The 144,179-nt window shown below is 42.5% G+C and overlaps 4 protein-coding genes and 1 long non-coding RNA gene across 7 annotated transcripts; all 5 read right to left on the bottom strand.

Moving 5' to 3' along the window:
* Positions 1–13,740: 13,740 nt before the first annotated feature.
* Positions 13,741–36,864, bottom strand: LOC129868157 (protein c-ets-1-B-like). Its single transcript, XM_055941852.1, has 8 exons — positions 36,540–36,864; positions 28,873–28,992; positions 22,593–22,793; positions 17,936–18,010; positions 17,558–17,788; positions 15,898–16,158; positions 15,631–15,749; positions 13,741–15,396 (listed from the first exon to the last, which is right to left on the bottom strand). Exons 1-8 carry the CDS (start codon positions 36,598–36,600, stop codon positions 15,184–15,186), a joined length of 1,281 nt encoding a protein of 426 aa, XP_055797827.1. The 5' UTR covers positions 36,601–36,864; the 3' UTR covers positions 13,741–15,183.
* Positions 36,865–61,616: 24,752 nt separating this feature from the next.
* kcnj1b (potassium inwardly rectifying channel subfamily J member 1b) lies at positions 61,617–70,521 on the bottom strand. Its single transcript, XM_055941851.1, is given in 5 exon segments — positions 61,617–61,755; positions 61,757–62,384; positions 64,170–64,175; positions 69,371–69,747; positions 70,505–70,521. Coding segments are annotated over 5 exon segments (1,167 nt in total).
* Positions 70,522–74,357: 3,836 nt separating this feature from the next.
* On the bottom strand, positions 74,358–82,760 carry LOC129868155 (uncharacterized). Its single transcript, XR_008761726.1, has 4 exons — positions 77,746–82,760; positions 75,616–76,002; positions 75,408–75,514; positions 74,358–75,248 (listed from the first exon to the last, which is right to left on the bottom strand). It is a non-coding gene; the product is annotated as an uncharacterized LOC129868155 (long non-coding RNA).
* Positions 82,761–83,022: 262 nt separating this feature from the next.
* Positions 83,023–130,874, bottom strand: LOC129868154 (CMP-N-acetylneuraminate-beta-galactosamide-alpha-2,3-sialyltransferase 4-like). 3 transcript variants are annotated; one of them, XR_008761724.1, is made up of 15 exons: positions 125,931–126,065; positions 124,326–124,411; positions 119,388–119,460; positions 118,598–118,676; positions 109,644–109,718; positions 108,925–109,022; positions 108,454–108,517; positions 108,144–108,239; positions 107,831–108,020; positions 106,080–106,223; positions 95,350–95,502; positions 94,778–94,895; positions 86,234–86,510; positions 83,502–85,904; positions 83,023–83,393 (listed from the first exon to the last, which is right to left on the bottom strand). XR_008761724.1 is itself a non-coding variant. In XM_055941850.1 (12 exons), the coding sequence occupies exons 3-12, from the start codon at positions 119,407–119,409 to the stop codon at positions 94,806–94,808; spliced, it is 1,011 nt and encodes a 336-aa protein (XP_055797825.1). In that variant the 5' UTR covers positions 119,410–119,460; positions 124,326–124,411; positions 125,931–126,065; the 3' UTR covers positions 91,503–94,805. The 3 variants fall into 3 exon arrangements, 1 of the variants encoding a protein (XP_055797825.1); XR_008761725.1 differs by lacking the exons at positions 124,326–124,411; positions 125,931–126,065 and adding an exon at positions 130,670–130,874; XM_055941850.1 differs by lacking the exons at positions 83,023–83,393; positions 83,502–85,904; positions 86,234–86,510 and having other exon boundaries at positions 91,503–94,895.
* A 2,083-nt stretch (positions 130,875–132,957) lies between these two features.
* On the bottom strand, positions 132,958–140,421 carry dcps (decapping enzyme, scavenger). The gene is made up of 6 exons (XM_055941849.1): positions 140,184–140,421; positions 139,571–139,721; positions 137,273–137,418; positions 136,428–136,541; positions 135,791–135,901; positions 132,958–135,632 (listed from the first exon to the last, which is right to left on the bottom strand). Exons 1-6 carry the CDS (start codon positions 140,385–140,387, stop codon positions 135,366–135,368), a joined length of 993 nt encoding a protein of 330 aa, XP_055797824.1. The 5' UTR covers positions 140,388–140,421; the 3' UTR covers positions 132,958–135,365.
* Positions 140,422–144,179: the final 3,758 nt, after the last annotated feature.

Below are 144,179 nucleotides of genomic sequence, written 5' to 3'. Positions count from 1 at the left end.
CACATTTTGTTACAAAACAGCATTATTTTAAAATGGATTCAATAAAAAATGTTCCTCATCAATCTACTCACAATACCCCATAATGACAAAGGGAAAACAGGTTTGTAGAGAATTTTGCAAATGTATTATAAATAAAAAACAGAAACACCTTATTTGCATATGTATTCAGACCCTTTGCTATGAGACTCATAATTGAGCTCAGGTGCATCGTATTTCCATTGATCATCCTTGAGATGTTTCTACAATTTTATTGGAATCCACCTGTGGTAAATGCAATTGATTGGACATGATTTGGAAAGGCTCACACCTGTCTATATAAGGTCCCACAGTTGACCGTGCATGTCAGAGCAAAAACCAAGCCATTGGGTCGAAGGAATTGTCCGTAGAGCTCCGAGACAGGATTGTGTTGAGGCACAGATCTGGGGATTTCTGCAGCATTGAAGGTCTCTAAGAACACAGTGGCCTCCATAATTTTTAAATGGAAGAAGTTTGGAACCACCAAGACTCTTCCTAGAGCTAGCCGTCTGGCCAAACTGAGCAATTGGGGGAGAAGGGCTTTGGTCAGGGAGGTGACACTGCAGCACTCCATCAATCAGGCCTTTATGGTAGAGTGGTCAGACGGAAGTGACTCCTCCTCTGGCTGGGCCATTCAATGTCCTTGAATGGCCCAGCCAGAGCCATGACTTCAAACCGTTCGAACATCTCTGGTGAGACCTGAAAATAGTTGTGCAGTGACACTCCCCATCCAACCTGACAGAGCTTGAGAGGATCTGCAGAGAAGAATGGCAGAAACTCCTCAAATATAGGTGTGACAAGATTGTAGCGTCATACCCAAGAAGACTTGAGGCTGTAATGGCTGCCAAATGTGCTTCAACAAAGTACTGAGTAGAGGGTCTGAATACTTTTTTTTTTGCACAAATTTCTTAAAACCTGCTTTTGCTTTGTCATTATGAGGTATTGTGTGTAGATTAATGAGCAACATTTTTTCAAATCCATTTTAGAGTAAGGCTGTAACGTAACAAAATATGGAAAATGTCAAGGGGTTTGAGTACTTTCCGAATGCACTGTACGCTAACTGGATAACAGTTGTTCAAGTTCTTGTTAGCTAACCAAATTACCCCTGCATCTCTAGCTGTGTATAGCCACTGAAAAACAATATGAGGGGGAAAAGTCAGTCACTTCCCCACACCTCCAATGGCATGACATCCTCCTACCAGCTACATAGCTAGCTATCTAGCTAACGTTAGACTACGTGTTTTTAGCTTGCTACATAAATAGATACGCTAGCCTATTAGCTACATTATGTCTAACTTGTGATCATTACCCTTGCTAGTTTGATTGTATTTACATTCCAAGCCTTAGTTACATTCATCTGTTTTTGTCCAGAATATTGAGTGATTGAAACCAAAACAGTGCATCCCGAATGTAGGCAGCAAATAATGTACCAGGCCAGCTGTGATTACAACCTGATAGCATTATTCTTTGGACTACCAAGAAATGTATTGGTGAATTATATTTCTCATGCATTGAACTGCATCCATCTATACTGCCAACAATGCCTTAGTGTACGTCATGGAACTTTGAGTCAAATATAACCTATTTTTAAAACCTCATATGAAGTTGGTTTTGTAGCATAAATTGGGAATTTGATATTTTTTACTGATATTATGATGGTCTGTTTGTTTCATATCTGCAAATTAGTGAAAATTATGTCAGTTCCACTTTAAACGTCAGGTCACCGGCTACTTTTTGTGCTGAAAGTGATTATTTTTTTGCAATGGGAAAGTAATAGTTGTACATTTCAACTGGGAAATGCTTAATGGTTGTGTTTTTGTATTCTTATGATTGGAACCTACTGGGTTATTATGTCAGAGTTTTTTCATCAGCCCTATGCAGTGGTGTGTAGTGGTGTCTGGAGAAGTGGGTATACTGTAATATTTCCCAAAACTTCCCAAACGGCCCGGCCAGCGAAGAAAAGTCATCCTGTGTGAAAAAATCCTATGATTTTTCAGATTTTCACTCTCAAAATCTCACATGATCTAAGTCCACAACAATGCTTAAACCACATCAATCTGATTGGGTGGGAGAGTCAGGGCCTGGTTCCCCAGTGGGTGGGCCTCTGTCCACCCACAACCATCATGTCTACGCCCCTGATGCAAACATCATATGACGACAATATTGCACATCACAAATAGCCTACTAACCAACACTTCAGACTAAATGTTTTCAATACCTGATTTGCATGCCCATTTTTGCCTTAGTTATTAGCATTTACTTGTAGATACTGTATCATAAGTAGAAATGTATTTTCTACCCTATCTTCTACCGATGTCATTCTTCTGTGAGCTACTCCATGCCAAAACCAGTGGAGAGCTGCACACTTGCTGCCTGCAGATGATATTCCACTGAAACTAGGCTATATTTGCAGCACACATATGAATATACAAACCTGTCAAACACTGAAGGCCTATAGGTTCGCCACTGCGCAAACATGTCTGTAACAGATATAAAGGCTGTTAAAATATTAATGTTTCAAGAAAGGAGTGTATATATTCAGCCTGGCGAAGCGGTTTTATGCCCTGATTGAATGGAAGACGATAACGATATGTTTTTTACTCCGCTGGTCTCGGGAAGAAACTACGAGTCCTCACTGTCCGAAACAGAGTTAGAGTTACCTCTGCTGCAGAGGATAAGTTCATTAGAGTTACCATCCTCAGAAATTGCAGCCTAAGTAAATGCTTCACAGAGGTCAAGTAACAGACACACCTCAACATCAACTGTTCTGTAACGATCGTCCTGGAAAGAAGGGGACCAAAACGCAGCGGGGTAAGTGTTCATTGTAATTTAATAAAATAACCTGAACACTGAAACAACCAAAAACAACAAAGAGAGTGAATGAAACGAAACAGTTCTGTCTGGTGCAACAACACAAAACAGAAAACAACTACCCACAACACACAGGTGGAAAAAGGCTACTTAATTATGGTTCTCAATCAGAGACAATGATAGACAGCTGCCTCTGATTGAGAACCACACCTGGCCAAACACACAGAAAAGAAAACATAGAACACCAGACATAGAATGCCCACCCCAACTCACGCCCAAACCAAAACCAAAATAGAGACATAAAAAGGATCTCTAAGGTCAGGGCGTGACATGTTCAGAGGAGACTGCGTGAAATCAGGCCTTCATGGTCAAATTGCTGCAAAGAAACCACTAATAAAGGACACCAATAAGAAGAAGAGATTTGCCTGGGCCAAGAAACATTAGCAAGGGACATTAGACCGATGGAAATCTGTCCTTTGGTCTGATGAGTCCAAATTGGAGATTTTTGGTTCCAACTGCCGTGTCTTTGTGAGATGCAGAGTAGGGGAATGGATGATCTCCGCATGTGTAGTTCCCACCGTGAAGCATGGAGGAGGAGGTGTGATGGTGTGGGGGTGCTTTGCTGGTGACACTGTCTGTGATTTATTTAGAATTCAAGGCACACTTAACCAGCATGGCTACCACAGCATTCTGCAGCAATACGCCATCCCATCTGGTTTGCGTTTGGTGGAACTATCATTTCTTTTTCAACAGGACAATGACCCAACACACCTCCAGGCTGTGTAAAGGCTATTTGATCAAGAAGGAGAGTGATGGAGTGCTGCATCAGATGACCTGGCCTCCACAACCACCCGACCTGAACCCAATTGAGATGGTTTGGGATGAGTTGGACAGCAGAGTGAAGGAAAAGCAGCCAACAAGTGCTCAGCATATGTGGAAACTCCTTCAAGACTGTTGGAAAAGCATTCCAGGTGAAGCTGGTTGAGAGAATGCCAAGAGTGTGCAAAGCTGTCATCAGGGCAAAGGGTAGCTACTTTAAAAAATCTAAAATATTAAATATATTTTAGACTCTAAAAATTGTCAAAGACTCCAGCCACCCAAGTTCTATCTGCTACCGCACAGTAAGCAGTACCGATGCAGCAAGTCTGGAAACAGCAGGACCAAATAGTTATTCTGAGTATTTATTGGTTAACTGTTTAACTATCTGAATTAAACATTTTTGCACTAACTCTTTTGACTCATCACATATGCTGCTGGTACTATTCATTATGTATCCTTTTGACTAGTCACTTTATCCCTACCTATATGTACGGCAGGAAGCCGCCCCCAGGTAGTGGTTAGAGCGTTGGACTTGTAACCGAAAGGTTGCAAGATCGAGTCCCTGAGCTGACAAGGTAAAAATCTGTTGTTCTGCCCCTGAAGAAGGCAGTTAACCCACTGTTCCTAGGCTGTCATTGAAAATAAGAATTTGTTCTTAACTGACTTACCTAGGTAAAAATATATTAATAATATCTACCTCAATTACCTAGTACCCCTGCACATCGACTCAGTACTGGTACCCTGTGTATATAGCCAAGTTATCATTACTCATTGTGTATTTATTCCTCATAGTATTATTTTTCATTTTATTCTCTCTCTGCATTGTTGGAAAAGGGCCCGTAAGTAAACATTCACTGTTAGTCTACACCTGTTTACGCAGCATATGACAAATACATGTTGATTTGAAATGTATGATTGTGTGGAATGCAGATGCTGATATGACTTTGTCACAAGGTGGCAGTAAAGCCTCATTAAAGTATGAAGTCTGAACCCTGATCTACAACTGAACAGATTGAACAAAACTGTGCCCTGTGGTAGAAAACATACCCACACTTGGTAATTTGACAGATGTTCTTATCCAGAGTGACTTATAGTTGGTGCATTCAACCAAGGTAAGACAACCACATATCACAGTAATTGAAAGTAAAACCTTCCTCAAAAAAGTAGACATCAACCACACCAAGAACTCTATCTATACGTCACCACACAGCCAGATACCTGTGTTTCGAGTGAGAATAGATCAAGATGTTTTCTTTCGCATGGTACCCCAATCCAGATTAATCAAAAGAAGAAGAATCTCATTATAGCATGTGTAGTGTTGCAAAGGGAGGGCTTTTTACCAGTACCTTTTACAATTTACACAAAAAAAATTGCAATTTTTACCAGTACCTTTTACAATTTTCAATTTTTTCTTTCATTTAAGAGTTTGGCGAATTTGTAAAAGGTCTAGAATAATAAAAGAAGCACGTGAGATCAGTATTACACCTGCTTATGCTATATTTGTTTTGCACGTTGCACCACAGTCTCCTGCCAATTTATGCCCCTTCCTTCCTCACTAAATCTCTGATCTCACCCTGCAGTTAGAGTCCTGCTAATAAATGATGGAGAACAGTGATTATGGGCCTAATGATAAACTGCTGTTGCATGGTGGGAATGAGCAGATGACAGAGTGCAGACACGTACACACACACACACACACACACACAGCCATGTCTCACTGTGTGGTCTGTGGTTGTACCGTGTGTCGTGTGTGTGCGTGCGTGCATCTGATCTCCCTAAGGAGTCCTCAGACTGGACTTGGTTAATGAGATTATAACTCATTGCTGTCATAATCTGGGAACTCCCAGTTCCAATCCAATTCTAAACCCATGTCATTACCACACGTAAGTGTAGGTCTACCACAATGCAGTTAGGAATGTACGCTTGTTTATACACTGAACAAGAATACAAACACAACATGCAACAATTTCAACGATTTTGCTGAATTACAGTTAATATAAGGATGTCAGTCTCTCAAAATAAATTTATTGGGCACTAATCTATGGATTTCACATGACTGGGAATACAGATGTGCATCTGTTGGTCACCTTAACAAAAAAGATAGGGGCGTAGATCAGAAAACCAGTCAGTATCTGAAGTGACCACCATTTGTCTCATGCAGAGTAACACATCTCCTTTGCATAGCGTTGATCAGGCTGTTGATTGAGGCCTGTGGAATGTTGTCCCACTCCTCTTAAATTGCTTTGCGAAGTTGCTGGATATTGGCAAGAACTGGAACACGCTGTAGATCCAGAGCATCCCAAACATGCTCAATGGGTGGCATGTCTGGTGAGTATGCAGGCCATGGAAGACCTGTGACATTTTCAGCTTCCAGGAATTGTGTACAGATTCTTGCGAAATGGGGCCATGCATCATCATAATTTACATTTTAGTCATTTAGCAGACGCTCTTATCCAGAGCGACTTACAGTAGAGTGCATACATTTTATTACATTTTACATACTGAGACAAGGATATCCCTACCGGCCAAACCCTCTCTAACCCGGACGACGCTATGCCAATTGTGCGTCGCCCCACGGACCTCCCGGTTGCGGCCGGCTGCGACAGAGCCTGGGCACGAACCCAGCCCAGCCTGGGCGCGAACCCAGAGACTCTGGTGGCGCAGCTAGCACTGCGATGCAGTGCCCTAGACCACTGCGCCACCCGAGAGGTCATAATGAAACATGAGGTGATGGCGGCGGATAAATGGCACGACAATGGGCCTTAGGATCTAATCACGGTATCCCTGTGCATTCAAATTGCCGTAGATAAAATACAATAAAATTGTGTTATTTAGCCATCTCTTTCAAAATAACTTTTGTTGTAAAACAATGTTCTATTTACAATGGATTTGACAGCATTTTAGCAACATTAAATCTTATTAAAAATTGTATCTATACAACCCAGGAAGAATGACCCTTTAAAAAAAATATATAAAATCTGACAAGCTACCACTTGGTCATTTTCACTTTTTCATAAATTCTTAGAATGTTTGGGAATTATGTATACTAAGGCATTTGTGAAAACACTATAGCAATATAGTGTGGGAAATTGGCCATGCGTTTGGACAATTAATAGACACTGCAGTAAATAAAACCAAATAAAGACATTTGTCTTGTCCAGGACCGGAGTCTACAAAGACCGGAATGCTATAGCCAAATCAGAGCTACAGTAGACCTTTATACAAACAAGCCATTTGCCACACGGGCCTGCCATCATTGACTTTAAACACACAGTCCAGTTCAAAGGCAGTTGCAACAGCATGACTTTAGATCATTAGAACGCATTCGCCAAAAGACACCTGAATGAATTTCTGCAAATATGTAAACACCACAGGAGTCCTCTTACGTTTGGGAACTTTACAGTCCTATTGATCAAACATCCATTGAAAACCAGGCTCTCTATACCTCAGTTATGCAACAAAAAAAATAAGTAACCTTTATTTAACTAGGGTCCCTGCTCATCTGCATGAACGTGCCTTAGGCATGCTGCAAATAGGCATGAGGACTGCAGATGTGGCCAGAGCAATAAATTGCAATGTCCGTACTGTGAAACGCCTAAGACAGTGCTACAGGGAGACAGGACGGACAGCTGATCGTCCTCGCAGTGGCAGACCACATGTCATACTGCTCGTTCTGTGCGTGATTTCCTGCAAGACAGGAATGTCAGTGTTCTGCCATGGCCAGCGAAGAGCCCGGATCTCAATCCCATTGAGCACGTCTGGGACCTGTTGGATCGGAGGGTGAGGGCTATTCCCTACAGAAATGTTCAGGAACTTGCAGGTGCCTTGGTGGAAGAGTGGGGTAACATCTCATAGCAAGAACTGGCAAATCTGGTACAGTCCAGAAGGAGGAGATGCACTGCAGTGCTTAATGCAGCTGGTGGCCACACCAAATACTGACTGTTACTTTTGATTTTGACCCCACCCCCTTTGTTCAGGGACACATTATTAATTTTCTGTTCGTCACATGTCTGTGGAACTTGTTCAGTTTATGTCTCAGTTGTTGAATCTTGTTATGCTCATACAAATATTTACACATGCTAAGTTTGCTGAAAATAAACGCAGTTGACAGTGAGAGGACGTTTCTTTTTGCTGAGTTCAGCTACATAAATGAGAGAACCTCACTCTGACCATTTTACTCACCGTAGCAGAGGTGGTTAGGCTGTTTATGTATTATCTAGAGCGTTCTTGACTAACTATGACTTTTTTTGCCTACGTTTAATGACCTCGGTCTTATTCAGCAGGTGTTGCGCATTCGTAAATTAATCAAGTGAATCCAAGAGATATGCTAACTGTATAACAGTCATTCTAGTTCTTGCTAGCTAGCCGAATGACACTTGCATCTTAGCTGTGTATAATCAAAGAAAAAAATGATATGAAGGGAAAAAGTCAGTCACTCACCCAATATTTTTTGGACTACCAAGAAATGTATTGATGAATTATATTAATCATGCATTGAACTGAATCCATCTATTCTGCCAACAATGATTTAGTGTATGTCATGGAATGTTGAGTCAAATAGAATCTATTTTTAAAACCTCTTGCAAAGTTGGTTTTGTAGCATGAACTGGGAATTTGATATTTTGAACTGATATTATGATTATCTGTTTGTTTCATATCTGCAAAGTAGTGAAAATTCTGTCAGTTCCACTTTAAACTTTAGGTCACCAGTTATTTTGTGTGCTAATAAACATTAAATGTTTTTGGGAATGGGAAGTCATCATTTTTCCAAAAAGTTCCCAAACGGCCTTCCCAGCGAAGGAAAGGCACCCTGTGTGATGGTCTAATTCCACAACAATGTTTAAACCCTATCGATATGATTGGGTGGGCCTATCAGGGCCTTGCTCCCCAGTGGGTGGGCCTCTATCTACTCAGGCCCCTCCATGTCTACCCCCCTGATGCAAACAGCGTGTGACGACAATTGCCCTTCACAAATAGCTTACTAACTAACACTTCAGACCAAACTCTTTCAATAGCTGGTTTGCATACCTATTGTTGCCTTAGTTAGCATTTATGACATATCATACGTTGATACGTCTCTCATACCTTATCGGCTACCAATGCCATTCTTCTGTGAGCTGTTCCATGGCAAAACCAGTTGAGAACTGAGAGAAGACCAAGAAACTCAATATGTGGTCTTGAGACCGGACTCGAGACCAGTCTCGAGTACTACAATACTGGCCAATCGTATATAATTTAACACAGTGGTGTCGCACACTCATTTGGAAAACAGACATCTGCATGGTGTCCATATTAGGACAACCTCAGTTTTTAGAATACATTTTATATTGCTGTGTACTGTGGTGTGGAGTGGAACAGAAAAATAAAATAGTTTTTTGGTGTCATAATGATCTGATGCAACCAATTAATTTAGTTAATCCTTACTGCCCAATGCATCCGAGGTTACCATTTATATGCACAGATCATACTTTCTGGTCTGACCTTGCCTGGTCCCAGATCTTGTTGTGCTCTTGCTAACTCCATTGCTGTCCTTGTCAAGCCAAACAATGAGTATGGAGGAAACACACCATGTGGAGGTGTGCCACTGTTATTAGGACAGACCCAGGAACAGAGAGCCAAGTAACTGACCCATCTGCATCCATTAAAGCGGAGTATTGAAACTAAAACTGCCGCTAATCTCCATGTATATTTATCAGACTAAAACATCTTGTTTTAACAGCCTCTCAGATTTCTCCCCAGATGTCAGGGGAGCTGTAAATCAGAAGCATTGGGGATTATTTGAAAAGAAAAGTGCCTTTAGCAGGTTATATGAAATTAATTAACTCAATGACCCTATGACACCACTGTGATATTCTGCTGTAACTCCTACCATTATCTAATTGACATTGGTATGTATAAACAAAGGAGAGGTTCAAAGTATAGTATATTTTTTACTTATCAAAAGCCATGTGATTGCAGAACATCCACCTACCTACTACCTCAGAGTAAGGTGTAATACTGACAGCATTTTACCACATACCCTTTGCTTGCCTAGCAACAAGCCCAAACAATGCGAAGGTTACTGGAAAGGGAGTACGCAAAGTGGAAGCAATTATCATCATTTTAGTTTGATGAGTACGCACAGAGCTGAGAAAAAGTTGTCACAGCGTAAGGGCTTTCTGTGTTAGTATCCATGTGGAAGAAATCAATTGATTTCGAATTGGCTCTTTACTCTTTTGTACACAAAAATATAAACGCAACATGTAAAGTGTTGGTCCTATGTTTCATGAGCTGAAATAAAACATCTCTCAAAATGTTCTATATGCACAAAAACGATTTATTTCTCTCAAATGATGTGCACAAATTTGTTTCAATTCCTGTTAGTGAACATTTCTCCTTAGCCAAGATAATCCATCCACCTAAAAAGTGTGGCATATCAAGAAGCTGATTAAACAGCTTGATCCTTACACAGGTGCACCTTGTGCTTGGGACAATAAAAGGCCACTTTAAAATGCACAGTTTTGTCACACACCACAATGTCAAAGATGTCTTTAGTTTTGAGGGAGCGTGCAATTTGCATGCTGACTGCAGGAATGTCCACCAGAGCTGTTGCCAGATAATTGACAGTTAATTTCTCTACCATAACCTGCCTCCAACGTCATTTTAGAGAATTTGGCAGTACTTCCAACCTGTCTCACAACCGCAGAAAACATGTAACCATGCAAGCCCAGGACCTCCACATCCAGGAATTGAAAAACTGTATGGTTGAAAGAGAAGGGGCAAAAGGAATGGCAGTAACTCTGGCTGCACATCTGCAAATTGAGAAATGATGTGACTAACTCAACAAAAAGAAGAAGAAACTGCCAAGATCAATGATATAAAGAATGAGTACTTTAAATTAAATTATGGACAGAAAGATAAATTCAACTCCTTTCATCGAATCAGATGGCGTATTAATCACAAAACCATTTTATGTTGCCAATTATGATTACTTTATTGGCAAAGTGGGCAAACTTAGGCAGGAAATGCCAACAATGATGAATACTCATTGCCATTGTACTCGTGAATAAAAAAAAAACTATCTTCTTGGTAAGCAACTCCGGTTTAGATTTGGCCTTGTGTTTTAGGTTTTGATTTTGAAACCAGGTTTGCTGTTCACTTTGAGCTATGTAAGATGGAAGGGAATTCAATGCACTCGTGCCTCTGTATAATACTAAGTTTCCTTGAATTTGTTCTGGACCTGGGGACTGAAAAGACCCCTGGTGGCATTTCTGGTGGGGTGTGTCAGTGTTGTGTGTAAGTTGACTATGTGAACAATTTGAAATTTCCGACACATTGTTTCTTATAAAAACAAGATTTGACATCCTGAGTCTCTCCTCAACACTTAGCCAAGAGAGACTGGCATGCATAGTATTAATATTAGCCCTCTGATTACAATGAAGAGCAATACGTATCGCTCTGTTCTGGACCAGCTGCAGCTTAACAAGGTCTTTCTTTGCTTCACTTGACCATATGACTGTACAATAATCAAGAAAAGATCAAACTAGAGCCTGCAGGACTTGCTTGTGCAGTGTGGTGAAAAAAAAAGCAGAGCATCTCTTTTTTCCAGCCAGACCTCTCTCCATATTTACAACCATTGAATCTATGTTTTGACCATGACAGATAACAATAAATGGTAACACAACCTAATTTAGTCTCCTCAACTTGTTCAACAGCCACACCATTCATTACCAGAATCAGCTGAGGTCTAGAACTTAGGCAATGATATGTACCAAATACAATGGTCTTAGTTTTAGAGATGTTCAGGACCAGTTTATTACTGGCCACCCATTCCAAAACTGACTGCAACTCTTTATTAGCTGTGGATGCTGATTCGTATATGGTTGAATAATCAGCATACATGGACCCTGCGATCCACCACATTTACAATTTTATGTTTGACATTAGAGAAGCTACCATTAAAGAAAACTCTAGAATTTTATTAGAAAGATTGCCATATCATAGATTCAGAGCGGAGGTTGAAAAGTTATGGTCAATATCAAAGGCTGCACTGAAATCAAAGATTATAGCTCCCACAATCTTCTTATTAATAATTTATTTCAACCAATCGTCAGTGCAGTACATGTTGAGTGCCCTTCTCTATAAGCATGCTGAAAGTCTTTTGTTAATTTGTTTATAGAGAACTAGCATTCTATTTGGTCAAACAACATTTTTTCCATCAGTTTGCTAGGAGCTGGCAACAAGCTTATAGGTATGCTGTTAGAACCAGTAAAGGCCGCTTTACCACTCTTGAATAGCGAAAGACTTTGGCTTCCCTCCAGGCCTGAGGACAAAGACCTTCCTCTAGGCTCAGATTAAAAATAAGACAGATAGGAGTGGCTATGGAGTCAGCTACCATCCTCAGTAGCTTTCCATCTAAGTTGTCAATGCCAGGAGGTTTGTCATTATTGATTGATAATTTTTCCACCTCTCCCACACGAACTTTACAAAATTCAAACCTGCAATGCTTTCCTTTCATTATATGTTTTTTTATGCATGAATACAATTGCTCACTGTTCGTTGTTGACATTTGCTGCCTAAGTTTGCCCACTTTGCCAATGAAATAATCATTAAAATAATTGGCAACATCAAATGGTTTTGTGATAAGCCATCTGATTCGATAAAAGATGGAGTATTTGTCTTTCTCCCCATAATTTCATTTAAAGTTTCATTTAAGGCTTCATAACAGTTTCTTTTTGTTGAGTTTAGTCACATCATTTCTCAATTTGCAGTAAGTAAGCTATTCAGATGTGGAGCCAGACTTATTAGCCACTCCTTTTGCCCCATCGCTTTCAACCAGTTATTCAATTCCTCATCAAGCCATGGAGGGCTAACAGTTCTAACAGTCAGTTTCTTAACAGGTGCATGTTTTTCAATAATTGGAAGAAGCAATTTCATAAATTCAAGTGCAGCATCAGACCAACAAATATTTTTAACATCATCCACATTAGTCACAGAAAAATCCTTTGTATGATCTCTTATACACTATTTTAGGTCCAGCTGTTAGAACTTTGGCTTTCCTGGATATAGCCAAAATATTGTGATCACTGCATCCAATGGGTACAGATACACCTTGAAAACAAAGTGAGTCTCAGAAATGGCTAATATATGAATGTTATCTGATTTTGGCAAGTTGATTTCATTAACTTTATTTCTACATATATTAATATGTAGGCTACATATATCAATATGTGCTATTTTCAGACCTTTTCTGGGTAGCTTATCAGAGATAGACATAATCCTGAAAACAGCAAACAAAGCAAGAAAATAAAATATACATTCAGCAGTCCATTAATCAATTGGTGTGTGAAGCTACAAACCCATAGGCTTGGCTCTCTCATCCCTTCCAGGCTTCTGGGAGGGAGGGTGGACAATGAGCCTGTCATAGCAGATGTAAGCAATGTCCCCACAGCTGTGGCAGCTTTCATGGCTGGGTTCAGTTCTTTCCTCTTCTAGCGCACAGCTTCAGGATAGTCCTCGTTGAGGAAGATATGTTTCTCTCAAGTTCTTGGCTCTTTCCAGAACAGCTACCTTGTCCATGAACCTCAGAAACTTGACCACCATCAGCCTATCCCCTGGGCCGGGGGTGGGTTTTCCAGTCCTGTGGGTGCGCTCCACCTCGATCTTCCTGTGGTCCATCCAGCAATTCCGTCCAGAACCATGTTCCGCCTTGATTGTCCCTCGAGGTTTCTGTCATTGTTATCATGGATTCACACACAGAACTAATGTCCTCTCTCAATGACTTAGATTGCTGTCATCTTGCCTTTCTCCTGTTTCAACTCATCGAGCTGACCCTGGGAGAATTTTATACCTTCGTTTTAGCCCATGTGACATACTAGGCCTAAGCATGTAATCCAGAGGGACAGGGGCAAAACAATGGACAATACATCACTTCTTTATTCACAACATTCACAGCTAAGTTAAACACATGGATCAGGTGGAATTTCCTGTCCAGCAGCTCCACGTTTGGCAGTGATGTCTGTCTAGCCGCTACTCAACTGTTGCTATTTATAGCTCTGTGTGTGTGTTGCATGGGCATTTGTGTGTAAGCGAGGAGTAAAAATAGGAGACCCACACAACAGTTAGTTTTGTTTATACTGTTTGGTATACAACATTCTTATGTACAATCATAATAAAAGCTCTGCTCTTAATGTTCAGCGATAGGCCAAGAAATCTTGTGTTTGTATAAAGCAAGAAAGAGGATAATGCCACCTTTTTTTTACCCTATATTCACAAAGTGTCTCAGACTAAGAGTGTTGATATAGGATCAGCCAGCCAGCCCCTCTTTCAATGTAATCTTCATATTAACTTTAAAAAAAGGGAAAAACTGATCCTAGATCAGCACTCCTACTCTGGGACGCTTTATGAATACAGACCCACGCATAGGACCAGCTATATGTCATTTAAAAAAAAAAATCATAGTTTATCAAATATAACTTTAAAAAAGATTAAATAAAACTTGCAGTTACATAAAAAAAAAGATACACAAATGCTGTAAAATAATTCTGAACTTCTATATCTAGACCTTGCGATAGCATTTGGTTGTAGGGTTTGGTTCCCTCATATGAGAGTACTCCACACCTTTCTAACCCCTATTCGTATTCAATAGGGCACACCGCAACAACCTGTAGCAAAAAGTTTTGCAACACAAATTATTTTCTTATTGGACAGGTTCAGCTAGTCCCTCCCATTTTGGTCTCTTATCTTCAATTTATTTTCTAGTGAATACAACCAAGGGTAACAATAGAAATGTGAAAGCTCTTGACACATTTAGGGGAACTAACGACAAAGCATGTTGAGACAGTGAATTATGGTTTGTGCAGTATAAAAAAAAAGACATGTCTTTGGTCAGGGAAATATGACAAATTGGGCATATTTTTGGCAGGTGGAAACATGACAGTGGTGGCTTTGATAGATATATAGAGCACTAGTGTTGCCCTTCATACCCTGGATGTCTGTAGCAGTCCTCAAACAAATCATTCATTCAAAAGGACTTCAGTAGCCCCTTGTGTAAGAGTAGAGTCATTGCTTTGAGACTGACACAAAAAGCCCAATGCTTGGCTGCTAAAATGGCTGTGGATTGTCAATGTGGTTTCCAGAGAACAATACTGAACACAGAAAAACACCAGTCTGTGGTCCCAAAGCATACATTTTTTTACCATGTGCTCCATTTGAATAAAATTCTCTAACCTCCTTGGGTGATGGCCATGTCCATTTCCAAGTCACTCGCTTCAATTGTCTGCAGCAACTTGACAGGAGTCTGATTGTATTTGCATTATGTCTTGTTTTTTTTTGTGATTGTAATTGCTTTCATCATGATCTCCTACAACAGAGGTAGGCAACTAGATTCAGCCTTGGGATGATTTTGCCAGAACATAATTAAAAAAAGAGTAATTGAAAATTACAATAATTTCCTACTTTAACCACTCAAGGGCTGGTTTTGGCCCACGAGCAACCTGTTGGCAACCCCTGTCCTACACAAGTATGAATGTTACCTGGTGGTGCCAGACCACACCCATATCACTCTGTGTCCTGCATAATGTCAAGCATGGCGTGAATCTCCTCTGCGCTGTATCCCAGAAGGCCGTTCAGGTCGCAGACAAAGCGGTAGACATATCGCTTGCCAGACGTCTTGTGGATTATGTTCTTGTCGTAGTAGTATCGCAGGCCGCGGCTCAGCTTTTCATAGTTCATCTTGGGCTTGTTCTTCCTCTGGCCCCAGCGCCTAGCCACCTGGAGGGGAGGAGTGAGGATGAAAGGTGGGAGAGAGCGGGAGAGGGTCAAATTATCTTGATCCACCTCATCCCCAATCTCCTATGGCAAGATCAAGCAAACATACTTTTAACTTTGTCTATTCCATTAGGTATTGTCAATGTGAATTAGTAGCTGGATATAGAATGAAGTGATGATCAAATCAAGTGTTGCTTGACATTTCCCTGGTTGCCTAAGTGGAAGTGATGTTCTCACCTCATCGGGATTGGTCAATTTGAATTCCCAGCCATCTCCCGTCCAGCTGATGACCGACTGACAGGAAGTGTCGGTCAAAAGCTCCAACAGAAATTGCCACAGCTGGATCGGACCACTTCCTGTAGAAGCACAACCAAGGAATATACAGTTTATTACTTCAATTACTTGTTTGTTTCTTTGAGATTCAATTAAATACCATAGTCACCTTTTGCTACCAGGTAGTCAGCAATTGTTTTGCATTCTTGGGTTACATAAACACACACACACCTGTGTATCCCGCAAGAGCCGCTGCCGGTATGACAGACTTGTCTTTGGTCAGGTCCATGCGCTCCTTCACATAGTCTTTGAAGGTGCCTTTGGATGGGTGGCCTCGCAGCGTGGCCGGGTAGTCGTCAGAGTCAAAGCTGCCGTATGAGGCTACACGCTGCAGGCTGCAGAAGTGGGAGTGGCTGCCCCAGGACTGGGTGAGACGCTCACAAGCCTCTAGGCTCTCCACACTCTCGAAGGATTCTTGGCCCCCAATTTTATCTGGGATGAAAGTGGAAAACCACAGCCATGTTAATTTGGGGGAAAACATTTTGAAACAAAGTGAAGCATGGAGGAACCAATAATTTAAGAAAATATTCTGCTGCAAAATATTTGCTACCGTGTGCAATACTGAACACCAACCAGGTATTTATAATGAGGATCATAAAACTTAATATGTTCATTTGCATCACAGTGAAGAATATCCATCCACACAATGTCCTTAATGAGCTCCTTAATGATCTCCTTGCTAAATCTGATTCTACCAGGCTAAAATGTCATACATTCAATGAACGGGAGAATATTATACATAGCACACAAACATTCTCCCATGATGTCTTCTATAGCATTTAAGGTGGAGGAGAATGTGGTTGAATTGGTAGAACATGGCATTTGCAACATCAGGGTCGTGGGTTGATTGAGGCCAAAAAGATAAAATATGTATGTATGCATGTATAACTTTCGTAAAACTGACCATCCTACCGATCCTCGACTTCGGCGATGTTATTTACAAAATAGTCTCCAACACTCTACTCAACTAATTGGAAGCAGTCTATCACAGTGCCATCCGTTTTTTCACCAAAGCCCCATATACTACCCACCACTGCGACCTGTACGCTCTCACTGGCTGGCCCTCGCTTCATACTCGTCGCCAAACCCACTGGCTCCAGGTTATCTACAAGTCTCTGCTAGGTAAAGCCCCGCCTTATCTCAGCTCACTGGTCACCATAGCAGCATCAACCCGTAGCACGCCCTCCAGCAGGTATATCTCACTGGTCACCCCCAAAGCCAATTCTTCCTTTGGCCGCCTCTCCTTCCAGTTCTCTGCTGCCAATGACTGGAACGAACTGCAAAAATCACTAAAGCTGAAAACTCTTACCTCCCTCACTAGCTTTAAGCACCAGCTGTCAGAGCAGCTTACAGATCACTGCACATAGCCCATCTGTAAATAGCCCATCCAATCTACCTCATCCTCATACAGTATTTATTTATTTACCTTGCTCCTTTGCACCCCAGTATCTCTACTTGCACATTCATCTTCTGCACATTCTACCATTCCAGTGTTTAATTGCTATATTGTAATTACTTCGTCACCATGGATCATTTATTGCCTTTCCTCTCTTATCCTACCTCATTTGCACAAGCTGTATATAGATTCTTCTACTGTATTATTGAGTGTATGTTTGTTTATTCCATGTGTAACTCTGTGTTGTTGTATGTGTCAAACTGCTTTGCTTTATCTTGGTCAGATCGCAGTTGCAAATGAGAACTTGTTCTCAACTAGCCTACCTGGTTAAATAAAGGTGAAATAAAAAATAATGTATGTACGCACATAAATATCTTTGGACAAAAACATCTGCTAAATGGCATATGTTATTATATTACATGACTGTGGTCTTACCTCGAATGACATGCCCCATGCACATGTTGTCATGGGAGACCACTTCCTGTTTGATGGTGAGGTAGTCCCCCTGCTTAGGACCCAGTGGGCCAGTAGAATGTCCGTTCTCAATCTTGATTGACAGCAGGTCCTCACAGGTGGTTGGTAGAAGTGTCTGATAGGACTCTGTGATGAAGCCTGGCTCCGAGTTGTCCGATGGAAGGATGCACTGGGCACGTTCAGTACCATAGTCTATGGAGAAGAATTGGGGGGGAGAGACATTACATCTCTCCCCAAAAAAGGTAATAATGATATTTCTCTGCATTATTAAATGGACAGTATGATTCAGACAATAGTTGTCTCTTGTGTTTTGAGCAGAGGCAGAGAAGCTATACTCACTGGCAAAGTAGTCATACGTGAACCGGGACTCCTGGAATGTGGGCATCAAGCCATTGACGGGGAAATGCCTCACATCTTTACCAAGAAAGACATGTTAGTTATGATGGTACCCTTCCCCCCCCCCCCCCATCTCTGCTTTAACACAAAAATATATATACCAACTAAACAATGCCACAGTAAAATATCAATGTTTGTGGGATCGGATGCTAACACGCTTAAATATACACAAAGAGATAACATGAATAATATGCATATCAATCTCTCATGGCTCAAAGTAGAGAGATTGGCTTCATCAATGCACCAAGCTGTCAGGTTAACCTACTAGCATACAGCTCAGACACCCATGCATACCCCACAAGACATGTCACCAGAGGTCTCTTCACAATCCCGAAGTCCAGAACAGGCTATTGAGGTGCACAGTACCACATCAGGTAACTGATGCAAGCAGTAGAATCATATTTAACAAAAAAAAAACTGATAAAAATACACCTTATGGAACAGCGAGGACTGTGAAGACACAGGCACACACATATACACATGACAAGACACACAGATTTTGTATTGTAGACATGCAGTAATAGAGTAGTGGCCTGAGGGAACGCAATGGGTTGTGAAAAGTGCACTGAAATGTAATGTTTATTATATTTTATTATTTCACCAGGTAGACCAGTTGAGAACAAGTTCTCATTTACAACTGTGGCCAAGATAAACCAAAGCAGTGCGACAAAAACAACAGAGCTACACATGGGATAAACAAACAAAGTCACAATAGAAAAAAAATCTATATACAGTGTGTGCAAATGTAGTAAGATTAGGGAGGTAAGGCCATAATAGGCCATAGTGGCGAAATAATTACAGTTAAGCATTAACACTGGAGTGAGATGTGCAAGTAGAGATACTGGGGTGCAAAAGAGCAAAAATAAATAACATTGGGATGAGGTAGTTGGGTGGGCTATTTAAAGATTGGCTGTGTACAGGTACAGTGATCGGTAAGCTGCTGTGACAGCTGATGCTTAAAGTTAGAGGGAGATAAGACTCCAGCTTCATAGATTTTTGCAATTCGTTCCAGTCATTGGCAGCAGAGAACTGGAAGCAAAGGCGGCCAAAGGAAGGGTTGGCTTTGGGGGTGACCAGTGAAATATACCTGCTGGAGCGCGTGCTACGGGTGGGTGTTGCTATGGTGACCAGTGAGCTGAGATAAGGCGGCGCTTTACCTAGCATAGACCTAGCATCCAATTTGCTGAGTAGTATTGCAGGCTATTTTGTAAATGACATCGCCGAAGTCGAGGATCGGTAGGATGGTCAGTTTTACGAGGGTATGTTTGGCAGCATGAGTGAAGGAGGATTTGTTGCGAAATAGGAAGCCAATTCTAGATTTTATTTTGGATTGGAGATGCTTAATGTGAGTCTGGAAGGAGAATTCACAGTCTAACCAGACACCTAGGTATTTGTAGTTGTCCACATATTCTAAGTCAGAACCCTCCAGAGTAGTGATGCTAGTCGGGCGGGAGGGTGTGGGCAGCGATCGGTTGAAGAGCATGCATTTAGTTTTACTTGCATTTAAGAGCAGTTGGAGGCCAGGGAAGGAGTTTATGGCATTGAAGCTTGTCTGTAGGTTTGTTAACACAGTGTCCAAAGGGCCAGATGTATACAGAATGGTGTCATCTGCATAGAGGTGGATCAGAGAATCACCAGCAGCAAGAGCAACATTATTGATATATACAGAGAAAAGAGTTGGTCTGAGAATTGAACCCTGTGGCACACCCATAGAGACTGCCAGAGGTGTGGACAACATGCCCTCCGATCTGACACACTGAACTCTATCTGAAGTAGTTGGTGAACCAGGCGGGCAGTCATTTGAGAAACCAAGGCTATTGAGTCTGCCGATAAGAATGCGGTGATTGACCGAGTCGAAAGCCTTGGCCAGATCGATGAAGACGGCTGCACAGTATTGTCTTTCATCGATGGCGGTTATGATATTGTTTAGGATCTTCAGCGTGGCTGAGGTGCACCCATGACCAGCTCGGAAACCAGATTGCATAGCGGAGAAGGTACGGTGGGATTTGAAATGGTTGGTGATCTGTTTGTTAAATTGGCTTTCGAATACTTTAGAAAGGACGGGCAAGATAGATATAGGTCTGTAACAGTTTGGATCTAGAGTGTCTCCCCCTTTGAAGAGGTGGATGACCATGGAAGCTTTCCAATCTTTAGGGATCTCCAACAATACGAAAGAGGTTGAATAGGCTAGTAATAGTAGGGGTTGCAACAATTGCGGTGGATAATTTTAGAAAGAGAGGGTGCAGATTGTCTAGCCCAGCTGATTTGTAGGGGTCCAGATTTTGCAGCTCTTTCAGAACATCAGCTATTTGGGTGCAGAGCTGTTGCCGGGGTAAGGCTGGCCAGGTGGAAAGCATGGCCAGCCGTAGAAAAATGCTTATTGAAATAATTGAAAATCTTAGTTTTAAAATCGGTGGTTAACAGTGTTTCCTAGCCTCAGTGCAGTGGGCAGCTGCTCTTATTCTCCATGGACTTTAGTGTCCCAAAACTTCTTGGAATTAGTGCTACAGGATGCAAATTTCTGTTTGAAAAAGCTAGACTAAGCGTTCCTATTTGACTGTGTATATTGGTTCCAGACTTCCCTGAAAAGTTGCATATCGCGCGGGCTATTCGATGCTAATGCAGTACGCCACAGGATGTTTTGTGCTGGTCAAGAGCAGTCAAGTCTGGAGTGAACCAAGGGCTATATCTGTTCTTAGTTCTACATTTTTTGAATGGGGTATGCTTATTTAAGATGGTGAGGAAAGCACTTTTAAAGAATAACCAGGCATCCTCTACTGACAGGATGAGGTCAATATCCTTCCAGGATACCCGGGCCAAGTTGATTAGAAAGGCCTGCTCGCTGAAGTGTTTTAGGGAGCGTTTGACAGTGATGAGGGGTGGTCGTTTGACCATAGAACGCAGGCAATGAGGCAGTGATTGCTGAGATCTTGGTTGAAGACAGCAGAGGTGTATTTTAGAGGGCAGGTTGGTCAGGATGATATCTAGGAGGGTGCCTGTATTTACAGATTTAGGGTTGAACCTGGTAGGTTTCCTTGATAATTTGTGTGAGATTGAAGGCATCTAGCTTAGATTGTAGGATGGCCAGGGTGTTAAGCATATCCCAGTTTAGGTCACCTGACAGTACAAACTCTGAAGATAAGTGGGGAACAATTAATTCACAGCTGGGGGCTGAGGGGGGTCTATAACACACGGCAACAGTGAGAGACTTATTTCTGGAAAGGTGGATTTTTAAAAGTAGAAGCTCAAACTGTTTGGGCACAGACCTGGATAGCATGACAGAACTCTGCAGACTAACTCCACCCCCTTTGGCAGTTCTATCCTGGTAGAAAATGTTGTACTTGGGGATGGAAATTTCAGAATTTTTGGTGGCCTTCCTAAGCCAGGATTCAGACACGGCTAGGACATCAGGGTTGGCGCAGTGTGCTAAAGCAGTGAATAAAACAAACTTAGGGAGGAGGCTTCTGATGTTAACATGCATGAAACCAAGGCTTTTACGGTTACAGAAGTCAACAAATGATAGCACCTGGGGAATGGGAATGGAACTGGGGGGCTACAGGGCCTGGGTTAACCTCTACATCACCAGAGGAACAGAGGAGGAGTAGGATAAGGGTATGGCTAAAGGCTGTAAGAACTGGTCGTCTAGTGTGTTGGGAACAGAGAATAAAAGGAGCAGATTTTTGGGCGTGGTAGAATAGATTCAGGGCATAATGTACAGACAATGGTATGGTAGGATTTGAGTACAGTGGAGGTAAACCTAGGCGTTGTGTGACGATGAGAGGTTTCGTCTCTGGAGGCACCAGTTAAGCCAGGTGAGGTCTCCGCATGTGTGTGGGGTGGGACAAAAGAGCTATCTAAGACATGTTGAGCGGGACTGAGGGCTCCACAGTGAAATAAAACAATAAGAACAAGCCGAGACAGCAGTAGACAAGGCATATTGACATTATAGACATAAAGCAATCACAGGTGTTGATCGGGAGAGCTAAGACAACAATGGGTAAATGGCGATGAATGTCATCTAATATTTTAAATTGTATTTAGCCACCCTAATGTTGCTGGACACCAGGAAGTTAAGCTGCTGCTCCGGTGATATTTATTTATAACATTTCAACCCTTAGGTCTTCATTAGGCATGGAGCAGCAGTGGGCGGCGTGGAGCAGCAGTGAGGTGTTTTCCATGAGTTTGCTCCAGCACCTGCGGGAAGTACCTGGATGTGCATATGTTCTTCAGTTTTTGACCCTTAATAAATAGTAATGGTGCCCATAACCTTACTAGATGTTGCTGGGTTAGCAGTGATGCGAATAACTCTAGCAATGATGCTAATAGCCTTACTAGAAGTTGCTGGGTTAGCAATGAAGTGAATAACCTTAATGGACGTTGTTGGCCTAACATTGATACTAAAAGCCATAGACTACTACTGTACAGCTACTACTGTATGCTGCTGGCCTATCAATTATGCTAATAGCCTAATTAAATGTTGCTGGCCTAGCAATGATGTGAATAGGCATATGCTACTATATGTTGCTGGCCTAGTAATGATGCTAATAGAAACGTAAAAAGCCATTGTTGTTATCCTAGCGATGACACAGGTGCTACCTACCTCTCTGCATCATCTCCAGGTGTTCCCACAGGATGTCCCCCACAAAGTCAGGCGCCAGGTCCAAGAAGCACTCCTTCCCCAGGGCACAGAGACTTACCCCGGCCATACGGAAGCAGTGCAGGTCCACGCTCTTCAGGCTGAACTCGTTCACTGTCCACAGCAGCCACTGGCCCACCTGGCTCTCTGACCAGTGCCTGGGGTCTGGACACAGAGGAGTAAGGGGTGTAACATCAAAAATGGTCTTCCTTAGTGTGATCCCTGTGAGTTCACTGACTATCTGGATCATATGTCGCTGTGTATGCAGATACGTTGATTACTTAACAGTGACCCTCTACAGTGTTGGATCAATACAGTATTTCTGCCAAGTGCCAAAACAGAGCAAGAGGCTGGGAGTCACAAAATAAGATAATGTACTTTGCTATTATTCATGATAAATTGTGCATCATTCATGACAATGCATTATCTGTGGAGCAATACTGTACATCCAGCTTTAGACTTGAAATAACAATGTTTTGTACAGAACACCACAAAACACTGACAGCAACGGTTTGACACCGGGAGCAGGTCAACCTTAATCTGAAATCCGCATAAGTGAAACAGTGCCAGCACATGTTTTTGTTGGCAAAACAGGCATCCAGCATTGTGGAAAAAACTATTCACAGTACATACCTGGTTAAATAAAAGTTAAATTAAAATACTCTGCTGTTCTAGCGCATGTGCAATGCTGTCCAAGGGAGAAAAAACTGTTTTGTTTGAACTAACTTTGTTGCTGTAATATCCTAAAACGCATGTGGCCGTTTCACAAATAGGGATTCCGGCTTTAAGTCAGTGGGACCTTATCCAAAAATAAAATGTATTCTCAAAACTGTTTGAGGAGCATCATATACACTTGTGTATAGTGTGGTGTTTAGCAGATGTTATAACCCTCTCGCACCGAATCCCAATCCTTAGACTTTTTGGCAGATAAAGTTCAAACTCCCTGCACCACAATTCCTCAGCAACTGCCGAGACTCATAGGCGCTTATTAACAGACACCCCCTAGACGGAGTGACTCACTGTCTATCCACGCCACACACGTTTGTTTACTCTTAACAGGCTGCTCCTCCAACTCTCCCACCAGGTCACATGGTCTCATGCCTACTCTGAAGGGAGTGAATGGGTTGTCATGTCGAGGTATATTGCAAGTTGGTTTAACAACTAACCAGTGGTGGAAAAAGTACCCAATTGTCCTACTTGAGTAAAAGTAAAGATACCTTAATAGAAAATGACTCAAGTAAACATGAGTCACCCAGGAAAATACTACTTGAGTAAAAGTCTTGGTTTTAAATATACTGAAGTATCAAAAGTAAATGTAATTGCTAAAATATACAAGTATAAATAATTTAAAATTCCTTACATTAAGCAAAGCAGACAGACATTTTCTAGTTTATTTGAAATCCAATACTAAGACATCCTTTATAAATGAAACATGTGTTTAGTGAGTCCACCAGATCAGAGGCAGTAGGGATGACCAGGGATGTTCTATTGATAAGTTTGTTAATTAGACAATTTTCCTGTCCTGCTAAGCATTCAAAATGTAACTTTTGGGTGTCAGGGAAAATGTATGGAATAAAAAGTAGATCATTTTCTTTAGGAATGTAGTGAAGTAAAAGTTGTCAAATAAATAGTAAAGTACAGACAGCAAAAAACAACTTAAGTAGTACTTGAAAGTACACTGCTCAAAAAATAAAGGGAACACTTAAACAACACAATGTAACTCCAAGTCAATCACACTTCTGTGAAATCAAACTGTCCACTTAGGAAGCAACACTGATTGACAATAAATTTCACATGCTGTTGTGCAAATGGAATAGACAACAGGTGGAAATTATAGGCAATTAGCAGGACACCCCCAATAAAGGAGTGGTTCTGCAGGTGGTGACCACAGACCACTTCTCAGTTCCTATGCTTCCTGGCTGATGTTTTGGTCACTTTTGAATGCTGGCGGTGCTCTCACTCTAGTGCAGGGGTCGGGAACCTATGGCTCCCGAGCCAGGTGTGGCTCTTTTGATGATTGCATCTGGCTCGCAGATTATTATTTTTTATTTTTTTAAGTGAGATTATTTTTTTCTCCCCTTTTCTCCCCAATTTTCGTGGTATCCAATCGCTAGTAATTACTATCTTGTCTCATCGCTACAACTCCCGTACGGGCTCGGGAGAGACGAAGGTCGAAAGCCATCCGTCCTCCAAAGCACAACCCAACCAAGCCGCACTGCTTCTTAACACAGCGCGCCTCCAACCCGGAAGCCAGCCAGCCGCACCAGCCAGCCGCACCAATGTGTCAGAGGAAACACCGTGCAACCGCCCCCCTCGGTTAGCGCGCACTGCGCCCGGCCCGCCACAGGAGTCGCTGGAGCGCGATGAGACAAGGATATCCCTACCGGCCAAACCCTCCCTAACCCGGACAACACTAAGCCAATTGTGCATCGCCCCACGGACCTCCCGGTCGCGGCCGGCTGCGACAGAGCCTGGGCGCGAACCCAGAGACTCTGGTGGCGCACCCGGGAGGCCTATTCTCACTCACTCCATCGATTTTTCACTGCTCATGTCCTGTTCAGGGCTGCAGGAGCAATTGTCCATTATTTAATTAAATGATACTGGCCTACGTTGGCCGTTGCTAGGTAAAACAGGTAAACGACTCCTTTTGAATCAGTCTGCTCGGTCATTAGCTCAAAGCTAACCCTTCGACGAAGAAGATGGCGAAAAGAAAAAAAGATGACGAGTATCGTACATTTCAGGACGAATGGACCGAAGAATTCGCCTTTGTGGAGAGAGCAGGTTCTGCGGTGTGTCTAATTTGCAATGACAAAATTACATCGATGAAACGGTCGAATGTAAATCGGCACTTCGACAAATTCAGAGGCTTATTATACTGACATTTAGTTGAATTCACTTTTAAAATATATTATATGGCTCTCACTGAAATAAATGTCCAAATGATTTGCTTTCATGGCTCTCTTAGTCAAAAAGGTTCCCGACCCCTGCTCTAGTGGTATCATGAGACGGAGTCTACAACCCACACAAGTGGCTCAGGTAGTGCAGCTCATCCAGGATGGCACATCAATGCGAGCTGTGGCAAGAAGGTTTGCTGTGTCTGTCAGCGTAGTGTCCAGAGCATGGAGGCGCTACCAGGAGACAGGCCAGTACATCAGGAGACGTGGAGGAGGCCGTAGGAGGGCAACAACCCAGCAGCAGGACCGCTACCTCCGCAAGGAGGAGCAGGAGGAGCACTGCCAGAGCCCTGCAAAATGACCTCCAGCAGGCCACAAATGTGCATGTGTCATCTCAAACAGTCAGAAACAGACTCCATGAGGGTGGTATGAGGGCCCAACGTCCACAGGTGGGGGTTGTGCTTACAGCCCAACACCATGCAGGAAGTTTGGCATTTGCCAGAGAACACCAAGATTGGCAAATTCGCCACTGGCGCCCTGTGCTCTTCACAGATGAAAGCAGGTTCACACTGAGCACATGTGACAGAGTCTGGAGACGCCGTGGAGAAAGTTCTGCTGCCTGCAACATCCTCCAGCATGACCGGTTTGGCGGTGGGTCAGTCATGGTGTGGGGTGGCATTTCTTTGGGGGGCTGCACAGCCCTCCATGTGCTCGCCAGAGATAGCCTGACTGCCATTAGGTACCGAGATGAGATCCTCAGACCCCTTGTGAGACCATATGCTGGTGCGGTTGGCCCTGGGTTCCTCCTAATGCAAGACAATGCTAGACCTCATGTGGCTGGAGTGTGTCAGCAGTTCCTGCAAGAGGAAGGCATTGATGCTATGGACTGGCCCGCCCGTTCCCCAGACCTGAATCCAATTGAGCACATCTGGGACATCATGTCTCGCTCCATCCACCAACCCCACGTTGCACCACAGACTGTCCAGGAGTTGGCGGATGCTTTAGTCCAGGTCTGGGAGGAGATCCCTCAGGAGACCATCTGCCACCTCATCAGGAGCATGCCCAGGCGTTGTAGGGAGGTCATACAGGCACGTGGAGGCCACACACACTACTGAGCCTCATTTTGACTTGTTTTAAGGACATTACATCAAAGTTGGATCAGCCTGTAGTGTGGTTTTCCTCTTTAATTTTGAATGTGACTCAAAATCCAGACCTCCATGGGTTGATAAATTTGATTTCCATTGCTAATTTGTGTGATTTTGTTGTCAGCACATTCAACTATGTAAAGAAAAAAGTATTTAATAAGAATATTTCATTCAGATCTAGGATGTATTTTAGTGTTCCCTTTATTTTTTTGAGCAGTGTATTTTTACTTAAGTACTTTACACCACTGCAACCAACTTTGCTTTGACAGACAGCTCCCACCGGCATGTTGTAAACACTGTTGAGGCAGGACATTCCTGCTGAGTCAAAAAATTTGCCTCAGAGAAAAGAAAATGGCAGGTATTGCTCTGTTTCATCAATCCAAAACGTGGATTGACCTGTGTGTGTGTGTAAAATGTGCAAAACATTTCAGATGTAAATGTTACAATTTCTACGATTCATATACAGTCCCTTCAGAAAGTATTCAGACTCCTTGACTTTCCACATTTTGTTACGTTAACCTTACTCTAAAATAAAAAAATAAAAAATATTATTCAAAAACTCAATCTACACAGAACACCCCATAATGACAAAGAAAACACATTTAGAAATGTCTGCAAATTTATACAAAATAAATAACAGAAATACCTTTTTACATTGGTATTTAGACCCTTTGCTATGAGATTCTAAATTAAGCACAGGTGCATCCTGTTTCCATTGATCATCCTTGAGATGTTTCTACAACTTGGAGTCCCCCTGTGGTAAATTCAATTGGTTGGACATGATTTGGAACCGCACACACCAATCTATATAAGGTCCCACAGTTGACAGTGTATGTCAGAGCAAAAACAAAGCCATGAGGTCAGAGGAATTGTCCGTAGAGCTCCGAAACAGGATTGTGTGGAGGCACAGATCTGAGGAAGGGTACCAAAAAGTGTCTGCAGCATTGAAGGTCCCCAAGAACACAGTGGTCTCTATCAATATTAAATGGAAGAAGTGTGGAACCACCAAGACTCATCCTAGAGCTGGCCGCCCGGCCAAACTGAGCAATCGTGGGAGAAGGGCCTTGGTCAGGGAGGTGACCAAGTACCAGATGGTCACTGACAGAGCGCTAGAGTCCCTCTGTGGAGATGGGAGAACCATCCAGAAGGACAACCATCTCTGCAGCACTCCACCAAATCAGGCCTTTACGGTAGTGGCCAGACGAAAGCCACTCCTCAGTAAAAGGCACATGACAGCCCGCTTGGAGTTTGCCAAAATGCACCTAAAGACTCGCAGACCATGAGAAACAAGATTCTCTGGTCTGATGAAACCAAGATTGAACTTTGTCCTGAATGCAAAGCGTCACGTCTGGAGGAAACCTGATACCATCCCTACAGTGAAGCATGGTGGCAGTATCATGCGTTGGGGATGTTTTTCAGCAGCAGGTACTGGGAGACTAGTCAGGATCGAGGCAAAGATGAATAGATCAAGGAGAGATCATTGATGAAAACCTGCTCCAAAGTGCCCAGAACCTCAGACTGGGGCAAAGTTCCACCATCCAACAGGACAACGACCCTAAGCCACATAACCAAGACAACGCAGGAGTGATCGAACATCTCTGGAAAGACTTGAAAATAGCTGTGCAGCGACGCTCCCCATCCAACCTGACAGAGCTTGAGGATCTGCAAAGAATGGGAGAAACTCCCCAAATGCAGGTGTGCCAAGCTTGTAGTGTCATACCCAAGAAGACTCGATGCTATAATCACTGCCAAAGTACTGAGTAAAGGGCCTGAATACTTATGTAAATGTGATGTTTCCATTTTTTATTTGTAATAAAATAGCAAACATTTATAAACCTGTTTTTGCTTTGGCATTATGGAGTAGTGTGTAGAATGATGAGTGGGGAAAAAACATAATCAACTTTAGAATAAGGCTGTAACAAAATGTGGAAAAGGTCAAGGGGTCTGAATACTTTCCAAAGGCACTGTACTTCATGTACAGACATCTATTCTACACAATACATTTTTATCTGGGCCCATATTCATAAAGCTTCTCAGAATAGCAGTGATTTTAGATGCAAATTGATCCTAGATAAGCAATCTAACAGATGCTTTTTGAATTTGGGCCCTGAATATTTAACATTGGACAACTCCTAAACAGGGCCCTGTTTTTTGGGTTGCCACAGGCAGTGTGTTTCTGAATGCTGTGCAGGGGGGTGGACTTACCTCTGGGCATGCCCAGTCTCTGTTGCTCCTTGGTGAAGCCGCTAAACGTGGCCCTCAGGGCCTGTGACATCATCTCCCTGCTCCCCGGGGTGAGCAGGGGCACGTCGCTGAAGTCCACATCTGCCAATACGAACAAAAAAGACAGCTCAGCCCCACACAGCCTCAATGCTAGTACACCAATCTGATACTATACTGTAAACTGGGTTCCAGGCAACATCAGTAGTAGAGTAGACAATAACAAAACATTGTTAAAAATATGCATTGACGGTTCTACTTGTTCAGTATGTCACACAACTTCCCGAGTCTCCTGTCCGCTCCAGCGTCTCGTCGTGGCCCAAACACAGTGGTTTATACCACAAACAGCATGAAAAGGGGCCTTGCCCTAATGCTTGAGAGCACCACTGCGCCTGTCGTCGTCTCCCCCCCCGAAACCAGATAGACAGAGGCACCATCTTGGATATATTTAATATTGAGGTAATTAAGGTAATATGTACATGTAGGTAAAGTGACTATGCATAGACAATAAACAGAGCAGCAAGCAGGAATCAGGAATCAGGAGGATAGAGTTATGGTCAGATTATCCAAATGGAGGACGAGGGAGAGCTTTGTACACGTCAGTGTGTGGAGGAAAGTTTTTTTTTTAATACTCTGGTTGCACATGTAACATGCTGGTAGAAATTAGGTAAAACTGATTTAAGTTTCCCTGCATTCAAGTCCCCAGCCACTAGGAGCGCACCTCTGGATGAGCATTTTCTTGTTTGCTTACGGCCTTATACAGCTCGTTGAGTACGGTCTTAGTACCAACATTGGTTTGTGGTGGTAAGTAGACAGCTACGAAAAATATAGATAAACTCTCTTGGTAAATAGTGTGGTCTACAGCTTATCATGAGATACTCTACCTCAGGCAAGCAAAACCTAGAGAGTTCCTTAATATTAGATTGAGGACCAGCTGTTATAGACAGACCGCCACTCCTTGTCTTACCAGAGGCAGCTGTTCTATCTTGCCGATGCACGGAAAACCTACCCAGCTGTAGGTTATCCATATCGTTGTTCAGCAACAACTCTGAAATATAAGATATCCGTTTTTAATGTCCCGTTAGGAGTCTTGATTGGAGGTCATCCAGTTTATTATCCAATGATTGCACGTTGGCTAATAGGACTGATGGTAGAGGCGGATTACCCACTCGCCATCGGATCCTTACAAGGCACCCCAACCTACTTCCGCGATATCTCTGTCTCTTCTTCATGCGAATGACGGGGATTTGGACCTTGTCCGGTGTCTGAAGTAAATCTTTGCGTCCGAATAAATAAATACAAAAGTATTTTTGTCCAGTACGAGGTGAGTAATCACTGTCCTGATATCCAGAAGCTATTTTTGGTCATAAGAGATGGTGGCAGAAATACCACATACAAAATAAGTTACAAATAATGCGAAAAAAAACACACAATAGCACAATTGGTTAGGAGCCCGTAAAACAGCAGCCATCTCCTCTGGTGCCATTGAAACTAATGTCAGTAAAGATAGAAATGCACCAGAGACCCTCCTTAAAACCAGTCAGACTGATGAGTGTCAGACTCACTGGCTATGGCCAGTCTATCTAGAGTCATCAAGAGAAAACATGAACATAATTAACAGTTTCCATTTTGAACATACCAGGGGTCAGGGGGTGTGAAATCTGAAGCTTGCCAACAGAAGAGCACATGGTTGGTTCCTGAGGGGGTAGGGTTGAGGAGAGGAGAAGAATTACACTGAGAACTTCTGTTTTTTTCCCCTCAGTATCAAGTTTGTGATCAGGTTGATTTGTTTCATCGTACTCTCAGCACACTTTATTGTCCTGCCTGATACAGAAAATCTCAATCAAAGCGCATACTGCTAAAACACCCACCATCCAATCCTTCCCTTAATAACTTCCTGTTCTACAACATGATTTTAAAAAAGGGCAGCCATCACAAAGCCAGACATGTCACTGGCAAACACTCTAATCTAGCCTACGATATCCTTTCAGAGAGTTGTGGAAATTTCCTGGAATCTGTGGCAAGGGAATGGGAACCACATGTTGGATATCCTGCTATGATGTCTCTGGGATAGTCTGGCTGCCCCTGTCTGCCAACAGCGACACAGGAAGTCACAAGGGCCCAAGTGGGAATCTCAAGTCATGGTGTACAACACAGTCCAGGTCAGAGTTGTTGGAACATTCCCACTGCACTGTCTGCACTAGCCCGGAAATCATAAACAATGACCTAATAAGCAGATAGCAACTTTTTTGGTAATTCAAACTAACTTCATTTAGTTGGTGTGTACTTTTCATTTTGAATGCTACCAGAGATGGTTACTGCTAAAAACATGTAGGTTCATATTGGGGCGCGGGACGATACCAGTATAAAGACACTAGTTAGTATCGTGGCAAGGAGACAAATCAAGAAGCAGATTTAACTTCTTTAGAAAACAGCCTTCATGTTGGAAACAAACTTCATTATATTGTCATCCAGAGTTACATTTATTTACCAAGCTATTGCACACAATCTTTTACATACAGGTTTTTAAAGGACCAAAGAGTTAGGTCTGCTTCGTGTTTTCTTTTTTGCCCTAAATTGTTTGTTTTTTTTTACAAAATAATTGGGATACTGGCAGTGTCACAGCCCTAGTTTATATAAAAGTTTCTCACTACTGACACATTCAAACATGCTGTTAATTTGAATTGCCAACTAGCCTAAAGTTTGTGACTTTTGTTCTCTTTGTATGTGTCAAAGAAGTTGGGCGATATCGCCAGTTTTAGATTATTTAGCCGAGAAACATAATTTCTGTTTAAAAATACCGATGTCTGTTTGGATACTGATGAAGACATAAGAGTCACAGATTTTTTTGAGTCAGGGGCATCAATCAACATAGGCAACACATTTTGATTCAACCTTTCATATAATAACATTACTTGGAGTCAAAATCTAGTTTCTAAAGATATCCACCTTTTCCTCAGAACGTTCTGGGGGGAAAAACTGAAATGAAACAGATCTAAAAGAGCATGAATAAGTGGTTATGGAGATGGAAAAATCACTGAATTACTTTGACCCCCTCTATGACATTGCTGGATTTCGTGGACCACTAAGCATGACTCACGCGTGTGTCATGTGCTGGGAGAGGGAAACGAGAACACACCCTCACACAATATATGGGCTGAGCAATGATCTCCCATGGAGAGTATTGCTTGAGGAGACACCCTCCACCACGCACACAGCCATGTTACCCCGGTGGTCTTGTTAAAATATAACACAGAACCATTATGCCAGTTACCAGTCAGCTTGGGTTTCTGTGATCATTCTAAACTCTTATTATTCTATAGCATGGCTGTCATTCAGAGCTGATAATATATCTCAGATTAGGAGTGTGGCTACATCCCAAATGGTACCCTATACATTGCAAAGAACCCATAGGGCTTCAGTCAAAAGTAGTGCACTTTATAGAGATTCGGGTGCCAATTTGGGACGCACCCTGTGTTTTATGACTAAGCGTTACAAGGCGGGATGAGGCAGTCCCAGTCAGTCCACTGGCATGCCAAGAGAGCTAAACTGTTTAGAGAGAGCACACCAAGGCCAGGGTGTAAGAGGGCCAAGCAAGCAGGAATGGAATGCGGCCCCCCTCTTTCACGCATGACACGTGAATGGCTCACCTAGCCACCCTTGCCGGACAATGCCTCTACCTCCTCTCCTGGAACTCCACATCAAAGTGTGAAGTTATTTTTTTTTTAAATCAAGTCACTTTATCAGTATAATTAACTAGGTCACATGACAAAGTCCTAGAAATATCAAAATAAAAAAACATTGCCAGCCCCCCCGAACCTTTTGACTCTGTCATTCATTACGATACCCAAAGCTGTAGAGGCATGGCCATTTCATATTTAACTGCCACCTTTCACAGTATAACAGACGCCTTACGTGTTCTTACCACAAGAGGAGTTACGCGGCTGTCCTAGAATTGCTATACAAGCACTATGGAAAGCCCCATGAAGTAAACAATACATGGAACGCACTTAGGAAAGCCTAAAAACAACCTTAAATAGCTGTAAAAAATTCTGATCATTTATCCATATGTACATTGGATGGTGCCCTCATTGATCGTGTCCCCGCTTATAAATATACGGTTATTTGGATTGACAAAAGGCATGTTGATGAGTTACTTAAGAAAATGTCATTAGGGCCGATACCAGTATCGCGATACTCATTAGTATCGTGGCAAGGAAACAAAACACGAAGCAGATTTAACCACACGGTCCCGTGTGGCTCAGTTGGTAGAGCATGGCGCTTGCAACGCCAGGGTTGTGGGTTAAATTCCCACGGGGGGACCAGGGTTCAATTCCCACGGGGGGACCAGGATGAATATGTATGAACTTTCCAATTTGTAAGTCGCTCTGGATAAGAGCGTCTGCTAAATGACTTAAATGTAAATGTAACTTCCTTAGGAAAACAGCTCTAATGTTGGAAACAAACATTATGTTGTCATCCAAAGTCACATTTATTTTCCAAGATATAGTAAATAATATTTTACATACAGCAGGATTTTAAAATGACCAAGTGTTTTCATTTTTGCCATGGAAAAAAATATTGCGATACTGGTATTTTTATTTACTTAACTAGGCAAGTCAGTTAAGAACAAATTCTTATTTACAATGATGGCCTACCGGGGAAGGGGGGTTAGGAGGGCAGGACGACATTTTTACCTTGTCAGCTCGGGGGTTCGATCCAGCAACCTTTCGGTTACTGGCCCAACGCTCTAACCACTAGGCTACCTACAGCACCTTGTTGTCCCAGCCCTAATTAAAAGGGGCTTCTTTTACAGGAATAAGTCATACCTTTCATTAAATAGCAGAAACAAAAATATTCAGTCAACATTCATAAGCGTTATACAGATGTAGTATCTTAATTTAAGCTAGTTTACTACAGCAGGAAAATAATCTTGCAGCAACAGGAAATGTGAATTATAATTAATGGACATTTTTTTGTAGGGGTTGATACATTTTTCATTAGTTCCATTCAAGTCTAACATTTTAAAATGGAAATAAAAATGTAGAATCCTTTTTAAAGCTTGAATAAAATACAAGTTTGGATTTCCTGCACAAATTCTCAGCAACAAAAGTGATCAAATTAAGATCCTAGAGCTGTAAACTGTGGCAATACTATCTATATGAATGCAGCTGCCACTGTTTTGAAAAGTAGGCTGGTTCTCTGAAGACTCGTAGATCAACGCATTGCATTATTTTTGTCTATAAAGCCCTCCTGCATAAACTTCCGCTGTAACTTACTTAATTGTTTACTTACAGATGTACAAGATTCCAGACCCAGTTTCAGGGATGGCTAACTTTGTAGATCTCTTCGATCTGCACCGAGTTAGCCCTTCGATCTGCACCGAGTTAGGTAAATCTGCTTTTAGTTTTTCTGTACCTTACTTGTGGAATGATATCAAAGGCTCTCTAACGTTGAATTAACTGGTGCCTCTAGGGCAATTCAAAAGGCTGATTAAGGAACTTTCTGGAGAAGAATGTGTTTGTTTTTCTGTTATTTTGTTCTTCTTTTCATGTATTGATGTGAATAATGGTGCATGTTGATTAGTATAGTGTATATTGATGTGTACACAGGGTCATCTGTGAAAGAGACCTTGGTCTCAGCATGACCCCCTTATTTAAACAATTGTAACATAACATTCTAATCATTTATGCATGTTGATTCAGGGGCATCTTGCCCAAAAAAGTATCTATAAGGTAAACACGGCCTCCGCAGGTGTGGCCTGGCACCTATCCACAGTAGCTGGCTTTATTTTGACAGCTAATGTTTCAGTCATCATGTACCTGGCTGATCGGCTTACTTCAAGCAAAGACTTCTCCAGAAGTCTAGTGATCACGGGCAGTGATCAGACGGGGACACAGATTCCTATCAGTGACTAGTGTACATATCCTAAGTGAGACATCTCCAGGACCGGAGCGGTAACGTGTGTCACTTCAATGCCAAACGGTGGAAAAGGCTGCTCTCTAGATGTCCAACACCTGCCAGAACCTCACCAGCCCGACACGTATTTGAAAGATGTGACAGACTAAACCCATCACAACAAACGTCATTAGACATTTAGGGCTTATAGACATAACATTCAACCTCCAACTCATTTCTCCCAGCTTATTTTATAGCGCTTTTTTACAATACCATTGTCACTGAGCACAAGTGTAATAAAACAAGTGTACGACCAAAGTCTCATGGTTGTGTTACTCAGTGTGGGAGATCTCCCCCTTGAGTGAAGAGGCTGGTTGTTGGGAGAGTTGGCAGGATGGTGCAAGCTTGTGCAGACAATGCTGCAACTATCAGCACTTTCACGCTCTGCTGATCACATGAACATTGTGTGTGTGTGTGTGTGTGTGTGTGTGTGTGTGTGTGTGTGTGTGTGTGTGTGTGTGTGTGTGTGTGTGTGTGTGTGTGTGTGTGTGTGTGTGTGTGTGTGTGTGTGTGTGTGTGTGTGTAACTCTGTTTTCGCACTTGGATCTTAATTTAATGTGGTTGACGAATGTGTGAATAGCCTAGTTGCCATGACGTTTTATGTCGTCTGCATTGACAGAGCAACAGTCTTGAGTAAAAACATCTCAGAAATCATATAGTTTGAATCATATCAATGAAAGTAGAATATGAAAAATATAAAAAGGGAGCAAGCTACATAATCTGATATTTAAGCATTGGCAACCTACTGACAACTGAGTCTATGGGTGATAAATAGGGCAACTACGGCAATGTGAGAGATCATAACACTGATGAGACAAAACTAACAAAAACATCTAAAAACAGTTAAGAACGTGTAGACTAGTCAGTAACCTATACTAAAAAAGTGTATCTGAGCCAATAGGCAAGCCAATCCGTCGATTTTAGCTAGTGAGGGGATTCGATTATCCAACCCGAGTTGCTCCGGTGGAAGGAGTTTATGTCGTCTGACAAGTGATAGCATCCGTTTTGGAACCGGGCTGCCTCCCGCGCGTGAGTTTAGGTGAGCTCTGGCCGACAGCACAGTCGGCTCAAAACAAAAGTGACATAGGTTAAGCACGTGGAGTAATGAGTAGGATTCTGTGTTTTCACATGCAAAAAATGATTGATTTTGATAAAAATGCTTTATCAACATTCCCAATTAAAACTAATTTGAAAACATATTTTATGGAAAAGAGTTATATTTCTGAACGATGCACCATGATGCCTTGTTGACAACCTGACCGAACAGCGCAGATTATACTGTTCGATTTGAGAAGGTCACTGTCACAGGGAAAGACCGGTGTACCGATCAATCTTAATCGAATGCTGCCAGTAATTCATGGATTTTTTTCTCACAATGTTGACAAAAGGTGTACACAATTACTGATGCGCACCGAAATCATCACTTATCTGCATAGCGAAAATACAATTTTGGGTTTAAAAAAAATGTATGCATGTATGAAAACACAAAGTCGTGTTCTCCATAATTTACATAGACTTAGGCTAAATGGAATAAAAGCTATCAAATGAAACGGCATTTTGATGCTACACATATTTATGGCACTCAACATAAATAGTGTGTAATAGGGTTAATATTGGTGGTTGTCTGACTATGTGAACTCAAAGTATGCCTAGATGTCATATCAATAATACAAATAATAGAAAAAGCTACTTACAATCGAATTTTTCGGACTTCATCAAAGTTAACGCTGATTTGATATCAAGAACGGCCGTCATCTCGGCAGCTTCTTCACAACGTTGATCCAAATATCACTTTTGAGTACCAGCCGCTGCGGATTGAGGAGTTATTCAATTGATTGATTTGTAGGCTATCCGAGCTCTGGGCGAATCTTAATTGCGATCCCTTTATTGTCAACTTCGAATGGTATTATTCCCCATTATTTTTCTTAAAACATTTCTAGACATAAAAGTGTGTAATAAGTCCCTCTGAAACGACGTGTACGCCACTGAAAGCTACAACAAACACTCATAATGATTTAGTTGTACGCTCTTCGCTGAAAGAGGCAGGGTTTGACACATGACGCGTATTAGAGGCGAGGCCACAAACTCTACAGATGCCTGTCAGATTACTAATCATAAACAGAGCAATTTTAGGTGAATAAAACCGTTACATGATTTACAACGAGTGTGAGTCCATGCCAAGGTGAGTCATGCATCAATAACTATATCTGTTCTACAAATAGCATTACATGAATTTTTATTTCCCTTCTCAAGCTTGAAAAAGAAGGACACATTAGTTGAACTTCATAGTAGTTGGTTTGGTTTATGACTGATTGATAACATGAAATAGATGGAATATCCCCGTGTGAAAACTTCAATGTGGGTTCCATAGCCTGAACGAAGGCAGACAGATGATCTAATAATTCATTTATTCTGGGAGTCAGTCAAATTCAACTTGTCCATCATCCAGTCAAGGAATGAGTCAACGTGTGTGTAGAAATTGTTTGTTTTTTGCTGTTAATGGCATCCTTCTATGAGTAGCTTGAATGTGCCCATAAGCTCTGATATTGGGTCAGTTTTGCATTTTCCCCACTAATGGTTAAGTAATAGGATTGGGGGAAAGGAAGCTGGTCCTACATCTGTACCTAGGGGAAACTTAACTCTGAAGCCTGATTGATTGTTCCATATTAATGAGACCCAGTTAGCATTTCCAGTCAGTGGAGAGACACCAAGTCACATTGATTGGAATGTTTCCTTTGGTGACTGATTCTAACCACAAAGCACAAACACACACATACACCTTGTCACTCGCTTGCTCATTGACTCACTCATTCACTCAAGGACGCACACATGCCTGCTCGTTCGCACACACTCACACGCACGCAGACAGACAGACAGACACACACCCTGTCACACACAATGCATCTTGTGTCCTCAGTACTTTGCCAATCCTAGTCTCCTCTCCTTGTGGTCTGTGGGGACTCTGTGGAGAGGCAGAGGAGACAGTGTAGTGTGGTCTGTGGGGACTCTGTGGAGAGGCAGAGGAGACAGTGTAGTGTGGTCTGTGGGGACTCTGTGGAGAGGCAGAGGAGATGGTGTAGTGTGGTCTGTGGGGACTCTGTGGAGAGGCAGAGGAGACGGTGTAGTTTGGTCTGTGGGGACTCTGTGGAGAGGCAGAGGAGACAGTGTAGTGTGGTCTGTGGGGACTCTGTGGAGAGGCAGAGGAGACAGTGTGGTCTGTGGGGACTCTGTGGAGAAGCAGAGTGGACAGTGTAGTGTGGTCTGTGGGGAATCTGTGGAGAGGCAGAGGAGACGGTGTAGTGTGGTCTGTGGGGACTCTGTGGAGAGGCAGAGGAGACGGTGTAGTGTGGTCTGTGGGGACTCTGTGGAGAGGCAGAGGAGACAGTGTAGTGTGGTCTGTGGGGACTCTGTGGAGAGGCAGAGGGGACAGTGTAGTGTGGTCTGTGGGGACTCTGTGGAGAGGCAGAGGAGACAGTGTAGTGTGGTCTGTGGGGACTCTGTGGAGAGGCAGAGGAGACAGTGTAGTGTGGTCTGTGGGGACTCTGTGGAGAGGCAGAGGAGACAGTGTGGTCTGTGGGGACTCTGTGGAGAAGCAGAGTGGACAGTGTAGTGTGGTCTGTGGGGAATCTGTGGAGAGGCAGAGGAGACGGTGTAGTGTGGTCTGTGGGGACTCTGTGGAGAGGCAGAGGAGACGGTGTAGTGTGGTCTGTGGGGACTCTGTGGAGAGGCAGAGGAGACAGTGTAGTGTGGTCTGTAGGGACTCTGTGGAGAGGCAGAGGGGACAGTGTAGTGTGGTCTGTGGGGACTCTGTGGAGAGGCAGAGGGGACAGTGTAGTGTGGTCTGTGGGGACTCTGTGGAGAGGCAGAGGGGACAGTGTAGTGTGGTCTGTGGGGACTCTGTGGAGAGGCAGAGGGGACAGTGTAGTGTGGTCTGTGGGGACTCTGTGGAGAGGCAGAGGGGACAGTGTGGTCTGTGGGGACTCTGTGGAGAGGCAGAGGAGACAGTGTAGTGTGGTCTGTGGGGCAAGGGTCCAGCAGAGATCACAGGGTCTTCCTGTGGGGAAGGAGGGACAGACAAGCGGTCAGAGGGAACAAAGCCTTGGCTCATTCCGACCAAATAGCTCAGTCAAAGAGTCAGCTCATCCCGTTACTGCCATCATGTGCCCTCCATCAAATCATAGTGATCGTAAGTCCATTATCTCTCCCCCCAGCCTCTCTTAGCGCTGTCTCCCCAACTCAATCACATATGGTATTGTGCGTACCAAATGGCAACGTATTCCCTATATAGTGCACTACTTTTGACCAGGGCTCATAGGGCCTCTCTTAATAACATTGTCTCCCCCACTCAATCACATAGGGTGCATCCCAAATGGCACCCTATTCCCTATGTATTTTACTGATTCAGAGGGGTTGGGTTAAATGCGGAAGACACATTTCAGTTGAATGCGTTCAGTTGTACAACTGATTAGGTATCCTCCTTTCCCGTTAAGGGGTGAATCCTAACAACCACTTAAGTAAAATGTTCACTTATTGACATCAATGCATTACATTGACATCAATGCATTACTAAGGGAACATTCCATTTAAGTGGAAGTTAGGATTCACCCCTAAGTTAGCAAGTCTTTGGGCTCAATACAACATACACGTTTATGATGCATTCAGATTAAATGGAAGAGATGGCGCTTTGCCAATGTTAACTTGGCTAATTGAGAGAGTGAGGTCTTCTATCTCAGTGGTTTATGACAGGAATAAATGTGTTATGAAGCTGATTAGTTTCCTCTTTTCCCAATGCCCCACCTTGTTCACATCTGTTTACATAGAAGAGCAAAGGAAACATGGCTGTACCCCACACCCAATCCACAAAGTGTCCTTCTGACATCCTCTCACACTAGGCCTGGGATGTGTTGCGTAGAGCACATATTAGTTAAACGCTTTGCAACATCCTGGGACATTTAGTGTTCTTATTGGACAGGTTTAAGTAGTAGCTCCCAGTTTCACTCCACTACTGTTTTCTCCACCCTTTTTTCTCCCTGCTGTTTTCTCCCTGCTGTTTTCTCCACTATTTTTCCTCCCTGCTGTTTTCTCCACCCTTTTTCTCCCTGCTGTTTCTCCCTGCTGTTTTCTCCACCCTTTTTTCTCCCTGCTGTTTTCTCTACCCTTTTTTCTCCCTGCTGTTTTCTCCACCCTTTTTTCTCCCTGCTGTTTTCTCCACCCTTTTTTCTCCCTGCTGTTTTCTCCCTGCTGTTTTCTCCCTACTGTTTCCTCCACCCTTTCTTCTCCCTGCTGTTTTCTCCCTACTGTTTTCTCCACCCTTTTTCTCCCTGCTGTTTTCTCCACCCTTTTTTCTCCACCCTTTTTTCTCCCTGCTGTTTTCTCCCTGCTGTTTTCTCCCTGCTGTTTTCTCCCTGCTGTTTTCTCCCTGCTGTTTTCTCCACCCTTTTTTCTCCCTGCTGTTTTCTCCCTGCTGTTTTCTCCACCCTTTTTTCTCCCTGCTGTTGTCTCCCTACTGTTTTCTCCACCCCTTTTCTCCCTGCTGTTTTCTCCACCCTTTTTTCCCCTGCTGTTTTCTCCCTACTGTTTTCTCCACCCTTTTTTCTCCCTGCTGTTTTCTCCCTACAGTTTTCTCCACCCTTTTTTCTCCCTGCTGTTTTTTCCCCTGCTTTTTTCTCCCTGCTGTTTTTCCCTACAGTTTTCTCCACCCTTTTTTCTCCACCCTTTTTTCTCCCTGCTGTTTTCTCCCTGCTGTTTTCTCCCTACAGTTTTCTCCACCCTTTTTTCTCCACCCTTTTTTCTCCACCCTTTTTTCTCCACCCTTTTTTCTCCCTGCTGTTTTCTCCCTGCTGTTTTCTCCACCCTTTTTTCTCCACCCTTTTTTCTCCACCCTTTTTTCTCCCTGCTGTTTTCTCCCTGCTGTTTTCTCCACCCTTTTTTCTCCCTGCTGTTTTCTCCACCCTTTTTTCTCCACCCTTTTTTCTCCACCCTTTTTTCTCCACCCTTTTTTCTCCACCCTTTTTTCTCCCTGTTGTTTTCTCCCTGCTGTTTTCTCCCTGCTGTTTTCTCCACCCTTTTTTCTTCCTGCTGTTTTCTTCCTGTCGTTTAAGTCGGCGGCAGGTAGCCTAGTGGTTATAGCTTTGGGGCAGTAACCGAAAGGTTGCTGGATCGAATCCCTGAGCTGACAAGGTAAAAATCTGTCATTCTGCCCCTGAACAAGACAGTTAACCCACTGTTCCCCAGAAGGCCATCATTATAAATAAGAATTTGTTCTTAACTGACTTGTCTAGTTAAATTTAAAAAATACGAAAACAGCCTTAGGTTTCCTCTACCCTATGGCCACAACCCAAACATGTATTTTATTTCTCTATATCTACTTTTATGTACAGCTATGAGTTAGTTTCTGTTCATAGAAGCACATATGCAGTCCATGTGTGTGACTGACTCTCTCAGTGTATTAATTCCTGTGTGCTTTTATGAGTTTGAAATTATGAATGTGAGTGGGAGTTGTGCGACAAACAAAGGCACACGTCATAGACAGAAGAAGGCAGCAGTCTTTTCAAGCTGTTCATACACATCTTTGGTGTTGAGGAGGAGACAATCATGCCCACAGGGTATGTGTCGCCCTCTAATGGATACATTAACATTTTACATTTTGATCATTTATCACACACTCTTATCCAGAGTTACTCAAGGTCAGTGGATTCAACTAAGGTAGGTAAGACAACCACATATCAGTCATTGGCTGCAAGTAAAACCTTTCCTCAATAAAGTAGCTATCAGCGACAAGACAAGTGTGAGTGTTAGTGCATAAAAGGCAAGTACAATAGTAATTTTTTTTTTTGGGGTGGGGGGGTGGCAATGTGATTCATGGGCAAGGGAAGTCAATATAGGAAGGAGTAAAGAACCAAATATGCAGGGTATGCAGCCACAGCTGGCAGAAATTATGAGGCATCTGGAGAGAGGTTCATTCTGCACACCACACACACACACACACACACACACACACACACACACACACACACACACACACACACACACACACACACACACACACACACACACACACACACACACGCAGACAGTTAAGACATTATTCAAAACATTAAATTACATTAACAAGGACTCAAACATATTGTAGATCACACACTGTCTTCTTAAACTCTAAACCTATCTTAACCCTTGTAGAGCGATACCACACAAAGCTATTTTGGTCAACCTATAAACTATTGTATGTCTGGAAAATAAACATGCTGATGAAATGTTACTGAGCTAAAAGGAAGAGGCAAAGCTACATAGCTTTTAATAAAGGTGACAATAACATGTCATTAACAGTCAGCCCTGTACACTCAAAATATATCCTTATCACAAGTACAGTCGTAAAGAGAAGCTCACTTTCAAATAATTGCGCCTACTCACACCACTTCCACATTCACACATGCACTGCCATGGCCATGCCCCTGTGTGGTGCCCAAAGTGCAGTTTTGTAGTCGCAGAATGTGTTTGAAAAAGCAGATCAAGGGCCTCTCACATGTATGTGAAGATGAATTAATTGAATCAGTGAATTAAGACTTAATTTTAGATTGTCCACTGTGAAGATTTTTGTGGACACAATGGCCAAAACCTGCACTAAAGCCCACCGGGTAAAAACTGGTTGAATCAATGTTGTTTCCACAAAACATTCAATGTGATGATGTTGAATCAACGTGGAAAACTGATTGGATTTGAAAAAGGTCATCAATTAAGTTCTCAAATTTAAATCTAAATCCAATGACATGGTGACATTTTTTTGTTGAATTCACCTTAGTTGACAACTCAACCAAATCAAAACTAGACGTTGAACTGATGTCTGTGCCCATTGGGAGGGCTCCTTCAGTAACAAAGATAAATAGCTACAGTAAAAGGGATGGCTCTGTTGGCATTCTGCTGACAGAGAAATGTCAGAGTACATGAAGGTTACAGAAGGTTATTATGTATGTGCCAGCCCCTGCTGCTCCTGGAGGTTGCAGACATGTGATATTGGAGTGTTTACTTTGTCTGCTTTATGGATACAATAACAAACCTATATTTATGTATCCGCTGATTGTCGGTCTGTATAACAAAGTTCACTCATACGTTTTAACACAAATTAGGGTAGGTGAGGATCACATGCAGCAGGTAGCACCTTAATATGGGAGGACAGGCTCAGAGTAATGGCTGAAACGGTATGAATGGAATGAATTAATCTGAACTAAATTCCATCTGAATTAATGGAACTAAATTAATCTGAACCCATAAGTGTAGTGCACGAGTACGTCGCCAGGAGTACTTCTATTTCAACAGTCATCCAGAGAAACATCACTCTCACTCTCGTCCTCACCACAGGAGGCTGTTGAGTGGAGGATGGCTCATAATAATGGCTGGAATGGAGTAACTGGAATGGAATCTAACAAATGGAAACCATGTGTTTGATTCCATTCCAGTAACTCCATTCCAGCCATTATTAAGAGCCATCCTCCACTTCTGGCGGTGTACTCGTGCACTATACTTATGGGTTCAGATTAATTTAGTTTTATAGTCAGTCAATTCAGGAAGTGAGATGAAAATGTGCAATTCATGACCTTAAAAGAAAACATAGAAAACAATTTCAAATTCAGGAAGTAAATGAATGGACTGAATTGAAAACTGAATTAACCCAAACTCTGATTTATGAATCCTGATGTTGACCAGGTCTTGGGTGGTAGTGAGAGGTATGGGAGTGAGAATTAAATCAGTAAACTACTGATTTGATTCACATTATGCCTGTTAGAAACAATGGGACATTTATTGATTCTGTCCATATTAATATTTTAATTCTAAAACGATATATATCCATTTTCAGAAATGTTGGTAAATAATGTTTTATTGTTTAAATCAATTATGAAAGAGATTGGTGTGATTTTTCACTATCTGATCGTGGCATGGGTTTGTTGTTCATTGACAGACGTATTTGTTTAAAATCACTTTGTAGTTTAATTTCAGAGATACAAATAATCATGTTTTTTTGCTAAATGCTATGTACTCTGTTTGCTTCACTCAGAAAAATACAGTACCAGTCAAAAGTTTGGACACACCTACTTATTCAAGGGTTTTTCTTTATTTTTACTATTTTCTAAATTGTACAGTAATAGTGAAGACATCAAAACAATGAAATAAAACAATGAAATCAGGTAGTAACCAAAAAGTGTTAAACAAATAAAAATATTTTTTATTATTTTGATTCTTCAAAGTAGCCACCCTTTGCCTTGATGACACCTTTACACGCTTTTGGCATTCTCTCAACCAGCTTCACCTGGAACGCTTTTCCAACGGTCTTGAAGGAGTTCCCACATATGCTGAGCACTTGTTGGCTGCTTTTCCTTCACTTTGCGGTCCAACTCATTGCAAGCCATCTCAATTGGGTTGAGGTCGGGTGATTGTGGAGGCCAGGTCATCTGATGCAGCATTCCATCACTCTTCTTCTTGGTCAAATAGCCCTTACAAAGCATGGAGGTGTGTTGGGTTATTTTCCCGTTGAAAAACAAATGATAGTCCCTCTAAGCGCAAACCAGATGGGATGTGGTAGCCATGCTGGTTAGGTGTGCTTTGAATTATAAATATATCACTGACATTGTCACCAGCAAAGCACCCCTATACCATCACACCTCCTCCATGCTTCACGGTGAGAACTACACATGAGGAGATAATCCATTCACCTACTCTGCGACTTACAAAGACACGGCGGTTGGAACCAAAAATCTCAAATTTGGGCTCATCATACCAAAGGACAGATTTCCACCGGTCTAATGTCAATTGCTTGTGTTTCTTGGCCCAAGCAAGTCTCTTCTTCTTATTGGTGTCCTTTAGTAGTGGTTTCTTTGCAGCAATTCGACCATGAAGGCCTGATTCACACAGTCTCCTCTGAACAACTGATGTTGAGATGTGTCTGTTACTTGAACTCTGTGAAGCATTTATTTGGGCTGCAATTTCTGAGGCTGGTAACTTGAACTCTGCAGCAGAGGTAACTCTGGGTCTTCCTTTTCTGTGGTGGTCCTCATGAGAGCCAGTTCGTTCATAGCACTAAATGATTTTTCTGACTGCACTTAAAGAAACATTCCTTGAAATTTTCCGGATTGACTGACCTTCATGTCTGAAAGTCATGATGGACTGTCATTTCATTTTGCTTATTTGAGCTGTTCTTGCCATAATATGGACTTGGTCTTTTACCAAATAGGGCTGTCTTCTGTATACCACCCGTACCTTGTCACAACACAACTGATTGCCACCCTCCAGCCACCCTAGTCATAGACTGTTCTCTCTGCTACCGCACGGCAAGCGGTACTGGAGCGCCAAGTCGAGGTCCAAAAGGCTTATTAACAGCTTCTACCCCCAAGCCATAAGACGCTTGAACAACTAATCAAAGGGCTACCCAGACCCCTCTTTTACGCTGCTGCTACTCTCTGTTTATAATCTATGCATAGTCAGTTTAACTCAACATACATATTACCATACATATTACCTCAACTAACCGGTGCCCACGCACATTGACTCTGTACTGGTACCCCCTGTATATAGCCTCGCTTGTTATTTTATTGCTACTGTTTAAGTATTTGTTAGTTTTATTTTCTATTTTTTACTAAACACTTTTTTCTTTTTTTTTTCTTAAAGCATTGTTGGTTAAGGGCTTGTAAGTAAGAATTTTACTGTGAAATGTGACAAAGGAAATTTGATTTGATTGACTCAAACACATTAAGAAGGAAAGAAATTCTACAAATGTACTTTTAACAAGGCACACCAGTTCATTGAAATGCATTCCAGGTGACTACCTCATGATGCTGATTGAGAGAATGCCAAGAGTGTGCAAAGCTGTCATCAAGGCAAAGGATGACTACTTTGAACAATCTCAAATATAAAATATATTTTGATTTGTTTAACACTTTTTTGGTTACTAAATGATTCCATATGTGTGATTTCATAGTTATGATGTACTCACTATTACTCTACAATCTAGAAAATAGTAAAAATAAAGAAAAACCCTTGAATGAGTAGGTGTGTTCAAACTTTTGACTGGTGCTGTAAGTAGTACTGCAAGGTTTTACACAGTCAAATGTAACAAATAACTACATTTTTAATAAAGAAATGTACAAACGATACATTTGTGACATCAATATTTTGTAAAGAAATTTCAAAAACAATTCAATACAGTAATTTGTGTGTAACCTGTTTACAGTCCCTTCGGAAAGTATTCAGACCCCTACACTTTTTCCACATTTTGTTACGTTACAGCCTAATTCTAAAATGGATTAAATACATTTTAAAAACTCTACACACAATGACCTATAATGACAAAGTGAACAAATATTTTTTGAAATCTTTGCAAATGTAGTAAACTTAAAAACAAAAATTCCTTATTCACCTAAGTGTTCAGACCATTTGCTATGAGACTCGAAATTGAGCTCAGGTGTATCCTGTTTCCATTGATCATCCTTAATGTTTCTACAACTTGATTGGAGTCCATCTGTGGTAAATTCAATTGGTTGGACATGATTTGGAAAGGCACACACCTGTCTGTATAAGGTCCCACAGTTGACAGTGCATGTCAGAGCAAAAACCAAGCCAGGAGGTCAAAGGAATTGTCCGTAGTGCTCCTACACAGGATTGTGTCGAGGCACAGCTCTGGGGAAGGGTACCAAAAAATGTCTGCAGCATTGAAGGTTCCCAAGAACACAGTGGTCTCCATCAATCTAAAATGGAAGAAGTGTGGAACCAGCCAAACCAGCCAAACTGAGCAATCGGGGGAGAAGGGCCTTGGTCAGGGAGGTGACCAAGAACCCGATGGTCACTCTGACAGAGCTCTAGAGTTCCTCTGTGGAGATGGGAGAACCTTCCTGAAGGACAACCATCTGTACAGCACACCACCAATCAGGCCTTTATGGTAGCGTGGCCAGACGGAAGCCACTCCTCAGTAAAAGGTACATGACAGCCTGCTTGGAGTTTACCAAAAGGCACCTAAAGACTCTCAGACCATGAGAAACAAGATTCTCTGGTCTGATGAAACCAAGTTTGAACTCTTTGGCCTGAAAGCCAAGCGTCAAGTCTAGAGGAAACCTGGCACCATCCATACGGTGAAGCATGGTGGTGGCAACATCATGCTGTGGAGATGTTTTTCAGTGGCAGGGACAGGGAGACTAGTCAAGATCGAGACGAGGAGTAATGGAGCAAAGTACAGAGAGATTCTTGATGAAAACCTGCTCCAGAGCGCTCAAGACCTCAGACTGGGGCAAAGGTTCACCTTCCAACAGAACAAAAACCCAAAGCACCCAGCCAAGACAACGCAGGGGTGGCTTCGGGACAAGTTTCTGAATGTCCTTGAGTGACCCAGCCAGAGCCCAAACTTGAACCCGATCGAACATCTCTGGAGAGACCTGTAAAAAGCTGTGCAGCGACGCTCCCCATCCAACCTGACAGATCTTGAGAAGATCTGCAGAGAAGAATTGGAGAAACATTCCAAATACAGGTGTGCCAAGCTTGTTGCGTCATACCCAAGAATACTGTAATCGCTACCAAAGGTGCTAAAACAAAGTACTGAGTATAGGGTCTGAATAAACTCAGCAAAAAAAGAAACATCCATTTTTTAGGACACTGTCTTTCAAAGATAATTCGTAAAAATCTAAATAACTTCACAGATCTTTATTGTAAAAGGTTTAAACACTGTTTCCCATGCTTGTTCAATGAACCATAAACAATTAATGAACACGCACCTGTGGAACACTCGTTAAGACACTAACAGCTTACAGACGGTAGGCAATTAAGGTCACTGTTATGAAAACTTAAGACACTAAAGAGGCCTTTCTACTGACTCTGAAAAACACCAAAAGAAAGATGACCAGGGTCCCTGCTCATCTGCGTGAATGTGCCTTCGGCATGCTGCAAGGAGGCATGAGGACTGCAGATGTGGCCAGGACAATAAATTGCAATGTCCGTACTGTGAGACGCCTAAGACAGAGCTACAGGGAGACAGGACGGACAGCTGATCGTTCTCGCAGTGGCAGACCACGTGTAACAACACCTGCACAGTTTCGGAACATCCGAACGTCACACCTGCGGGACAGGTACAGGATGGCAACAACAACTGCCCGTGTTACACCAGGAATCCACAATCCCTCCATCGGTGCTCAGACTGTCCGCAATAGGCTGAGAGAGGCTGGACGGAGGGCTTGTAGGCCTGTTGTAAGGCAGGTCCTCACCAGACATCACCGGCAACAATATCGCCTATGAGCACAAACCCACCGTCGCTGGACCAGACAGGACTGGCAAAAAGTGCTTTTCACTGACGAGTCGCAGTTTTGTCTCACCAGGGGTAATGGTCAGATTCATGTTTATCGTCGAAGGAATGGGCTTTACACCGAGGCCTGTACTCTGAAGCGGGATCGATTTGGAGATGGAGGGTCCGTCATGGTCTGGGGCGGTGTGTCACAGCATCATCAGACTGCCTGCAATGACATCAAGCTCAATCTCAACGCTGTGCGTTACATGGAAGACGTCCTCCTCCCTCATGTGGTACCCTTCCTGCAGGCTCATCCTGACATGACCCTCCAGCATGACAATGCCACCAGCAATACTGCTTGTTCTGTGCGTGATTGTCAGTGTTCTGCAATGGCCAGCGAAGAGCCCGGATCTCAATCCCATTGAGCAATTCTGGGACCTGTTGGATTGGAGGGTGAGGGCTAGGGCCATTCCCCCCAGAAATGTCCAGGAACTTGCAGGTGCCTTGGTGGAAGAGTGGGGTAACATCTCACAGCAAGAACTGGCAAATCTGGTGCAGTCCATGTGGAGGAGATGTACAGCAGTACTTAATGCAGCTGGTGGCCACACCAGATACTGACTGTTACTTTTGATTTTGACCACCCCCCTTTGTTCAGGGACACATTATTCAATTTCTGTTAGTCAAATAGTTTTTAATTTACTTTTTTTGCTCTTTTGCACACTAGTATTTCTACTTGCACATCATCATCTGCACATCTATCACTCCAGTGTTAATTTGCTAAATTGTAATTACTTCGCTACTGTGGCCTATTTATTGCCTTACCTCCTTACACCAGTTGCACATACTATATATAGATTTTTCTATTGTGTTATTGACTGTACTTTTGTTTATCCCATGTGTAACTGTGTTGTTATTTGTCGCACTGCTTTGCTTTATCTTGGTCAGGTTGCAGTTGTAAATGAGAACTTGTTCTCATCTGGCCTACCTGGTTAAATAAAGGTGAAATAATAAAAAAAGTCACATCTCTGTGGAACTTGTTTAGTTTATCCTGTTGAGGACCGAGGGCACTGTTTTCACTTTGGGGGAAAAACGTGCCCAATTTAATTGGCCTCGTACTCAATTCTTGCTCGTACAATATGCATATTATTATTACTATTGGATAGAAAACACACTCTAGTTTCTAAAACCGTTTGAATTATGTCTGTGAGTAAAACAGAACTCATTTGGCACAGACGAAAGTCTGAAATCGAGGCTCTGTTCTAGGTCCTGCCTATAAATGGGCATGATACGTATTAGTATTCATGCACGTCATACACCTTCCCCTAGGTGTCAAGAGGCAGTGAGAGAAGAAATGGAGTGTTTATCTTGGTCTGAAGTGGAATAAATCCTCTTGGAATGACGTGTCACCCATTTCCTGTTTTCTGGAAGGCGCGAGGATGGACCTGGAATTGCCCTCTGAAAAGCTGCCGTTATGGACGACTAATATCTCCGGCTTTGATTTTATTTGATACATGTGACAATATCATCGTAAAGTATGTTTTTTCAATATATTTTAATCAGATTATTGAAATTCTAAATCGAGAGGGAAAAAGGCCGTTCTAAATCCAAACAACGATTGTTCCCGACAAAAGACCCCTTGTACAACATTCTGATGAAAGATCAGCAAAAGTAAGACCCATTTTATGATGCTATTTCATATATCTGTCGAACATGTGAACTAGTCGTTTGCGCCCAGAGTTTGGGTACTCTCTCGCTATAACGTAAACTGGTGTAACGTTCCTGACCTGTTTTATGTTGTTTTTGTATGTGTTTATGGTCAGGGCGTGTGTTTTGGGTGGGCAGTCTATGTTTTCTGTTTCTATGTTGGTTTTGGTTGCCTGGTATGGCTCTTAATTAGAGGCAGGTGTTTTGCGTTTTCCTCTAATTAAGAGTCATATTTAGGTAGGGTGTTCTCACTGTTTGTTTGTGGGTGATTGTCTCCTGTGTCGTTGATGTATGTACCATACGGGACTGTTTGGCTGTTCGTTCGTTTTGATGTAGTCTGTTCCTGTCCGTGAGTTTTACGTTTTAGTTATGTAAGTTCATGTTCAGATTTTCGTCTACGTCGTTTTCTTGTTTTGTAAATTTTGTAAGTGTTTGTTTTCGTGTTGCCGTCGTTTCGAATAAAGAGATGGCTTATTTCCCAAATGCTGCGTATTGGTCCACTGATCCTTCTCTCCTCTCCTTGTCCGAGGATGAGGAGAACGACAGCCCTTACAGAATCACCCACCAAATTAGGACCAAGCGGCAAGGGAAAGCTCAACAGGGCAACAAGGACTCCTGGACTTGGGATGATATATTGGACGGAAAGGGTTGCTACACATGGGAGGAGATCCTGGCTGGTAGGGATCGCCTCCCATGGGAACAGCTGGAGGCACTGAGGAGAGCAGAGGCTACCGGAGAGAGGAACCGGAGTTATGAGGGAACGCGTCTGGCACGGAAGCCCAAAAAGCCCGTGAGTAACACCCAAAAATTTCTTGGGGGGGGGCTAAGAGGTAGTGGGCCAAGGGCAGGTAGGAGACCTGCGCCCACTTCCCAGGCTTACCGTGGAGAGCGGGAGTACGGGCAGGCGCCGTGTTCTGCAGTAGAGCGCACGGTGTCTCCTGTACGAGTGCATAGCCCAGTGCGGGTTATTCCACCTCCCCGCACTGGCAGGGCTAGATTGGGTATTGAGCCAGGTGTCATGAGGCCGGCTCAACGCGTCTGGTCTCCAGTGCGTCTCCTCGGGCCGGCATACATGGCACCTGCCTTACGCATGGTTTCCCCGGTTCGCCTACATAGGCCTGTGCGGGTTATTCCACCTCCCCGCACTGGTCGGGCGACCGGGAGCATTCAACCAGGTAAGGTTGGGCAGGCTCAATGCTCAAGAGTGCCAGTACGCCTCCACGGTCCGGTATTTCCGGCGCCACCTCCCCGCCCCAGCCTAGTACCTACAGTGCCTACACTACGCACTAGGCTACCAGTGCGTCTCCTGAGCCCTGTTCCTCCTCCATGCACTCTTCCTGTAGTGCGTGTATCTAGCCCGGTGCCTCCAGTTCCGGCATCACGCACTAAGCCTCCTGTGCGTCTCCAGAGCCTTGTACACACTGTATCTTCTCCCCCTACTAATCCTGATGTGCTTGTCCTCAGCCCGGTGTCACCAGTGCCGGTACCTCGCATCAGGTATAGAGTGGGCTTTGAGAGTATAGTGTGCCCTGTCCCTGCTCCCCGCACTAGTAGGAAGGTGCTTATCCTTAGCTCGGTGCCTCCAGTTCCGGCACCACGCACCAGGTCTACAGTGCGCCTTATCCGGCCAGAGCCATCCGTCTCCCCAGCGCCATCTGAGCCATCCGTCTCCCCAGCGCCGTCTGAGCCATCCGTCTCCCCAGCGCCGTCTGAGCCATCCGTCTGCCATGAGCCTGCAAAGCCGCCCGTCTGCCATGAGCCTGCAAAGCCGCCCGTCTGCCATGAGCCTACAGAGCCGCCCGTCTGCCATGAGCCTACAGAGCCGCCCGTCTGCCATGAGCCTACAGAGCCGTCCGCCAGACAGGAGCCGCTAGAGCCGCCCGCCAGACAGGAGCCGCTAGAGCCGCCCGCCAGACAGGAGCCGCCAGAGCCGACCGCCAGACAGGAGCCGCCAGAGCCGACCGCCAGACAGGAGCCGCCAGAGCCGCCCGCCAGACAGGAGCCGCCAGAGCCGCCCGCCAGACAAGAGCCGCCAGAGCCGCCCGCCAGACAGGAGCCGCCAGAGCCGCCCGCCAGACAGGAGCCGCCAGAGCCGCCAACCAGACAGGATCCGCCAGAGCCGCCAACCAGACATGAGCGTCGAGAGCCGTCAGCCTGCCATGAGCGTCGAGAGCCGTCAGCCTGCCATGAGCGTCGAGAGCCGTCAGCCAGCCATGAGCGTCGAGAGCCGTCAGCCAGCCATGAGCGTCGAGAGCCGTCAGCCAGCCATGAGCGTCGAGAGCCGTCAGCCAGCCATGAGCGTCGAGAGCCGTCAGCCAGCCATGAGCGTCGAGAGCCGTCAGCCAGCCATGAGCGTCGAGAGCCGTCAGCCAGCCATGAGCGTCGAGAGCCGTCAGCCAGCCATGAGCGTCGAGAGCCGTTCAGTCAGGATCTGCCTGAGTATCTCAGCCGGGACCTGCCCCTTGTCCCGGTGCTGCCCCTTATCCCGGTGCTGCCCCTTATCCCGGTGCTGCCCCTTATCCCGGTGCTGGTCCTTATCCCGGTGCTGCCCCTTATCCCGGTGCTGCCCCTTGTCCCGGTGCTGCCCCTTGTCCCGGTGCTGCCCCTTGTCCCGGTGCTGCCCCTTGTCCCGGTGCTGCCCCTTGTCCCGGTGCTGCCCCTTGTCCCGGTGCTGCCCCTTGTCCCGGTGCTGCCCATTCTCCGGTGCTGGCCGTTCATTTAGGGGATGTTAGTTTGAGGGTGGTCATTGGGAGGGGAAGACAGAAGCGGGGAGTGACTATGGTGGTGTGGGGACAGCGTCCAGAGCCTGAGCCACCACCGTGGTCAACTGCCCACCCAGACCCTCCCCTGGACTTTGTGCTGGTGCGCCCGGCGTTCGCACCTTGAGGGGGGGGGGGTTCTGTAACGTTCCTGACCTGTTTTATGTTGTTTTTGTATGTGTTTATGGTCAGGGCGTGTGTTTTGGGTGGGCAGTCTATGTTTTCTGTTTCTATGTTGGTTTTGGTTGCCTGATATGGCTCTTAATTAGAGGCAGGTGTTTTGCGTTTTCCTCTAATTAAGAGTCATATTTAGGTAGGGTGTTCTCACTGTTTGTTTGTGGGTGATTGTCTCCTGTGTCGTCGATGTATGTACCATACGGGACTATTTGGCTGTTCGTTCGTTTTGATGTAGACTGTTCCTGTCCGTGAGTTTTACGTTTTAGTTATGTAAGTTCATGTTCAGGTTTTCGTCTACGTCGTTTTCTTGTTTTGTAAATTTGTAAGTGTTTTGTTTTCGTGTGCCGTCGTGTCAAATAAAGAGATGGCATATTTCCCTAATGCTGCGTATTGGTCCACTGATCCTTCTCTCCTCTCCTCATCTGAGGAAGAGTTGGACAACAGCCGTTACAACTGGATGTGGTAATGAAGTTATTTTTAGAATTCTAACGCGGCAATTTCATTAAGAACTAATGTATCTATCATTCCCTATACAACATGTATTTTTTAGTTATGTTTATGAATAGCTATTTGGTCAGAATATGTGTGTCAGAAAAAGTGTCAGAAAAATATCCGGACGTTGTGGGAAAAAGTAGCTACGTTAGCACAATGTATAACCACTGATTTCAGCTCTAAATATGCACATTCATTTTTGAACAAAACATAAGTGTATGTATAACCTGATGTTATAGGTCTGTCATCTGATGAAGCATATCAAGGTTAGTCAAAAATTAGATATCTTTTGCTGGTTTGTTTACGATCGCTAACTTTTGCTGCTGGGAAATGGCTTGTGTTTCTGGCTATTGTGGTAAGCTAATATAACGCTATATTGTGTTTTCGCTGTAAAACACTTAATAAATCAGAAATATTGTCTGGAATCACAAGATGCCTGTCTTTTCATTTGCTGTACACTATGTATTTTTCAGAAATGTTTTATGATGAGTATTTAGGTATTTGACGTTGGTGTCTGTAATTATTCTGGCTGCTTTCGGTGCAATTTCTGATTGTAGCTGCAATGTAAACTATGATTTATACCTGAAATATGCCCATTTTTCGAACAAAACATAGATTTACTAAATAACATGTTATAAGACTGTCATCTGATGAAGTTGTTTGTTGGTTAGTTTGGTTGGTTGGTTCTTGATTAGTTAGGTTGGCTTTGTGCATGCTACCTGTGCTGTGAAAAATGTCTGTCCTTTTTTGTATTTGGTGGTGAGCTAACATAAATATACGTGCTGTTTTCGCTGTAAAACATTTAAAAAATTGGACATGTTGGCTGGATTCACAAGATGTGTACCTTTCATTTGCTGTATTGGACTTGTTAATGTGTGAAAGTTAAATATTTCAAAAAAATATATTTTGAATTTCGCGCTCTGCCTTTTCAGTGGAATGTGGGAGGAGTTCCGCTGGCGGAACGCCAGAGCAGTACAGGTTATGTCTCCATTGTTGAATCTTGTTATGGTCATACAAATATTTACACATGATACGTTTGCTGAAAATAAACGCAGTTGACGGTGAGAGGACGTTTCTTTTTTTGCTGAGTTTACTTATGTAAATGTGATATATCTGTTTTATTTTATTAATTAGCAAACATTTCTAAAAACCTGTTTTTGATTTGTCATTATGTGGTATTGTGTGTAGATTGACAAGGAAAAATAACAATTTTAGAATAAGACTAACGTACATTTTGGGGGGGAAAAGTCTGGTCTGAATACTTTCTGACGGCACTGTACATTTGATATTTTAGTCATTTAGCAGATAATCTTCTCCAGAGCGCATTCGTCTTAATCAGGCTAAGTGGGACAACCACATATCACTGTCAAATATACAGGATGCCAACATTCCATTCCAGCTAAACAATGGATATGTAGTGTTAAGCATTTAAAAAGCAGTTAAAAATAAAAAAATCATACACATAAAATCTGTTACTTAACAGTCATTAACAAATTCATAAAATCTATTATTTAACAATCATATTGTACACGCACGCATAAGCAATTATTTCTAATGAAAAAACACGTATGGGAAAAATTGGGTGGATATAGCATTTTGGAAATAAACTCTTCATATGCACCTGCTATTGCCTTATTACATGCTCGACGGGGTCTTGGCTCACTGTCAAAGCTGTCGGCCATGATGTATTTGCATGGGCGTCTAATTGTACCATCCTAACATATGATCCAGCATATGTTTGAAGGTAATGGTATTTAGACGAGCTTAGTCTCCAGCACAGAAGCATATGAAAATGACATTAAAGCTTTAAGAGCTTGTAGTTCCAACAGAGCCAAATCTAAGGACATTCAACTCAGTGTGCCATACAAAAGAACCACACAGATTCAATCCATCCATATAAGCGGGCCTCAATGAAACTCGGGACAAATCTAATTACACAGGTAAAAATGTAGTAAATGGCACAATACCGGAATAAACAATGCTCATGATGACTTCTTTAAAGCGGACATTAACTAGCATTTAAGCATACTCACAACAACAATAGATTTGTTCATTATATGGTGCCCAAGCTGTTATGTATCCAATCTAATGTTTTTTAAACCATATGTGGGCAGTGTTACACTGAGAAACAGTGTCTCTTTATTAACAATAACAAATCTCCAGGCGCTTCCATCCTACATAATTATTAGAACAGTAGATGGTCCACCTGCCTCTCTCTAGACTGTGTATTAATAATTATGACGGAGTTGACTTCCTGCCTCTCCAGACTGTTACAAGTGTATTAGTAAGGAGTTTACTTCCTGTCTCTCCAGGCTCTTACTTGTGTGTTATTACAGTAACTGTGACGGTTTTGACTTCCTGTCTCTCTCTGTCTGCAGGCTCAGGGCAGATCCTGCTTGAGCTCCTGTCAGGTAACCTGGGTGCCAGTCTGTTTTTGCTCTCTTGCCAACTCTTTATCATTCATTGTCACGCCAAACATAGTTGGCATGACAAAGAGTGACAAGGAGTGGACATAATAGCGCAAAAAGATCTGGGGCAAGGTCAGACAGTTCCAACTTCAGCTGCATCATCTGGAAGGCTGCATCCCCAATGGTGAGTTCAAGAGGACCAACCTGAACGCAGCCTGGGAGGCTGAATCACCATCTTTGAATATCAAATATTAATTATTGTAGTTAATCATATATTACTGTTGCTCCTCCAGTGAATTAACTTTGATCCGGACTCATAAGTCCGGTCTCATAAGAAACCTGCCAAAATAAATGTACATAATCTATTTAATAGTATATTTTCTTTAAATCGTTATTTATTTTATATTACTTGTATCTATCCCACTACCTGGTATCTATCTATCCCACTTGACTAATTCAAAAAATGAATTAGTCAACATTGCCCTCTTGTGGCAATATCATTATTCAACACCATTCAGTCCAAGGACAGGTGTCAGAAAGGAAAATACTCAAGGCATTGTCAAAAAAATATTTCCAGGAATGCTGCTTTTCCTGAGAACAAGTAACAAAATAATACATCTACACGACGTAGATTAGTCACATTAATATTTCCAGTCACTGCAATTAGCAACTATTCAAAGTATTAGGAATTAAGTCATGATGTATCTGTTATGGCACATAAGATGTACTTTGTAATTTCAGTTAAGAAAAATACATGTATTTGTATTTGTATTTATTATGGATCCCAGCAGCTACTCTTCCTGGGGTCCAGCAAAATTAAGGCAGTTATACAATTTTAAAAACATGACAATACATTCATTACAGAATTCATAACACACTAAGTGTGTGCCCTCAGGCCCATACTCCTCAAACACATATCTACAACACAAAACCCATGTGTACGTGTGTGTATAGTACGTATGTTATCATGTGTGTGTATGCATCTGTATGTGCCTATGTTTGTTGCTTCACACTCTCCACTGTTCCATGAGGTGTATTTTTCCCCACTGTTCCATAAGGTGTATTTTTCCCCACTGTTCCATAAGGTGTATTTTCCCCCACTGTTCCATAAGGTGTATTTTCCCCCACTGTTCCATAAGGTGTATTTTTCCCCACTGTTCCATAAGGTATATTTTTCCCCACTGTTCCATAAGGTGTATTTTCCCCCACTGTTCCATAAGGTGTATTTTCCCCCACTGTTCCATAAGGTGTATTTTCCCCCACTGTTCCATAAGGTGTATTTTTCCCCACTGTTCCATAAGGTGTATTTTTCCCCACTGTTCCATAAGGTGTATTTTTCCCCACTGTTCCATAAGGTATATTTTTCCCCACTGTTCCATAAGGTGTATTTTCCCCCGCTGTTCCATAAGGTGTATTTTCCCCCGCTGTTCCATAAGGTGTATTTTCCCCCGCTGTTCCATAAGGTGTATTTTCCCCCACTGTTCCATAAGGTATATTTTTCCCCACTGTTCCATAAGGTGTATTTTCCCCCACTGTTCCATAAGGTGTATTTTCCCCCACTGTTCCATAAGGTGTATTTTCCCCCACTGTTCCATAAGGTGTATTTTCCCCCACTGTTCCATAAGGTGTATTTTCCCCCACTGTTCCATAAGGTGTATTTTCCCCCACTGTTCCATAAGGTGTATTTTCCCCCACTGTTCCATAAGGTGTATTTTTCCCCACTGTTCCATAAGGTATATTTTTCCCCACTGTTCCATAAGGTGTATTTTCCCCCACTGTTCCATAAGGTGTATTTTCCCCCTCTGTTCCATAAGGTGTATTTTCCCCCACTGTTCCATAAGGTGTATTTTCCCCACTGTTCCATAAGGTATATTTTTCCCCACTGTTCCATAAGGTGTATTTTCCCCCACTGTTCCATAAGGTGTATTTTCCCCCACTGTTTCATAAGGTGTATTTTCCCCCACTGTTCCATAAGGTGTATTTTCCCCCACTGTTCCATAAGGTATATTTTCCCCCACTGTTCCATAAGGTGTATTTTTCCCCACTGTTCCATAAGGTATATTTTTCCCCACTGTTCCATAAGGTGTATTTTTCCCCACTGTTCCATAAGGTATATTTTTCCCCACTGTTCCATAAGGTGTATTTTCCCCCACTGTTCCATAAGGTGTATTTTCCCCCACTGTTCCATAAGGTGTATTTTTCCCCACTGTTCCATAAGGTGTATTTTCCCCCACTGTTCCATAAGGTGTATTTTTCCCCACTGTTCCATAAGGTGTATTTTCCCCCACTGTTCCATAAGGTGTATTTTTCCCCACTGTTCCATAAGGTGTATTTTTCCTCACACACCTATTTAGGGGAGATGCTGGCTAGCGGAATAGAATGATTCATGACCAAAACCCTCTTTAATAGTTACTGTACCTAGAACAATAGTTACTGTTTGTATGTCACAACCCACTTGGCACAGACGTTAATTCAACATCTATTCCAGTTGGTTTATTGAAATTACGTGGAAACAACGTTGATTCAACCAGTGGGAATGGTGCTTTGATTTGATACTTTTAAACTCGGACAAAAGAGAGATGCTAGTTCTAGATCCCAAGAAAGAAAGAGACCTTCTGTTGAATCTGACAATTAATCTGCCTATTCAAATCAAATCAAATTTTATTAGTCACATACACATGGTTAGCAGATGTTAATGCGAGTGTAGCGAAATGCTTGTGCTTCTAGTTCCGACAATGCAGTAATAACAACAAGTAATCTAACCTAACAATTCCACAACTACTACCTTATACACGCAAGTGTAAAGGGATAAAGAATATGTACATAAAGATATATGAATGAGTGATGGTACAGAACGGCATAGGCAAGATGCAGTAGATGGTATAGAGTACGGTATAGACATATGAGGTGAGTACTGTAGGGTATGTAAACATAAAGTGGCATAGTTTAAAGTGGCTAGTGGTACATGTATTACATAAAGATGGCAAGATGCAGTAGATGATATAGAGTACAGTACATACATATACATATGAGATGGGTAATGTAGGGTATGTAAACATTGTATTAAGTGGCATAGTTTAAAGTGGCTAGTGGTACATTTTTACATAATTTCCATCAATTCCCATTATTAAAGTGGCTGGAGTTGAGTCAGTATGTTGGCAGCGGCCGCTAAATGTTAGTGGTGGCTGTTTAACAGTCTGATGGCCTTGAGATAGAAGCTGTTTTTCAGTCTCTCGGTCCCTGCTTTGATGCACCTGTACTGACCTCGCCTTCTGGATGATAGCGGGGTGAACAGGCAGTGGCTTGGGTGGTTGTTGTCCTTGATGATCTTTATGGCCTTCCTGTGACATCGGGTGGTGTAGGTGTCCTGGAGGGCAGGTAGTTTGCCCCCGGTGATGCGTTCTGCAGACCTCACTACCCTCTGGAGAGCCTTACGGTTGTGGGCGGAGCAGTAGCCATACCAGGCGGTGATACAGCCCGACAGGATGCTCTCGATTGTGCATCTGTAGAAGTTTGTGAGTGCTTTTGGTGACAAGCCGAATTTCTTCAGCCTCCTGAGGTTGAAGAGGCGCTGCTGCGCCTTCTTCACAACGCTGTCTGTGTGGGTGGACCAATTCAGTTTGTCCGTGATGTGTACACCGAGGAACTTAAAACTTTCCACCTTCTCCACTACTGACCCGTCGATGTGGATAGGGGGGTGCTCCCTCTGCTGTTTCCTGAAATCCACAATCATCTCCTTTGTTTTGTTGACGTTGAGTGTGAGGTTATTTTCCTGACACCACACTCCGAGGGCCCTCACCTCCTCCCTGTAGGCCGTCTCGTCGTCGTTGTTGATGACACTACCACTGTAGTGTCATCCGCAAACTTGATGATTGAGTTGGAGGCGTGCATGGCCACGCAGTCGTGGGTGAACAGGGAGTACAGGAGAGGGCTCAGAACGCACCCTTGTGGGGCCCCAGTGTTGAGGATCAGCGGGGTGGAGATGTTGTTACCTACCCTCACCACCTGGGGGCGGCCCGTCAGGAAGTCCAGGACCCAGTTGCACAGGGCGGGGTCGAGACCCAGGGTCTCGAGCTTGATGACGAGTTTGGAGGGTACTATGGTGTTAAATGCTGAGCTGTAGTCGATGAACAGCATTCTCACATAGGTATTCCTCTTGTCCAGATGGGTTAGGGCAGTGTGCAGTGTGGTTGCGATTGCGTCGTCTGTGGACCTATTGGGTCGGTAAGCAAATTGGAGTGGGTCTAGGGTGTCCGGTAGGGTGGAGGTGATATGGTCCTTGACTAGTCTCTCAAAGCACTTCATGATGACGGAAGTGAGTGCTACGGGGCGGTAGTCGTTTAGCTCAGTTACCTTAGCTTTCTTGGGAACAGGAACAATGGTGGCCCTCTTGAAGCATGTGGGAACAGCAGACTGGGATAAGGATTGATTGAATATGTCCGTAAACACACCAGCCAGCTGGTCTGCGCATGCTCTGAGGACGCGGCTGGGAATGCCGTCTGGCATTCATGTGAGAGACGCAGACTCGGTCTCAACCTTTAAGTCTTTATTGAAGACTCATCTCTTCAGTAGGTCCTATGATTGAGTGTAGTCTGGCCCAGTAGTGTGAAGGTGAACGAAAGGTACTGGAGCTGTCTCTGCCTGGCTGGTTCCCCTCTCTCCACTGGGATTCTCTGCCTCAAACCCTATTACAGGGGCTGAGTCACTGGTTTACTGGTGCTCTTCCATGCCGTCCCTAGGAGGGGTGCGTCACTTGAGTGGGTTGAGTCATTGACGTGATCTTCCTGTCCGGGTTGGCACACCCCCTTGGGTTCGTGCCGTAAGGGAGATATACGTGGGCTATACTCAGCCTTGTCTCAGGATAGTAAGTTGGTGGTTTGAAGATATCCCTCTAGTGATGTGGGGGCTGTGCTTCGGCAAAGTGGGTGGGGTTATACCCTGCCTGTTTGGCCCTGTCTGGGGGTATCGTCGGACGGGGCCACAGTGTCTCCCGACCCCTCCTGTCTCAGCCTCCATTATTTATGCTGCAATAGTTTGTGTGTCGTGGGGCTTGGGTCAGTCTGTTATATCTGGACTATTTCTCCTGTCTTATCCAGTGTCCTGTGTGAATTTAAATTCTCTCTCTCTCTCTCTCTCTCTCTCTCTCTTTCTCTCTCTTCTCTCTTCTCTCTTCTCTCTTCTCTCTCTCTCTCTCTCTCTCTCTCTCTCTCTCTCTCTCTCTCTCTCTCTCTCTCTCTAGCACCATGCCTCAGGACTATCTGGCCTGATGACTCCTTGCTGTCCCCAGTCCACCTGGTTGTGCTGCTGCTCCAGTTTCAACTGTTCTGCCTGCGGGTATGGACCCCTGATCTGTTTTCAACTCTCTAGAGACAGCAGGGGCAGTAGAGATACTCTGGATGATCGGCTATGAAAAGCCAACTTGAGGTGTTGACCTGTTGCACCCTCTACAACCACTGTTATTATTATTATTTGACCCTACTGGTCATCTATGAACATTTGAACATCTTGGCCATGTTCTGTTATAATCTCCACCCGGCACAGCCAGAAGAGGACTGGCCACCCCTCATAGCCTGGTTCCTCTCTAGGTTTTTTCCTAGGTTCTGGCCTTTCTAGGGAGTTCTTCCTAGCCACTGTGCTTCTACACCTGCATTGCTTGCTGTGTGTGGTTTAGGCTGGGTTTCTGTACAGCACTTTGTGACATCAGATGATGTAAGAAGGACTTTATAAATACATTTGATTTATTGTAATGAGCTGTTTTTACCAACACCTTAGCTCCTACCGTGGCTACCTGCTCATCGTCTATGACTCAGTATGAGCCCCTGACCACAAAATTTGCCTTCCGGATTGACAATCTATAGAGAGGACCTGACTACTTTCATAAACAAGAGTTTAACCCACATTTTTCTCCCTGACCCATGTCCCACATCCTGGGGGCTGCTGTCTGTCTGTGGTTTACACTGAAACATTTCCTCCAGCTCACATTTTTGTGACATCCATTGTGTCTTGAATGTCCATCACCTTGAATCCTGGGTTGTCAATACCCAGCTTCTTGTGGTGGTTGTTTTGGTTATTGTTGCTGTTGCATTGGCCTAAATTACTCTGAAAGTAGTGGACGGTGTGGGGTAGTCATCGGCACGGTTCTGGAGAAGTTGGAAAAGTCTGCGCGGTACTTGCCCATCTTGTTGCGGGAGATAATGGGCAGGAAGCTCTATCCCCACTGGACCTCCTGGGGGATGAAGGACGTCCGTACCTGGCAGGCGTAGCTGGTGGACTCGGCCGTCCCGTCCAGAAAGACCACCAGCTCAAAGTTCTGCTGCTGGAGGGTGTCTGCTGTCATGTCGTAGAATGGACTGGCCTTGTCAATGACATGGTACAATGTCAACAGACAGACAAAAAACAGGTTGTCCTTGCCAGCGTCCACTGCAAAGTCGATGCCTACCTGGTCCAGAATTATATTTTCGCTGTCCGGCGTGACAGTTGTCCTAAGCAGCTTGCCGTAGATTTGGCTCCCGATGAGTAAGGTCTTACGGAGGTTGGCCACTCGAATCACCAGGCACAGGCGGCCCTTGTTCAGGCAGATGACTGCTGTATCACTGAAAGTCAATGTCTTTGCCCTCTTTTTGGGAAGGGAGATCTTGGCCAGGATCACACCACACATGAAGCAGTTGATAAAGACCCCAATAAGGGATTGGATGACGATGATGGCCACGGTGCCAGGGCAGTGCCCGGTGAGTGCCCGTACACCTTAACTTCTTATGGCTGGGGGCAGTATTGAGTAGCTTGGATGAATAAGGTGCCCAGAGTAAACTGCCTGCTACTCAGGCCCAGAAGCTAAGATATGCATGTTATTAGTAGATTTGGATAGAAAACACTATGAAGTTTCTAAAACTGTTTGAATTATGTCTGTGAGTATAACAGAACTCATATGGCTGGCAAAAACCTGAGAAGAAATCCAACCAGGAAGTGGGAAATCTGAGGTTTGTAGGTTTGCCTATCCAATATAGAGTGTCTGAGGTTATATTGCACTTCCTAAGGCTTCCACTAGATGTCAACAGTCTTTAGAACCTTGTTTCAGGCTTCTACTTCTACTTCCTCGATTCCAAGATGGCGTAGCAGTCAGATGTCCTTTGTCCTCGTCCTGTCCCGTGTATATATATTTTATATATTTTTCTTCGCATTTCTTTTTATATATATTTTTTTCTTCTTAAAAAACAACTTCAAAACACTCTCCTGCAACCCACCTCACCAAATGTGGTGCGGATCTGTTTTTTTTTCCTCAAAGGTATTATTCACCTCGTATCCGAAATCAACAACAGAAGCTAGCCAGAAGTTAGCCAGCTCACAAGCTAACGTTAGTAGTTCAGCTAACCACAGCTAGCGCTCATCAGCTATCCTTTAGCTCGGAAAACTATTGCCAGTTTTGTACAACGCAACTCAGACCAGAGCATACCAGACCTTTTTTCTCTCCATATCCCCGGATTTTTACCGCAAGCTCTGGACATTTACACCTGGATCTTGCAGCTAACCAGCTGCTATCCGAGTGACTATTGGCTAACATCAATTCCGGAGCAAACACCAATTATCCCGGAGCTAGCCAGCTGAAGAGTTCCATCAGCCACTCCTGGGCTACAATCACCTATCCGGACCCGTTTACTGCCGATGCGGAGCCCCACCGGGCCTTCACGACTGGGATACCGACGTTATCTGCCCGAGGGAGTTATTCAACTGGCCCCTCCATCGCGACGTAACCTGAACGCCCATATGCTAACTGCGGCACGCTAATCGTTAGCTGTCTTGAGCATATCGGCTGCTATCTGAACAGACAACCTCTCTTTCGCCATCGCCATCCGGCTTGGATTCTCTGTCGACACGACCACGTCTGGTCTGCAGACGAATAGCCCATCCGATGTGCCCTCAACCGGCCTCCGTCTGAGCAGACCCCCTCCGTCTGAGCAGACCACCCCCCGGGCTACTAACTTTAAACGCCGCGGGCTAGTTTAGTGGAGGCCTCACTGCCCCATCTACGGCTGCCCCCTGGACACTATGATCACTTGGCTACATAGCTGATGCCTGCTTGACTGTCCATTAATTCACGGTACTCCATTCCGTTTATTTGTGTTTTATCTGTCGGCTCTGTGCTTTAACTCAGGATCTGTGTGTAGTTAATCCGACCCTCTCTGCCTAGCCGTCGCCATTTTTACCTACTGTTGCTGTGTTAGCTGACTAGCTGCTGTTATATCACCTGTTGTTTTAGCTAGCTCTCCCAATCAAGACCTGCAATCACTTTACGCCTTACTGCATGTCTCCCTCAAATATCAATATGCCTTGCATACTGTTGTTCAGGCTAGTTATCATTGTTTTGGTTTGCAATGGACCCCGTAGTTCCACTCTCCGTACCTCTGATACCTCCTTTGTCCCACCCCCCACACATGCGGTGACCTCACCCATTGAGACCAGCATGTCCAGAGATACAACCTCTCTTATCATCACCCAGTGCCTGGGCTTGCCTCCGCTGTACCCGTGCCCCACCATACCCTGGTCTGCACATTATGCCCAGAATCTATTCTACCACGCCCATAAATCTGCTCCTTTTATTCCTTGTCCCCAACGCTCTAGGCGACCAGTTTTGATAGCCTTTAGCCGCACCCTCATCCTGCTACTCCTCTGTTCCTCGGGTGATGTGGAGGTAAACCCAGGCCCTGCATGTCCCCAGTCACCCTCATTTGTTGACTTATGTGATCGAAAAAGCCTTGGCCTCATGCATGTCAACATCAGAAGCCCCCTCCCTAAGTTTGCCTTACTCACCGCTTTAGCACACTCTGCCAACCCTGATGTCCTCGCAGTGTCCGAATCCTGGCTTAGGAAGGCCACCAAAAATTCTGAGATTTCCATACCCAACTATAACACTTTCCGTCAAGATAGAACTGCCAAAGGAGGAGTTGCAATCTACTGCAGAGATAGCCTGCAAAGTTATGTCATACTTTCCAGGTCTATGCCCAAACAGTTCGAACTTCTAATTTTAAAAATTAATCTCTCCAGAAATAAGTCTCTCACTGTTGCCGCCTGCTACCGACCCCCCTCAGCTCCCAGCTGTGCCCTGGACACCATCTGTGAATTGATCGCTCCCCATCTAGCTTCAGAGTTTGTTCTGTTAGGTGACCTAAACTGGGATATGCTTAACACCCCGGCAGTCCTACAATCTAAGCTTGATGCCCTCAATCTCACACAAATCATCAAGGAACCCACCAGGTACAACCCTAAATCCGTAAACATGGGCACCCTAATAGACATTATCCTGACCAACTTGCCCTCCAAATACACCTCTGCTGTCTTTAATCAAGATCTCAGCGATCACTGCCTCATTGCCTGTATCCGCCACGGGTCCGCGGCCAAACGACCACCCCTCATCACTGTCAAACGCTCCCTAAAACACTTCTGCAAGCAGGCCTTTCTAATCGACCTCGCCCGGGTACCCTGGAAGGATATTGACCTCATCCCGTCAGTTGAGGATGCCTGGTCATTCTTTAAAAGTTACTTCCTCACCATATTAGACAAGCATGCTCCGTTCAAAAAATGCAGAACCAAGAACAGATCTAGCCCTTGGTTCACTCCAGACCTGACTGCCCTCGACCAGCACAAAAACATCCTGTGGCGAACTGCAATAGCATCGAAGAGCCCCCGCGATATGCAACTGTTCAGGGAAGTCAGGAACCAATACACGCAGTCAGTCAGGAAAGCAAAGGCCAGCTTTTTCAAGCAGAAATTTGCATCCTGTAGCTCTAACTCCAAAAAGTTCTGGGATACTGTAAAGTCCATGGAAAACAAGAGCACCTCCTCCCAGCTGCCCACTTCACTGAGGCTAGGTAACATGGTCACCACTGATAAGTCCATGATAATCGAAAACTTCAACAAACATTTCTCAATGGCTGGCCATGCCTTCCACCTGGCGACTCCAACCTTGGCTAACAGCCCCTACCCCCCCGCTGCTACTCGCCCAAGCCTCCCCAGCTTCTCCTTTACCCATATCCAGATAGCAGATGTTCTGAAAGAGCTGGAAAACCTGGACCCATACAAATCAGCTGTGCTTGACAATCTGGACCCCCTATTTCTGAAACTGTCCGCCGCCATTGTCGCACCCCCTATTACCAGCCTGTTCAACCTCTCCTTCGTATCATCTGAGATCCCCAAGGATTGGAAAGCTGCCGCGGTCATCCCCCTCTTCAAAGGGGGAGACACCCTGGACCCAAACTGTTACAGACCTATATCCATCCTGCCCTGCCTATCTAAGGTCTTCGAAAGCCAAGTCAACAAACAGATCACTGACCATCTCGAATCCCACCGTACTTTCTCCGCTGTGCAATCTGGTTTCCGAGCCGGTCACGGGTGCACCTCAGCCACGCTCAAGGTACTAAACGATGTCATAACCGCCATCGATAAAAGACATTACTGTGCAGCCGTCTTCATCGACCTGGCCAAGGCTTTCGACTCTGTCAATCACCATATTCTTATCGGCAGACTCAGTAGCCTCGGTTTTTCTAATGACTGCCTCGCCTGGTTCACCAACTACTTTGCAGACAGAGTTCAGTGTGTCAAATCGGAGGGCATGTTGTCCGGTCCTCTGGCAGTCTCTATGGGGGTACCACAGGGTTCAATTCTCGGGCCGACTCTTTTCTCTGTATACATCAATGATGTTGCTCTTGCTGCGGGCGATTCCCTGATCCACCTCTATGCAGACGACACCATTCTGTACACTTCCGGCCCTTCCTTGGACACTGTGCTATCTAACCTCCAAACGAGCTTCAATGCCATACAACACTCCTTCCGTGGCCTCCAACTGCTCTTAAACGCTAGTAAAACCAAATGCATGCTTTTCAACCGTTCGCTGCCTGCACCCGCACGCCCGACTAGCATCACCACCCTGGACGGTTCCGACCTAGAATATGTGGACATCTATAAGTACCTAGGTGTCTGGCTAGACTGCAAACTCTCCTTCCAGACTCATATCAAACATCTCCAATCCAAAATCAAATCTAGAGTCGGCTTTCTATTCCGCAACAAAGCCTCCTTCACTCACGCCGCCAAACTTACCCTAGTAAAACTGACTATCCTACCGATCCTCGACTTCGGCGATGTCATCTACAAAATAGCTTCCAATACTCTACTCAGCAAACTGGATGCAGTCTATCACAGTGCCATCCGTTTTGTTACTAAAGCACCTTATACGACCCACCACTGCGACCTGTATGCCCTAGTCGGCTGGCCCTCGCTACATGTTCGTCGTCAGACCCACTGGCTCCAGGTCATCTACAAGGCTATGCTAGGTAAAGTGCCGCCTTATCTCAGTTCACTGGTCACGATGGCTACACCCACCCGTAGCACGCGCTCCAGCAGGTGTATCTCACTGATCATCCCTAAAGCCAAAACCTCATTTGGACGCCTTTCCTTCCAGTTCTCTGCTGCCTGCGACTGGAACGAATTGCAAAAATCTCTGAAGTTGGAGACTTTTATCTCCCTCAACAACTTTAAAAATCTGCTATCCGAGCAGCTAACCGATCGCTGCAGCTGTACATAGTCCATCTGTAAACTACCCACCCAATTTACCTACCTCACCCCCCATACTGCTTTTATTTATTTACTTTTCTGCTCTTTTGCACACCAGTATCTCTTCTTGCACATGATCATCTGATGATTTATCACTCCAGTGTTAATCTGCTAAATTGTAATTACTCGATTTATTGCCTACCTCATGCCTTTTGCACACATTGTATATAGATTCTCTTTTTTCTACCATGTTATTGACTTGTTTATTGTTTACTCCATGTGTAACTCTGTGTTGTTGTCTGTTCACACTGCTATGCTTTATCTTGGCCAGGTCGCAGTTGCAAATGAGAACTTGTTCTCAACTAGCCTACCTGGTTAAATAAAGGTGAAATAAAAATTAAAAAAAAAAAAAAACTGTGAAGGATGAGGGAATGAGAGCTGTTTCAACCAGGTGTCTGGCAGAGTGCCATGAGCTCAATCAGGCGCGCCCCCGTGAAAGATAGCTGTGTTCCTTTTCGTTTCGAAACATTACATTTTTACATTTAAGTCATTTAGCAGACGCTCTTATCCAGAGCGACTTACAAATTGGTGCATTCACCTTATGACATCCAGTGGAACAGCCACTTTACAATAGTGCATCTAGATCTTTTAAGGGGGGGGGGGGGGGGCAGAAGGATTGCTTTATCCTAGGTATTCCTTGAAGAGGTGGGGTTTCAGGTGTCTCCGGAAGGTGGTGATTGACTCCGCTGTCCTGGCGTCGTGAGGGAGTTTGTTCCACCATTGGGGTGCCAGAGCAGCGAACAGTTTTGACTGGGCTGAGCGGGAACTGTACTTCCTCAGTGGTAGGGAGGCGAGCAGGCCAGAGGTGGATGAACGCAGTGCCCTTGTTTGGGTGTAGGGCCTGATCAGAGCCTGAAGGTACTGAGGTGCCGTTCCCCTCACAGCTCCGTAGGCAAGCACCATGGTCTTGTAGCGGATGCGAGCTTCAACTGGAAGCCAGTGGAGAGAGCGGAGGAGCGGGGTGACGTGAGAGAACTTGGGAAGGTTGAACACCAGACGGGCTGCGGCGTTCTGGATGAGTTGTAGGGGTTTAATGGCACAGGCAGGGAGCCCAGCCAACAGCGAGTTGCAGTAATCCAGACGGGAGATGACAAGTGCCTGGATTAGGACCTGCGCCGCTTCCTGTGTGAGGCAGGGTCGTCAGACAAAGGAATTCTCCGGTTGAAACATTATTGAAGATTTATGTTAAAAACATCCTAAATATTGATTCTATACATCGTTTGACATGTTTCTACAAACTGTAATGGATTTTTTTTACTTTTCGTCTGGCCTGCGCGTCATGAATTTGGATTTTTTTAACTAAACGTGAACAAAAAGGAGGTATTTGGACATAAATTATGGACTTTATCGAACAAAACAAACATTTATTGTCGAACTGGGATTCCTGGGAGTGCATTCTGATGAAGATCATCAAAGGTAAGTGAATATTTATAATGATATTTCTGACTTCTGTTGACTCCACAACATGGCGGGTACCTGTATGGCTTGTTTTTGTGTCTGAGCGCCGTACTCAGATTATTGCATGGTGTGCTTTTTCGAAATCTGACACAGTGGTTGCATTAAGGAGAAGTTTATCTAAAGATCCATGTGTAACACTTGTATCTTTTATCAATGTTTATTATGAGTATTTCTGTAAATTGATGTGGCTCTGCAAAATCCGCGGATGTTTTGGAGGCAAAACATTACTGAACATAACACGCCAATGTAAACTACGATTTTGGGATGTAAATATGAACTTTATCGAACAAAACATACATGTATTGTGTAAGATGAAGTCCTATGAGTGTCATCTGATGAAGATCATCAAAGGTTAGTGACTCATTTTAGCTCTATTTCTGCTTTTTGTGACTCCTCTCTTTGGCTAGAAAAATGGCTGTTTTTCTGTGACTAGGTACTGACCTAACATAATCAGATGGTGTGCTTTCGTCGTAAAGCCTTTTTGAAATCGGACACTGTGGTGGGATTAAGAACAAGTTTATCTTTAAAATGGTGTAAAATACTTGTATGTTTGAAGAATTTTAATGATGAGATTTCTGTTGTTTGAATTTGGCGCCCTGCACTTTCAATGGCTGTTGTCAAGTGGATCCCGTTAACGGGATCTCAGCCGATCTCAGCCTTAAGAAGATAACCAATGGTGGTCTCGGTCTCTAAGGAGTACAGGAAAGCCGTGGTGAGATCATTAACATTGACTATACAGTGGGCATGGCTGGCTGTGAAGTTCTGTTCAATTAGATCCCCATTCCTCTTGGCGATCCAGTGCCATAGAAGGCTGAAGATGAACCAGCTGACTGTGAAGGAGGCAATGAAGAGGAGGAGGACGAAATAACAGTGGATCTCCACAATCGTCGTAAAGAAGTCCAACAGGAAAGCAAAGTGGTTGTGGTACTTGATGTTGCCAAACTCAATGTTGCAGCGGCCATCTTTGGTCACCAACCGGATCCGGCGGATTCTGCTCTCTGTCAGGTAGTCATGGATGGGCCTCTGGACGAACTGAAACATCCTGGAGCTTTGGGGAAAAAACAATAACAATTGTGTAAGGCCAGGATAAACCGCAATGGAGGAACCACAAAGTGGTCAATTAGCTGGCAGACTAGTTTTATTTGGTTATACAAAATGAACCTCATTAAAATGAATATAGATAGATAATCAGATAATCTTTTGAAAAAACTCATCCCCCATTTATATTGTTCACTAACCTTGTTCATAAAACAGCTCGTCAGCAATAGATTTGAAATGTGTCTTTGATATTCCACAAATGTTTCTTCCCGTAACAGGACATATTTTATTTGCCTTAGATACAGGAGATAAAACACAACATTTTGTGCCTTAGGAGATTAAATAGTTGATCAAAGTTACATTTGATATTTCACAGTTACCCACCCTACAAAGTGGCATGAGTACATTTGTGGTTCTCATTGTTCCCCTGTTATGTAATTGACTAAACAAATCCCTGGCAGCAGTTCCACTGAAGGGAAACCAGACAATAGTGATGCCCTTGCACTTTACGATCTCTGTCTTAAATAACTATGGCAACCTCTCCCCAAGTAACCGTTCAACATAAGTCACTCGTCCTCTAATAAAACTCAATGAGGCAACACTATTTCTGCCCTTAAAAAGACAACAGCCTTTTTTCACAATTTCCTATTCAGCAAACATTCACACAAAACTTTGCACTTATAAAAATGTCAATAGCACTAAAGAAATAGATCACTGTCACACTGTTGGTCTGTCTATCTAAACAGTGGAAAATACACTTCACATACCTGCTAAGTGAAACCATGGGCCAAACTGCAGAGACAGGATCAATTCGGGAACTCCTTCTCTGAGCAAGTTGCCATGAAGGCGTTGCAAAGGTTTTAATCTACAGTGAAATGTCCTAATCCCAGTCACATGACATGGTGTACACAGCCCTCAAACAGACAGACAAGAGAGGCAGTTTGGAATGTTCTGACAGTGCATCACTATTTTAGCCTTACTAGACCCCTGTCAACACCCCACCACACTCCTCCGGAGTCCCTAGTACAGCCACTCACTCCATCCCCAGCCAGGGTGTCGTGGTTGGCTGTGGCTCTACCTGACATGGTGGCCCATTGCACATGGTCGCCACCACCACCATATGTGAAGCCTCAATTCCAGAAATGGAATATTCTGGATTCAGTCGCCGCACAGTTTGCCAGAAAGCACACAATAACTATGACAGGCAGAAGGTGCACCTATTGAAGATGGGACAACGTGACCACTGCAGCATCCATGCTGGTTTTATTTTCAACTGAAACCATTAGTCAATGAAATAGGGAGAAAAAAATACAAAGACATGACTCATTGATGTATTTTCTTCTCAATTGTTCTTTAAATACAGCAGATGCTTCTAGGAAGGTGCAGTATCAATGGTTTTAGGGACCCTATTCAATCCAACGCTTGTTTCCTATGATTGTAGCTGTACCATCAAGTGTATGGTACTGTCTTATATCATTTTGATGTCAATTTTTAGATCTGTGTTTAAATACATGTTCAAAACACTTTCATTTTCATAAAATTGGGGCACGTAACCTCAGTTCACAGATTTACTCAACTATTTAATCTGACCACACGCACCTGTTTCTTTGGTTTAAAGAACTATTACTGAGAAATGCCCTAGATCATTTATTTCTTTGCTTTTACCAAATAGATATAAACATGATAATGCCCTGTAAAAGTCAGTATTTTGCAAACAGATTTGAGTGTACATTAAATATAATGTCTTACAATTACACCATGCTTGTATTGGCAATATCAGAGGTAGGCTTGTTATGTAAATCAAATGATACAAACCCCCCCAAAAAGTATTTTAAATCAAGGTTGTAAGGCAACAAAATAGGAAAAATGCCAAGTGGGTGACTACTTTCGCAAGCGTCACGTTCTGACCTTAGTTCCTTTTTTATGTCTTTATTTTAGTTTGGTCAGGGTGTGAGTTGGGGTGGGCATTCTATGTTGTTGTTTCTATGTTTTGTTCTGTGGTTATATTTCTATGTGTTTGGCCTAGTATGGTTCTCATTCAGAGGCAGGTGTCGATCGTTGTCACTTCATTGAGAATCATACTTAGGTAACCTGTTTCCCACTATGGGTTGTGGGTAGTTGTTTTCCATTTTAGTGTTTGCACCATTCGGAACTGTTTCGGTTTTCATTTTGATTCTCTTGTTCTTTTTGTATTTTGTATTCATTCTCATGAAAAGTTATTATGGATACGTACCACGCTGCATTTTGGTCCTCCTCTCCTTCCACCAACGAAATCCGTTACAGCAACACGCATAACCACCAAACCAGACAGGCAAATTCAGTGCAGCTAAGACAAATCGCCTTAAATCTACAGTTTTATATAGAGCCAATGCTGAATGGAACTCTTTACCAATCCATATTTCTCAGGCTATTGGTGTTGGACCCCAGGAAGATTATCTAGCGTTACAGGGTTAGCTAATGGGGATCCTAATAAAAGTTACACATTGAAATAGTGCACCAGGAATCATTTTCTTCTGTATAACATTTTCATTTAAACAAATGTCATTTCCACCCCTTCATACGCTAGAAACTTGCTACTTTGATGTTTGCTGAATGTCATGAACATACAAATGTCACTATATTATTAAAACCTGGGGGGACGGGGAATGGAGAAACACGATGTCTCAAGCTGAAACCATTAGAGTCAATGGGGTAGAGAGAAAAAAATACAAAAACATGACTTCTCCATGTCTTTTCTTCTGTTCTTCAAATACATCAGACACTTCTAGGAAGGTACAGTATCATTGGGTTTAGTGACCATATTCAATCCAACTCTTGTTTCCTATGATTGTAGCTGTACCATCCAGTGCAGGGTACTGTAGATTTTTAGATCAGTGTTCAAAATACTTTAATTTTCATAAAATTGGGGCATGTAACCTCGCGCATTCGCAGATTTACTCAACACTTTAGCCTGACCACATATTCCTTTTTGTTGGGGTTTACAGAAGCATTACTGAGAAATGCCGTAGATAATTTATTTATTTGCTTTTACCAAATAGATTTAAACATGATACTGCCCTGTAAAAGTCTGTATTTTGCAAACAGATTTGAGTGTACATTAAATAAAATGTCTTACAATTACACCATAGTTCATATTGAAATAGTTCACCAGGAATCTTTTTCTTCTGTATCACATTTTCATTTAAACAAATTTGATTACCATCCCTTCATATGATAGAAACTTGATAATTTGATGTTTGCTGAACGTCATGAGCATACACGTTTCATTATGCTATTAAAACCTTTCTGGCTGTGTTAAGTCTATTTTAATTTAACTATTATTTTTACGAGCCGTTATAAGCTATAATGCCGACTACATCTCAAGGACAGTTTTGCTACATAAATAAAATGACTTATGTTAATATATGAAATACAATTCTGATTGAATGTGCCATGATAAACAATGACATCATAAGTATATAATAACATACTCTTAAAATTTAGTTAGGCAACACAAAATGGCCACACTGAATTATTGGCCGACGATGTCGACGAAATTCTCAAATTATTTTTCTGTAATTAATAATAACTCAATTGGGACAACCAAATTATGAACTTACCTCTTTCTGACTAAGAACTTTTTGAAACTACCGAGAACAAGGCAGCTCTGCACATAGATATACATTACCAGTCAAAAGTTTGGACACACCTACTCATTCAAGGGTTTTATTTATTTTTACTATTGTCTACATTGTAGAAAAATTGTGAAGACTTCAAACTATGAAATAACACATATGGAATCATGTGAGGACTTGTGAGGTGTCACTCTGCGGTCCAACTCATCCCAAACCATCTCAATTGAGTTGAGGTTGGATGATTGTGGAGGCCAGGTCATCTGATGCAGCACTCTCCACTCTTCTTCTTGGTCAAATCGCCCTTACACAGCCTGGAGGTGTGTTGGGTCATTGTCCTGTTGAAAAACAAATTATAGTCCCTCTAAGCGCAAACCAGATGGGATGGCATATCGCTGCAGAATGCTGTGGTAGACATGCTGGTTAAGTGTGCCTTGAATTCTAAATAAATGACAGTGTCACCAGCAAAGCACCCCCACACCATCACCTCCTCCATGCTTCATGGTGGGAACCACACATGCGGAGTTCATCCGTTCACCTACTCTGTGGTTTGCAAACCAGTATTTCTACTTGCATATCCTCATCTGCACATCTATCACTCCAGTGTTAATTGCTAAATTATAATTACTATGGTCTATTTATTGCCTTACCTCCTTCATTTGCACACACTGTATACAGATTTTTCTATTGTGTTATTGACTGTACGTTTGTTTATCCCATGGGTAACTCTGTGTTGTTGTTTTGTCGCACTGCTTTGCTTTATCTTTGTCAGGTCGTAGTTGTAAATGAGAACTTGTTCTCAACTGGCCTACCTGGTTAAATAAAGATGAAATTTAAAAAATACAAATATGTATCTATTGTAATTCCTAGGATACAACAGTGAATAATGTAGAACAAATAAATACCATCAAAGGGCACCTTACAACTTACAATAATGAACACCTTGTAAAACAGCTTTGAAAACCAACCTGGCAATGTTTAAGATCGTTAATACAACTTTGATAATTTTTTGGTACAGTTGGGTCATTCATTTATTTTCACAGATGTTTTGTACACTCACATGTCAATCAGACTAAAATACTGAATTCTGGCATGTGGAATATTCCGGAGGTGGTTGCTCTGTGGTTGGGAGGTTCTACCTGTCATTTGTTCTCAACAGCTAGCCAGTCTCGGAAGGGGAACTTGAAGAGGTAGACAGCTCTCTTTGTTCTGAGTGTTTGCAGTTGTCACGACCGTCAATGGGAGAGAGTGAGGACCAAAATGCAGCGTGTGGAAAGTACATCTTCTTTATTTAAGAAAGAAGACGAAAACAAAACGAACACTATACAAACTAAACAAAACAACAAAACCGTGAAGCTATTCAAACATAAGTGCTGACACTAAACACTTAGACATAGACAATTACCCACAAATGCATGATGCCCATGGCTGCCTTAAATATGGCTCCCAATCAGAGACAAATGAAAGACATCTGTCTCTGATTGAGAACCACTCAGGCAACCATAGACATACCTAGACACATTCACTCAACCATAGACATACCTAGAAACATTCACTCAACACAAACTCATACACTACACCCAACACCCCCTTTACCATATAACCACCCAAACGACAAAACACAAACATTCCCCATGTCACACCCTGACCTAACTAAAATAATAAAGAAAACAAAGAATACTAAGGCCAGGGCGTGACAGCAGTGCTAGTGTTTTTAGTTAATCTGGGTATGTCACATATTATGTGCCCAGTATGATAGAGAAATACAAGTTTCTTGGCAGATAATGACAACATGTCAATAACAGTAGCTGTAGATGATGTAATGAAAAGTTGGAGGGTGGTTGGTAATTGAGAACATCAGTTGGACCCACGTCTAGGTGTTGGGCAGAACCCCTAGGTTCTGGAGAACAGGAGCAGAGTTAAAGGGAACAGGGTAGGAGACAGACGTAAACAAGCAAACACGCAGGTTACACTTTACTGTGAGAAATTTTGATGGATTAGTGCAGTGTTATAAATGGGAGATATGTACTTTTCAACACTTGTGGAAGGTATAGCCTACCTATAGCTGGTCCCCCTCCGACTCAGAGCACAAAGAATCAGACTGATCCGAACTCACTGGTTCTGGTAGATGGGGTACCTCCTGGGGGGCTCGGACAGTCGATGGTCCTAAAGTCATGTGGAGAGGTAAATTGAAGAGGTACATTTTTAAAAGCTCAGCATAACTACCATTTCTTGCTTTCTCAAATGTCAACCAAAGTCTAACATACTTTGTCTATTGGGATTCGCTGCAGTGTAGGGTGTCAGTGCTTTCAGTGGTCGACCGTCCAACTGCTCCAACTGGAGAAGATTGTTAGGTAACCCTAGGAAGACAAATAGGAAAATATCAGTGCTAGGGAAACTAACACTAGCTTCAGGTTATTTTGTGTGCACATTGTGTGCTCTCTTATATGACATTCATTGAAATCATAATAATTTCAGATATACTGTAATAGAATGTGATTGATAAACAGAAGGTTATTTCACTTTCCCAGCTGTCCAACTCCTTGACAATTCCCCGTCAGAAGAAGTGTAGGTTGATTTTGGCAATCATGCGCTTCACTCCGAAATGGCCAGCACGGCCTCCTTCTCCTCCTTAGTAAAAATCCCCCTCCGTCCTAACAAGTTGGAAGAGAAGAGTTGCTGAAATACTCAAGTCTAAGTACATTTGCACTGCTGTCTTTCTCTCTCTGTTTCTCTCTGTCTGTCTTCCACTCTCTTCCCACCTCTCTCACTTTCATCCTTTCTTTCTTACTCCCTCCCCTCTGTCTGTCTAGCAAAGACACCTAGTTAATGGCATTTGAAATTACCATAATTGCTTACACCTATCCATTTGATTTATCAGGTTTAACTTAAAGCTAGTTAATTAATTGCTTAACGTTACTCTGAATGTTTCTGAATGTTGTTGCGCCTCTACTGTAGCTGGCTATCTGACTAGGCAGGCTGAGGTAAATAAGTACACTAGCTAGCAACGTCAATCTAAAAACAGCTTAAATTATTTCCTCCTATTTAACAATATTTTCTTATATAAAAACAATGATATGGTAAAGAAACTGTTCTCTTTCCAGTCTTTTCAATCCTTTGAGGCAGCAGGTTGTCACTGTCAAAAACACCATCCTTGGAGAGCAATTCTGAGGTAATACATTTGCACGGACTGAGCGAGCGTTTTGAGGTGAAATAGAACAAGAACTGCCCGCGTCCTCCTTCCTTCATGACCGCTACAAGGTAAAATAGAGCCAAGCAACCAGCATAGCAACAGATGCTTTGGTTCATTACGTAATCCGGTCAGAATTTTGCAAGTTCTAGCAACAGCCCTAGCAAGAACTCATCGAATCCCATTTTGACACAGGGGGGGGAACACTTTTTGGCAGGGGGACATTATTTGGCATGACATTCCCTAGGTGAGATCTTGCTTGAGGGAAATAAAAATAAATTCAATTGGGCTCCCGAGTGGCACAGCGGTCTAAGGCACTGCATCTCAGTGCAAGAGGCGGCAGGTAGCCTAGTGGTTAGAGCGTTGGACGAGTAACCGAAAGGTTGTAAGATCAAATCTCTCAGCTGACAAGACAAAAATCTGTTGTTCTGCCCCTGAACAAAGCAGTTTACCACACTGTTCCTAGGCCGTCATTGAAAATGAAAGTGTTCTAATGAAATAAATAAAATAAAAAGAGGCATCACTACAGTCCCTGGTTTGAATCCAGGCTGTATCACATTTGGCTGTGATTGGGAGTCCTATAGGGTGGTGCACAATTGGCCCAGCATCATCCAGGTTTGGGCGGGGTAGGCCATCATTAGTATATAAGAATTTGTTCTTAACTGACTTGCCTAGTTAAATTAAGGTTAAAAAATGTTTTTAAAACACACCTCAGAGATTCTGCAGGATGCCATGCTTTCAATGGGAGAAAGGCACTTCCATTTCATTTTTCTCATTGGGTACATCATGGGCAAATGTAAATAGTCATTTTCATATTTTTGGTGGTATGACACACAAAGAAAAATGCAGAGGTGCCCAGTGGCTCCATATCTCCCCTGTGTAAAGACACCCTGTGATAGTTTAAGCGTACACTGTTGTTTTTGCAGCCAGTTACCTGTACGTTTACAGTAATGTACTGTTAAACCAAAGTTTCTTTGTAATTTACGGTAACATACAGTAGCTTTTTTACAGTAACTTACAGTAAAAACTACTATATTTTGTACAGTGTAGTCCTGGACTTTAAACAAAAAATATTCATTGAACATGCTTCTTATTCCAGGACTAAGCTTAATAAAACTGACACCTCAAGTTCAAGTACTTCACAGCATGCAGGGTTTTGTTGTGAACATCAATAAGTGCATCCAGAGAAAACCAAAGTTTAACTAACCAAAGTCTCTGCGACTTGCAGTGAGGAGCCATCAACCCATAAAAAAATCAGTTCAGCTCCAGAATGTCTTTGTCACTGACATTCAAGTCCTCCAGCTTTGTTTGGTCGCCAGCTTGACAGTGTTCCTCAGACACATTGGTGCTTCTGGGTTAAGCGAGCAGTGCGGCTTGGCAGGGTCGTATTTCGGAGAACGCATGGCTCTTGACCTTCGGCACTCCGAGTCCATAAGGGTGTTGCAGCGATGGGACAAGACCATAACTACCAATTGGGGAGAAAAAAAGGTAAAAGTACAAAAAAATGATGAATTATTTGCGAACTAAACATCACTGACATCTAGATATTATGTACAGTTTACATTTAAACCATAGAAACGACAAACAAAAAAATACGTATTTTCTTCGTCCATAAAATATGCACTTTATAACATACGACAAAGACTGATTTTCAACATCTGCAGAGTTGTCTTTTCAATGTCCGTATAAAATATATATTCCATAGAAGTAGGGTTGCACATTTTGGGGCATATTCAGAGGTGGAAAATTTCCGTGGGAATTAACGGGAATATATGGGAATTAACGGAAATATATGCAAATTAATATTAATACCATTTAAATGTAATGTTTTTTTGCATTGAATATATTTACCATATCATATGGAGACAGAAACATAAACCTTTTACCTTATCATAAGTAGACATAATTGCAAATTATTAAATCCTTCCAATAGACATTTTTAAAACCAATTTAGTTACAAATTTAACTTTATTAAATTAGTTGACTCTTCACATGAGATGATTTTACCGAACAACAAAAGAAAGCGAATATTGAATGATCCTCAATGATCCATTGCATTTCCCAAACACATTTTCAACATACATCTGTAAAATGATAGTCTAGAAACTAAAGCTTTTTTATTTTATCTTTATTTAACCAGGTAGACTAGTTGAGAACAAGTTCTCATTTACAACTGCGACCTGGCCAAGATAAAGCATAGCAGTGTGAACAGACAACAACACAGAGTGACACATGGAGTAAACAATAAACAAGTCAATAACACAGTAGAAAAAAAAAGAATGAGTCTATATACATCGTGTGCAAAAGGCATGAGGAGGTAGGCAATAAATAGGCCATAAGAGCAAATAATTACAATTTAGCAGATTAACACTGGAGTGATAAATCATCAGATGATCATGTGCAAGTAGAGATACTGGTGTGCAAAAGAGCAGAAAAGTAAATAAATAAAAACAGTAAGGGGATGGAGGTAGGTAAATTGGGTGGGCTGTTTACAGATGGACTATGTACAGCTGCAGCGATCGGTTAGCTGCTCAGATAGCAGATGTTTAAAGTTGGTGAGGGAAATAAAAGTCTCCAACTTCAGCGATTTTTGCAATTCGTTCCAGTCACAGGCAGCAGAGAACTGGAAGGAAAGGCGGCCAAATGAGGTGTTGGCTTTTGGGATGATCAGTGAGATATACCTGCTGGAGCGCATGCTACGGCTGGGTGTTGTTATCGTGACCAGTGAACTGAGATAAGGCAGCGCTTTACCTAGCATGGACTTATAGATGACCTGGAGCCAGTGGGTCTGGCGACGAATATGTAGCGAGGGCCAGCCGACTAGAGCATACAGGTCGCAGTGGTGGGTGGTATAAGGTGTTTTAGTAACAAAACGGATGGCACTATGATAAACTGCATCTAGTTTGCTGAGTAGAGTATTGGAAGCTATTTTGTAGATAGCTTTGGTTGTCTTCCTCTCAGGGTTCAATGTCTTCTCCCTGGACCTCCTCAATGTCCACCTCTTGAACATCAGATTCTGAGGCCTCATCTTCACTGTTACTTTTCAACCTTGTTGAGGATGGCTTGTTGTCAGGCTCAAAAAGCTTCAGATTTGCCCGGATGGCCACCAATTTTTCAACCCTTGTATTGGTCAGCTTGTTGCGTGCTTTGGTGTGTGTGTTCCCAAACAACGACCAATTGTGATCTGAGGCGGGTGATGTTGGTGGGATTTGGAGGATGATGGAGGCAACAGGGGAAAGAGCCTCAGATCCACAAAGTCCCTTCCACCAGGTGGCTGATGAGATATGTTGGCACAACTGCCATATTGCATCTCCATCCCAAAGCCCTTGCTTGGAAGTGTACTTCACCAGACTGCCAAGAACCTTGCCCTCATCCAGGCCAAGGTGGCGAGACACGGTAGTGATGGCACCATAGGCCTTGTTGATCTCTGCACCAGACAGGATGATCTTGCCAGGATACTTGGGGTCCAACATGTACGCTGCGGCGTGTAAGGGCATCAGGCAGAAGTCATCACGATTTTTTTATATATTTCAGAACTGCAGTTTCCTCTGCTTGGAGCAACAGTGAAGTGGGCAGGGCAGTACGGATCTCTTTTCTTACATCTGCAAGCAGAGTCTGAACATCAGACAGGATGGCATTGTTTCCCTCAATCCATGCAATGACTACTGCTATAGGTTTCAGGAGTTTCAGGCTACTTACCACTCTCTCCCAAAATACATCATCCAGGAGGATCCTCTTGATGGGGCTATCCATAACGGCAGACTGTGATATGGTCATTTCCTTGAGAGACTCTTTCCCCTCTAGGAGACTGTCAAACAGGATGAAAACACCACCCCGGCGTGTGTTGCTGGGCAGCTTCAATGTGGTGCTCTTATTCTTCTCACTTTGCTTGGTGAGGTAGATTGCTGCTATAACTTGATGACCCTTCACATACCTAACCATTTCCTTGGCTCTCTTGTAGAGTGTATCCATTGTTTTCAGTGCCATGATGTCCTTGAGGAGCAGATTCAATGCATGAGCTGCACAGCCAATGGGTGTGATGTGAGGGTAGGACTCCTCCACTTTAGACCAAGCGGCCTTCATGTTCGCAGCATTGTCTGTCACCAGTGCAAATACCTTCTCTGGTCCAAGGTCATTGATGACTGCCTTCAGCTCATCTGCAATGTAGAGACCGGTGTGTCTGTTGTCCCTTGTGTCTGTGCTCTTGTAGAATACTGGTTGAGGGGTGGAGATGTAGTTAATTATTCTGATTCATAATTTTCACCTCAAATAGAAGTAGAGGGACTTTTGTCAGAGGTTGCTTGTTGTGAACACTGAGGGAACTTTTTGCCCTTGGCCAGATGATTCTGCATCTTTGTTGCATTCTTCACATATGATTTGGCACAGCATTTGCAAATGTACACAGCTTTTCCTTCTATGTTAGCTGCAGTGAAATGTTTCCACACATCAGATAGTGCCTGTGGCATTTTCCTGTAAAGATTAGAAAATAAATTGTAAAAAAACAACAAATACAATTGCAGGTACATATAAATAGTTAAGCAGTTAGATTAAAGAACTCCTTTGTAAGATAAATGTTTTAAAATGAAACATGTATATTAACACTCCTCAGTTAGCAGGCTCAAGCAAGTTAAAACCCACATGGTAGCAAAAACTAACAAGCAGAAATTGTTAACAAGTTAGAAATGATTTAAACACACTTTGCTGTAGGCTACTATTTACTAGTTAACAAAAAATCATGTATGTCAGATAGAATATATTCCCCCCACCCAGTATTGTAATCAAAACTTACCAGAAAGCATGTAGTTCTTGGCTCAGACAGTGTAGTGGTGTGGGCTCAATAGCATATAGTGCGCAAGCATATAGTGTGTAAGATTTACAATCAGCTGTACATGTGATGGAAGAATGGACTATGCATGCAGAGGGTTGCAATTCCATTGAATTGGGGATAGTTTAACCAAAATATGCCACAAGACCTATAATTGCCTTATGTGTATCCCACAAAAAGTTACACTGTTATAAGCTAACATTTTTGATGAATTTAATAAAAATTCACCAAATTCCAGGGCTTAACTTCCCATGGAAGATTTCCAGAAAAAAATCTGGCGATTAACCAGAAAGTTTCCAACCCTTTGCAACCCTACATAGAATGTCTTTAAAACATTAACATCAGACTTCTTTTCAACATATTTTTAACAATTTCGCTCACTGGGTATGGCTCTCTTTCGATCTTTATCCCACACCCTACCTGTCTCTCACTGTCACACTTGATCAGGAAACACTGATGGTCATATGATGGGTCAACAGTTTGAACTCTGTCTGCAGCATAGAACTTTTATGGTTGACACCATTGCAGAGTAACTTCACTAAGCTAAGGATCCTGGGACTAAACACCTCCCTCTGCAACTGGATCCTGGACTTGCTGGACTTCCGGGCCGCCCCCAGGTGGTGAGGGTAGGTAGCAACACATCTGCCACGCTGATCCTCAACACTAGAGCTCTCCATGAGTGCTTGCTCAGTCCCCTCCTGTACTCCCTGTTCACCCACGACTGCATGGCCAGGCACGACTCCAACACCATCATTAAGTTTGCAGACGACACAACAGTGGTATGCCTGATCACCGACAGCGACGAGACAGCCTATAGGGAGGAGGTCAGAGACCTGGCCGGGTGGTGCCAGAATAACAACCTATACCTCAACGTAACCAAGACTAAGGAGATGATTGTGGACTACAGGAAAAGGAGGACCGAGCACGCCCCCATTCTCATCGACGGGGCTGTAGTGGAGCAGGTTGAGAGCTTCAAGTTCCTTGGTGTCCACATCACCAACAAACTAGAATGGACCAAACACACCAAGCCAGTCGTGAAGAGGGCACGACAAAGCCTATTCCCCCTCAGGAAACTAAAAAGATGTGGCATGGGTCCTGAGATCCTCAAAAGGTTATACAGCTGCGAGAGTATCCTGACGGGTTGCATCACTGCCTGGTACAGCAATGGCTCGGCATCCGACCGCAAGGCACTACAGAGGGTAGTGCGTATGGCCCAGTACATCACTGGGGCTAAGCTGCCTGCCATCCAGGACCTCTACACCAGGCGGTGTCAGAGGAAGCATTACAAATTGTCAAAGACCCCAGCCACCCCAGTCATAGACTGTTCTCTCTACTACTGCATGGCAAGCAGTACTGGAGTGCCAAGTCTAGGACAAAAAGGATTCTCAACAGTTTTAACTCCCAAGCCATAAGACTCCTGAACAGGTAATCAAATGGCTACCTGGACTAATTGCATTGTGTGCCCCCCCCAACCCCTCTTTTTACGCTGTTGCTACTCTCTGTTTATCATATATGCATAGTTACTTTAACTATACATTCATGTACATACTACCTCGATTGGGCCGACCAACCAGTGCTCCCGCACATTGGCTAACCGGGCTATCTGCATTGTGTCCCACCACCCACCACCCCCTCTTTTACGCTACTGCTACTCTCGGTTCATCATTTGCAGTCATTTTAACCATATCTACATGTACATACTACCTCAATCAGTCTGACTAACCAGTGTCTATATGTAGCCTCGCTACTGTATATAGCCTTTCTTTTTACTGTTGTTTTATTTCTTTACTTACCTATTGTTCACCTAATACCTTTTTTTCACTATTGGTTAGAGCCTGTAAGTAAGCATTTCACTGTAAGGTCCACACCTGTTGTATTCGGGGCATGTGGCAAATAAACTTTGAATTGATGCATGCTGTCATTTGAGACTGTTGTTGTTGCTCAGATCCAGTTCTTTGATATAGTTATTGGCACACAGAGACAATGCCACAGTTTCAAAGCTGTCTGGTTGAATCTGACAGTGGTCCAACCTGAGAAGTGTCAACAGAAGCAAATGAGTGGCATATATCTGTTGAAGGAAGTGCAAACTCAGTCATGTGAATAAATATCAAACAACATTGATGTAAGTGAAAACTCACAGAATTTTCTTGTGTAACTTGATGACTGGCAAGCTGTTTGAGTGGCCATGTTGTTCTGCATTGTAGGTTTTCAAGTCAAAGACATCCGAATTGCTATCTGATACCATTAGCACACAGGCCAGGGCTAAGGATTGTGGGGCCATCAGTTCCATCTCTGAGTTCAAGGTGGTCAGAACCTCCTCCTGTAGAGCATTATCATGCAGCTCAGCCAGTCAGTGAAACAAATTGTTGTCTCTCTCTGAATTGAAATTTGCATTGCTCTTGTCCATAACATGCCCATATCCCTTTTGTGTGAGTATCTTCACGGATCTTGCATTTGACGTGCTCAATTCTTTCAATGAGGCGCTCAAAATTCCCATCCACTGTTGTCCAGAAGCTTTTTTTTTTTACACCTCTTTTTTCTCCCCAATTTCATGGTATCCAATTGGTATCCAATACAGTCTTGTCTCATCGCTGCAACTCCCATACGGACTCGGGAGAGGCGAAGGTCGAGAGCTGTGCATCCTCCGAAACACAACCCAACCAAGCCGCACTGCTTCTTGACACAATGCCCACTTAACCCGGAAGCCAGTCGCACCAATGTGTCAGAGGAAACACCGTGCACCTGGCGACCGTGTCAGCCAGGCCTGCCACAGGAGTCGCTAGTGCGAGATGGGACAAGAACATCCCTGACGGCCAAACCCTACCCTAACCCGGACGAAGCTGAACCAATTGTGCGCTGCCCCATGGGGCTCCCGGTCGGCTGCGACTGAGCCTGGACTCGAACCCAGAATCTCTAGTGGCACAGCTTGCACTGCGATGCAGTGCCTTAGACCACTGCGCCACTCGGGAGGCTGTCCAGAGTCTTTTCAAGAGAGCCTGGTTGCTCTCAAATGAAATCCCCAGCAGAAAGCAGACAAAAAGGTCCAACTATCCATTCTCACTCTCCAAGGACTTGTCCACCACATTTCTGAGCAAACCCGACAGTGTTGTGAACACATTCCAACTTTCAATTACATAACTTGTCCCCTGAATCTTTCTGAACTTAATGTAATCTTCATCATTAAATTCCTCTTCCCCAATTGTAATTGGCAACCCAGGAGGTATCTGATTCAAATATCTAACTCTGATACTTTCCACCGGGCAAAGAAGCTTCCGATTGGTCTTGACAAATGTTCTGAACACTTGCAAATCAGCGAATAGCTCCTGAATGCTGAGATGCACAAAACAGTACATCTGCTCATCATAAAAACCTGACTCAACCTTGATGATATTGGTGAACAACCCAGAACACACTGAGGCTATGTCCACATCAATGCCACAAGCTCTCAGGTTATCTCCAGAGAACAGGCTACCACTCTCCAATTGTTTGAAGGCAACCTCCCATGTTTAAGGAGGAGTGCTTTGTCATTATCTGAAAGCCTTTTGGGGTTTCGCTGATCCCTCCTTTGGTACTTCTCATTCTTACACTGATAAGAACAAGAGGAAAGTGGATGTACATTTCGGTCATCGTCTTGTGGATTTCTGTCTCAGTTCCTGTGTTTGACATAATTTATTTGAAGACAGTGGCTGAGATCCAACAGAAGATGTGTATGTGGCACATGATGTTCAGACTTCAAGATGACTTGATATGGGTGATGATCTTGGTTGCCAGCTCTTGGTCGTGGACTGTCTTTTGAAGTATTCGTCCTTCTGGTGATTGTCAAATCCCCTTATATCTGTGAACTGGGTTGATAAGTTTGTGTGGAATCTTACTGGCTGCAGCTGGCCGTCAGGTGATCCAGACGTGTGCATTGTGAAACAGGTGACCCTTGATGAGGTTGGTCAGAAGCACGTCAACAGTCGAAAACTTGCAGAGGTCTCTCAACACGTTGTTGTTTGTGAAATCCAAAGGAAATTGAATTTCAACCAGCCTGTGAAAAATAAACGAACGTTTCAGGTCTTAGAATTTGCGGTCTTCGATGTCTTCAACCTTGGGGTGGAAGATCTGAACAAGCTGAAGCAGACTTTTGTCATCTTTCATCAGATTTTGCTCTCAGAATGGAAGGATGAAGGTGAAGTGGATGTCATGATTGTTGTGTCCCTCAACCCAGTCGAGAACAAACTTCTGCACTGTAGTTGTTTTTGCTATTGCAGAAATCCCTGTGGTGAAGACAGTCTTGATACTCTGGGCTTGAGACAATTTAAAGATGTCATTGCTTTGGATGAGAGTATAATGTGAATCCTCCATTCTGGATGCTTTCTTAAGCAATACCACCTCATGCTCAAAACTTGTTCTACCCTCCGTGATGTGGAGTTTTGTGTAGATTTCTTCAAGACAGGTCTGGCTTTTTGCAATTCCCTGATGTATTCACTCGTACTTGCTCTTCAATTTAGCTTTGTGTTCTTTTTGGGCTTCCTCCCAGGGGGCCTCCATTATAGACACTGGAAACCACAGTGAAAATGAAAATGTCAGAATAGGAAGTCATAACAGGTAGGAATCACAATGGCAATATTGCGTTCGTCCTATTTCATGGTGCACGTAAACTGCTTTTTCAGAATATGACTTCAACCAAGAAAAGGGTCATAAACATAGTCAGTGACTCTGTACAGTGCTAACACTACACAGCATTCAGTGGGTGGTCAGCCAATCAAAACATTGCTGCTCACTAACTACATTGTCCACCCAATGATGAAAAATTGCATCAGGCTTCACCAATACAATTTATTGTATTCAGTTCTATTCAGTTTTGTTCTGTTCTTTACAAACTCACAATTCTTTAGCTTCTGCTCAAGTGATTGAGCAAAATCATTCCTGAGCAGGGTTTCACTCCTCAGGACAGGCATCATTACAGGCAGGGAAGCAGCGCTGCCATACTTGTCAATCATCAGGTTGACAGTGTCTGATCTATCCAGACTCTTTGGAACTCTGGTGGCTTTAAACCCTTCTGACACATCATGGAGCTTCTTGAAGTGCTTGAAAGGCTCTTCCTACAGGTCATCCACGGTGAGCAGGAGTAGTTTCCACACGGTCTCTGACATTTTGGGGTCCTGTATTGAAAAGGCAATGTTTATTTAGCCGGAAACAACCATTCCATATAAATTGCTTGGCTTTTTCACCACCATTAAAAAAGTGAGGTTTATTTATATGCTAGGGAAACCAAATGATCAGCTAGCTGAAAAACACATCAACAGTCCACATTAACTCAAAGTTGTCAATGTTGCTGTTGATTATTTGATCAAATCATTATTAATTTAGCTAAACACTTCCAATGGTGTGTGAGTCAACATTTAGTGTAAGCTTGTATGGCAGACATTCTGATAAAGAAGTGCACAGCACATTATTCTGAATAAACCACTAAGTCAGACCTTGTAAGACCATTTTAGTATTTTGAACTAGAAATACAAAAACTGCAAACACGAGCAATAAATATTTAACATGCAAGTTGCATGTTATTAGCACGTTTTTATTCCATTTTTTAGATTAAATTACGATAAACACGAGTACCTCATTACCAGCTTGCAAATTTGCTCAATTTATCTGACTTTGGGAGATTTTCAATTCTCCTCTAGCCTACTTCTGCCATCTGCTAGTACTTTGTCCTGCTGGTAACACACCCACACGCATATTTTATTGCACAGACTGCAATAAATAATAAAGGTAGCCTGGAGAGAGAAAAACAGAGGTAAAGAGCAGATATAACGCCTATGGGAAGGATGACTGCAGCTAGTAGGAAGCACTGGAGCCCGAATAAGAGTTGAGTGATGCCTTGGTGGCTGTTTGGTTAGTTAAGTTACTTCCACTGGAACCAAAAGGTAAGAACCACTCTAAAAATATATAGCCTTGTGAGTGATGCTTGAAGCAGTCCTCTGGACTTAAAACCTTTTCTCAATAGGGGGCGCTGTTTTCACTTTGTAAAAAATTGTTCCCAAATTAAACTGCCTCGTACTCAATTCTTGCTCGTACAATATGCATATTATTACTATTATATGCATATTATTACTATTGGATAGAAAACACTCTCTAGTTTCTAAAACCGTTTGAATTATATCTGTGAGTAAAACAGAAGTCATTTTGCAGCAAACGTCCTGTCAGGAACTGAAAAATCTGAAATCGGGGGCTCTGTTCCAGGGGCATCCTATTAATTTGCATGAAATCTATGGGTCTACATGCACTGCATACGCCTTCCACTAGATGTCAATAGACAGTGAGAGGTGGAATGGGGTGTATAGCTCTATCTGAGGCCGAATAAGACCTCTTGGAATGACGAGACCAGTCTTTTCATCGTTCAGCTTGGCGCAAGAAGGACCTCTGCATTGCGTTCTGAAAAGCTTTCGTTATAGACGTTAGATATCTCCGGCTCTGATTTTATTTGATATGTGTTAAAAACATCAAACTAGTTATTTTAAATACTTATATCAGTTTATATCAGTTTATTGCGATTTTCGGTATTTCCTTTGTCTTGCGTTATGGTTCGTTGGACACTCCTGCGCCACATGGCTAGCTTTTGTTGCTAATTCCAGAGATGAAGAGGACATTCTACAACCGAACAACGATTATTCTGGACAAAGGACACCTTGTACAAGATTCTGATGGAAGCTCATCAAATAGTAGGAACCATTTATGATGTTATTTCGCATTTCTGTCAAATGTTTAGACGTATTTTCCGCCCTTGTTTTGGGCGCTGTCTCGCTATAACGTAAGCTGTATGTCGTACTAAAGTTATTTTTAAAAATCTAACACAGTGGTTGCATTAAGAACTAGTGTATCTTTAATTTGCTGTCCAACCTGTATTTTTTAGTAAAGTTTATGATTAGTTATTTGATTAGATTAGGTGCCTCCAAGATTTCTCCGGACAATATTTCTGCATTTTGACAACGTATTCACATTGTAAAACCACGATTTGTGCCGCTAAATATGCACATTTTCGAACAAACCATATATGTATTGTGTAATATGTTATAGGACTGTCATCTGATGAAGAATGTGAAGGTTAGTGAAAAAATGTATATCTTTTGCTGGTTTATTCGCTATCGCTAACGTTGCGGTTGTGAATGCGGTTGTGTGGTAGGCTATTGTAGTAAGCTAATATAATGCTATATTGTGTTTTCGCTGTAAAACACTTAAAAAATCTGAAATATTGGCTGGATTCACAAGATGTTTGTCTTTCATTTGCTGTACACCATGTATTTTTCATAAATGTTTTATGATGAGTATTTAGGTATTTCACGTTGGTCTCTGTAGTTATTCTAGCTGCTTTGGTGAGATTTGTGATGGTGGCTGCAATGTAAAACTATGATTTATACCTGAAATATGCACATTTTTCGAACAAAACATATGCTATACAATAAATATGTTATCAGACTGTCATCTGATGACGTTGTTTCTTGGTTAGTGACTATTTATATCTTTATTTGGTCGAATTTGTGATAGCTACCTGCGGTAAAAAAATTGTGAAAATATGCGGTTGAGTCTTTTGCTATCGTGTGTAACAGTATAACTTTACGGCGTCCCCTCGCCCCGACACGGGCGTGAACCAGGGACCCTCTGCACACATCAACAACGGTCGCCCACGAAGCATCGTTAACCATCGCTCCACAAAAGCCGCGGCCCTTGCAGAGCAAGGGGCATCCCTACTTAATGTCTCAGAGCAAGTGACGTAACTGATTGAAATGCTACTAGCGCGTACCCGCTAACTAGCTAGCCATTTCACATCCGTTACACGTGGTTAGCTAATAGAAATACATAGTGTTTTCGCTGTAAAACATGTAAAAAATTGGAAATGATGGCTGGATTCACAAGATGTGTATCTTTCATCTGGTGTCTTGGACTTGTGATTTCATGATATTTAGATGCTAGTATTTACTTGTGGCGCTATGCTAGTCTATGCTAGTCACCTTTTTTACTGATGAGGGTGCTCCCGGATCCGGGATTGTGACCAAGTAGAAGTTTTAAGCTGCCATGCTCTGTTGAATGTAATTTGAGAAACACAATAGCTAACTAGTTCATTGTATGCATTTGTGGCTTTTATAATGTGTGTATTTCAAATTCTTCACTAGAGTGAATCACAAACTAATACTAAAATTGATGTACATCTGCAAATGGTCCACATTGTTGAATGGCCTCCAAAGAAATCAAATTCAAATGTGTTGTAAAAGGAAGGAAGGCATTGTGACAATCCTTGTTAGCCTAGAGTAAACCAACATGCTATCGTTTTAATGCTATTCAGTTCCTCAATCAACCTGGTTACAGATTTTGTGCAATGGCCAGACACAAGCACTGAGCTCTGATTTGTTTGAGTGATATCCAGGGCCACAAGCCTACATTGTTATAGAAATGTAACATATACAAATGACTGCCTTTAGGAGCTGGTTTTCCGGACACATACTGTATTAAAACGACTCCTGTCTCCTGACTAAAAAGACATTTCAATGGAGATTCTCCATTGAGCATGGGTTTTTTGTCCAGGAGTAGGCTTAACTTCTAACAAAAATCCAATGTTATGAATTACATACATACAGTGCATTCAGAAAGTATTTAGACCCCCTGACTTTTTCCAAGTTACACCCTTATTCTAAAATGGATTTAAAAAATAAAACATTTCATCAATCTACACACAATACCCCATAATTAAAAAGCTAAAACAGGTTTTTTGAGTTTTTGGGAAAAAACAGAAATACCTTTTTTAAATAAGTATTCAGACCCTCTGCTATTTGAGTCGATATTGAGCTCAGGTCCATTGATCATCCTTGAGATGTGTCTACAACTTTATTGGAGTCCCCCGGTGGTAAATTCAATTGATTGGACATGATTTGGAAAGGCACACACCTGTCTATATAAGGTCCCACAGTTGACAGTGCATGTCAGAGCAAAAAACAAGCCATGAGGTCGAAGGAATTGTCCGTAGAGCGACGAGACAAGGTTGTGTCGAGGCACAGATGTGGGGAATATTACTCAAAAGATTCTGCAGCATTGAGGGTCCCCAACAACACAGTGGCCTACATCATTCTTAAATGGAAGAAGTTAGCAATCACCAAGACTCTTTCTAGAGCTGACCGCCCGGCCAAACTGAGCAAGTGGCTGTCATCAATGTGACAGTCACTTTTCAGCTATGGTGTATTTTCTCAAATTAATATCTTATTGTCGCATAATTTCTCTACCATGTGAAGTAATGAATTAATGGCTCTATTCAATCTGTAGCACTGAAAATCCGCTTTATAGAGTGATTGAGAATTAAAGGCAATGTTTCTGTGGTCCGGGAGACTGCATTCACGGTAAAAGCTGAATATATGTTGGCTCAATCGGGAAATTAGTCTACCTTTACATTTTAACACGGCTCTTCGGCGTTAGGTCGTTGAATCCAGCCCTAAATAAATGTTCTTTAATTGCAAAATAGGACAAAGGTTTCCAGAGTGAAAAGCAATAAGATGCTATGTGCAAAGGTCACCTACAGGACAGGGAGGAATGTGTTGGAAATCTGTAGCAGTTTTATGAGAACATGGCAAGTGTCTAGTTTTTTGTGGGTTAGGTAAATATTCCATCAACATCCCACCAAACATACACAGAACATGGTTGCCAGAATTTAAGATATTAATGTTCTAGACATTTTAGTACTGACCAATGATTATAAAAAGTGAATCTGATCCAACCATAAATTCATACATTGTGCATCTGGCCTGAGAGGATGGAAGTTCAATATGTAGCTAGGTAGGCAAATGTTAATTAGCTGGCTAATCGTTGCCCATGAATGGAAGTTAGGCTAGCGAGCAAGCATTTTAGCCAGGTAGCCTAGGATAACAAAACTAAAAGTGTGTACTGTACAGAGTCATAGGCAGTTTTGGCAACATGAAGAGAGGAGGATGGCATTGGCATTTCTCTACAAGTAGGGTGTCAACATGTTTTTTCAACTTAGTGGGGCAAAAAAGTATTTAGTCAGCCACCAATTGTGCAAGTTCTCCCACTTAAAAAGATGAGAGAGGCCTGTAATTTTCATCATAGGTACACTTCACCTATGACAGACAAAATGAGAAGAAAAGAAATCCAGAAAATCACATTGTAGGATTTTTTATGAATTTATTTGCAAATTATGGTGGAAAATAAGTATTTGGTCAATAACAAAAGTTTCTCAATACTTTGTTATATACCCTTTGTTGGCAAGGTATATAACAAGGTTTTCACACACTGTTGCTGGTATTTCGGCCCATTCCTCCATACAGATCTCTTCTAGAGTAGTAATGTTTTGGGGCTGTTCCTGGGCAACACGGACTTTCAACTCCCTCCAAAGATTTTCTATGGGGTTGAGATCTGGAGACTGGCTAGGCAACTCCAGGACCTTGAAATGCTTCTTACGAAGCCACTCCTTCGTTGCCCGTGCGGTGTGTTTGGGATCATTGTCATGCTGAAAGACCCATCCACGTTTCATCTTCAATGCCCTTGCTGATGGAAGGAGGTTTTCACTCAAAATCTCACGATACATTGCCCCATTCATTCTTTCCTTTACACGGATCAGTCGTCCTGGTCCCTTTGCAGAAAAACAGCCCCAAAGCATGATGTTTCCAACCCCATGCTTCACAGTAGGTATGGTGTTCTTTGGATGCAGCTCAGCATTCTTTGTCCTCCAAACACGACGAGTTGAGTTTTTACAAAAAAGTTATACACTGCTCAAAAAAATAAAGGGAACACTTAAACAACACAATGTAACTCCAAGTCAATCACACTTCTGTGAAATCAAACTGTCCACTTAGGAAGCAACACTGATTGACAATAAATGTCACATGCTTTTGTGCAAATGGAATAGACAAAAGGTGGAAATTATAGGCAATTAGTAAGACACCGCCCAAAAAGGAATGGTTCTGCAGGTGGTGACCACACACCACTTCTCAGTTCCTATGCTTCCTGGCTGATGTTTTGGTCACTTTTGAATGCTGGCGGTGCTTTCACTCTAGTGGTAGCATGAGACGGAGTCTACAACCCACACAAGTGGCTCAGGTAGTGCAGCTCATCCAGGATGGCACATCAATGCGAGCTGTGGCAAAAAGGTTTGTTGTGTCTGTCAGCGTAGCGTCCAGAGCATGGAGGTGCTACCAGGAGACAGGCCAGTACATCAGGAGACATGGAGGAGGCCGTAGGAGGGCAACAACCCAGCAGCAGGACCGCTACCTCCGCCTTTGTGCAAGGAGGTGCACTGCCAGAGCCCTGCAAAATGACCTCCAGCAGGCCACAAATGTGCATGTGTCTGCTCAAACGGTCAGAAACAGACTCCATGAGAGTGGTATGAGGGCCCGAGGTCCACAGGGGGGGGGTTGTGCTTACAGCCCAACACCGTGCAGGACGTTTGGCTTTTGCCAGAGAACACCAAGATTGGCAAATTCGCCACTTGCGCCCTGTGCTCTTCACAGATGAAAGCAGGTTCACACTGAGCACATGGGACAGACGTAACAGAGTCTGGAGACGCCGTGGAGAACGTTCTGCTGCCTGCAACATCCTCCAGCATAACCGGTTTGGCGGTGGGTCAGTCATGGTGTGGGGTGGCATTTCTTTGTGGGGCCGCACAGCCCTCCATTTGCTCGCCAGAGGTAGCCTGACTGCCATTAGGTACCGAGATGAGATCCTCAGACCCCTTGTGAGACCATATGCTGACACATGCACATTTGTGGCCTGCTGGAGGTCATTTTGCAGGGCTCTGGCAGTATTTAGAGACAACACCGCAATTACAACAACACACAAGTCGGAAGTTTACATACACTTAGGTTGGAGTCATTAAAACTCGTTTTTCAACCAATCCACAAATTTCTTGTTCACAAACTATAGTTTTGGCAAGTCGGTTAGGAAATCTACTTTGTGCATGACACAAGACATTTTTCCAACAATCGTTTACAGACAGATTATTTCACTTATAATTCATTGTATCACAATTCCAGTGGGTCAGAAGTTTACATACACTAAGTTGACTGTGCCTTTAAACAGCTTGGAAAATTACAGAAAATTATATCATGGCTTTAGAAGCTTCTGATAGGCTAATTGACATAATGAGTCAATTGGAACTGTACCTGTGGATGTATTTCAAGGCCTACCTTCAAACTCAGTGCCTCTTTGCTTGACCTCATGGGAAAATCAAAAGAAATCAGCCAAGACATCAGAAAAAGAATTGTAGACCTCCACAAGTCTGGTTTATCCTTGGGAGCAATTTCCAAACACCTGAAGGTACCACGTTCAACTGTACAAACAATAGTATGCAAGTATAAACACCATGGGACCATGCAGCCGTCATACCACTCAGGAAGGAGACGCATTCTGTCTCCTAGAGATGAAAGAGGGGGGGGGGTGCTTTGCTGCAGGAGGGACTGGTGCACTTCACAAAATAGATGGCATCATCAGAATGGAAAATTATGTGGATATTTTGAAGCAACATCTCAAGACATTAGTCAGGAAGTTAAATCTTGGTCACAAATGGATCTTCCAAATGGACAATGACCCCAAGTATACTTCCAAAGTTGTGGCAAAATGGCTTAAGGACAACAAAGTCACAGAATTGGAGTGGCCATCACAAAGCCCTGACCTCAATCCTATAGAAAATTTGTGGGCAGAACTGAAAAAGCGTATGCGAGCAAGAAGGCCTACAAACCTGACTCAGTTACCCCAGCTCTGTCAGGAGGAATGGGCCAAAATTCACCCAACTTATTGTGGGAAGCTTGTGGAAGGCTACCCAAAACGTTTGACCCAAGTTAAACAATTTCAAGGCAATGCTACCAAATACTAATTGAGCGTATGTAAACCTCTGACCCGCTGAAATAAATCATTTTCTCTCCTATTATTCTAACATTTCACATTCTTAAAATTAAGTGGTGATCCTAACTGACCTAAAACAGGGAACTTTTACTCAGATTAAATATCAGGAATTGTGAAAAACTGAGTTTAAATGTATTTGGCTAAGGTGTATGTAAACTTCCGACTATGTAATATGGCTTTTTTCTCCTGCCTTGGCTTCCCAAGTGATTTTCCCCACCCACCGCTACTGTGTGAAGAGTTCTCCTGGGACAGTCCCGAGATCCCGGATACCCATGTTAATCCCTAAAACACACTGGATGTTTATCAGATTGTGATAAAGGCGTGTAGGCAAGGGAAGTCCTTTTTCAGTGTCCCAACTGTCTTCCTGTGTAGCTCAGTTGGTACAGTAGTCTGGATCGTGGGTTTGATTCCCGCTGGGGCCACCCATATGGAAATGTATGCGAATGTTATACCACGGCTGTCAGCCTATCAGCATTCAGGGCTCGAACCACCCAGTTTATAATATATTATATATAATTGTATCATTTACTTGTGCACTACTCTTAGTGTTGCATTGGTCAGGAGTGAGGGTGTAGGTATACAACAGCACCAGAGTCCTCTAGTCGCTTCAGAGCTTTCACCTCATGGGACAGGTTGTGGTACGAATTCTGTCAGGAAGAGGAGAAATTTAAAAATCTATTGATTTTAAAATATGTTAACACACCATGCAAAGTGGTTTGAAATTGTTCATGACAGCAGAACACCAAAGTCACTCCTCTGTATCAATACATTTAATTTGATGTGTCTCCACATATCCACATATCATATTCAATGTTATTCATATGTGACTTTGCATAGTGTTTTAGACAAGACAACAGATTGTTGATAGTTCAAGGGCTACATCCCAATTACCTTTCCGTCCTCCCAAAGTGTACTCTCTTTCACTTGCTTTCACTGATTTGAAAGGAAATGACTGGTTTATAGAATGTGGTGGAAACTCCCTCTGGCCCATGCCTCCACCAATCCAATGCTTTTAGATTTGTGGGAAGTAGTGAATGAGTGTACACTTCAGAAGAATGTAGATATTGTTGGGACGCACCCCATTTCAATTTCCTCCCTCACCTTCATAGACTTCATGGTGTCATAGCCATAGTAGTGAATGGGGTGCTTCAGGTCTTTAGACTCTGGGTAGCCAAATCCAGCGATGTGGATCACGTCACAGTAGTTAAGGGCCACGTAGATGGCCAGAATGCCAGTTGTAGGATGCGCTGGGATCTGTGAGGACAAGCGTAAGAGACACATTATATTTTATTTCACCAGGAGGTGGCAGCACTGGACAAGCGTAAGAGACACATTATATTATATTTCACCAGGAGGTGGCAGCACTAGTGTGTAAAAATTACAATGAAAAACGTCTTCTCCATCACTACAACATCAGTTTTAATATAATAATAATAATAAGACATGCCATTTAGAAACGCTTTTATCCAAAGTGATTTACAGTCACATTTTACATATGGGTGGCCCCGGGTATCGAATCCACAATCCTGGCATTGCAAGCGCCATAGTCTACCAACTGAGCCATAATGCCTAAACACTGTACATACTTACGGCCGGTTTCACACACACAGGTGAAGGCTAGTCCTGGATTTAAAAAATTCCCCATTGAAAATACTTTTTAGTCCAGAACTACACTTAAAATGGACCATAGTGTACATACCTTACTATACAGTACCATATTTATTTTATTTATTTCACCTTTATTTAACCAGGTAGGCAAGTTGAGAACAAGTTCTCATTTACAATTGCAACCTGGCCAAGATAAAGCAAAGAATTGACACATACAACAACACAGAGTTACACATGGAATAAAACAAACATATAGTCAATAATACAGTAGAAACATAAGTCTATATACAATGTGAGCAAATGAGGTGAGATACGGGAGGTAAAGGCAAAAAAGGCCATGGTGGCGAAGTAAATACAATATAGCAAGTAAAACACTGGAATGGTAGATTTGCAGTGGAAGAATGTGCAAAGTAGAAATAGAAATAATGGGTTGCAAAGGAGCAAAACAAATAAATAAATAAAGTAGGGGAAGAGGTAGTTGTTTGGGCTAAATTATAGATGGGCTATGTACACGTGCAGTAATCTGTGAGCTGCTCTGACAGCTGGTGCTTAAAGCTAGTGAGGGAGATAAGTGTTTCCAGTTTCAGAGATTTTTGTAGTTCGTTCCAGTCCTTCGCAGCAGAGAACTGGAAGGAGAGGCGGCCAGCAGGCCCCTAGCAGGGTCTTGTAGATGACCTGGAGCCAGTGGGTTTGGCGATGAGTATGAAGCGAGGGACAGTCAACGAGAGCGTACAGGTCGCAGTGCTGGGTAGAATATGGGGCTTTGGTGACAAAATGGATGGCACTGTGATAGACTGCATCCAATTTATTGAGTAGGGTGTTGGAGGCTATTTTGTAAATGACATCGCCGAAGTCGAGGATCGGTAGGATGGTCAGTTTTATGATGGTATGTTTGGCAGCATGAGTGAAGGATGCTTTGTTGCGAAATAGGAAGCCAATTATAGATTAAACTTTGGATTGGAGATGTTTGGTGTGAGTCTGGAAGGAGAGTTTACATTCTAACCAGACACCTAGGTATTTGTAGTTGTCCACATATTCTAAGTCAGAACCGTCCAGAGTAGTGATGCTGGACGGGCGGACAGGTGCAGGCAGCGATCGATTGAAGAGCATGCATTTAGTTTTACTTCTATTTAAGAGCAGTTGGAGGCCATGGAAGGAGAGTTGTATGGCATTGAAGCTCGTCTGGAGGGTTGTTAACACAGTGACCAAAGAAGGGCCAGAAGTATAGAGAATGGTGTCGTCTGCGTAGCGGTGGATCAGAGACCCACCAGCAGCAAGAGCGACATCATTGATGTATACAGAGAAGAGAGTCGGCCCATTAATTGAACCCGGTGGCATCCCCCATAGAGACTGCCAGAGGCCCAGAAAACAGGCCCTCCGATTTGACACACTGAACTCTATCAGAGAAGTAGTTGGTGAACCAGGGGAGGCAATCATTTGAGAAACCAAGGCTATCGAGTCTGCCGATGAGGATGTGGTGATTGACAGAGTCGAAAGCCTTGGCCAGGTCAATGAATACGGCTGCACAGTATTGTTTCTTATCGATAGCGGTTAAGATATCATTTAGGACCTTGAGCGTGGCTGAGGTGCACCCATGACCAGCTCTGAAACCAGATTGCATAGCGGAGAAGGTGCGGTGGGATTCGAAATGGTCGGTAATCTGTTTGTTGACTTGGCTTTCGAAGACCTTAGAAAGGAAGGGTAGGATAGATATAGGTCTGTAGCAGTTTGGGTCAAGAGTGTCCCCCCCTTTGAAGATGGGGATGACCGCAGCTGCTTTCTAATCTTTGGGAATCTCAGACGACTCGAAAGAGAGGTTGAACAGGCTAGTAATAGGGGTTGCAACAATTTCGGCAGATCATTTTAGAAAGAAAGGGTCCAGAAAGGGTCCAGATTGTCTAGCTGATTTTTAGGGGTACAGATTTTGCAGCTCTGTCAGAACACCAGCTGACTGGATTTGGGAGAAGGAGAAACGGGGAAGGCTTGGGCGAGTTGCTGTGGGGGGTGCAGTGCTGTTGACCGGGGTAGGGGTAGCCAGGTGGAAAGCATGGCCAGCCGTAGAATAATGCTTATTGAAATTCTCAATTATAGTGGATTTATCGGTGGTGACAGAGTTTCCTATCCTCAGTGCAGTGGGCAGCTGGGAGGAGGTGTTCTTATTCTCCATGGACTTTAGTGTCCCAGAACTTTTTTGAGTTTGTGTTGCAGGAAGCAAATTTCTGCTTGAAAAAGCTAGCCTTGGCTTTTCTAACTGCCTGTGCATATTGGTTTCTAACTTCCCTGAAAAGTTGCATATCACGGGGGCCGTTCGATGTTAATGCATATGAGTTACCATCTAACTCACTGTTACCATCTAAATCATTGTCACCTAACTCGTTTGGTACCATCTAACAAATGTTATTTTTTTGGGGGGGGGGGGGGGGGGGGTTGGTAGATCAGCTTTAATATTGCATATATATTGTAGGTTCTATGAATAATTGTTTTGCATAATTTCTAATTCCCCTTATTTTAATTTTCCTTATACTTTTTCCCAATTACCCTACCATCCTTATCCTGATTGGAGTAAACTAACGGACAACAATACTTTTACTGCTACTTACAGCTATTTTCGATCACAGCTACGGTACCTGTAGTTAAATACTTATACGTATATTCCTAATTTTCTCTTTCTTCAAGTGCTGGATTTAATCCCACAGTGGCCAATCCACCAATTTAACTCAATCCCTCCGATGTCCACAGATTAACCCATCTTTCCAAGTATAATGCTATTTCCTTTTGCAATACATCCCTCCATTTTACTATGATGTCTTATGAGGGTCCAGAACCTCCCTATTTATTACATTTCTACTGATATTGTCCTAAAAATAAATACTTTACCCCAGAGTATAATGATATTTCCCATTGACTGATCGTGGTTTTTCAGATCCCCTAACAATGTTTGCAGGTCCATCTAAACCCTGATATTTTGACATAACAACCATTCCTGGACCTGACTCCAAAAGCGAGCCACCGATGGACAGTACCATAAAATATGTTCTATTGACTGTTTCCTCATTGCAAAGACTGCACAAGACTGACTGTTCAATGCCTTATATATTGAGCATTATTTTTGTAGCAAGTATTTTATATAATAGGTTTAAATTGAAACAAACGGATTGTTTGTTTTATACTGTACGTCAGTTCATAGACCCGATGCCAAGGTATTGGGAAATCAAGAACGGTATTGCTATCAAAAATGTTGACTTTAAGCCAAACTGATCATTTTTGGTGAATTTATAGTAATCATTTTAAGCCATTTATGGTTCAATGGTGGTGCTGGTTGGTGGTTTGAAGATATCCCTCTAGTGGTGTGGGGGCTGTGCTTTGGCAAAGTGGGTGGGGTTATATCCTGCCTGGTTGGGCCTGTCCAGGGGTATCGTTGGACGGGGCCACAGTGTTTCCTGACCCCTCCCAGCCTCCAGTATTTATGTTGCAATAGTTTGTGTCGGGGGGCTAGGGTCAGTCTGTTATATCTGGAGTATTTCTCCTGTCTTATCCGGTGTCCTGTGTGAATTTAAGTATGCTCTCTATTTCTCTCTTTCTTTCTTACTCTCTCCCTCTCCTCCCGGAGAACCTGAGCCCTAGGACCAAGCCTCAGGACTACCTGGCCTGATGACTCCTTGCTGTCCCCAGTCCACCTGGTTGTGCTGCGGCTCCAGTTTCAACTGTTCTGCCTGCGGCTATGGAACCCTGACCTGTTCACCAGACGTGCTACCTTGTCCCGGACCGGCTGTTTTCGACTCTCTCTACCGCACCTGTGCGCGCTAACTCTGACTGCTCGGCTATGAAAAGCCAACTGACATTTACTCCTGAGGCGCTGACCTGTTACACCCTCCACAACCTCTGTGATTATTATTATTATTATTATTATTATTTGACCCTGCTGGTCATCTATGAACGTTTGAACATCTTGGCCATGTTCTGTTATAATCTCAACCCGACACAGCCAGAAGAGGACTGGCCACCCCTCAGAGCCTGGTTCCGCTCAAGCATCCTTCCAGGTTCCTGCCTTTCTAGGGAGTTTTTCCTAGCCATCTTGCTTCTACATCTGCATTTCTTGCCGTTTGGGGTTTTAGGCTGGCTTCCTGTATAGCACTTTGTGACATCTGCTGATGTAAAAAAGGCTTAACAAATACATTTGATTGAATGGGTGGCAGACAGACCAATTCTTTAATTTCTTATTTAAGTCATTGTCTAATTTTGTATTGAGCATACACCTCCATACACTGTTGTTAATTGCTTGTGTGACAATGTTACCGTTCTTGTTTACAATGTCCTTCATAAATATTATACACTTCTTGTAGTTTTTCAAATATTTTTTTCTTCTCTATCAGTACATTGTGGACTTTAGACATTATTTGATCTTCCTTTTCTGGAGGATGAAAATGAAATTGTAGCCAACTCTGTAAGACTTAATTTAAAAAGGAAGATACTTTAACCTCTCTTGTGCACGTGAGACGGTAGCGTCCCACCTCTTCAACAGCCAGTGAAACTGCTGGGCGCTAAATTCAAATACAGAAATACTCATTATAAAAATTCAGAAAACAAAACATATTTTACATAGGTTTAAAGATTAACTTCTTGTTAATCCAACCACGGTGTCAGATTTTTAAAATGCTTTACGGCGAAAGCATACATTACGATTATGAGAACATAGCCCACAAGACAAATCACTACAAACAGTAGCCAGCCAGATAGAACAGTTACACAATTTAGAAATAAAGATAAAATTAATCCCTTACCTTTGATGATATTCATATGGTTGCACTCAGCAGACATTAATTTACTCAATAAATGTTCCTCTTGTTCGATAAAGTCTCTTTATACCCAAAAACCTCAGTTTTGTTTGCGCGTTTTCTTCAGTAATCCACAGGCTCAAACGCAGTCAAAACAGGAAGGCAAAAAAATCCAAATTGTATCCGTAAAGTTCATAGAAACATGTCAAACGATGTTAATATTCAAACCTCAGGTTGTTTTTAGCCTAAATAATCGATACGATTTCAACCGGACAATAACTTTGTCAATATAAAACGTAAACAAGAAACGCACTCTCTCGGTTGTGCGCAAGAAAAAGCTCTGTGAAACTTTAGGGTCCACTCATTCAGACTGCTCTTACTTCCTCATTTTTCAAAATACAAGACTGAAACACTTTCTTAAGACTGTTGACATCTAGTGGAAGGCATAGAAACTGCAAGTTGAGTCCTAAGTCAAGGGATACTGTAATGGCATTGAATAGAAAACTACAAACCAAAAAGAAAAACTCCTTCCTGAATGGATTTCTCAGGTTTTCACCTGCCAAATCAGTTCTGTTAAACTCACAGACACTATTGTAACAGTTTTGGAAACTTTAGAGTGTTTTCTATCCAAATCTACCAGTTATATGCATATGATATCTTCTGGGCCCGAGAAACATGTCGTTTAATTTGGGCATGCATTTCATCCAAAATTCCGAATGCTGCCCCCTACCCTAGAGAAGTTTTAAAGAGGGACCCATTGTCAAGGTATTAATCTGCAAAAAGGCAGAGTCCACTCTTAAACATAGGATGGGGCTCTCTTAGTAGCTTGCTAGAAAAACAGTTTGGATTTAGATACAATTTCAGTAAAATGGAGGCTTTAAGGGAGAGGTTTTATGCCTTAATATTGAATTGTTTTAAACCTCCAAACTCAAATATGCTTGTGTAAAGTTAAGTTTTTCTTCGCATGATTTGAAAAAGGATTCTCCTGGAATCGGTAGAGCAATGAATAAATACACTATATATACAAAAGTAGTGGAAGGCATAGAAACTGCAAGTTAAGTCCTAAGTCAAGGGATTCTATAATGGCATTGAATAGAAAACAAAAAAAAACTACGAACCACCTGTCATAGGATGCCACCTTTCCAACAAGTCAGTTTGGAAAATTTCTACCCTGCTAGAGCTGCCCCTGTCAACTGTAAGTGCTGTTATTGTGAAGTGGAAATGTCTAGGAGCAACAGCGGCGAAGTGGTAGGTCACACAAGCTCACAGAAAAGGACTGTGCTGAAACACGTAGGGAGAAACAAAAGGGTCTGTTCTCGGTTAAAACATTCACTACCGAGTTCCAAACTGCCTCTGGAAGCAACATCAGCACAATAACTGCTTGTCAGGAGCTTCATGAAATGGGTTTCCATGGCCGAGCAGCCGTACACAATCCTAAGATCACCATGTGCAATGCCAAGCGTCGGCTGGAGTGGTGTAAAGCTCGGCGCCATTGGACTCTGGAGCAGTGGAAACGCGTTCTCTGGAGTGATGAATCACACTTCACCATCTGTCAGTCCGATGGATGAATCTGGGTTTGGAGGATGCAAGGCCAGGAGAACGCTATATACCCAAATGCATAGTGCCAACGGGAAAGTTTGGTGGAGGAGGAATAATGGTCTGGGGCTGCTTTTCATTGTTCGGGCTAGGCCCCATAGTTCCAGTAAAGGGAAACCTTAACGCTACAATTACATTCTAGATGATTCTGTGCTTCCAACTTTGTGGCAACAGTTTGGGGAAGGACCTTTCCTGTTTCAGCATGATAATGTCCCCATGCACAAAGCGAGGTCATCCGGGTCACGGCACCAGTGTAACAGATGTATAATGTACTCTCCATGCGTTGTGTTCTCAAAATAAATAACTTCGGCCAGTAGTCCCAGTTGAGCATCATTTATTTCTGTTGCTGTTGTTAAATGGGAAACAGCACGTTAGTTGTGCAGGGCTTAACAGTGTTGATGGCTGTCGATGGCAAAATCCCTTGCATCACATTTTCATACTGGGAAGACCTGACGTTCGCGATCTCCCCCTATCTGCAAGCGGGGCCAATCACAACACCCTTTATTGTCATCAGAGTTGAACTAACCAATAAGAATGCTTGAACATCAAATACACATTTCTTTAGAGGCAAGTGGAAACATAACCAACCCTGTTACATTACATCTGTTACACCTACATAAATGGTTTGTTGAGATTGGTGTGGAAGAACTTGACTGGCCTGCACAGAGCCCTGACCTCAACCCCATTGAACACCTTTACGATGAATTGGAACGCTGACTGCGAGCAAGGCCTAATATCAGTGCCCGACCTCACTAATACTCGTGGCGGAATGGAAGTAAGTCCCAGCAGCAATGTCCAACAGCTAGTGGAAATCTTTCCAGAAGAGTGGAGGCTGTTATAGCAGCAATTGTGGGACCAACTCCATATTAATGCCCATGATTTTGGAATGAGCTGTTCGACAAGCAGGTGTCCACATACCTTTGGTCATGTGGTCATGTATGTAATAGAAAATTAATCAGGGTAATCTTCTCGTAAATGGAAAGGTGTTCTCAGAGAAGAAACTTATTTATTATTTTACATAAAAGGTTTTTGAACAATACTTGTACCCATCTTAAGTTGAAAAAAAACAGGCACTTAAACAGATTCTAGACATATTGTATCAAATGCTTTCTCAAGATCTGCTATAACAGTTATACATGGTTTACCTGCATTCTCATAGTTTTCCATTATTTGTAGTAGTTGTCTAATGTTGTCTCCAATATATCTTCCCTCTAAGAATCCCGTCTGATTGTGATGAATAACGTCCAGAAATACCTTTTTTAGTCTATGAGCAATACATTTGGCCAATATTTTTGCATCACAACACTGAAGGGTCTAACTCATTGTTACCATCTAACTCATTGGTTACAAAGGAAAACTAGTAACCCCAAGGACCAAAGTTCAGACACCAAGGTCTGTAGGTTTCGACAACATAGATGACTCTCCACCCATTCAGTCATTTCCCTTACAAAACAAGGTTTGTTTTCTTAGTCACTCCTTCCAGAGAAAGGAGACGAAAGAGGAAGGATAGCATCAGTGACCCAACTCCTAGGTGTGACGAATGGGAGGAGCGCCATTCCCTAAAGTGACCTCATCAAGATCGGCCATGTCACAGTCATTAAATAATTTAATCAAGTTTACAAGACACAGGCTAAGCTCTACTATTTTTTTTATATTGAACAGATAGAACAGTAGAGAGAAGACAGGAAAGATAGAGCCAAAGGGCAGTGGGTGAATTCAAACCCATGCCAACTCTGGCACCAGTGCAGTGGGGTCAGTAGCAAAACCACTGGCCCACACAGAAAACGCATCCTCCTGTCTTCCCTTCTTTGAGTTAGTCATTGATCAGTATGTGATTGTATAGTTGAAAGCAAAGGTCCCATAACATACCTTTCACCAATCCGGCAAGCGGTACGAGAGCGCCAATTCTAGGTTCAAGAGGCTTCTAAACAGCTTCTACCCTCAAGACATAAGAATCCTGAACAGCTAATCAAATGGCTACCCAGACTATTTGCATTGCCCCCCCCCCCCCCCCGTACGCTGCTGCTACTCTCTGTTAGTATCTATGCATAGTCACCTTAATAACTAAACCTACATGTACATATTACCTCAACTACCTCGACACTGGTGCCCCTGCACATTGACTCTGTACTGGTACCCCCTGTATATAGCCCTGCTATTGTTATTTACTACTGCTCTTTAATTATTTGTTATTCTTATCTTGCTTTTTTTTAAGGTATTTTCTTAAAACTGCATTGTTGGTTAAGGCCTTATACGTAAGCATTTCACTGTAACCTGTTGTATTCGGCGCATGTGACAAATACAATTTGACTTGATTACTTCAAGGAAGACAGGAAGGAAGGCTGTATTAGGCTCCTGAGTGCGCAGCGATCTAAGGCACTGCATATCAGTGCTAAAGGCGTCACTACAGACCCTGGTTTGATTCCGAGATCACAACCGGCCGTGATCGGGAGTCCCATAGGGCGGCACACAATTAGCCCAGCATCGTCCGAGTTAGGGGAGTGTTTGGCCGGGGTAGGCCGTCATCGTAAAATAAGAATTTGTTCTTAACTGACCTGCCTAGTTAAATAAAGGTTAAATAAAAAAATTGATTTAGAAAGTATTCAAACCAAGCCCTAGTTTCAGGACCGATGACAGAGAGGGCAGAGTCCCTGGGATTAAACTAGTGATCGTCTACAAACACACATTACCGCACGCTTAAATTATTAAATTATTCAAACAAATACTATTTGAACCTAGGTCTGGTGCCTAGATACATACTTATTCAGGGTGGATAACCAGTCAGGTTCAGTAAAAACCTGAGAGAAGTACCCGGCGACAAAATAAACCACATCATCTCACGGGCATCACCATAACCTTGAACATTCACTCCATAATTCCTCTTTTGTCACACATTTCCATTTCAAAAGAGTTGTTTTAAGCTTCCAGCCCATCCTTTGAGAGCCAAGGTATGCCACAGTTTGAACTTGAAGAGCCCTTTAACAGTGAGAGTGGGAACAAAGCACCATTGTAAGAGTCTGGACTTTTCACTCAGGGCTGAATTGAACCCCTACGCACAGAGGAAGAAGAGGAGGGCACCTTAAGAAAGGAGGAGTGGGAAAACTCCAAGGTCAGACAAAAATAAATACGTCAATGTGTGATTTTTGCCAATGACATTCTAAGTAATGACATTCTTAGCTTTGCCGTGAACAGCCAAGGCTCCAAAGTAATACTTATAGTTTCAAATTAATCCAATGTTTTCTTTGAAACCATAGTCACTCATGAAACTGCATGGACATTAAAACAGCCCTAATACCATCTTCCCCATTACATAATAGTTTATCTACTTCGTGTGACCACTAATATTGATACAACGACGTTGAATAATTATAGATTACTACACAGACATTCATTGAAGATTTATCTTGACCCTAAACTCTCTTGACCCCTTATTGACTGTGGTGATGGGAGAGAGTTTTGACTGGTGATTTTCTGAAAAGCAATTATTTTCACACCCAAACAAAGCGGAAGTGGCGACATTCATAGCCTTCTTATCACTACAGTAACTTGTCTGCAAGCTTCAGACATTTTCAAACCGTTCCAAGAAGCTCCCTAAATATAACCACTAAAATCTTAAAAGTGACTCAAATTACAAGAACAAGATTGAAATGGTGGTTAAATGGCCAGAACGCCAACATATTACACTACCATTTTTTCTACAAACTTGCTTTTCATGTCTGTGAAAGACATGGTGGAATGCATTTAACAACTGTGTTACAATAGCATTTGCCAAAATGTAATAATTGTACTTCCAACACACTTTAAACATGTACATTTCTGTTAGGGTGAGCAGCTATTCTGAGCAGCTCTCACCTGGTTGGTCTTTGGAGGTGTGTTGAGAGGCAAGCGGAGCATGCGGCTGGCCGTTTGCTGCAGGAAGTAGGGGTCCAGGATTCGGATGTGGCTGGTTTTACCCAACCAGATCTCAGGAGGGGGTTTCCAGAAGCCCTTTCTGATCTGAAGCCACAGATCGGGTGAATAGAGTGAGTCTAGTTAGAAAGAGCCCTGGGTGGTCCGTATGTATCAAGCGTCTCAGATTAAGTGTGCTGATCTAGGATCAGGTCCCCTTGTCCATCTATTCTTATTCATTATGAAGGCAAAACTGATCCTAGATCAGCACGCCTACTCTGAGACGCTTGATAAATACGGCCCCTGGTTAAAACAGCTTCACCAGTAGGGCTATGTTCCACACCAGCACACTACATAGTAGGGCCAATATCCACACCAGCACACTACATAGTAGGGCCAATATCCACACCAGCACACTACATAGTAGGGCCAATATCCACACCAGCACACTACTTAGAATCAGACCTGGGTTCAAGTACTATTTTAAATCATTTCAAATACTTTCGCTCGGTTTGATTGAGCTAGCAAGGCGCAATGGAATTGTTGCAAAAGTGCAAAGCCTACCCATCTAGGAATGCAGGCAGACTATACCAAACACTAAAAGTTTTTGAAAAACGTAAAATTGTATTTGAACCCAGGTTTGCTTAGGATACATTCCCAATACATTGCTTAATTTTACAGTGCCGTAAAAAAGTATTTGCCCCCTTTCTGATTTTCTCTATTTTTGATATTGACTATTATCAGATCTTCAACCAAAACCTAATATTAGATAAAAGCAATCTGAGTTTACAAATAACAAAACAAATTACACTTAATTTATTTCTTTCATTAGCAAAGTTATGCAACACCCAATTCCCCGGTGTGAAAAAGTTATTGCCCCCTTACTCTTATTAACTGGTTGTGCCACCTTTAGCTGCAATGACTGCAACCAAATTCTTCCTGTAGTTGAATTGGGTGTTGGATAACTTTTAAATAAATAAAATAAGTATCATTTTTTGGGGTTATTTGCAAACTCAGGTTCCCTTTATCTAATATTAGGTTTTGGTTGAAGATCTAATAACATTCAGTATGAAAAATAAGAAATTTTGAAAATCAGAAAGGGGGCAAATACTTTTTCACGGCACTATGTGCTAAACTAGCGTGGAAATTACAACAGAGCCTAGATCTAAGTATTAACTCCTGCCCAGTCATTGGTTGATCACACGTGCCTTCTCGTCCCTCTTAGAATTAGACTACTGTGTAAATGAGGGTGGCATGTCCCTACACCCCAAGGCCGTTCCTTTCAACATTATTATTAGACACTGCTCCAACACCACCTACTAACAGAGCCTCAGGGTAGGGAGATAGGGTGGAAAATACAATGTTCCAGCAGGTGAGGGTGATCATGTTTAAATGAATTAGGTGTTTTAATGTGGCATTGGGGAGAGAAGAGTGTGTGGATGTGTGTGTGTGTGAATGAAACAGAAAGAGACTAGACTAGACTAACTAGAAAGAGAGAGAGTGTGTGTGATCAGTAATTAGTTGTATAATCCCCTGTCCTCCATTTTGTTCTTTACCTAATATATTATACTGTATGTCCTGTAATCAGTTTTAAAGTTGCAAGACTTTAAAACCTTACTTCATCTCATCATATATTTTCTTAAAGGTAGATGGGGAGTAATGGGCATCCCTGTCTTTGTGTCTTTGTGTTGAAAATATCACATCCAGTATAGTACCCTCTTCTCATTGTACAGGATCTCTTTGAGCCAGCGCACGTCCTGCTGCTTGAAAGGTACAAGGACCATGAGGGTGTCAGGGTCATTGTGGATGCTGGGGTTGTAGGAAGCCGACTCAGGGTAGAAGAGGCGCATGGTAGTCTTGTTCCCCACGTCGGCCTCATACCCCCGAACTGGGGCATCGTTCAACCTGGGTATGACCAATAAGACATTGCATGAACCATAGTCACACAGCCTGCATACTGCTGTTATAACCATGACAGAATGTGAAATAAATGTGACATAGCAAGACATAAAGCACTCAGTCTCTTACCTGATCACTATGTCATACTTGTTAATGGCACTTCCTAACGAGGTGTTCTTGATCGCGAACCCATTTCCAACCACCATGCAGGTTTTGCAAGGCAAACTGAGGGCAGGAAGAGGACAAAACAGTACAGCTCAACCAAGGTATCATGGTAGACCTTTAAAAAAAATGAATTGTCCATCAGGAATGTGTCAACTGTCGGCTGAATAAAATTTTAACTTCAATAGATTCATAAACTAGATTGTAATCTTATGCAAAAAATGACTGATTTCTACAGTAGCGTCATTGTCAGGGGTGAGATATACTTTGACCTAACTGTTTTATCCTCTCAGGCATGTCATAGCTAGCCATGGCTGCCAATGCTTTCACGAGAAAAAGCTCTGGAAAACAGAAAATTAACTTAAGCATCTCACACAAGAAATGTAAACATGAGACAGACATGGTTAATGCAGATAACACTAGTAACATTGATGCTTGCTATTACATGTTAGTAATAACACTGTCATTAGAATAACATGCACTAGTCTAATCCAAAAGCATAATTCAAATAAAAACACACTGAAAAGCACCTTTAACAGAATATGCATTTTGTATGAAGTACCCAGAGGAGGCTGGTGAAGGGGAGGGCGGCTCATAGAAATGGATTGAATGGAATGGTGTCAAACACGTGTTTGATACCGTTCAATGAATTCCATGCCAGCCATTACAATAAGCCTGCCATTCTATTTAAACTTCCACCAGCCACCACTGGAAATACCCTTTGAAGTGAAGGATGTTGACAACATACCACTGCCCTTAACACCATAAGGCAAGGCTAACGTGGACAAGTAGCGTCGCCAGAAGAAATCCTCCAGCTTCAAGAAAAGTTGAGCATTCCTGCTCACACTGGTAGGATAAAACACAGGTAGAAATACATACACCTGCTGATAAGAAATATTAAATCAATGTGGCATAGACTTACTTAAATGCCATCAATGTGGCATAGACTTACATACTCACTTAAAATACTATGATTGTGGAAGGAAGTTTGATGTTATATACTTTCTTCGAAGCCTGATGTGTTAAGAATTACACTTGTGTTGAGAAACAAACCCAAACTCATTGTATCATTGCAAAACCAAACTCGTTTGTTAACGGTCGGAAAAAATAAAAAACTTCTGTTACCATGGCAAAACATGACACCTAACTGGTCACATTTCCAAGAAACCAAAGTTAGAAAAACAGAAGACAAACATGCAAATGTTGTTTTTTTTGTTTTGAATGGCCATTTGTGATATTGTTGTCACTACCAAAGTTACAGATGTATTTCTTTTCCTTCTATGCTATATTTACATTAACTTTTCAAATAGAGCCTATGACCCAAATATTTGGTAGTTGAGAAAGAAAAGTTTAAACTTATCTGCAGGGGAGGGTGAGAGAGGAAGAAAGGGATAAAGAATGAGAGTGAAAGAAAGAGTAAAAACAAAACTCCTCCATGTTTCTCATCAAGTAGACTTTATTACTCACTTGAAGTTGAGTCTCTCCCACTTCTGAGAGATATTCCAGCTGTCACAGAGGGCCTTACTGAAAGCCCCTTCGCTACTGAAAAACACAGAACATGGAAACTCAACAGAAACACACAGTTGAAATAGAAACTCAACTGAAACACACAGTATGTGGTCTCTGGGATGGTTAAAGGTCTCAACTGGGAACCAACCGCTGGGGACATAACGTCGGTTTCTACTGTGGATACCTGTGGTAGAAATTAGCCACCTGTGGTCATTTCTGTGGGGTGTTGGGTTGAGCGTGCAGAGATTGACACAGAGACAGAGAGGCTTAAGTCCGCAAAACCAACTTTACTTAGACAGAAAATAATGTGGAAGGACCACCAGAGGGCAGGCTGAGCTCACGGATGGTAGCCCAACAAGGCATGGGAGACAGGTGAACCAGAGGCAATTAAGCACAGCTGACACTACTAATGAGATATTCTCCTTCCCCTATAAGAGAGAGTATGGAACCAGCAAGAAGGGGAACTATCTCTGGAAGATGGCCACCGAGACAGAGGAGCTATCTAGGAAGAACCATTAAGACGGTGACAATGTCATGACTTTTTGTTGTAATTTAAAGACAATCGTATTGTGTTCCTGTTTTGCTCTGGAGAAGAAGATATATGTTTTATTCCTTTGGAGAGTTTCGTTGATTCTGTTGGAGTGTTTGTGTTGTCCAAATGCCCTCAATATAGAACTTTGTTCAATCAAGAAAACCTACTCCTGACTCGTTTGTTCCACCTTCCCGCTTTAGAGTGGCGCCCAATTACTTGGTCCGCTCACATTGGTGGAGAATGTGGGCATTAGGTGGACGAGTGACACAAGGATAAGTGAGTAAATCAAGATTCTTCCAGTAGACCAGGAGGAACCTTTCAAGAACGATGGATAACGCCCTACTACAACAATTGATCGCGGCACAGCATACAACCATAGAACTCCTGCAACAACAGCTGAGCCGGCGAGAAGAACCTAGAGTTAAGCCAAGAGCGGCTGCTCATGCCATCTTACCTCGTCTCTCCAAGGAGGATGATATTGAGGCCTTCCTCATGACCTTCGAAAGGACGGCCACCTTGGAAGAGTGGCCGCCCACAGAATGGGCGAGCGCATTAGCACCTCTTTTGACCGGGGTGGCTCAGGAAGCCTATTTTGACCTGGATGCCCGCGAAGCTGCAGACTATGGGCGACTAAAAACCGAGATCCTATCCCGGTACCAGCTGACTGCCAGAGATAGGGCCGTAAAGTTCCATCAATGGACCTACACAGCTGACAAACCCGTCCGTTCCCAGATTTTTGCATTAATACGACTGACGAAACAGTGGCTAGAACCTGAAAAGGGAGTAGGACAGGTGATAGAGACTCTTGTAGTGGACAAGATATTGAGGGAATTACCCAGTGACTTAAAAAGGGTTGTGGGGCAAGCCAACCCGTTGTCAGCCGACGACATAGCACAAGCGGTGGAAACATATCGGTCTACAGGGGAGTTGTTAAAAAGTGACAAGGAGGAACGGAAGGATTCTTCCGATCCCGTACCCCGACTCACGCCGGCGCGTCCGCCACCGAAACGTCCAAACCCCCTCCGGAGGTGGGAGAAATCATCCCCCACACAGCAGGGTTGGTGTTATAAATGTCAGTCTCCCAACCATTATGCCCCACAATGTCCTAGCAAGGACGAGCCCATGGTCACAGAGTCATCACTGCCCACCCCCACACCTCTCGGTTTGAGGGGGCAGGATCAACACTGTTGGTTAGCAGAAATAGCTCCAGCCCCAGAGATTCCAGTTCAAGTCGAAGGACAAGATGTGGTAGCCATCCTCGACTCGGGAAGTATGGTTACGTTAGTAGAGGAGCGGCTGGTGACCTCCGCAACACTGCTACCAGACAAAGTAGCCGTATCCTGTATCCATGGAGACACCCACTATTACCCCACTGTGAATCTGCCGATTCTCACTCCAAAAGGAAGGTGTACAGTCAGGGCAGGGAAAGTGCCCCAGCTGAAGGTACCATTATTGATCGGGAGAGACTGTCCCTTATATAAGGAGCTTCGGCAGATGACGTTATGCGTGGAAAGAAGGGGGACAGGAAAGAAGAGAAAATCCAAGCCCGAGGTAGTAGTCCTACAAGGAGACGTAGCTACGTCCTCGTCCTCTGCAGCAGAGGAAGAAATAGCAACCCAACGTTTACGACAGATATTCCAGGAAACCACCGATGAAGACACTTGTGAAGGGTTATACACTACACAGGAAGGAAGGAGCAACCAGACGCTAAGGGATATATTTGAAGCTCCATCCGAGGAGGGAACCTGGAAGGGGTTCTCATCGGTCACCCCTGAGGGGGATGGGGAACATCCTCCACATCCCTCTACCGAGGTTGATCTGCCCCAGGAATTAAAGGGACAGTTCGGCACCTCGCAGCATAGAGACCCAGACCTAAGGGAGGCCATGAGGAAGGTGAAGGTGATCGACGGGAGGAACGTCGACGGATCAGGTGAGCCCCCTCTTCCTTACTATGCAATCAGGCGGGGTCTCTTATACTGGGTCGTACGACGAAGGGGGGGAAACCTGGAATTACTAATGGTGCCTAGACCATACAGGGATACAGTTCTACAGTTAGCCCATTCCCACGTCCTAGGAGGACACCTGGCACGAGACAAGACTATTGACAGAATCATGCAGAGATTCTATTGGCCCCGGGTCACCCGGGATGTGGCCAGGTATTGTAGGACGTGTGATCAATGTCAGCGTACAGCTCCACGGCCACACCTGCGTAACCCTTTGATTCCTCTCCCCATTATAGAGACTCCCTTTGAACGCATAGCTATGGACCTCGTAGGACCCCTCCCAAAATCCGCCAGAGGACACGAGTACATCCTAGTGGTCATAGATTACGCTACCAAGTTCCCGGAGGCCATACCCCTGCGTAATATGTCGTCAAAGGGAATTGCCAAGGAATTATTCATGATGTTCTCTCGGGTGGGCCTCCCCAAGACGATCTTAACTGATCAGGGAACCCCATTCATGTCGCGGTTGATGAAGGACCTGTGTCGGTTGTATCAGGTTCAACAAATACGTACAAGCATATTCCACCCTCAAACAGACGGGTTGTGTGAACGCTTGAACAAAACGATTAAAAGCATGTTGAGAAGAGTGGTGTCCCGAGACGGGAAAAACTGGGACATGCTTCTCCCACACTTAATGTTTGCCCTGCGAGAAGTACCCCAAGCATCCACTGGATTCTCTCCGTTTGAATTGCTCTATGGCAGACCCTGTCGAGGGATCCTCGACTTAGCCAAGGAGACCTGGGAGACCCAACCATGCCCCTTTCAATCCACAATAGAACATATTACCTTGATGAGAGACCGCCTGTCAGCAGTGTGGCCCATAGTCAAGGAACATATGGAGAAGGCACAAAGGACCCAAGGCCGGGCCTATGATAAGTCCGCGACCCCCCGTGAGTTCACTGTGGGAGAGAAAGTGATGGTGCTCGTGCCCACGGCCGAACATCGCTTGCTGGCACAGTGGAGGGGACCCTACGAGGTAATGAAAAGGGTCTCACCGGTCAATTACCTCATCAAGCAACCTGATAGAAGGAAGAAGGTCCAACTCTATCACATAAACCTGTTAAAGCCGTACCATGGAAGAGAGGAGGAGGTGGCTTTGATGGCCCTGGAGGGAAAAGAAAAAAAGGAGGCTCTACCACCGGTGCGCCGTGGTCAAACTCTCCTGCCGGAGCAGTCAAGACAGCTAGACAAGCTGATTATGAACTTCGGTCGAATATTCTCTCCATTCCCAGGACAAACAGATGTCCTGTTCCACCATATCCACACTGAACCCGGCCAGAAGGTGCATATCCGCCCTTACAGGATTCCTGAGGCTCGCCGAGTCATCGCTAAGAACGAGGTAAGGGAGATGTTGAGGATGGGTGTGATCGAGCCATCGACGAGTGAGTGGTCCAGTCCCATAGTCCTGGTCCCCAAATCCGATGGTAGTATGAGGCTCTGCAACGATTTTAGGGCCGTGAATGCCATCTCTACATTCGATGCGTATCCCATGCCCCGCGTGGATGAACTCTTGGAGCGCTTAGGAAAGGCCAAGTTCATCACCACCCTGGATTTGACGAAGGGATATTGGCAAGTGCCGGTGGCTCCGGAGGATCGCCCAAAGACTGCCTTTGCCACACCAGAGGGGCTTTTCCAGTATGTGAGGATGCCCTTCGGACTGCATGGTGCCGCTGCAACTTTCCAACGCCTCATGGATGCCATTCTACGGCCCCATCAAGAGTATGCAGCGGCGTACATAGACGATGTGGTTATCCACAGCGAGGACTGGGATAGTCACCTCCTGCGATTACGGGCGGTGCTCGTGAGTTTGGAAGCCACAGGGTTGACGGCCAATCCAAATAAATGCTGCCTGGGTCTGTCCGAAGCGGAATACCTGGGGTACACCGTGGGGAATGGGAAAATACGCCCACAGGCAGAGAAGACCAGGGCAATTCGAGACTGGCCGCGACCCCGGACCAAGCGGGACGTTCGGGCCTTCTTAGGGATAACGGGATATTATCGCCGTTTTATCCCGGGATATGCAACCATTGCCAATCCCCTCACAAACCTCATCAAGAAAAACTTGCCAAACCAGGTAGAGTGGAACGACGAGACGGAAGAGGCCTTTCAATCGCTAAAAGATGGCCTGTGTTCTGATCCCGTCCTACAGGCTCCGGACTTCTCACAAGAGTTCATTGTGCAGGTCGACGCCTCGGATACAGGGCTCGGGGCCGTACTAGCTCAGGGTAAAGGCGAAGCAGAGAAGCCGATTCTCTTCATAAGTAGGAAGCTCAGCGATCGGGAACAGAGGTATGCTACCGTAGAGAAAGAGGCCTTAGCCATTAAGTGGGCTCTCGATTATCTCCGGTACTACCTACTGGGTCGGAGGTTTGCTTTAGTTACGGACCATGCGCCCCTCACGTGGATGGCTGGTAAGAGGAACAATAACAACAGAATAGCCAGATGGTTTTTGTCTTTACAACCATTCTCTTTCCATGTCATCCACAGGGCCGGATCGAGGAACGGGAATGCAGACGCGCTGTCCCGACGCGACCAAGACGGTGCGTCTGGCGCCCGACCCTCCGGTTCGGTCCTGAGGGGGAAGGTATGTGGAAGGACCACCAGAGGGCAGGCTGAGCTCACGGATGGTAGCCCAACAAGGCATGGGAGACAGGTGAACCAGAGGCAATTAAGCACAGCTGACACTACTAATGAGATATTCTCCTTCCCCTATAAGAGAGAGTATGGAACCAGCAAGAAGGGGAACTATCTCTGGAAGATGGCCACCGAGACAGAGGAGCTATCTAGGAAGAACCATTAAGACGGTGACAATGTCATGACTTTTTGTTGTAATTTAAAGACAATCGTATTGTGTTCCTGTTTTGCTCTGGAGAAGAAGATATATGTTTTATTCCTTTGGAGAGTTTCGTTGATTCTGTTGGAGTGTTTGTGTTGTCCAAATGCCCTCAATATAGAACTTTGTTCAATCAAGAAAACCTACTCCTGACTCGTTTGTTCCACCTTCCCGCTTTAGAGTGGCGCCCAATTACTTGGTCCGCTCACAATAAATATATCAAAGAAATAACTTAGGTTTTGCTCGGTCTTCCTTCTCTCTCTTAACTGGTGCCCGTCTCTCTCCCTTTTCTCCCACGGTGTGCCATCGTGCTCCTTTTATTTAGCCTCAACGGCTGGTTGGCACTTTCCTCTAATTACCTCCACTTAGCTGTCCGTGTCGGGGTGCCCAGCTCCCGTATTCCCAGCAGAGGGAGCCAATGTCGACTCACGTACCTCCCCTCTATTACCATCCAGGGTAGACCTCCTGGGATACCACACACCACTTTGCCCAAGGTTATGCAACACTCAGGGTTTCAAAAGGGTTCTTCATCTGTCCCCATAGTAAAACTATTTTTGGTTCCAGGTAGAACTACAGTACCAGTCAAAAGTTTGGACACACCTACTCATTCAAGAGTTTTCCTTTATTTTTTAGATTCTCCAAAGTAGCCACCCTTTGCCTTGATGACAGCTTTGCACACTCTTGGCATTCTCTCATCCAGCTTCACTTGGCACTACTTCCAACAAGGAGTTTCCACATATGCTGAGCACTTGTTGGCTGCATTTTCTTCACTCTGCGATCCAACTAATCCCAAACCATCTCAATTGGTTTTAGGCCGGAGGAATGTGGACTCCAGATCATCTGATGCAGCACTCCATCACTCCCCTTCTTGGTCAATTACCCCTTACAAAGCATGGAGGTGTGTTGGGTCATTGTCCTGCTGAAAAACAAATGATAGTCCCACTAAGCGCAAACCAGATGGGAAGGCATATCGCTGCAGAATGCTGTGGAAGCCATGTGGGTTAAGTGTGCCTTGAATTCTAAATAAATCACTGACAGTGTCACCAGCAAAGCACCCCCACAATCACACCTCCTCTTCCATGCTTCATGGTGGGAACCACATATGCAGAGATCATCCATTCACCTACTCTACATCTCACAAAGACACAGCGGTTGGAACCAAAAATCTCAAATTTGGACTCATCAGACCAAAGGACAGATTTCCACCGGTCTAATGTCCATTGCTCGTGTTTCTTGGCCCAAGCAAGTCTCTTCTTCTTATTAGTGTCCTTTAGTGGTGGTTTCTTTGCAGCAATTCTACCATGAAGGCCTGATTCACACAGTCTCTTCCGAACAGTTGATGGTGAAATGTGTCTGTTACTTGAACTCTGTGAAGCATTTATTTGCACCACAATTTCTGAGGCTTGTAACTCTAGTGAACTTATCCTTTGCGCAGAGATAACTCTGGGTCTTCCTTTTCTGTGGCGGTCCTCATGAGACAGTTTTATCATAGCGCTTGAAGGTTTTTGCCACTGCACTTGAAGAAACGTTCAAAGTTCTTGAAATTGATTGACTGGATTGACTGACCTTCATGTCTATAAGTAATGATGGACTGTCGTTTCTCTTTGCTTATTTGAGCTGTTCTTGCCATAATATGGACCTGGTCTTTTACCAAATAGGGCTATCTTCTGTATACCACCCCTACCTTATCACAACACAACTGATTGAATCAAATGCATTAAGAAGGAAAGAAACTCCACAAATTAACTTTTAACAAGGCACACCTGTTAATTGAAATGCATTCCATGTGACTACCTCATGAAGCTGGTTAAGGGAATGCCAAGCGTGTGCAAAGCTGTTATCAAGGCAAAGGGTGCATACTTCGAAGAATCTGAAATATATTTTGATTTATTTAACACTTTTTTGGTTACTACATGATTCCATCTATGTTATTTCATAGTTTTGAAGTCTTCACTATTATTCCACAATGTAAAAATAAAGAAAAACCCTGAAATGAGTAGATGTGTACAAACCTTTGACTGGTACTGTACCTGGAACCAAAAAGGGTTATTCAAAGGGTTCTCCTATAGGGACAGCCGTGTACAACAGCATATACTGTGGTGAAAGTGAACAAGACTCCCTAATTATGAGTAACTCAAGTGTTCTTGAGAAGCGCTATATACTGTCAGTAGAATAAAAATCCTTATTTCTATCAAATTGCTATCAAATGAAAACATGCTATGGTGATGAAATTTCACTTCCTTATGTTATAAAATACATTTTACCAAGAGAAATATGAATATTCATGTTATGAATCATTCAGTGGGCTCTTTCTCTAACATATAATTACATTATATAAACAAATAAAATCAGATTTCACAACCTAATGAATGCAATAAGAAGCACTGAACTCTGTTGACATAGTGGTGCAGGTTTCTCATAACTTTTGAGGATTTTACATTTTGTTGTTCTCGTCTTCAAAGTTGTTTCTGCAGGTAGCTAAAACCTAAATTATCATGACACGAGCTCAATTAAATGTAAAAGGCTTTGAAAATAAAAAGCTTGTTTTTTTGAGAAAAGTTTGAAAAAGAACAGGAATTTCTAATTAATATGAAAAGCATACACTAAAATATGAAAATACTACATGTCATGTCTCTATGTTGTTTTATGTCCTGCGGATTTGAGACGAAAGATGACAAGTTCGATGGGAAAGTCAGCCTATCAGGTAGCCAGTAGCCATAATTCTGGCACAGAATCCAGCCTAGCTGACGCAGTGCAATTTTCCTGATTTTTGACCACTTTTTTTCTCTGGCCTCCATTGATTTAGTCACCCTAATTCTGCTATCATACAAGGGTAAAAACTCAAATAACCTTTGAACGGATAATGACAGACGTGGTTTGGACTACTGGTTTTCTTAGACGATTATCTAGACAATTAACATATTATTTTACCATTGGTCAAAAGATGCAAATCCTGAACTTGATGGGATGGTCTGGTCGAAGGTATCTGTCATCGGTACAGCTCTATTTTTCTCTTATACGTACAATTTGTAATGTTCTGTAATTTTTGTGTTTAGATAGCTATATTGAATAAAAAGTGCCACTTATCTGACATTGTGGCCAAAAAGATAACGTGCAACGAACGTTGTGTTTGCATTTGGCCAACACCCCATGCAAAGAGACTTTGAGATTCTCCTCTGTCTTTCTCTAAAATCTCTGACCAGTCCCTGGTCATGGCAGCCCTAGACCAAGCTTAATCTCTCCCCCCCGGGGGCTAAAGAGTACATGGGTACGTCACAAATGGCACCCTATTCCCTATATAGTGCACTACATTTGACCAGGGCCCATAGGCACTATTTTTGACCGGAGCCCTATGGGCCCTGGTCAAAAAGTAGCACACTATATAGGGAATAGTGTGCCATTTGAGACACAGCCTGTATCTCTCTTACGAGACACTCCGTGCTTACATAAACTCTGCCACCCTCTGTAGCACTCAAATCCTGTCAAATGCAGAAGGATCTTGAGGAGGACCAGGTGGCTGAATGAAGACAAAGGGGAGCTTTACCTCTGAAGGAAGAAATGTGAATAGTAGTAGGACACACAGCACAGCAGCAGCACCACAGGTACAAGTACTCTGGACCATGCTGCAAATTAACACAAGAAGGCGATTTTAATGTACCGATACCTTTTGCACGCTTCACAGCACAGTATGCCATACTCGCCTGGGTCAAAATCCGTAAGGGAAAGGCAGACACAAAATCATTTCCCTGGTGGTGTTGAAGACACAAGGGCATTTGTTATTTCAATTTAATGCAATAAAATATTTTTTCACTAGCTGATTTTGACCCAGGCGAGTGCAACATGCTGTGCTATGCTGTGACACAAATAACTAAAAGGACTGGTCAAACTCAAGCTCAGTTTATCCTTTCAGATAATAATATATGAGTCATTGAAAATGTGAACTTTAAGTGATCTTAACTTGAACTTCAAGACAGTGAAACGTCCTGGAATTTGACTAATGGTAACGGGACTGTTTTTCAAAACATTACACATAGCAGAGTAGCAACAAGACAACGTCTGGGTTGCTTATTAACAATAAGGCGTTACAAGCAACACATTTCAAGATATTCACAAAGAAAAGGCCTTTTTTTTACTAACCTCCCCTCACATTTGACCTGACTAAGGTTAAGGAAAACCCTAGAAGCAGAATATACAATAACATAATACCATGACTGGTTTAGTCATGACTGACTAAATTACCTGGCATTAGGTTACCTGAAATCTGAAGCATCTGTCAATTCTCAAACTGATAGAATTGGATATACTGCATTGAAATACTGGTTTAAATCACTTACTTTTGGTGTTCTTCAGAGACATCTTCACCTGCTCCTTTCTCGTGTCTGGAGTGTTTGTGGTGATGATGTCACCCTGAGAGAGAGATAGAGAGAAACATCCCATTTAATATATCGCCCAATCAGCTAGCCACCAGTCAGCTGTAACCACTCCTTTTCCTCCCTCCCTTCATAGGTTGGTCTACACACAAAAAAAGCTCTCTCTCTCACACACACACACAAGCTAGGAATTGCCAGGGTCCTCACGATACAACATTATCACAATACTTAGGTGCCGATACGATATGTATTGCGATTCTACATGCATTGCCATTAAATAATGTGATTTTATTGAGATTTCATAGTCCAAACATATTGCTCACCATATGTCTGCTGCAAAGGGACACAAGAGAGCCATGATAAAATGTTTTGGTCAGTCATGGAAATAAAAGTGCTGAAAACAAATTGGCTCCTTATTTAAAAAGAAGATGGAGAACAAGCTATGAAGGAAAAATACTGGAGTTTTGGTGCAGGTACAGCCAATTAGTGCAAAAATAATACTGCGATATTGTCAAAAAGATAAGATATCTTGTCAAAAATAATATTCCGATATGTAAAAACAATTCAGCATCACTAACACACACAAATCAAATTTTATTTGTCAAATGTGCCGAATACAACAAATGTAGACCTTACCGTGAAATGCTTACTTACAAGCCCTTAACCATCAATGTAGATTTTTTTTTAAGTAAGAAAATATTTGCAAAAATAAATAAACACAAAATAAAATAAGCTAAAGTTAAGAAAAAAAGTAACAAAATAACAGTAACGAGGCTATATACAGCTGATACCAGTACCTAGTCAATGTGAGGGGGTCAGAGCATGTGAGCGGAGTTGAGCAGTTGGAAATCTCGCTCATGGAGCTGTGCTTGCAGACAGGTGATTGTTACCACCAAGTGCTAACAATCAGTATCTGGATAACATGTGTAAAATGCTTGATAATGTATGTGATATCAACAGAGAGGTATATTGTCTGGGTGATTTAAATATTGACTGGGTTTCATCAAGCTGCCCACCCAAGAAAAAGCTTCAAACTGTTACCAGTGCCTGCAACCTGGTTCAGGTTATCAGTCAACATACCAGGGTAGTTACAAAAAGCACAGGAATGAAATAATGAACATGTATTGATCACATCTTTACTAATGCTGGAAAAATGTGCTTAAAAGCATTATCCAGATCCATCGGATGTAGTGATCACAATATAGTAGTCATATATAGGAAAACCAAAGTTACAAAGGTTGGGTCTAATATAGTGTATAAGAGGACATATCATTTGTTTTGTAGTGATTCCTATGTTGTTGATGTAAAGAATATTTGTTGGTCCGTGGTGTGTCATGAGATGCAAACAAACGCTGCACTTAACACATTTACAAAATTGCTTATCCCAATTACTAATAGGCATGCACCCAATAAGAAAATGACTGTAAAAACTGTTAAATCACCGTGATTGATGAGGAACTGAAAAATTATGGTTGGGGGATGAGGCAAAAGTAATGGCAAATAAGTCTGACAGCACAACCGACTGGCAAACATATTGCAAGTTGAGAAATCATGTCACTAAACTGAATAAAAATAAGAAACTACACGATGAAACAAAGATAAATAACATAAAGAATGATAGTACAAAGCCTTGGAGCACCTTCAATGAAAAAAAAAAAAAAAAAACGGCAAACTCAGCTCCATCATTCATTGAGTCAGATGGCTTATTCATCACAAAACCGACTGATATTGCCAACTACTTTAAGGATTTTTTTCATTGGCAAGATTAGCAAATTTAGGCATGACATGCCAACAACAACCGCTGATACGACAAATCCAAGTATATCTGAACAAATTATGAAAGACAAACCTGTTACCAACCCTAAGTAAAGTTTTGAAAAAAATTGTGTTTGACCAGATACAATGCTATTTTACAGTAAACAATTTGACAACAGACTTTCATCACGCTTATAGGGAATGTTTTTCTGTGTTGTTACCTACCCTCAACAAGCACAGCACTTACACAAATGACTGATGATTGGCTGAGAGAAATTGATGATAAAAAGATTGTGGGGGATGTTTTGTTAGACTTCAGTGCAGCTTTTGACATTATCCATCATAGTCTTCTGCTGGAAAAACATATGTGTTATGGCTTTACATCCCCTGCTATATTGTGGATAAAGAGTTACCTGTCTAACAGAATACAGAAGGTGTTCATTAATGGAAGCCTCTCCAACATAATCCAGGTAGAAGCAGGAATTCCCCAGGGCTGCCTAGGCTCCTTACTTGTATTTATTTTTACTAACGACATGCCACTGGCTTTGAGTAAAGTCAGTGTGTCTATGTATGCGGATGACTCAACACTATACACGTCATCTACTACATCGACTGAAATGCTAAGTACCCTGGGACTAAACACCTCCCTCTGCAACTGGATCCTGGACTTCCTGATGGGCCGCCCCCAGGTGGTACGGGTAGGTAACAACACAGTTAAGCAGTCCTCCAGGACTGTTTCCAGACATGGGCGTTTAGATTCGTGTTTAGTGGACATATTCCCCACAAAGTGGAGTGGTCGTTCGCAATGACGTGATGTGCCATTTCTGTTCAATGTGAAAGCAGACAGACTTTTCAGATTTTGAGTGAGCTTGGCTTTAACAAAGCATTTGGCCTTTTTCTTCGCAACCTTTGTATCAGAGTGTATTATAGACAACGCCTGTGGTCTTGTTTCTTGATCAGCGGGCCCTGGATATGGTCTCGAGTGAGAGCGGGATAAATTTGAATTTGAAACGTACCAAGAAATCTCACATCTGCATTCACTGCCAAAGGTGATTCTAACATGTATCGACTCAGGGTATGTACATGAGATATTATCAATAAATTAGCAAAAAAATGTTTTAAAAAAAACATGTTTTCACTTTGTCATTATAAACTATTGTGTGTAGATGGGTGAGAATTGGTTTTCTCCATTTTGAATTCAACCTGTAACACTAAAATGTGGAATAAGTCAAGGGGTATGAATACTTTCTGAAGGCACTATCTGGCTAAATCATTAGAAAAAATAATTGCATCTACATTTTCTTTAAAACTGATTTTTGGTTTGTAAGTGAATTTCAAAGTGACGGACATTTGTGGACTTTTCTCATTTGGAAAAAAGTCTGTCCTCCACCCTCTCTCCTCCATGACCAGGAACCCGATAAGTGGTTGAGGAGATGTCAATTCATTAATAGGCGAACAGAAGAGTGTCCTCCCCTCCTCGATAGCCACCTTTCATTGAGGATAAACATGCAAGTCCTTCGTGGAAGAGTTTTGAAATCTACCAAACCCACTTTGAATCAGCTTTAGTTTTTTCTGAGGAGAAAAACATGCAAACGTTGAAAAACATATAATTGTATCTGTAAAATGTCTAGCACAACTAACTTAATATGTTTTTTATCCCTTTACACATTTATTTTGGGATCTACCCCTGTAACCCCTGTAAACGTCATTCATGCGACATGCGAGTGGAGAAGTAGAGTAATTTCATACAAGCATATTTTCGTCCACATTTCCTCACCTCGCTGCCACTCCACGATTACTTTTGGCCTTTTTCAAAGGGAGGCGAGAGAGGACGGAGATGACACAGGATTTTAGCAAATTCAACTGCGAAAAGGCCAGAGTACCAAACCACCACCATTCCCAACGTGTTCCTCCCTCTGAGGTCCTACCGTAGTAGTGTTGTCGTGTTTGGGAGTCTAGACACTACAGCTTGCCGGCATCCTTGAACTTGCTGAGCAGGCATTGGTCAATTAACTTAGTTCCGCCTGAAGCTTGCGCTAGTGAACTTGCAACATTGTATAAAATATTCTGGGCCCTCAGAGTTTCTTGCACCAGTGAGCTTGGTACAGACACAGCTGTGGGCTATTTACGCAAGGGATAAGAAGCAGTGCTTGACTTGGGCAGGAGTTCACCAGAGCTGAGTACCAGCACCTCAAATGTTCTACTGCTTGAGCTCCTGTTCCTCCTATAGAAAATTAGCTCAAAGCTAATGTGGAGCTCCTGCACCTACATATAAAGAGTACCAGCACCCAAAATGAGTACCGGAACCTATTTCAGTCCAAGTCAAGCACTGATAAGAAGTAATCAGGTATGCCTATTTTATGACGTTTCCACTGGATCAGAACATTACATTTTTACCTTTCACGCTGAGTGGTTATCGAGTCGTTATCGAAAGGGAGAGAGGTGGAAAGATTTTTCAAATACATTGAGGAACTATTGTAATTCTAAATAATGTTAAAACATACATTGTTTGCTTGCTGTTTGAGGTGAAGAAAACATTACTTTGAGAAGCTCCACAGGTCATTAGTGGTGGTGTTAAGCCAATCCGAAATACTATCAGATCCCCAAATGGGCACATTTATATGCCTACATTTGCGCACAGGTCAGGTAACCTGTAGGCCTACCTCTATGCTTGCGCGTTCTTACTCAACATTGACAGGAGCGCTCCAAACAAAAGACAATTACTAAATCGACAAAACCTAAACTTGAGTGAGCTAGGACGGAAATAGTTAATATAACTATTTGTTCTGCACTTTTGAAATGTACAGCGACAGAATTCCGAACATGGGCCAGTCTTACAGTATTCTCCCTGTACACCAAGTCAGAACCATAACATAAATAAAGGGGGCATATAGGCAGACAATGAAAACTCTTACAATGTTCAATGATTACATTTCTCTAAAACAGGCTATAGGCTACATGTGCACCACTAAATCAGAACAGTAAGTTAAGTTATGAGGGGGAAAAGGACCAAATTATTAGGTTGAGGCACATGGGCTACTAACAGCTTACTACACACTTAGTATTACTTTCTTAGCTACAGTATGTATATCTCCCTGTCATATTACATAATTTATGCAGCAGCATACAATATTTTTTTGGACTCACCTTGTTGTGCTCTTCTCACTTGAAAAGGAAGGTGGCGCGGCCGTCCTTCTTGCAGGCAAATTTTGCCATCAAAGAGACCCTTAAACCTAGATTTGGACCACACATCCACTCCACTGAATAGCAGGCTAGTGATTACTTTCCAACTTATGCAGTTAGCCACTGATTCCTTCCAAACTACTCATTTTTGAATTTGCCATTTCCAAATTGTTGTGTAAGATTTATGTACAATGAGCACCAATACGTTTTTTCTAGAATTTCTCTTCATATGACAAGGATTTAAAAGGATTTGCCAGTAGATTGTGGACTTGATTCATGATGATGACTGCTTGTCTATCTTGCTAGCTAAGATTTTAAAAGTATGTTGACATCAGTCCAATCAAAGCTACGGTAGATATAACGTGATTTGACGTCCTTTTATCTGTGACCTTGAGCCTTCTTGGATGGGCACGTTGAATGTAACTCTACGGTAGCACCCAAGGGGCTTGGAACTTTCGAGCTTTCCCCGTTTTGTGGTGACATAGTGTCCCCATGAGTGACATAACACTGAGCCAATCACGGCGCAACTAGAGATCATTACCAACCCCTACACTCTGTATATTCCCGCTGGCTAATTTACCACCACAGAAAGCAATGAGCTAGGCTAATACACCTGCATGTTGGAGGTGCCTTACTCAAGAAAGCAAAATGGTGGCAACTACGAAGAATCTCAATTATAAAATAAATATTTATTTGTTTAACACTTTTTTTGTTGCTACATGATTCCATATGTGTTATTTCATTGTGTTAATGTCTTCACTAATTATTATACAATGTAGAAAATAGTACAAATAAAGAAAAACCCTGGAATGAGTGGGTGTGTCCAAACTTTTGACTGGTACTGTATATATTTGTTACTGCTCGACTAAAACAATTTCAGTCGACTAACAGCATAACAACCAACCAAACAATCTACTAGTCGACTAATTGGGGTTAGCCTTATAAAAATCAACCATGATTTTGTGCTTTCTATAATTTGTGATTGTTTACCTCGAGCTTTGATCATTGCTAAACCAGTTTAGTAATGACTCTGGAAACCAGAGTTTCCAATTATTTACGCAAAGAAAGATTCTACAAGAGAACATTGTGAGAGCTATTGGTTTAATGGTTCTGCCAACCGTCCTAAGCATATATATATATATATTTTTTTAACCTTTATTTAACTAGGTAAGTCAGTTAATAAGAACAATACTTTGCGGGTCCAATGCTTTGCGTTTCTGCTTCGGACGGCCTATGTTAAGATCGAAGATTAGTTGGGACTAATAGTGTCATTGACGTCACACGTGGCAGTTGGTATCGTACAGAATACTGTTTGGTATTGAATATTAGGCTATGTCGTCCGTTCACTGTAATTTCTACAGACAGTATGGCACAAAGCCAAAACAACAACAACAAAAAACACAAAAACAAAGCAAAATAGAAAGAATGTTGTGTGGTACTCTAAATTAACACAACTGTTGTACTTGTCTTTATTGCACTTAATAGCACCACCGCCAATTTCGCTAATAACTGCTGCTTTTTAGGAACGTTTTACTTGCAATAACTGTGATATGTAGTTGTTTTACCTACCTTATCTGAATGCACTGACTGTAAATCACTCTAGTATAAACTAAATGACCAAAATGGAAATTAATGTCACACTGCTGAAAATAACAAATGACTCATATAAGAAGAAAGAAACACAAGAAACTATCGCTGTGTCAGGTGGATGTGAAACGTTGACTAAAACGGAAATCACACAGAGGAGGAAACAGCACCAAGACCACACTTGACTCTCTGTAAAAACAGCATTTTTGATAAGTTCTCTATCTCGCTAAATCACCCATTAAGGTCAGGGGTTGAGCTTTCCAAAATAATTTTCATACCATTGATTGAAATATGGTCATTACTGTGGATCTGTATTTGTTCCACTCACAAGGCAGTGAAACTCTCACAAGGTAGTGAAACTCTCACAAGGGAGTGAATTTGAGAGTGGTTACATTACATACATACTTTTCCAGCCCCACCCCTCAGCTTTTTACCAAAAAGAAAACATTGGTTAACTGCTTGCGATGGTGGCAGAGGTGGTAAAAGATGCCAAAGCAAATTCTAGATAAAGATGTAGTCCCAGCCCGCTCATCTGAAAGTGGCACTTCCTACATTGTTTGTGACACATTAGTAAAAAAAAAAGAAAGAAAAAAAAGACCCCAATCTTAATGGTGTCTGTAGAATGAAGTACCACTGCAATTTGAAATATATTTGAGAGTACGCACGTACACACACACAGACATGCCTAAATTAGAGTAATGGTGAAGCAATTCAAGGTTGTAGTAGGAAAGATGTGCTACCATTGGCTGTATAATACACCAATTGCCATTATACAAACTCACCACTCATTGTCCAGACTAGCACAATCTTAGCAGGATCTACATCATAATTATGAAACTTTCCCAGACATTACTGTGTAACCAATAGACCTGCCTCAACAGGATCGGAAACTGACCATTTTAGTGAACAATGCTTTCATTTTAGTGAACAATACTTTTTTTTCAGAACCCGGCATCAAGCACATGGCTCCCAACTGGAAAACTGGGTTCATTTCCTGTCTCCACCCTTCCTCCCGTGTCTCCCTCATTTCTATCTCCCCATATGTGTCCATGCCTGTCTTTAACAAAGCATGAAAAAATACCTTAAAGTAGAGTGGATATCCACTCTCTTTAAAAAACAAAGGTCACTTAAACGTAAAGTAAAAGACGCAAAAACGAAACTTAAGAACAGGAAGCATATAAATAACGCACATAGAACAGATCTACCACTTCTTAGACTTGCTTTCAATGAGAATGACAGATCTATAACTAAACATTTCTATTTGAAATTTATCAGGTTGATTGTATTTCACAGAGAAGACAAACACTGCACCTTGAATTTGTATCTCTACATCAGATAAGCATTTTGAAATAGTAGCCTGTAGTCACTCCCGATCAGTTTCTTGAGAAGCACCTGCATCAAGGATAAGATGATTTCAATGTGACTGTTCACAAACAGCCTAAAAAATGTTGTCACTTAGTTGACTGAAATTCACCCCAGTTGACGTGTCAGAATTGCTCAGTCTCACTTTATGTGATTAGTCACATTTCTACATTCATAACATCTTTAGGATTATGAAAAAATATGTGATTCCTCAGGATATATCAAAGGTTATGGTGTTCATTATTGTTTTGAAAAATTAAGCACATTAAAATGGGTCTTCTTTTGAGGTCTCACATTTCTCTCTGGGCTGATACCAAAACAATGACTCTACACCAACACTCTCCAACCCTGTTCTGGGAGAGCTACCGTTTACTCTAACTCTAATCTAGCGCACCTGATTCTAATAATTAGCTGGTTGTGTAGCTGAATAAGGATGGTTACACCTGGAGTTGGAGCGAAAACCCACAGGAGGGTAGCTCTCCATGGACAGGATTGGGGAGCACTGCAGAGAGATAAACTGACACAGGACTTAACATACACCTGCTTACCAACTAAAAAACAACAGCCTTAAGGTGACATTTTATTTTTGAACTATCACTACACAGTTGATACGGTATGTGTGTGTTAAATGTGGGTGAGAGAGTCTGTATGTCCTGTGAGAAAGTGAAGGGATGTGAGGGAGACTAATCTTGTGGTGAATGTGTGAGAAGAAATGTTTCCACCAACACTACTATAGGCACACTACTGTGTGCACAACAAAAGGGTTTGAAATTAGTATTATTGAGTTGTCTGTTGACTGAGCCACACAGGAGCTCCCAAATACCTATAAATTGTAGTGAGATGTTGGTCCTAGATGCTGATCTTGGGTCAGTTTAGCATTTTTCACATGGAAGGTTAAGGTTAGGATTGAGGGAGGGAGGGGAAGCTGATCCTAGAGCTGTACCTAGGGAAACTTCACCTCGGAAACCAATAGCAGCAGACCCGATGTCTGTAGCAGTGAACTCCTGGATGAAGACCTATAAAGTTTACGGCATGGAACTAGCCTATTGTGACGGAGCACCTATTACATCAACAAGATTAGGCTTTAAGGCCTGCTCTGCGATCACTTATTTTGACCAAGGCCCAGTGCACTAATTTATAGGGAATAGGCAATTTGGGACAGAGTCGATGTATCATTTCAAAAGAAAATGAATACAATACAATGTAGCAAAAGTAACCTCTTTAGCCTCTATCTGGCTGCTCTAGGCCTACACACCATATTTAATGTTTCCCCAATTAGCACCAGCTAATTACATGTCTGTAATGGGTTGGTGAGTTTGCAATGAATCAAACTACTATTCACCATCCCTTCTTTTATCTAGCATGTCACATTTGAGTTTGTGTAAAAAGAAAGTCAAATTAATACTCTTAAATCCTTCACCAGTCTGATAAATGTAGCCTATTCTTAAAATCAATGTTATCTCATATTGTTTGAGAACTTTAAGTCCCCAGTTCAAATTATATAATTTTTTATGAATATGAAATCATATGGCATGATCATATTCCTTAATCCAAACATCATCATTATAAATTAGTGTAAGCTACATTAGTTAAAATGTAATGCTGCAATGTTGGTAGCCTAACAAAAATTGCATGAATTCGATAAATTATACACACTGTTCAGTGATGCCATCCCAGCTAGCGCAGTGGATCTGGGCCGATTCCCGGCTGAGTCGGGGCACTTGGCTGAAAGTCAGACTCGGCCGACGTCAAGTGGCCATAGGCAGTATTACTTATGGCTAGTATGCGGGGATTGGGCTTGGGTCAATTCCGGTGTGAGTTATCTGGCCCAACTGTATTACTTGGGGCTTGGGCCGATTGGGGCTACTCTCCGGCAGATGATTACACGGGCTGCTTTATATAAATAACATTTTAATATTTATTTTTCCTTATTTTCTTATTGTTTCTCTGATGAAAAAATACAATTAACATTTAAATTAAATTCTTAAAGAGTCCTCTGTAGTATTTTAGTATTTTGATACTTTGTGCAAGCCAATTGATAAGCATTAAAAATGTTGTGGATCGAGCCTCCCTCTAACACCATACCCAAACCGGACTCACGCATGCGGCATCTTGCGCAAATTGATTTTGACCCCCCACACCAAACGCGATCACGACAAGCAGGTTGAAATATCAAAACAAACTCTAAACCAATTATATTAATTTAGGGACATGTCAAAAAGCATGAACACACCACTCGCATCGTAAACATAAATGTTATTCAATTATTGCACCCATACCGCTTGTGCACACCAGCGAGCGTCTGCGTTGCCAGGCGCTAAAATAGAAGTTGCTTCTATTTGTGGCGCAGAACGTACAGCAAGTCCTGCCTCTACCATCTCCTCATTGGCTTTTAGAAGCATATGTCCACGTGCCATCTCCTCATTGGTTATACCCACGTGGGTGATTTAAAGATGAACTGAGTTCGGTCGGTTGTCGTGGTAACTATGCCAATTAGATGCCAGTCGCCATATAAAGTCCAAAGAAAAATCCTGAAAGGAGGAGAGATGACTAGAAACGATTCGGTTGACCGTTTTATGTGTGGATTAATTGTCATAGTAGAGGACCTTGTGCATTTCAGGTAAAATAACAACTCAAAGTTTATATCCCAGGACAAATTAGCTAGCAACACAAGCTAGCTAAAACAGACAAATTAGCTAGCAGCTGCAAGCTAGCTAGCTAAATTGCCATAAATGTTTAACGCTTTTCGACCTGTCCCCAAATTAATATAATTGGTTCAGAGATTGTTTTGATATTAAAACCTGCATGTGTCGTGATCGTTTGGTGAGGGGGCACAAAATCAATTTGCGCACAATGGTGCACGCACACCGCCGGTTTGGGTACGGTGTTAGACACTGCATCACATTGCAAACTGCTTGCTACAGATGCTGGTTCGAGACCCGTGCCGGCCGAGCCATGTGGCAACGCACAATTAGCCCAGCGCCGTTGGAGGGTTTGGCCGGCCGGGATGTCCTTGTCCCAACATGCTGTAGCGACTCTTGTGGCGGGCCAGGCGCATGCAAGCTGACACGGTCATCAGCAAAGTTGGCTGAATTCCGGTAGACAGAAACGCCCGATGTACTTGGGCCGATTCTGGGCAGTCATTCATTTTGATTCCGGGCGGATTCAATCAGTTCTAGCCCCCCGGAGGAGGGCCGCTTCCTCATTTCTAACTGTGATGTGTTTTTTGCGACACACATTGCCAAAGATTCAGAATTTTACCAGCAGTCCACAACTTGTTACATATAATAACAAATGTATTATAACTCATGTCTTACCGTAAATAGATTTAGAAAACCGAAGAAAAGCATAGAACTTACCGTGGAGAACCACAAATATTGTTGCCTGTAGCTGTCAGCTGAAGGTAAGTCTATACAGTGGGTAAATGCATACAAGACTGGGGATACGTCTATGTGTCACACTATTCTTTAGGGTCAATTCTGACAATTCAGAAAGATCACAATATTTGAAGACGATGTAGCCAAAAGTACACACCCTGAAACGCTGTTGTCAAGCAACTGCTTTCATGCACGATTGACATTCATGACGTCTTCTAAGCTACACTTAAACGCATGCGCCCTGCACTGGAAAATGGTCATACAGAAGAATCATTCGGTTATTACAAACTGTACTAGGTCGAGTCGGTCCATCCCTTCTAAATACCCGTTATTTAGAAATGTTTCCGAAATATGCTATTCAGGTATTAAAATGTTTTCTCTAAAATGGATTGTTTTTCCTCCCAAAATGTTTGTTAGTGTAGTCAGTGGCACACTATCATATTCCACCTAACCAGTGGTGTAAAGTAACTAAGTAAAAAATACTTTGAAGTACTAATTAAGTCGTTTTTTGGTGTATCTGTACAGTCATGGCCAAAAGTTGAGAATGACACATTTTAATTTTCACCGTCTGCTGCTTCAGTGTCTTCAGATATTTTTGTCAGATGTTACTATGGAATACTGAAGTATAATTACAAGCATTTCATAAGTGTCAAAGGCTTTTATTGACAATTACATGAAGTTGATGCAAAGAGTCAATATTTGCTGACTATATATATTATTTCCTGACTGATGGCAGCCCATTCTTGCATAATCAATGCTTGGAGTTTGTCAGAACTTGTGGGTTTTTGTTTGTCCACCCGCCTCTTGAGGATTGACCACAAGTTCTCAATGGGATTAAGGTCTGGGGAGTTTCCTGGCCATGGACCCAAAATATCGATGTTTTGTTCCCCGAGCCACTTAGTTATCACTTTTGCCTTATGGCAAGGTGCTCCATCGTGCTGGAAAAGGCATTGTTTATCACCAAACTGTTCCTGGATGGTTGGGAGAAGTTGCTCTCGGAGGATGTGTTGGTACCATTCTTTATTCATGGCTGTGTTCTTAGGCAAAATTGTGAGTGAGCCCACTCCCTTGGCTGAGAAGCAACCCCACACATGAATGGTCTCAGGATGCTTTACTGTTGGCATGACACAGGACTGATGGTAGCGCTCACCTTGTCTTCTCTGGACAAGCTTTTTTCCAGATACCCCAAACAATTGGAAAGGGGATTCATCAGAGAAAATGACTTTACCCCAGTCCTCAGCAGTCCAATCCCTGTACCTTTTGCAGAATATCAGTCTGTCCCAGAAGTTTTTCCTGGAGAGAAGTGGCTTCCTTGCTGCCCTTCTTGACACCAGGCCATTCTCCAAAAGTCTTCGCCTCACTGTACGTGCAGATGCACTCACACCTGCCTGCTGCCATTCCTGAGCAAGCTCTGTACTGGTGGTGCCCCGATCCCACAGCTGAATCAACTTTAGGAGACGGTCCTGGCGCTTGCTGGACTTTCTTGGGCGCCCTGAAGCCTTCTTCACAACAATTGAACCGCTCTCCTTGAAGTTCTTGATGATCCGATAAATGGTTGATTTAGGTGCAATCTTACTGGCAGCAATATGCTTGCCTGTGAAGCCCTTTTTGTGCAAAGCAATGATGACGGCATGTGTTTCCTTACAGGTAACCATGATTGACAGAGGAAGAACAATGATTCCAAGCAACACCCTCCTTTTTGAAGCTTCCAGTCTGTTATTCGAACTTAATCAGCATGAGAGTGATCTCCAGCCTTGTCCTCGTCAAAACTCACACCTGTGTTAACGAGAGAATCACTGACATGATGTCAGCTGGTCCTTTTGTGGCAGGGCTGAAATGCAGTGGAAATGTTTTTGGGGGATTCAGTTCATTTGCATGGCAAAGGGGAACTTTGCAATTAATTGCAATTCATCTGATCACTCTTCATAACATTCTGGGGTATATGCAAATTGCCATCATACAAACTGATTCAGCAGACTTTGAAAACGAATATTTGTGTCATTCTCAAAACTTTTGGCCACGACTGTACTTTACTATTTATATTTACGACAATTTAGTACTTTTTGCAATACTGAACTTAAGTACATTTAAAACCAGATACTTTTAGACTTTTACTCATGTAGTATTTTACTGGGTGACTCCCTTGAGTCATTCTCTATTATGGTACCTTTACTGAAGTATGACAATTCAGTTATTTTTCTACCACTGCACCTAACACACTTGTCCAAATACATCAAGCATCTTCAGATAAGTCACAACTGGCAAACAAAAACGGTTGTACAATTCTTTATTTCTGTTCAACAAATATATTTTAAAAGTTTAACAAAAAATTAGCAATTCTGAATCCACCAAGGCAATACAGTACAACTACAGTTGAACCTCAATCCTCAGGACTTGTATTAAAAACAAAATAATCTATAGGCTACAGAGAAACAGATACAGTGCTTTCAGAAAGACTTTTTCAACATTGTGTTACAGCCTGAATTTAAAACGTATTAAATATATTTTTTGGGTCACTGGCCTATACACAATAACCCATAATGTCAAAGTGGAATTTTGTTTTTTGAAATGTTTACAAATTAATTAAAAATGAAAAGCTCAAATGTCTTGAGTCAATAAGTATTCAACTCCTTTGTTATGGGAAGCCTAAAGTTCAGGAGTATAACAAATTGCTTAAGTCACAGAAGTTTCATGGACTCACTCTGTGCAATAAATGTTTAACATGATGTTTGAATGACTACATCTCTGTACCCCACACATACAAGTATCGGTAAGATCCCTCAGTCGAGCAGTGAATTTCAAACACAGATTCAACCACAAAGACCTGAGAGGTTTTCCAATGCCTCACAAAGAAGGGAACCTATTGGTAGATGGGTAAAAAAAAGACATCAAATATCACTTTGAGCATAGTGAAGTTATTAATTACACTTTGGATGGTGTATCAACACACCCAGTCACTAAAGTTACAGGTGTCCTTCCTAACTCAGTTGCCGGAGAGGAAGGAAACCGCTCAGGGATTTCACCATGAGGCCAATAGTGACTTTAAAACAGTTACAGAGTTGAATGGGTGTGATAAGAGAAAAGGGAGGATGGATCAACAACATTGTATTTACTCCACAATACTAACCTAATTGATAGTGTGAAAAGGAAGCCTGTACAGAATGAAAACTATCCAAAAACATACATACTGTTTGCAACAAGGCACTAAAGTAATAGTGCCAAAAAATGTGGAAAAGCAATTCATTTTTTGTCCAGAATATAAAGTGTTGTATTGGATTTGCCCCAAACGTATTACTGAGTACCACTCTCCATAATTTCAAGCATATTGGTGGCTGCATCATGTTATGGGTATTCTTGTAATCGATAAGGACTGGGGAGTTTTTCAGGATAAAAAAATAAACGCATCATGGAGCTAAGCACAGGCAAAATCCTAGAGGAATACCTGGTTGTCTGCTTTCCACCAGACTGGGAGGTGAATTCCCCTTTCAGCAGGATAATAACCTAAAACACAAGGTCAAGTCTACACTGCAGTTGCTTACCAATAAAACACTGAATGTTTGAGTGGCTGAGTTAGATTTTCAAGCAGATTTAAGTGAAATCTATGGCAAGACTTGAAAATGGTTGTCAAGCAATGATCAACAACCAACTTGACAGAGCTTGAAGAATTCTGAAAAGAATAATGGGCAAATATTGTACGATCCAAGTGTGCAAAGTTCTTAGAAACATACCCAGAAAGACTCGCAGCTGTAATCCCTGCCAAAGGTCATTCTAACATGTATTGACTAAGTGGTGTGATTACGTATATAAATGAGATGCATTTCATTTGAAATACATATGCAAAAATGATTTTTTTTTCCACTTTGTCATTATGGGCTATTGTGTGTAGATGGGTGAGACTTTTTTTCTCCATTTTGATTTCAGGCTGTAACAAAATGTGGAATAAGTCAAGGGGTATGAATACTTTCTGAAGGCACTGTATGTACAGTATCTGGCAAAATTATTAGAAAACAAAATCTGCATGAATATTTTCTAATACTGATTTTTGGTTTGTAAGTGAATGTCAAAGTGACGGACAATTGTGGCCTTTTCTCATTTGGGAAAAAGTCTGTCCTCCACCCTCTCTCCTCCATGACCAGGAACCCGATAAGTGGTTGAGGAGATGTCAATTCGTTAATAGGCTAACAGAAGAGTGTCCTCCCCTTCTCGATAGCCACCTTTCATCGAGGATAAACATGCAAGTCTTTCGTGGAAGAGTTTTGAAATCTGCCAAACCCTCTTTGAATCAGTGTTAGTTTTTTCTGAGGAGAAAAGCATGCACACGTTGAAAATCAATATGCTACTTATCGTTTTATCTATAAAATGTCCGGCACAACTAACGTAATATGTTTTTATCACTTAACACATTTATTTTTTGATTTACCCCTGTAAACATCATTCATGCAACACGCGAGTGGAGGAGTAATTTCATACAAGCATATTTTCGTCCACATTACCTCTCCTCGCTGCCTCTCCATGACCTTTTTAAAAAGAAGGCGAGAGAGGACGGAGAAGAGAAGACACAGGATTTTAGCAAATTCAATTGCGAAAAGGCCAGAGTTCCAAACCACCACCATTCCCAACGTGTTCATCCCTCTGAGGTCCTACCGTAGTAGTGTTGTCGTGTTTGGGCGTCTAGACACTACAGCTTGCCGGCATCCTTGAACTTGCTGAGCAGGCCTTGGTCAGCCCGCAAGGGAAAGGAGAGGGAGCGACTGTGGTAGTACTGGGAGTCTGCCTGGAGGTTCTGGATGACGTCCGACAGCAGGTGGGCATGTTCCACCCCGCAGCCCGGGGCCTCGTAGCTCAGGGCGTTGAAGTGGATGTGGAGGTGGTAGTAGGACGGCTGGTAGTGGAGGTACACCTTCAGCTTACTGGCTGCCACACCGTACCGCTTCAGAATGCTCTCCTGTGATAGGGGAAAGCACCATGAAAAACAAGCACAACTATTTGACAGAGTAAGGAGTAGTTGCCCCAAGACACATCAAACAACCAAACATCAAACAATCGCAATAAGCTCAACAAGCAAATTTAATTTGTATGTATGTATTATCGGATCCTTCTCACCTCTCCCTTCTTGCGGATGTTAGACAGCAATGGCAGATGCAGCGCTGTCAGGTCTCGCAAACTTTTGATGTCCCTTTGATGAACGATGGCAATCAAATGCAAGTCATCCAACTGGGGGGGGGGGGGGGGGGGGGGGTGAAAGTAACCATGTGCTCAATAGGAGGCTTGAATGGCATCTCCATTGTCCACTTTGGCCCTATGTATAAAGTGTCTCAAAGTTGAAGTTCTGATTTAGGATAGGTTTAGACTTTTAGATCACAATGAATAAGATTACTTGGACAGGATCATACAAGGTACAGTGGGGAAACAAGTATTTGACACACTGCCGATTTTGCAGGTTTTCCTACTTACAAAGCATGTAGAGGTCTGTAATTTTTAATCATGGGTACACTTCAACTGTGAGAGACGGAATCTAAAACAAAAATCCAGAAAATCACATTGTATGTCATGCAATAAAATGCAAACTAATTACTTAAAAATCATACAATGTGATTTTCTGGATTTTTGTTTTAGATTCCATCTCTCACAGTTGAAGTGTACCTATGATAAAAATTACAGACGTCTACATGCTTTGTAAGTAGGAAAACCTGCAAAATCGGCAGTGTATCAAATACTTGTTCCCCCCACTGTATCTCACCTGCTTTTGGTCCCACTTGAAGTCTGGGAGCAGGACAAAGCCGACGTCCTGGTCTGGGTCCTCATAAACGATGCGGTCTGCCTCCGCTTTCTTCTCCAAGATGTTGTACACCCACTGGAGGGGGAAAACACAGCGACAAGAAAATCATTGCCACATAAATCATAGAAGTGCATGTTTACAAATCACAATATTTCAATATTGGCAACCATTAATTGGATATTTGAGTGATATAAAAGTAAACTATACCTGACAAGTATGAGAAGTTTAGGTTAATTTCCCCATCCTTTGTGGGCTCTGCCTGTCAAGCAGCAGAAGGGCGTATTTGCTGATATACTGTTACTGTACACTGTTTCAAATACCTGCCATTCATTGAAAATTGCCCACTCGTGTTCTATGTGGTGATGCAAATACCTTTATTAGTGAAAGGCATTTCAAGTCTTTTCAGTTAGCCTTTTCATTCCACTTTGTTCACCTAAAAGAGCCGGCTCCAAACACATCTTTTTTCAGTAGCCATGATTGTGTTAAATAAACATGGGTGGGGCCTCAGACTGGCCTCTAACGGAGGCCTCCAAATCACTAGTCCGCCCCTGACCGAGGCATCACGGTAACCCTTTAAGATCGGAGGAGAGGAAAGCCCTTACTAATACCTCTCAAGCATCCGTGACGCATTGCCCAATCTGGCTCTTCTATATGGATGGTATTGTAATCCCAGATTGAGGATGATCCCCTGTAAGAACCGTGCATTTACTGAGTCGACAATCAAGGCCTCCGGATGTGGAGTGGGAGACTGTGTAGTGGGATACTGTGGGACTAATATTTTCACCTTGAAAGCAATGAAATGCTACCTGTACACTGAAGCTCTGACTCTGAATGTAAGGTAGGGTGATAGAGCGGTAGTCCTCCCCAGTCTCCTGCACCAAGTAGGTCTCCTGGCGCAGGTATTTCTTCACATGCTTCTCTGTGGCCGGACACACCACTGTGGTCTTCATCTCTTTGGAACCAAGGAACAAGACAAGGATCAATATCACATCAGATTTCAGTCAGAGTTTTGAATTCCATTAGGAAATAATAATGGTGCCACTTCGCATTGCAGAATTATTCGATTTGGTATTTGAATCTACAGCTGTCCCCGACTAAAGAAAATTTTGGTCGGGCGAGAGTCGTTCTGTTCCAGTCGATTGGTCAAGATGTTTAAACTTGTTTTTCCATATATTGACAGACACACCTTATGTGTTTGAATAAAACCAACTACCTTATGCACTGAGCTTGTCTGATGCTTTAAGCACACTGTTTGATTAAATAATTAGGACACACACGACTCAAGAAAGAGCCTGATGGTCACAGGCAGTTTAAAGAAATGACAGCAAGTGCCTGTGTGACTGGCGCACGTTTTCTCGCTCTCCTCCTTACTGCAGCAAAAAATGCACAACAGCACAGCAAGTGTTTATTGCGCTGTCTGTGTTGAAGCTGCAACAATTTCAGCCATTTAGTTTCTTACTTGTTTTTGAATTATTATTTTTTTCAGAAATCCCTCATTTGTTTAGGAAAAAACATTCCCTATTCCCTCAACCCTTGCTGTCTTTCCTCGAAACATGTGAGCATTACATGCATGTGACCAATAGGGCCTGACCTATAGCCAATCAATCACATCAATAAAATGGTTATAACTAACTCCGAACACAGTAATGTCGCAGCAAAATGGATGCGGAGGATGTGAAAAAGAAACTTGAAATGAGCAAATGTTTACAGGTTGCTCAGGAGGGAAAGGGGAAGTCAGATCTGTGGAAGACATTTGCCTTAGTTGTGGAAACTACTGGAGATCTAGAAAAAGGAGGGTATAGGAGCAAGCGTTGCATGAGTATTGTGTGCCAAACAGTTGCTGTTAGATTACAATATTATTTTTTCTGACCGTTTGGAACAGTGTAAATGGTAAATACATTTGTGTACCAGAGAGTCTGTTCTAAAGAGAATTGTTTTTATATCTAAAGCCTATATTAGAGCAGGCTACAGTTGGATGCATTTGTGAATTGCAGATTATTTATTGTTTAGGCTAATCATTCAAAGCTCCCTTTGTTATTGCATTTTAAAACTAAAACGCTTGATTGCATTTCAAAGCATGAATGTCTCGTTTGCTGTGTAATGGTATGAACGAATGAATGATTGGTTGATACAGTACCCTATATATTGAAATATAGGCTATGGTATTAAGACTAAATAGGACGCGTTCTTAGGCCTACAGCTCGATGGTGTTATACAAGGCTACTATACAAAACCTACTAATGATGACAACATTACTTATTATTATGATCATAATAATTGTAATGATAAACAATAAGAAGATCAAGAAAAATTACGGTATAGGAGAACTGCGTGCATATTATGTGTGACAAACAGGTGCTATTAGATTACAATATTATTTCTCTGCCTGTTTGCAACAGTATAAACCCCACTAAATAAATAAGTAATACTAGTCTGTTCTAACAAAATTGTAAAGCCTTTATTACAGCTTAGCAAATATTATTCTTATTCTTTTTTTTTTTAAATAGCCAAATCTGTGAAATTGCTTTATCTGACATTTTGCCGTTGCATGAGGATTGGTGCTTACAGAATCAGTAGGCTATTAAACAAACACTCAAACAGGCAACATCTGTCTTATTTCTGTAGATATACATCTATGAAAGCCAGGCACATTTAAGGGCTTGTAAGTAAGCATTTCACTGTATGTCTACACCTGTTGTATTCGGCGCATGTAACATAACAGATTTTATTAAGATATCAAATGTTCATATACATCCCCAGGAATATTGACACCTTTTTTACATTTTCTGCCAAGCGAGCACTTAGATATGGTAATTTTCACATTCATATGTTTGGGAATTACTTATAGTAAGGATTTGTGAAAATTTGATAGTAATATAGAGTGGGAAAGCGGCCGTGCATATGGACAATTAATTGACACTGCAGTAAATAATACATTTGTCTTGTCCAGGCCCGTATTCTACAGACCAGTGAGCCATAGCCAATCAGAGATACAACAGGACCTGTATGCAAATAAGCTCCCTCTCAAGGGAATCACGAATTTTCATATCATAAATGTTCATGTCATTTTGGAGCAGATCTAGCCTATGTATCCTGGGGCATACCATTCAAATGAGCAGGGGGTTGGAGTTGATACGTGCTGTAGATATCATTCCTCATGTCCAACTTCATTCTGGAGCCATTGAAAATCTCCAACAGGGTGTCTTCCCTGATAGGGGTCTTCTCCAAAATGATGACCGCATCCTGGTCGTTCAACTGATAGGGAATAGGGAAATAATACATTGTTGTTTTGAGATTCAATGGACTGTCCACCTTGTTAACTAGCTACCTAGACAATCGAACGTTAACAAGGTTAAGTATTTAACTACATGTATTGTTGTTATATAGTTGGACAGGACATACATGATACAAATAAACACTTTAATTCAACAAACGACACCTCGCGGCCGTAGGCAGCCATCGCTAAATTGGTTCGTACACTGACGACTGGTCACTTTGACAACAGGCAAGCAAGACGAATTATGCGATGCGAGCTTCTACCAAGCTACTACCATTTGAAGTTTAAGTGGCTGCAACCACAGATTTCCAACCTATAAAATATAGCTATTTAACGTTACCACTTATAAACATCTATAAGCTTTTTGGTTTTAGTTTAGCTAGCTATTAGCCAATATTGACTAACTAGCTAGATACCTAGATGGCGGTAACGTTAGCCACCTTTCCGTGTATGAACATATTTTTCTCCCGTGCAGAGTCCCGCAGAACCGTTGTTGTTTTAAACCCGAACAAAGGATTTGCAGATGCTGATTCATTGTGATTATCTTGGTCACTATTCGGGTCATTCTTTAGTCGTTTGGCCTTAGCAGCATCAGTTTCATTTCTGTCCGCAAAATCAACTTCACGTTTACCAGTCTCCGCCATTTTTATTCTGAGGTACTTCTTCTTCGGTGGGGTTTTACGGCAGACTACATGCTTATTGCCTCGACCTACTGGGTGGGGTGAAAACGGAGAAACTTTAACATAGGAAATAAACGAAGGGTGAAAAAACACTCATATTCCCTCAAAACAAACAGCCCAAAATAATATATATTATTATATAAATAATAATCTCCCTCTTATTCATTACTCTTTAGATCCCTACACAGGCTCTGGGGCCTGAGAGGGGAGACCTTATTTGGACAATATTCCTTGCAATATTTCAGCTTAAGGCATGTAGATCCAAAAACCTTTTAGACCCTTTCACAATGATTTCCAATTTCTGCTAGTTTGGCCAGTACAATTTATCATCCTGCTCAATGAATGCAACAAAATCCACTTTATTCACGGTCATTAAGGCCTATATCAGGAACGCAACTGTTGAACAACATTCTCAACACACTGCCATGTCTTCCTCATCTTCATTTGGTCTAACTATGTCCACTGCCTCCGCATAGGAGACATGCTGGACAACCCTGATACTTGCTACTTCGATCCAGTAGCGGTGTGTGGGTAAAATCACTGAGGAAGCCAAGCCAGTAAAAAAGCCATATTGCAACCTGTTGTGATAATTGCATTGTTTGCTCTATAACCCATTTGTTCATAAGCCATCATGATATACAATAAGGTCGTGACAACAAAAAGACGACAGTCACATAGTAGGGGAATAAATTCAACTACACATACATTTGTTTCATCACAAAACCAGAGAGCAACATCTGTCCGGTGTAGTCCACATAGCAAATATTGCATGTAACAAACAGGTATATCACCTGCAGCATGGTCAAATAAGTTCATGTTTTCGCCAGTTTACTAAACAGCTACTGATTTAGAACATCGGAGTTAATGCAAGTCAGCACAAAGACAACAGGAGCACTGCCTCTGCTATTCCAGCACCATTTCAACTTAAACATTTAAACATCATCAAATCAACAAGGCTATATATGCTTACTTTAATACACTGAAAAATAAACTTAAATATACCAAAAACTATTTAGTGCAATCAATGTTGCTAAATATCATGTGGCTGTCCATGATTTCTGTTTGTGCCTTTGTGTGTAAAACAAAAACAATTGAAACGGTCTATGGCTCTGTCATACAGTACACTTTTAGTTTGTGTTGTCATAGGCTACCTAGCTAAAATGCAGTGGTGTAAAGTACTTAAGTAGTACTTTCAAGTATTTTTACTTAAGTAGTTTTTGGGGGGTATCTGTACTTTACTATTTACATTTTTGGCAACTTTTACTCAATACATTTTCCCTGATACCCAAAAGTACAGAAAAATGGTCCAATTCACACACTTACTGTATCAACAGAAAATCGCTACTGCCTCTGATTTGGCGGACTCACTAAACACAAATGCTTTGTTTGTTAATTATGTCTGAGTGTTGGCGTGTGCCCCTGGCTATCCGTCAATAATTTTAAAAAAGAACATTTGGCCGTCTGGTTTGCTTAATATAAGGAAGTTGAAATTATATATACTTTTACTTTTCATACTTAAGTACATTTGAGCAATTCCATTTACTTTTGATTCTTAAGTATATTTAAAACCAAATACTTTTAGTAGTATTTTACTGGGTGACTTTCACTTTTACTTGAGTCATTTTCTATTAAGGTATCTTTACTTTTACTCAAGTATGACAATATAATACTTTTTCCATCACTGCTAAAATGCTTGCTAGCCTAACTTCATCATATGGGCAACAAAGAACCACAGAACCAGCTAGCTAGCTAGTTACCATGAGCCTACTAGCCTAAATTTTAGGCTACATACTGTATAGAACTTAAATCGTCTCAGGTCCATGGCCCAACATTAATTTATGGTTAGATCAAAATCGCCGCCATAATCATTGGCGTACTGTACAGAGAATTAAGTCAAAACCACAAGTCCAAATCCCCATCTCCATCCATGGCGTAGAAAGGGCCGATTTAGCAAGCTAGCTTCTGCAGGACATTAACACAAGTAGACCAGAAACAGAAGATTTATGAAAATGACATTTTGCTTAGGAAGTGATTTGATTGGTTTGAAGCCAAATCCAAACTGGCCTCCCTTGGTGGGTGATTTGCTGCACCAGGACAACCCTAAGTTGAGCTTACCTGAATGCTTATTGGCTAATTATATATATGTTTTTTTATCAAGGGAGGCCAAATGCTTGCTGGCATCAATCAATCAAATGCTACGACAGCAACATGTTATGTACTGTACTCTTTTGGTCAGACAGTATCAGATACCTGGACTACACATACTGAGACAGAAGAGGGGCGCTGTTTCCCTCACTCGTATGATTTCTCCGGTGAGATTCAGGAGAATTAAGAAAACAAAGAGACAGAAGATAAATTATTTTATTATTAGTAAAAAAAAATTGGCAAGCCTAGCTTCCCTTGGCATCCATGAATACACGCCACTACTTCAAACTCCTTCATCCTAACCGGACACTCCTGAAACATGATTCCCTCCACTTTTGTAACATCGTTGATCCTTAGACTCTACTTAAGTGATAATGCCCGCGAAGCCGGTGTTTGTAGGATATATTGGCATGAGTGTTGTTATGCTCGAGACAAAGTCGAGGGACGGCAAACCGTGCCACTATATCCTCCAAACACCGGCTTTGCGGGCATTATCACTTATTTTGATTAATTTATTCATACTATTGCATCCTTCCACAAAATATAGTCCCGACACAAATCTAAGGTTTCTACCCAAGCCGGCTGGTCATTTGTTCTATTGGTTCGGTTGTCAGAGACGTGACCCAGTCGTTCAGTCTTTTTGTTCTGTATCTATGAACGCCACCCAGTCGTTTGTTCTAAATGTTCCATTGCCATACTGGCTGGCAACATTCTTATCCCTTGCTTGCAAGCTAGCCAACTACGGCTAACCTACAGTCACGTCAAACAATGCAGCCAGAATAACAGCAAAGTAGACACTTGCCAGGAGTCCAAACTTCCTACACTTGCAACATTGTAGTGGTTTTTGCACATATGCTCTCACCACATATTTTATATATGAGCCATGACTACATGGAACTATATTCCACAACAGGTAACTGATGCAAGCAGTAGAATCAGATTTAAAAAAAATAATAATAGAAAAATACACCTTTTGGAACAGTGGGGACTGTGAAGCAACAAACATAGGCACAGACACATGCATACACACACACATACACATGGATTTTGTGTTGTAGATATGTGGTAGAGGAGTAGGGGCCTGAGGGCACACACTTAGTGTGTTGTGAAATCTGTTATGAACATATACAATTTTAAAAAGATTACAATAACTGCCTTAATTTTGCCAAACCCCAGGAAGAGTAGCTGCTGCCTTGGCAGCAACTAATAGGGATCCATAATAACTACAAATATAACCCTATCTCTCGAAAACCCTTCTCTGTAGGGTTTTTGCTTGCCAAACGTTTTTTTTTTTTAGAAACATATGCTGATATGCCCCTTATCTTTCATATCAGCAAGAAATAACATTTTAAATAAAAATATGCACTTACTGTAGCAGTTTTGCACAAATTAATACACTATGTGTGCCTCCAGCTGAAGAAACTACACTTCCTTCCTAGTTATGCTAACACACAGCCATGTGTTCAGAGAACTGTAGATCGCTAATTAGCACAAGTTGGCACCTATGCCTTCCGTCTGTCTTCCATAAACAAACACTGTAACATGGAGATATGGCCGTGTGGGAACACTAATCCTAACCCTAGTTAGCTGGGTTAAAATACCCCAGCAGTA

This window comes from Salvelinus fontinalis, chromosome 13 (genome assembly GCF_029448725.1).
Source record: "Salvelinus fontinalis isolate EN_2023a chromosome 13, ASM2944872v1, whole genome shotgun sequence".
In the NCBI taxonomy this organism is placed as follows: domain Eukaryota; kingdom Metazoa; phylum Chordata; class Actinopteri; order Salmoniformes; family Salmonidae; genus Salvelinus; species Salvelinus fontinalis.
This window is presented reverse-complemented; position numbering and strand designations above follow the sequence as displayed.

What these genes read in the sequence shown, in the direction of transcription:
- LOC129868154 (XM_055941850.1), bottom strand. Translation starts at nt 119,409, where the DNA reads ATGTCTCTGAAGAACACCAAAA. An exon ending in TGGGAGAGACTCAACTTCAA is followed by an intron (nt 109,023 to 109,643) that starts GTGAGTAATAAA and finishes TTATCCTACCAG; the next exon opens with TGTGAGCAGGAATGCTCAAC. An exon ending in AAGTATGACATAGTGATCAG is followed by an intron (nt 108,021 to 108,143) that starts GTAAGAGACTGA and finishes GGTCATACCCAG; the next exon opens with GTTGAACGATGCCCCAGTTC.
- dcps (XM_055941849.1), bottom strand. Translation starts at nt 140,387, where the DNA reads ATGGCGGAGACTGGTAAACGTGAAGTTGATTTTGCGGACAGAAATGAA. An exon ending in ACCCCCTGCTCATTTGAATG is followed by an intron (nt 137,419 to 139,570) that starts GTATGCCCCAGG and finishes TTGGTTCCAAAG; the next exon opens with AGATGAAGACCACAGTGGTG. An exon ending in ACATCCGCAAGAAGGGAGAG is followed by an intron (nt 135,633 to 135,790) that starts GTGAGAAGGATC and finishes CCCCTATCACAG; the next exon opens with GAGAGCATTCTGAAGCGGTA.
- LOC129868157 (XM_055941852.1), bottom strand. Translation starts at nt 36,600, where the DNA reads ATGACGGCCGTTCTTGATATCAAATCAGCGTTAACTTTGATGAAGTCC. An exon ending in CATGGGGCATGTCATTCGAG is followed by an intron (nt 16,159 to 17,557) that starts GTAAGACCACAG and finishes CTTTCATCCCAG; the next exon opens with ATAAAATTGGGGGCCAAGAA. An exon ending in GGCTCTTGCGGGATACACAG is followed by an intron (nt 15,750 to 15,897) that starts GTGTGTGTGTGT and finishes GTGCTTCTACAG; the next exon opens with GAAGTGGTCCGATCCAGCTG.